This window comes from Python bivittatus, unplaced genomic scaffold (genome assembly GCF_059951505.1).
Source record: "Python bivittatus isolate LINGU-HERP-01145 unplaced genomic scaffold, Pbiv_v1 ctg000000_np1212, whole genome shotgun sequence".
Classification (NCBI taxonomy): Eukaryota; Metazoa; Chordata; class Lepidosauria; order Squamata; family Pythonidae; genus Python; species Python bivittatus.
Genome location: NW_028277028.1, coordinates 3,645,664 through 3,789,842, shown reverse-complemented (window position 1 = coordinate 3,789,842; position 144,179 = coordinate 3,645,664). Strand labels below are relative to the sequence as shown.

General features: G+C 37.7%; 2 protein-coding genes across 4 annotated transcripts; both read left to right on the top strand.

Moving 5' to 3' along the window:
• Positions 1–7,688: 7,688 nt before the first annotated feature.
• LOC103050369 (uncharacterized) lies at positions 7,689–59,391 on the top strand. Its single transcript, XM_025163432.2, has 11 exons — positions 7,689–7,852; positions 14,656–14,777; positions 15,589–15,716; positions 30,210–30,277; positions 33,452–33,615; positions 41,181–41,193; positions 42,067–42,728; positions 49,371–49,539; positions 52,692–52,951; positions 57,117–57,259; positions 59,230–59,391. The coding sequence occupies exons 1-11, from the start codon at positions 7,689–7,691 to the stop codon at positions 59,389–59,391; spliced, it is 2,055 nt and encodes a 684-aa protein (XP_025019200.2).
• Positions 59,392–63,455: 4,064 nt separating this feature from the next.
• UBA6 (ubiquitin like modifier activating enzyme 6) lies at positions 63,456–142,782 on the top strand. Of its 3 annotated transcripts, none has more exons than XM_088134169.1 (33): positions 63,456–63,630; positions 68,903–68,962; positions 69,731–69,825; positions 74,667–74,695; positions 76,055–76,149; positions 78,194–78,305; positions 80,396–80,476; positions 82,120–82,242; positions 85,251–85,374; positions 89,456–89,559; positions 93,056–93,118; positions 95,321–95,397; positions 104,791–104,857; positions 105,922–106,065; positions 108,166–108,233; positions 108,674–108,752; positions 109,190–109,270; positions 112,662–112,739; positions 114,668–114,849; positions 116,831–116,936; positions 117,594–117,683; positions 117,849–117,929; positions 118,694–118,822; positions 126,308–126,359; positions 126,443–126,506; positions 127,371–127,440; positions 128,076–128,147; positions 131,921–132,038; positions 133,431–133,624; positions 135,069–135,196; positions 136,001–136,088; positions 136,349–136,443; positions 140,679–142,782. In XM_088134169.1, the coding sequence occupies exons 2-33, from the start codon at positions 68,922–68,924 to the stop codon at positions 140,812–140,814; spliced, it is 3,066 nt and encodes a 1,021-aa protein (XP_087990295.1). In that variant the 5' UTR covers positions 63,456–63,630; positions 68,903–68,921; the 3' UTR covers positions 140,815–142,782. The 3 variants fall into 3 exon arrangements, with proteins under 3 accessions (XP_087990295.1, XP_087990357.1, XP_007423312.1); XM_088134231.1 differs by having other exon boundaries at positions 63,468–63,583; XM_007423250.4 differs by lacking the exon at positions 63,456–63,630 and adding an exon at positions 66,364–66,456.
• Positions 142,783–144,179: the final 1,397 nt, after the last annotated feature.

Sequence of the window (144,179 nt, the reverse complement as noted above, 5' to 3'; positions counted from 1 at the left end):
TTTTGTTACATAAATCACATTTTGAAATTTAAAAAAAGCTTGTTTTAACATTTTCAAACAACCTGCTTAAATACCTATAAATAATACTAATGTTCTGTATATCTTTAGATACAGATAATTATCTTAAAAATGGAGAAGACAGAATAGCAGTAGGGTCAGAAGCCTTAACTAATAAATATTTCAGTACCAATAGAGGTGAATATGTGTAGCTCAGGGTTGAACTGTGGAGTCACAACACATAGACAGACTCAACCATAGTTTTAACTGGGAAACGGTTAGCATTTTAGCACTAAATCCAAATATGCAAGAGAATTCTTGGAAGCCTGGTATTCAGACAAGGCAGCAATTAACAGACACATAGAGATTAACAGCAGCTACATACTATTCAAAAGAGACAAAAGACCAGAAAATCGCCTCACCAGCAATCAATCACCAGCAATCATCACCCAGATAAGCAAAGGTTACCACCAGGCACACAATCAGGCAGCAAACACACGCCAATCAAAGAACTACCAGAGGAGCAAAAAAAAAAAACCCACCCTTACCAGCACTGGCAAGGCAGGCCACAGCACATAAATAGAGAGCAAACCCCATCCCATTTTAGCACTGAAGATGTTACCTAGCTGGGTAATGAAACGTTTGCAAGAAAAGAACCAAGCTCAGAGAACCCCAAGGACTCCACAAATATTTCAGTTGCAAAGCCAGCAAGAAGCTCTCTCAGGTATGTCAAACTCATAAGCTTAACAAGACCCAAAGCTTTAAAAATGCAGCAGAAATAACATGGTGCCACTTATTTCAGTAAGTGGCACCGTATTATTTCTGCTGCATTTCAATAGAAATAAGTGGCACCATGTTAATAATATTCTGAAAGCTCTAATTTACCCCATCCCCAAATATTTAGGAAGGTAAGGAATTCTGCAGAGGTGGGGGAAAACAGTTAAGATAGCAGCCACAACCATGTGATCAAAGCCCTTCTTACATAAATCATCATGCGGCCCATATTACGTGATGCATATAAAAAAGGGGCAGGGCCACAGACACCATCTAGACCTTTTAACCACCCTGTGGACATCCCTGCTGGCAGGTCACTGAATGACACAAAATATTTGACTAAATGAGCCCTTTGCCTCATCTAACAGAGCCTTTTTTTATGTCCTTAAATATTACTTCAGCCACAAATTTAGCCGATGACTTAAAGATACAGTTGTCTTGTAATTCTCCTGATTAGACAATTGCTGTGGGAAAATTTTCAGGGATTAAGGAGATGAAACCCTTTGAATAACATAAGGCATTTTACAGATGAGAAGTGTTATTATTAATAATTTTATCTCTGAGTTGATGCAATATTAATGATGACAGCAAATAGAATCACAGAGTTGCACTGAAGTCAACTTCTGCTCAAAGCAGGGGTTAAAGTATCCCAGGCACGACATCTAGCCTCTGCTTGAAGCCATTCAGGGTAGGTAAGTCAGATGGACAGCTATTAAAATGAAATGAAATGATAATGAAATAATAATGAAATAATAACGAAATGAAATGATTTACAGCCATTGTTCTATCTGAATATTTGGAATACTTCTGGAATTAATTAATGCCCCAGGCATTAGATTATGTGATTGGAAAAGCAATTGTTTACTTTCAAGAGATGTTTTGAATAATATGGGTTGTAATCCTTCTCAAAATATCTTGTAACAGCTGTCATTATCTCTACCTTTCTTATCTCCTCTTTTGTTATCTCCTATCAACCCTTTTTGCAATTCAGGCCTATAGTTCTGATGATCTTGCTGAAACCAAGACTGACTAGCGCTAAGTGTTTTTCTTTGATTTTTTAAAACTCTAGTGCCTAGACCTAGCTATTTCCTTTGTTATCATTGCTAATTATTGATTTTGGGACTAGAGGTAGTCCTTGCTTAACAACCAGAATTGGGACTGGAATTTAGGTCACTAAGCAATGTGGTCATTAAGCGAATCATCACATGACCAGACCTGATTTATGACCTTTTTTGCAGCAGTTGTTAAGTGAATCACTGTGATCATTAAGTGAATCATCGGTTTGCCATCGATTTTGCTTGCTGGAAGCTGGCTGGGAAAGTCATAAATGGTAATCACATGACCCCAGGATGCTGTAATGATTGCAACTTCAGGCACTGGTCATAAGTAACTTTTTTAGTGCCATCGTAACTTTGAATTGTTGATAAATGAGTGGTCGTTAAGTGAGGACTACCTGTATATGAGAACCACAGTATGAGAGGTTCCCCAAATTTGATGTTCTACTGATTATAGCAGGGATGACTGGAGCTCTGGAATATCTGAAGGGCACCACACTAAGAAAAGCTGCCCTGAGTTAGCTTTTCATAAGTAAGAATCATTATTGAAAAATTGGTGGGGCGACCTAATTTGTTTTAATACCAAGGAAGCTCCTGGGAAGAACATTATTCTTAGACTGAGACTTTCTGTGGGAAAGAGAAATGCTACTTGATTGTTCCTAGCCATCTATCATCTGCCTCTTGACACAGTGACAACATTTTTGGTAAGTAAAAGAAAAATTGAAATTTTCTGCTGCTTCATTGAATATGGTATATGAACAATCATATGCACAGAGACACTCAGACACACAAACCAGAATTTCTTTTAGTACAGAGAGGTAATAAAAATATCCACCAATGTTGTTCTTTCTTGTCTTACTCTTCCCTCTACCAAAACTGGCAGAAATACAGTATTTGGGTAAGTTATTTGGTGCAAGATAATCACTAAGAGGTTTTTTTTTTTCCCCAATAGCCTTATTTATCCAACAACTTTCTGTCTTACTAGCCTCTAACAGTCAGCATTCTTCCATCCAGTACATTTCTTATCTTCTAACAAAAATACATTTTCACATCTCTGGTTGGCTTGCTACCAGGGGTGATGGAAGCTGAAACCCAACAATATCCAGAAGGCAACAGGTTCCCATTGTTACTGAGTCTTTATCTCCATAGCAAAACCCAGCATGTTCAGTCCATTTCCTAACTTCAAGAACTCCTTTCATATGATTACAGGCACTAATTTTGCAAATTCAACTTCTTCCCAAGACTGAATGAATAGAAGTGAACTGCGTGAGACACTGTTCAGTGGAAATAATATTGCATCATGAGATAAAAGGTTCTCGGAAGGAAGGAAGGAAGGAAGGAAGGAAGGAAGGAAGGAAGGAAGGAAGGAAGGGCAAGCTGATTGAGGTTATTTAAGAGTTTGCCTTGCACCTGATGCAGGAATAATATCTACAAAAGTTTATTACATAATAAAGTTTGGATCATAAGAGCATTTCTAATAAAACTTTGCTTAATATTCTTTGAAATTTCTACTGCTCTTCAAATATATGTATACTCTTCTATTACATGCCAAATGCCTCTCTGGTATTTAGTGTACAAAAGTTTCACCCCTAGGGTCATATAAAAATAATACTTAATTATTCTTAGTAACAATACCTTGAAATGGTAATATATGGAAGTTAGAATATAATGGAATACTCTTTGCAAAATTTTATTACTTCTTATTAAGGTTGCATTGTGAATATTGTTTGTTATAAAGCAGATCTACTGGGAGGCTACAACACAAAGCTTAGTTTTTACAAAAATGCTAAAGGACTTTACTGCCATCAAGTGGCATTGAATTGTTTAGTGTTTCATTTAAAATAAATTTTTTTAAAAAGAGGTAGGCAGTAGTGTGCATGCCACAGAAGAAACAGTTTAAGTAGAAAGTAAAGTGTCAGTTACTAGAACATTATTTGTTGAGAGATTTCTGAATTAATGGCATGTGGATCATATGCTGATTTCCTAATGAGATCCATCAAATTACAGGAGAAAATCAATCAGTAACAAAAAAAGTAGTTTGGGCTTTGGAAGATTATCTAATATAAAGCCACCTGGAACTTCATCTCAGCATGCCTCACAATTATGTTCTTTGCCTTGATCATCTTGCCTCTTTTTCACACTACAATTCACATTCAGTATAGTCCATCTGCCATCTATCCATCCCAGTACTGTAACAGTAATATACAGGTAGTCCTTGTTTAGCAACTGCTAAACTGCTAAATTTAGTGACTGTTCGCAGTTATGATGGTGATGAAAAAGTAATTTTTACAACCAATCCTTGTAGGCAAAAGAAAGCTGAAGTAAGATCATAAGCACAGCTTTGGTTTCATTTAGTGACCACTTTTCTTAATGAGTGAGTTGCCGGTCCCAATTATGGTTGCTAAACGAGGACTACCTGTATATTGACTGTTTAACCAAATGACAAAAGATGATGGGCTCTTTTGCTATGTTGGGGGAAAATGCCCATCTAAACAAGGAAGCAAAGCAATTGGAAAGAGATGCAACATTTTTTATTGGCCTGCACATCTAAAATGATCACTGGGCTCCTCACCAGAAGAATGTAAGATGCAATACTATGTCTCTTTATCTGGGCATAGACTAACCTCAGTGGGATTTCTGAACAAATACGAATAGAACTGGGCTGTTATATTTTAAAATGAATATACTATTATCGCTAACTGATCTTCTGAGTGTCATTTTGATCTGTTCTTCTAAACTGCTTTTACTATGGTATCTCAATGGGCAGAGTGCTGTACCATTTTAGAGATTAAGCTATGGATAAGGAGATACACAACTCACCTCTGCCAGTTTGACATGATCTTATTAAATTGTCTTAAGCAAGTAAACACCTCATCTGCAACATGGGATTATAATAAAATGATTTCTCTACATTTATTTTAAGCACTGCAAGTTAATAGGTATTTATAACATGGACTTTCAGATTTTGGGGAGGGAATCCCAGAAGAGAGATAGTCAACAAAGATCAAAGTGAAGTGAATAAATGTAGAATTACAATGCAGAGATGCTGTAGTTTGTGATTTGTGATTCTGACTTGTATGAGATTGAATTCAGTATTAAAATAAAAATAGGGCTGTCACCTAAAACTGAAGCCTTGCATTGTTCTTTCCCCTCCCACTCAAACAATTAGCATAAATATTATTATGTGTGTTTTCCTTCCTTGTCAGTTATTGCTTATCACCGGGTGGGAAAACATACAGTATGGTGTAAGACTATCATAAAATGGTAGAAGAAGAGAATGGAAATTCACACTATGCGTGATAATCCAATGTTCCTTATAGTATTTAGTTCTACCTTTATCATAATGGCTCATTAATTTATAACTACTGTAATTTAGTGTACAACAACAGTCAACTGACCAAATATATTGATGTCTTCTGATAAAAGAAAAATCACATGTAAACTGAAGCAAGGGGGGGGTGGGGGAGGAACCTGCCTATCCCCCCATAAGAATATCCCAGGTTATAAGATTTTTTTTTTCCTGAAGGCAACTTTTTACTTACTGTATGTAATGTAATATTTTATTTTCTCTTAATTCTTGCATGATTAAACATAGTCACCTTAAGTTTCTCATAAGAGAAAAAAAGATATATATCTTTTGTAAAAACAAAAAAGAAGATTAATAATTTAAAATATCAAGGAAGATGTGGTAACTACAAGTCCAGTTATTAGAATGAGAAATTTGGTAGGTTAAAGCTGCTGTCCTTGTAAGGTAACTGCAATTTAGGTAGAAATATTCTAGGGGCTTTAGCCTGCCTTAGAAATTCTCATTAACTTATCTGTGTGAAATATCTATTAGGAATAAACACTGGAATCCCTTTTAAAATATACATTAATCTCCATGTAAACTCCATTTTAATAACATTAATTTTACCCCAAAGACTTAATGGGAGTTTTAACCATTGAGTTATACCTGCTGAAACTGAACCTCAGCAGGTATAACATTTGCACATATTTAATTCAACATACTGTGATATACTTTGAGAAAGATGTAAACTAAGGTATTTTGTAGAATTGCACGAATTGTAAATTCTAATCTCCTAAAATAGAGTGGATCCCAAATATAATAAATTAGAGCATTCCAATTAAAAATGCAGTTGAAATATAAACTACCTTGAACTATAACTTCAAAAAAATTTGGTAATGACATTGCATAATTATCAAGAATATCATTGACATATCACTTCAATTTATATTTATGATCACATGACTATGGGGGTGCTGAGACAGCCACAACTTTGAGGACCAGTCATAAGTTTTCTTTTTCAGCACCATCATAACTTTGAATAGTCACTGAATGAATGGCTGTAAGTTGAGGACTATCTGTAGTTTTAAGAGAAAGATGGTTGATGATTTCACAGATTCTGCAGACGTATATGAAATGATATGCCTTATTGGCTTCTGGCTTGATCTGCCATTTTGGTTCATCTATCTGCAATGGTAAAAGATAACTGTTGAAACAATAGTATCAAAGCTTCAGGCAATCCAAAGAAAGTTATAATTATCTGGAGATTATGAGAAAAGGAATGGTAACCTTTGAAATCGGACAGGTTCTTTATCACAAACCAGTCATGTTCCCTTGCCTTCATACACCTGTTCAATAGAGTGGATTTAAAAAATGCACATCTGGATATAGTTTGACAGGTAGATTCTTGGCTTTTGACTCCTATGAATCCTAACAAATTTCCAGTAAGTCCTCAGTTGTTTCTAAGTAATGTAATTAAATGAAGGATTGCAGACTAACAAGAAATTCCTATTCTCTCTTCAACATCACCATCTGCCACCTTAATATCTTAATTGCCAATTGATTATATGGGAGGCTGTTCAAGGGAGGGATAAGTTGTTTTGAGGAGGAAATATAAAGTCAGCGACCCAGGAACAGAGCCAACTGGTAACTGATGAGGGCAGCAGTCAGTATCTAGCAGGTAATGGCCAAGAACATACTAGAAATGGGTTGACAGGGCAGGTAGTGAAAATCCTCATGTCAAGCAGAAAGGTACCTGGCTCTCTGCTTCCTTTGCAATTGCCATTTTTCTTGAAGAATAAATTCCTGTAATGTTAGCTCAGGCCATGAGATCTGAAAACATTATAGGAGGAAACTACATGGGATATCAGACTGGAAAGGAGAACCAAAGTTCCCATCACCATCTACCTCAGTAAAGTGAATTGTTGTACATTTTGCTTAAATGTATCTTGCCATTTGAAAGGACAGCAAGCACTTGTTAGAGAACCCTGGGATCTCCAGTGGCCAATCTTTACTTTGTAAGATTATCACAAGGATGGTTCACTGGAAATAATTTCTTTCATTGAGAAAAGAAAGATTAGACAATAAAAGGCTGGGTTTTGGAATGGGAAGCACCTCCCATAGGAGGTTCTGTAGAGCACAACACATAATTGGAGATTAGATTCATACAACCACAATATTAATGACACAAAAGTGAGGGATGTCTGTGGAGCAGTGAGCAGCTGGAGGACAGTCACTACGTCGCTATTTTATTAATCAGTTATTCCATCTGGTTGCTGTGGGCTGATTTTAAAGAAAGAATGGCAGCAAGCAACTACGAAGGAAAATATCATTAGAAGGTGCTAGCCATTAGGACAAATTTATAAAAACTGGAAATCTTTCTGGAAAAGGCCAAGACTACTGGCTGGCTTGACTGATTTCTTCTATGGCTATGTGGGAATTTCTATTCTGCTTATCAGAAGCCTAGAGTCCTATAATTTTCTCCATGCTGACATCTTTCTTTTACTTTAATTTGCTCCTTGTCTCACCCACATTTTGCATTTCTACACACTGCTGGGTGTTGTACCACAGATATCGCAATGAAGGTTTTTCCATTAGCAGTCTACCCTGTCTGTCAAACCAGACAGAATAAGAACTATGTATTTCAGCAGCACTCTCGTTGTGTTCCTGATTTTGTGCAGACTGGTTTAGGAACCCACATAGGCTACCCAAGCTACCATCATGGGCCTTGGGGCCTTCACAGGTAAGTAAGATGAGCTTGATTTGAATTGGGGGTTCTTCTGAAGAATGCTGGTTGCAACAACACTGCAAAATCTTACTAGGATACCTACTAAGAGATGTGCTCACTCATCCTTTTTCCTTTGTACATTCCTTGCATTAAAAATGGCACCTCTGTCTCCATCAGTATCTAACGAAGGAGAAAAAGTACAGAACCTTTTTCTATATTGCAAGAATGTATTTGCACATTCTAGGTGTTTCCCTATTGAATTACTGATTTCTTTTTTAAAGCATAGGCATTTTGTTGGAAAATGTGGTGGGAGGATTTACTCATCCTTTTATTGTGATTCAAATATCTTTAATTGGATTTATCCTGATTAACATTACTGACTTATTACAGTTACTGACTATATTCTATTTTGATCAGTAATATAACAAAAGGAGATTATTTGCAAGGTCTTAGGGTTTTTTTTTAAAAATAGATCTTCATCTGAATAAGGTAAGAAAGATTTACAGCTTAAAAAAATAAGATAGAGTTTGCTACAGTATCAGTTTGGTAGTGCTTGGTGGCTATCAGCAGCAGAAAAAGAAGGGAATATAAAATATGGGACTGACTTAATTAGGTTGGTTCCTGAATCAATATTTTCAGAATAAAGTCTAAAAGAAAAAGTGATAATTTCCCCTTGTGTATACAGTGCTTTTGGCTTCACAAATTGCCTGGAATGAAAATAAGGAATTAATCCTTCATGCTAAGTAATCTGTGAGATTTACACCACTTAATACGTTTAAGTGTTTAAATTTGCCTGGAAGTGAAATTATTGAACTTCTAATCTCAAGCAGAGAAATATCAAACATTAACAGGAAAGCTGTCTGCACATATATAGAAGCAGTCTTCTGTTTACTCCTGGGCATTCACATTATTTATGGCTTAGAACTATTATCCAAGAATGATTAGACTGCAGTTTTGATTCTGGAAGTAAATGACATTCCCGTGATATTCTTAAGAATGGACTTGTAGCAGGCAAAGGAGTGTTAAATTCAAATAATGGCTGTGAAAGGAAAAATGTTCAATTCTATACGATCAAATATAGAAACAATGAGACTGAGGGCAGGAAACTAGTATTCTTGTTCTTAAAAATAAATGAATTGATGCTAGAAGAAAAAATTATTTATTTATTTAATTTCTATAGCCACCCATCTCAACCAAGTGACTCTGGGCAGTGAACAATTCTAAAACAATACAAAAATAAATATATACAGCAGCCGAGAAAATTATAATAACAATCAATATAGCCAAGAGACTGGGCCCTTAACACACTCAGGGCCCCATGCCCGAGGACATAGCCAGGTCTTTAAAGCCTTACAAAAGGCCAACAGGGTCGGGGCCATCCTAATCTCTGAAGGGAGGATGTTCCAGAGGGCAGGGGCTGCAGCAGAGAAGGCACATCTCCCTGTCCCTGCCAGCCAACATTCGTTGACTAACGGGACCCGCAGCATGCCCAACCTGCTGGACTGAATTGGACAGGTAGAAACTATTGGGAAAAGATGGTCCCTTACGTAACCTGGTCCCAAGCCATGCAGGGCTTTAAAGGTGACAGCCAGCACCTTGAACTGCTCCTGGAAACACACCGGCAACCAATGCAGCTCACATAGTAGTGGTGTTATATATGTCGCATATCCAGTACCATTTACTACCCATGCAGCCACATTCTGTATCTGCTGAAGCTTCTGAATGCTCTTCAAGGGCAGCCCCATGTAGACCGTGTTGCAGTAGTCCAAGTGAGAGGTTATGAGGGTGTGGGTGACTGTGAGCAGAGCCTCCTGATCCAGGAATGGATGCAACTGGTGCATCACCTGGAGGTGTGCAAAGATCCTCCAACCATGTTTACCAGTTGCTTTTCAAGCAGGAGCTGTGAGTCCATGAGAACTCCCAGATTGTGTACCAGGTCTGTCTGGGCAGTGCTACCCCACCCAGGACCAAAGATGGAAAAGCCTTGTCTCTAGAAGGTCTAAATACCCAGAGCCACTCAGTCTTGCTTGGGTTGAGTCAAAGCCCATTGCACCCCATCCAGACCCACAGATCCACAAAAGTTGTGGATATTCTAATGCATCTAGTGTTTAGTACCTGCTAAAATAAAGGCAAGATTGAGATGGAAGCAGAGAGAGTATTTAAATTAGCAGCAACCAGTTCTGATGAAAATTTGGGACAACTGCTAACCGGGCACAGCATGACACTCCTCAGGAAGAAGCCCAGAAAGACCCCTCCCACCCCAACCTGCCAGCTGGTTTGCATGAACTGGATCAAACAGGCTAGATAACATGTCAGGGGGAGGGGAGTAGGTTAAAGATCTGCAAGGATGAAGCTCCTGCTTGTGAAAAAAACAGCAAAAGAGAAAACTCAACCTTAGGCCCTCCTAGATCACTGGCGTTTAGCAGCTCTTGATTAGCAATCATAGGTAAAGCTCCTAGCAGTGTGGCTTTGAATAATGAAGCTATGCGGTTGTTATGTGATTAACAAATGACAGAATCAGGCTGCTGTCACAGCCCATCAGGACAATAACCTAAACCAACAGCTAGCCTACAGCACAGTGTTTAGATTGACTTCCACCTTAATTAAGAGCCTGTCTCCAATCACATATCCTCCAAAGATAGGGAATCTTTGGGTTAGAGGGTATCATGGGCTATGACTCTGCAGATCAATATAAAAGAGAAGTTTGTCATCTCTGAGAAGAATCAGTGCCTAGAGTATGCATCTTTAATAACGTAATTGTAAGTGTAGTAATAGCATCTCAAAGGGAGATTGAACTGTTACATCCGTAGAGCAGATGAGCAGAATCCACCAGGACTCCTGCTGCAGAAGCGTCACTGAAAGAAGCATGGTGGCTACTCACTGCAAGGGGAATCACAGGGCAAAAACTTCTTGTTCTTGGATTTTACACTCAAACAGCTTTGCTTAGTTGTTGTAGTTCACTTGTGTGACCGTTTCTGTGAGGGGAAGTCATCTAAGCTTCTTGAGAGCTGCTACAATTCAGGCTTTTGACAATTGCATGAAGACGGAAAATATTACATGCAGATATGAACCTGGCACACAGAGATGGTGCAGAGGTGCAAGCTGCACGCTGGGAGGTTTGTCCCAATTTTTCAAAAGCACAACAGTTTTGAGGGAGGGAAGAAGCAGTCAGTTTAGTTTTTCTTCCTGTAAAACGTGCTTTCCTGAAGTTTTTGTTCCTGAAGACTCGGCTATATGGCTGAATTTCTCAAAATGATTAGTGGTGCTAACCAGCGAAAATAACAAGAAGTACAAAGAACACAGCCTGCAGAGATTTTTGTTCGGTTTGTAGTTCAGATACCAGAAAAACAAGGAGCAAAGCGGCTTTTCTGCCTCACTACACATTTTTAAAAATCTCCCTGACTTCTTAAAAACTGTACTTGGCCATAAATAAATGTGCTTTTGCTCCCCTTTCTAAAAAATCTTGAAACTACAACTATTCCAGCACAGGGTCTAGAAATCCAGGTGGACCTTGTGCCTCTTAGAGAGAAGGGTTCAGAGGACAGACTGTGTGGGGACAGAAAGACTCATAGCCTCCCAATCATAAAAAGGCCAGTATTTTTACCCAGGATATGGGTGTAGCTGATAAAGCCGTGTAACTTGTACCAATTTGGCCCTTAGTGAGTGGGTGAAAAGAATGACTAAGTTCAGCAGCAGCCAAGTGTTGCATAGCAGGAAAAGTAGCTAACAGAAACCTGTCGAATAGAGCAGGCCCCCACACCCTTCCCTTGCTCACCTCACACGGTTGCAGAACACTTGCTTAAAAGCAGACGATGTGATGAAATATGAAGGAAGTGCATTGACTTGTTTTTTTTTTTAAACAAACCGCTAGACCTGTGTTTCTCAACCATAGCAACTTTAAGATGTTTGGACTTCAACTCCCAAAATTCCCCAGCTAGCATGGGGCTGGGGAATTCTGGGAGTTGAAGTCCACACATCTTAAAGTTGTGAAGGTTGAGAAACACTGCTCTAGACCACATGTTTTCAACTGAGAGCATTTGGTATATGAGCATATGACTTGCACAGATGCTCTCCCAGGATATTTCTGGAAGTTCTGTAATTTTTTTGAAACAATACTCCCACCAGTTTTAGGGAAGTGAGAGCATTCCCCTTCATTTGTTCAAACTAAAACCCCAGCCATATACTGTATTTCTCAGAAAGGTTGAATAGGAATATGGCATTTTCAAGCAATAAGTTGTTAGTCTGAACATCTTTATAAACAAATTTGAACCTTGGTGGGAATCAGGTTTGATTTATTAAAGATAACGACACCTTAATTTTCTATACCAGAAATTAATTTCTTATTCTAATGGATTAGAGAATAATATATGCAGAGTTTAGATTTACAGAGGAATTAATTTGTATCTTTAGCAATTAATGTAAGTATTCCAAGGAAACAGTGGAATTTTTGACATTTTTAAGACATAAAGTAGATAGGAAAATTTCATTCTCAACTGAAGTATTTCTCTCACTGTAGATGTCAAAGTAAAGATTTCCTGTCCATAAAAGGATGGTAATGGCACTTACTTCATCTGTAGATGTATTCTGAGTTATATAAAAAAAACCCTAATTTCTATTCTCAACAATAATTTAAGCAGTATATTAAAAGAACTATTGAAATTCCTGGCAGAATAGCTGACTTTCTAAGCAGAACTGTCAAATATGAGATTGTCCCTTGTCTAAGGTAATTTCTTTTAATTGGCAGATAAATGTTATTCATTATGGTAAATGTGTTCCTAATGTTGTTAATGACTTCATGATTGATTTGCCCACGTAATCTGGTCAGCTGATTTATTTTTTTGATTTATATCCTGTCCTTCTATTCAATTTGAGCACTCTGGGGAGCTAACAATGAACCAAATGCATAATGTAAAAAATATAAATTTAGTTTTTACAAACAATACAAACAATTATTTAAGTTGAAAAAGAAAAAAAAAACTGTGCCTTTTAACAGACAACAGATGCTCCCAGTTGGGAGGTAAATCAGCATTGCAAGGGAATTTGGCCTTGAGTTAGGCGCATCAGCCCTTTGAGGTAGACCAGGTCAGGAATCAGACACCGCAGATTATTGGAACTCTATTCTTGCAGAGTTTAAGAACAGAATCCCGAAAGTCTGCTGAAGTTTCCTCTGTCCTCTCTTACACCATGAGGAATCAAGGTGGCACCTTTTCCAGGGCTGAGATTTTGCTTATTGCCTTTTTTATCTGCTAAGGCTTTTGCATTTCTTTGCTGTCCCTGTTTCCTTCAACAAGGCCTTAAAGATCTGGCTGTTCCCCCAAGCCTTGGGCTAGGATCTTAAGAGAGCTTGCTTTGTACAATTTCTGTGTTGGGAGGTTTTTGAGTTAGACTTTAATGCCTTTGTACTTTTTTGATGGTTGTTATAATTATTTTATTTTTTTATTGTTGGTGCTTTAAGTTGTAAGCCTCTCAGAGACATATGCTGAGATGGGCGGCCATATAAGTCTTTTAAATAAATACATGCCCACATTAATCAGGATAGTAATATGCTTGATACTTTGGTCTTTGACTACAAATAAACTTCAGCTGAGACATTAATTAGAGATCTAACATACGGTAATCTAAGTAATGCAGGGCAAAACAATTACAGTACTAGGAGAAAAATGTCTGAAAATGGGAAATGTTCTCTCCCTTAAAAAGAGAACAAAATGTACCTACAAATGTTTAATATTTACATCACAACCTGGAAAGAACAGATTAATAGAAATATAGAAAATGTGCATATCTTGCTCTTTAAATTAGGCAGAATGGCATTGGGGAAATGGAGTAGACTTCTAGAGGTGTTTTTTTTACATCGAGTGCAGGCAGACTTCAAGGGAGTTTAATAGAACCAGCATTTTTGGACAAAACAAGCATTCTTTTACAGATTTGAATGAATCCTGAGCCGATCTCAATAAGTCAGGACCTTGTGAATTTTTAATTGCTCAGGAGTGAAGTCTGCCATTTAGGGTGCATTGAAAGCTGGACAATAGCAAAACAAAAACAATCAGCAGCATCATTGCTCGACATATTGGGATTGTTCGCCAACATTTCTGATATTGAATCCTAGACCAAAATACTGAAGAGGGATGTGAAAATGCCTGACTGTTGGCATTACACAGAATGTTCGTTTTCATGATGCTAGTTAGCCAGTTTTGCATGATTCCTTTCCACTCCATTTCTCCTCCCCATCCTGTCCAACCCCATAGCATCACGTGGTATACTTGGAGCCACTCAAGCATACTTCTGTTGGGCTGCTTTTGGCATTCTTGTCCTCGTCCTTTTCTACCCTGGAGCTTTTGCCATTCTTCAGATCTTGGTTTTCCCCCAACCTCTTTTTATGGATGGATAGTTTGTAGATAGGATTATTAACATGTTACTCCTTTAAGGAGCTCAGGTGATACACACCAGGAGTGCCAGATTGCCTATCCTGGCATATGCATCCCTCTGTCACTGATTTTTATCCTCACAACAGTTACATTTTCAGCTGGGGGACAATAATGGGCTACAGGTCATCTTATTTATTGATTTATTTGTTTGCTTATTCCAACGATTCATATACTGTTTCTGGATTCCAAAACAATTCACTATAAAAATAGGATACCATAAGGTAAAAGAAGCAGAATGAAAAGAGGATGAAAACAATCCACTAAACTACAAGAGCTTATTTTCATGACTTTCCGATTGTTTGATATACTGTATATTGATTCAGTAAGATGTATACCGAAGGGAGAAGAAAAACTTGGTGAATTTTTAAAAGTTTACTATCTTAACTTTTCCAGAGTGCAGCCAGCAAGCACAAAACTCAGATACTTTGAACCATGGAAAATTCTTGTCATCATTTTGGCCAGCACAATTGCAGCAGCGATCATCATTGGATTCCTGACTTATTTTTCACAATATGGTAAAAAGCATCTTATGGTCAATTTATAGAGCTGCTTTTTGAACAGATCTGTAGTTGGTTTTATTTTACAAATAGGCAAACTCCGCTTTCCCTGATTTTATAAGATGGAAATAACTTGGCTTATTTTTCCATGCCAATCAGATGTTCTTGCTACAGAGCAGAACAAAATACTTTCTTCTCACGCATTGAATTAAAGATATATTTTTGCTTCACCACGGAAGAAAATAAAAACTTGCTCCAAGTGTTTCTGTTGTAAGCCTGTAGAGACTTCCTTGCTGGCCTTTTCCTCAGGCTGCGGCATTGCTTGCAAAATGTAAGATGATGGATCACATTCTGAAAATCTACTGCAAGGAAAGCCAAGTGATCCTAGGATGTAGAAAAAGCCTCACAGTTGGCAGAATCCACCATTTATCTTTGACATGAACTTCTGAACATATCTTTGAAAGATTAAAACATGGGTTCTGGCCTAGGATTTTATGGCCTAAGATATTTTGCATTATTATGCAAAACATTAATTTTGCTACTTTTACCAATCATTTGAAAGAAAGCAAGTTAGAATTTCCTAGGTTTAGATTTTTTTTAATTGCTACTAATGAAGAGAAATATAATATAAAGAAAGCTGTGCTCATACCCACTGGAAATGAAATTTCCTCTGCTATATAGGCAGAAGGACTGCCCTCCCCCTCCCTGTTTAGTGTGGTCTTCCAACTCCAAGAATAGGAATAGTGAAGAAAAATAAGTAACACGGATTCTTTGGGAGGTCCTGGTGGAATATTGGAATTGCTAATTTAACACAAATCTTACTTTTTAGGTTTTAGAGATCAAAAGTTATCATATTACAAGGGCAACTTTAAAATCACTGGTTTGCAATACAATGGTGCTTTGTCTCGGCAGACCTCAGACCAATTTAGAGATTTAGGAAATTGGATTGAAAAACTGGTAAGTCTCTGGATTTTGTTTTTTACTACCTTGCTTCATGTATCAGTTGCCAGATATTAACATACATTGTCCATCTCATCTTATTTGTCCTCACTCTGGATTCATCTATCTAGGTTTGGCTTGAGGTATTGTGATTTGTAAATGAGAGTTTATAGCTTCATGTGTGATATAGAAATATGAGGAGTTGTGACTTCTTCAACAAACCATGCATCAATATATTAGGACTTAAAAACAATTTAGGAACCCAGCAATTTTTGGATTTTGCTTAGAATATTAATTGAAAACTGTGGACAATTTCTGGTTAATCTCTATGTCATACAGTATATCAGCAATTATCAGTAAATGTATTTCACTGCTGGAAATATGTTACTACATTTACAGTACAATGCATTTGATAAAAAAAAAAAAAGGGAAGTTGTGTAAGTCACACAAAACATTAGTAAATCAATTTTGTACGTATCATACCCAACAGTGATTGTGCATCACTGGCTTAGAGAACTGCTTTTGACAGTTTGGTTGCTTCTGGATTGTTTTCTGAAACATGCCTATTCTGAAACTGTGTAAATCCTTGATGTATTTACTTGCTACTTGGCTGTAGATCTTGGTGATTAATGTAATTGGTTATATAGTTAAAGCTCTGATCATAGTATCTGTGTGACATATAATCAAGATGCCTGCTTTACCTAACACACTTATTTAGAGGACTTCATACATGTTTCAGAATTTTCAATTTCCTGTTCTTCTCCAAGCATCTTTTGTTCAGTTTATTTAGGTTCTCCAGTGGATTGATTGGGATATTCTGTCTGGTATCACAGGGTTACGTTCCTTTTTACAATGTCATGGACAGACTTTAAAAGAGGTCAGTTCATCAGAGTAGACAGAGTTCATATCATCAACTTCTGTTCAAGGAATGCTTCAAGTTCAGTTATTTAACACAGGTTTTGGATGTCAAAGGTCTCACAGTTCCATTTTCATTTAATGGAGTTCATGAAGGAGATGCTGTTTGAAATCTGAAGCCTTGGATTGTAAGAATACTAAACCAGATAGGCCAATGGTTTCTGAGGGTAGAAGGCAATAGCTGTATTCATCTGAGGCATCTGTTGCTGGCTTTAGCATATCAGGTTGTAGATGAAGAGTGAAAAGAATGGATATTTATCTCTCTGTACAAACAGCAGCATGGGCAAGAGAAATAAAGTTTAGCCTACATCTCTCTACATACATAACTTTGTATATAATGGTTGTGTTTTTTAAAAATCCATCAGCATAGCTTTTCTTAAGCTCAGCTAGAGAGAACTATGGTGGAGTAAAGCTTTTAACCACACACAGAATAAGATGCATTTCTGAATTCATCTGATCTCTTTAATGTGTGTGTGTGTGTTTTGAAAACAGGCAAAGGTCCTGCAAATTTCTATATAACAATATGATAGATGTGGCAACTTCCCAAATATCTTTACTGGTTAATTGAGGCACTTCCACACCATCATTCTTCCTAGTCCCAATTCCCTAAAATCAGTTTGATGCAAAATGATGATTACCTTTACTTCTGCTAACTCAGAATACTGAAAAAAGGCAGAGAACAACATCAGTCAATAAAGGCAAATGTGGCATTCAATCAGTGGCCCACCCTCATGCCACACAAAAGGGAACAAAAATAAATTGATACTGGCTCCTATCTACATTTTCAGTTCACAATGTATTTATTTTTCTGGCCATCATCATCATATTCATCTGAGCAGTTACTACAAGGGGAAACTACCTAGATGCAAAGGTGCCATTCCTTCTGTTTCTATTAAAAAGCCAGTATGAAGACTAAAGGATAGTGTATTGGTATTTTTGCAACCAGGGACTTTTCATAATAGCTGTAAACATGACTGTTTATTGCTATATTAGCAGAAATGAGAGTGTACAGTTGGAATTACTGTGAACTGTCTTGACTGATTATAGATCCTTGCAACTCTTCCAGGCTGTATAGTAGCTTAGGTAAAGGGAACAAGAATGAAGTTGAGAAGAGTTCTGTCATTTTCCTCCTCCTCTGTAGTACTGATCAGTTAGCTACATTTTTTTAAAAAAAGCAACTGCCTTGAAACAGGAGTTCCCTGGAGAAATATTCTAAACCAAAATTCTACGGGAGAGGGGATGAAGCAAGAATTCCTGCCAGTGGGAAAACTGGACAGCTCAAAAGCAGAACTTTTCAAAGCATTTAAAGAAACAACAGCAAACCACAGCTGAGCCAGCAACAAAGTAACTTAACCCTCAAACTCTGCCCATGTTGTAAGATCTCAGAGGTCTGGAGCTGCTTTTGAACTAGTGCAGAATTCTCATGTGGGGTGCCGTAAGGTGATCTTTGAAGCAGCCACCTTCCATGCTTCTTGGACTGCAAATCTGTCACTATTTGTCCAGGAGCAAATGGGCATTTAATCAATTAAATAGAATTCTAGGCATAATCATCTAGATTTCCAAGCATAGATTTTCCCTATGAACTGCTGCTGTGCGGGGGCATAATGATTGCTTCCTAGTTTGTCACAGTCAGAAGTGAAATGTATTTCCTTCCCTGGGAAGTCAGTCTTGCTCTGTTCCTTGTGAAAAAATGTGTTGGCCACAGCTTTGGTTGGCCCAAGGCAGAAACATGGGCCAACCCATAGAGCAGTCCTTGGAATGCCACTGAAGAGGAGAAGCAGAGCAGAAACTTCCACTGGTCAGACCTCCCAGCGAGCGCCAGAACATAGAGCAAAAATAATCATTTGGCTTCCTTATCGTACCAAAGAGGTACAGGAATGTCAGGATTCTTGCCAGGAGGATAATTAGCCAGGTATGCCAAACAGCTCCCACTAACTTACTGGAAAATCTAGAAAACACGCTTCTAAGGTGGAGCTGAAAAATATTCTTATTGTCACCACTTCATAAAATTAGCACTTTATATTTCTGATTAGGTACTGCTTATGTAAGAACCAAAGCAGGCAATGTCAACTGAACATGCAGATATTAAAAAGAAAAAGAAAAAAGGCATCAGTTGGGGCTGGCCAAGGTAGATAACTATCAGAAGAGAAACAGCATGCTGCTGAAGCTTGTGTTCCTTTAGAAAGAAATGGCCCCTTGGCCCCGATGAAAAGTAATACTACCGTAGAACAAACAGGCAACCTCTGAGCGGTGAGTTCCTGATCCAAACTCCTTTTCTAAAGCAAAAGGTGTTTGTTTGGGCTTATCATTTGAGACGGCAAGAGTTGTGCCTGTCTGTGTGATATGCTTTCTTAAAACGACCAGGCTGGGTGTTTTTTGTGCTTTTTGTTTTTGTGCGTAAGTCAGAGATTGGGGGGCAGAACACTGTGAGAGGGACCCTTGGCTCTGGGGACAGTGAGAATAAAGCACTGCTTTCTGCCGACATTTTATCCTTCCCTCCCTGCCACCCCCCATCAGCAACTTTCAATGGACATATATGGTATGTTATTATAAGCAAAACCAGCAAACATGGAGCTATTTTGGACCATAATAGAAAGACTTCAGAGCAGACATTGGTTTCTTTCATGAGTCCTGATATTGTAAGTATGGGATACAATTATGGCATGCGTGGGGGGGGGGAGCCCATGTTACAAATTTGTACTGCACCCCCAAGATCCCCCATATATAAATGACCCCAAAACTCACTTCCCTGAGGCTCACTTTAATTTGAGCAATTTTAACAACTAACAATAAATTTAGTGTTACCTATTGCTGAAAACCAGCCTCTCTGAGACTATTTCTGCTTTTTCTTCCTTGCCATTGCAGACGCAAGTGGAACTGATTTCAGTACAGTGGTACCTCGCTTCACGAACTTAATTCGTTCTGTGACTCTGGTCGCGACCCAAATTGGTCGCAACCTGAATCAAATTTCCCCATAAGGTTCAATGTAAATACGGTTAATCTGTTCTGAACCATATGTATTTTTTTTTTTAAACCGCAAAAATATGACACAAAGTACAGTATGAAGAGAGAGAACGCTAACCTTGCTTGACGCGACTTCTGGCGTGGAGGACAGGAAGGCGGGTGGGGAGGCGATTATTGCTTGGAGGGAGAGTCCCCCACCCTACAGGAAGCCGCGATCACGTGTCACGGGAGGGAAAATGGCCGCGGATCCTGTTCGTCACCCGATCCGGCGTTCGCGAACAGAGGCAAAATTTTGCGAACGGAGCTGTTTGTGACCCGAATTGGTCGTGAACAGAAGCGTTTGTGACCCGAGGTACCATTGTAGTTGTGTTCTGAGCAAGACTAAACTCTTAAAAAAAAAAAGGATGCAACATGCTTGTGTATTTAATTCTGTGCATTCAAAAGGAAAGAAATATGGGGGATTCAGTTAATAAAGGAATATGCTGGTTGCACTAAATCATGTATGGCATAATGTTTTTATTATGAAATAAAGAAATATAACAATAATTACAGAAGAACATTCAAAGGACGCAACAGAAGGTCAGATTTAGGTCCAAATGAAAGCACACCAATGACACACCCCCCGCATATAGTACTAAAAATGCTGTGTTCTGAGTTAGCTGTCGCTTTCTCTTGTTCCCTCTCAGCTCTTGGGTTGGTGTAACTCCACTCAAATTCTACTATTGTCTCTGGCTTCTGAAAAGTAATATATTATGCTATGAGCTGCATTTTATTAGGAAATGGTTATATACTGGTAAGAATGCTGGCACTATGATGTGTCAACTATTTCTAGCATATTAAAAGGCTGACATATTTTTACAAGTAAATTATTTCTGCCACTCCTTTGAATAAAGTTGTGGTTCTCGTCATATGGTTTACGAGAGGATATGTTGGAATTTCCAAAGGAATAAACAAAGATAATTAAAACTGCCAGGGCATGAAATGCTTTCGTCAGCTTGGCTAGGCAAAACATGCTTAAGAAAAAATATAATTGCTAGAATAATTATGTATCCACGAACGAGGCTCAGGGCAATTCCTCACCGCAGCTTAAGCTGCTTGTCTCCTGTGTTGCTTCCAGTTGTTTCTTAAGTCAGCTTCAGAAATTCCAGTCCATTTGGCAGTGGATGGGCAAAGGTGCAGGGCTGTGCTCAGGGTGGTCTGTGGCCACTACAAGACCAGGCTGATTGTTCCCCTGCTTCTTGCCTTTTCCATCCATGCAGGAGCAATAAACCCCACTGGCTGACTCCTGGGGGGATTGGCTTACCAGGGCCTGCCTCTTCTTTTGAGGGATTGTTCCCTCATCTATTCTGTCTTCAGGAAGTGGTGAGGGGCCCATACTGATGATGGGCCAAGGGAAAAGTAGAATCCCATCCACCAAATCATTTTTTAATGGTTCAGAATAGAAGAAGGATCACCTGGAGTCCTACCTTCCTTCTCTATTCTGTAGATAAAAAGATGAAGTCTGAAAAAAATAATAATAAAATGAAATAACCGTTAGGACTGTCCATTGTAATCACCTACAGTATTGTTTCCAGGGGGTCAGGAAAGTTCTGTGTCTTTTGATATATAGTATAGATAATGTAAATTGTTGCCTGTTGTTTATGTCTTTCTCTCTTTGTTTTTTGTCCAGGTTTAAATGACTTTGATGCTTGCTGATGTTTAATGAATAACCATCAAGCTATTTTGTTGTTGTTTGTGCTGGCTGACCTGTGTATATTTGCTGTGACCTAGCTATAGGGGCTGTGTTGGGTGGAAACTAAACTAGGAATTACGCACAGTAATTTTCCAGCCGTATATAGTCATCTAAAATAGTAGCATTTGATAGCCTGATCCTCCATGTCTTTCAATGACACTCAGTACCAGCTTTCCATATTCCAATTTCAGTTAACTTTTTCAGTCATAACAGATGTAATTATATTTTTAAAGAGTGGTGAGGGGGCATTAAATATGCTCCTTTCTAAAGAAGGTCTCCCCTCTCTTTCTAAATGGCTACTTAGCAACTTGTGGGGCAAACAATGTTAGCAATTTCCACCAGATAGGAATCTGAAGCATTTAATTGCTATGGTTTTTTTAGCCTGCTAGCTCAAAATCTGCCTATACCAAAGCAACAGATTTTAGACTTCACCTACCACAATCAAGTGTAACAACCCTGCTTGCTGTACAATGAATGCATCATTGTCTGACTAAGCTTTCTTAGTTAACAAACCTAAAATTCACAACATCAGTTATAATAATAGTAATGTTTCACCTAGATAGTTGTGAAGCTTCTAGATGGCTGGAGTCAGTGGAAATATGTCATTCTGAACAGCTTCTCAAAGGCAGCATCTGAAAGGAGCTCATGTTTTCAGTCATGGAAAGGAAGTGGGGCATTGTTAAAATCTGGAGTTGGAACGCTTTTCCTAACTCGCTGCTCTCCAAATAAGTTGGGAGTATTCCTAGCCACCACACAGAAATGCTTGCTGAGCGGTTCAGGATTAAAGACCTAACATGTTTAGCAGGCATTAGATTGGTAAAGGCAGTAAAACACAATCGTCCTGTTTCTTGTTCACTACCTACAATCTGCCATTTGTATGATGTTGACTCATACTCTGCTAAAGACCTCTTGATCTTTAGGAAAAAAATTACAGCTGCAATATTGAGACACTTAAGGGTACAAATTTAGAACGTATAAAATATGAAACTTCATTCTTGAGGTTAGTGATGATGCTAAGATATATTAAAAATCTGCAGTGTCACCCAACAAGGATAAGTGATTTTCTTATAAACATCTGGTGAAATCTTTCTTAATGGAACTTCTGCAACCTGTAGACCCATTTGTACTGGTGGGCACCTTCTTTGGCACCCACCAAACACTGTTCTCCTATTGCTTATGTTTAGATGGGTTTAGACAAATCTGCCATGAATTTGAAGTCATCTATACTAAGAAACAAACACTTGCCTCCAGTGCCATTCCAAGTATGTTTGTGTACCCCACATGGGCCCTCACATTATTCTTGGACAAGGTAGCTGTAGCTCTGTGCTTTCTTTAGAAAAATGCCAGATACCCTGAAAAATTAAAAAAAAAAAAAAAAGCTATGGGTGTGGGGAAGTCTGCTAGGAGGCTAAAGGAAGTAGTGAGGAGCTACATTTAAAAAAAAAAAAGTGTGTGTAGTATTTTTTTTAGATGAATAAGTTTTGTTCAATGTCCCTGTGTATGTGTGTATGCATAGTGTTTGCCTGGATTTGTGTGTATGGGTATGTGGGGTATTCCTTTGGGTTTTGTTACATTTGTACGTGGGTGGATGGCCCACCTGCATGCATGTTTCTCTGAGCATCACCAGACTGTTTAGGCAAAGTAGAGTGTTGATATTTGGCTATAAGACAGATGTGCTAAATTTCTTGAGAAAAATGTGTGTCTCTGAACTCTGACATCCTTATGTAGAAATGGCTGTTTGAACAGAAAACTGTGGGGGAAAATTGGGTCTTCACAATGTCTTGTTAAATATTTCATTCTGAAAACTTTTAAAGACAATTTGAAGTATTAAAAAAGTAATTAAAATATATGAATATATCCAACATTTATCTTACTTACTATCAGCAGGCTAGGGACAAAGAAAGTAAAGATATATTCTTCATTCTGTTCTGGTGAGTTGGGCTGAGTAAGAGTGAGGTGAGGGATGTTAAAACAATGTTTACCTAATTATTTTGGAAAAAGCTTCCTATGCCAGGCATTGGAAAATAGCAAGACAAGAAGGACCTTCATATTGAATCAGACTCTTGGTCCATTTATTGTCAGCATGGACTGGCAGTGGTTCTCTGAGTTTTTGCATAACTTTTCTAGCTTTATTTTGACATGCCAGAGATCAAAAGGACCTTCCTTTTCAAATACCATTTATCTGTCTGTCTGTCTGTCTGTCTGTCTGTCTGTCTGTCTGTCTGTCTATCTATCTATCTATCTATCTATCTATCTATCTATCTATCTATCTATCTATCTATCACATTCATAAAATCCAAATGTTAAAAACTACAATTAAAAAACATCAGCAATATTATTATTAACAAGATAGTGGAGAGAACTGACGTAAAAAACAATGCAGCCATTTCATCAACTCACCAATTCCTTGAGATCCCCAGGCCTGCTGACATCCTTCAGAAGGATGTCAAGGATGGGGCCAGTCTCACCTTGGGGGGAATGATGTTCCACAGAGCGGGTGCCATGGCAGAAAAGGCCCACCTCCTGGGTCCTGCCAGATGAAACTCTTTCTCAGGCAGAACCTGCAGCATTCCTCTTCTGCCAGACCTGATGGGATGGGCAGATGTAATCGGGTGGAGGCGGTCCCTCAAATAACCTGGCCCCATGCCATGAAGGACTTTAAAGGTCAAAACCAGCACCTTGAACTGGACCTGGAAGCAAACTGGCAACCAATGCAACTTGCGGAGCGGAGGTTTAATGTGTGCCATTCTAGGCACACATAACTGTCCCTGCCACTGCATTTTGCACCAGCTGAAGCTTCTGGATACTCTTCAAGGGCAGCCCCATGTAGAGTGCATTACAGTAATCCATTCAGGATCTGACCAGGGCATGAGTGATTGAGCAGTGCCTCCCAGTCATGGAACAGGTGCAACTGGCGCACAACATGAAGCTGTGCAAAAGCCCTCCTAGCCACGACTGCCACATGCTCTTCGAGCAGGAGTCATGATCTAGGAGGGTCCCCAAGTTGTGCACTGGATCCCTTGGGGCAGTACAGCCCCATCCAGTACCAAAGATGGCATAGTTCCTTTTGCTGCTATTATTCTTATTCTATTCTCATCCTCAGCTGTACAGTATTTTACTTTTGGCTTTTAAGCGTGAGTCCTTTGTTGGACGCTTTTCTTGTACTGCTCTTGTACAGTGCCCTGAATTTATGCCACCCATAAGCAGGGCTGTCTTTAGACATTCTGGCACCCTAGGCAAAGTCATAGTCTGGTGCCCCCTATGGTTTGGCTCATCTTCCGATTTTGTTAGGAATTTCAAAAAGGCTCCCTCTTGTTTCTTTTTTTCTTTGAGTTTTGAGTTTTACACTTATGATCTTCAGCCCTGGACAACTTTTTTTTCTTTTCTCAGACATTTTCACCCTATTTACACAGTAAGTAATTTTAATTTTATCAGCACCCAATGTTGTCATATGGCAACAATTCTGAGAAATTATATTTAACGATTCTGAGAAATTATAATTGAGTTGGTGGCTGGCTCACAGAGTGTGCCATTACTGTTTTTTGCTTTTTTATTGTGTTTTTCAGAAGCCTTTTCAATTTTGGTCCCCCCTAAAATTTGGTGCCCCTAGGCTGGTGCCTACTCGGCCTTAGCCTAGAGCCAGCTCTGCCTATATGGTTATATAGAAATCATTGTAACTGTTATTATTTTTTGAAAGGAATTTCTGGCATGCAGAAAGTGCTTTACCATGGAGCACATTTCCAAGCTATACTTGATGCAAAGGGCCAACACCAAAGTTCAAAAGCATCAGTACTCTTCCTATCCTGCTTCTTCAATGTCCAGCTAGTGTCAGAGGGAATACCATGGCTTCCACGATTCTGATCTTTGTAGATATAGAGACATTACGACATTTGAATATATTTTCCAAGGCCTTCATGGCTGCTCTACCAAGTGCTAGTCTGCTACATATTTCTTGACTGCTTGTTCCTTTACTGTTGATGGTTGATCCTAAAAGTCAGAAGTTATCCACCACTTCAGTATCTTCATTGCCAATTCTAAGGCTGATTGTTCTGCCTGTGGTTATTATATACTTCTTTATATTTAATTTTAGTCCAATTTTTGTTCGTTAACTTTTATTACTAGAGCTTGCAGATCCTTTGCATTTTCAGGTTTCAGGGTAGTGTCATCAGTATAGCACAGGTTGTTAATGTTTCTTTCTCCAATTTTAAAACCACACTCATCTTCTTCCAGTCCAGTTTCCCTTAATATATATTCAACATATAGGTTGAATAAGTAAGTATACAGCCTTGTTCTATTCCTTTGCCAACCTGGAGCCAGTCTGTTTTACCATGTTCTGTCTGTACTGTGGCTTTCTGACCTGTATATAAGTTTTGTAATGAGGACAAAGAGATGTTCTGGAATTCCCATTTTTCCTAGCACATTTCACAGCTTGATTGTCAATTGTGACTTGTTTTTGGTAGTCTTTGGTTTTCTCAATTATCCAGCATGCATCAGCAATTAATATTGTCAGAACCTGCATCACCCAACTGTTGTTGTTTTCCATTGTATTGCATTCGTTGGGAGTTGGATTGATTTGTTTCTGCCACTTGTAACTAAGGAAGGGGGAGGTGGCTGTTAATGGTTGTAAGGGGAGTTGGGAAGCAGCTTAACCATATATGGGCAAGTTAGACTGGCTTGATTGCAGGCCAGGCAGCTGGGGCCCAAAGAACCAGGAAGAAGCTCGGGGAGGAAGGAGAGAGGTCAACAACAGGTGAAGAGGAGTCACGACGCCAGGCAATAAGGGGAAGGGGGATAAATAGAGGGAGGTTTACTCAAGGCGTTAGTTTTAACAATGCTCTGTTTACAAGCTACATGTACCCCTTAATAAAGAAGTATTTTTCTGAACCAAGTCTGGTTGCATGAGAATGCTTCAGAACTGAGAGTTGGACATCGTGGACTTGACAAATATCTTGTGTTCCTCAGTCTTTCCTAAAGCCAGCTTGAACATCTGGCATCTCTTTTTTCATATAAGACTCTAATCTCATTGGTTGATCCTAACTATTATTTTTCTAGCATATGAAATTAAGAGCAGATGGAGTGTGAAGCTGTAGTTCTTACCATGCTTCAAAAGAGTGTCTTTTTGTACATGGTGTTATTCTGGGACACACTCATTATCATTATCAACTTCTTCTGCACTAAGGTGAACTCTAGGATTTTACAGTGGGACACAGAAAAGATAAAGTAGTAATTTCCATCTGCTCAAAGTAGGCTTCAACCTGCAAACAAAATTTGAGCAAATACTTGTATTTTTCTAACATGCCCTTGAGCGGAAAATTTTTCTTGTGTTCTTGACCAAGATAATGTTTTTAATACTGTTTGTTATTTCTAAATATCTTACAACTATCTAAAGCACAAAATTAGATGCAGGATTTATGGTCAGCTTTTTAAAATAATGCTAACCAACAGAGGCGTAGTTTGGCAGAATAGAGATAGCATTCAAAGAAGGGAATTGTTACATTGTGTGATTATATCTTGAATGAAAAACCAATACACAGTCAAATACATCTGATAAGAATTATCTGTAATATTTTGTTCTCAAGACTAGAATGGGCCACACTTTAGCCCATTGAAACAAATGGAATTTTAATTATTGCTTAAATAATTTCCATTAATTTTAGCACCCCTATGCATGCTTCTTCAGAATTTTTATTGGGCTTTTCATTCATTAGAGCTTTGTCTCCTTGTGCTTTGTTTATCATGCTGAGGTTCCATTCTTCTGAAGTATAATATCTGTTTCTAGTGCTTTGTGCATCTGTGTTGCATTTGGGCATTTTATTACAACTGCACAATAGCCCATTTGTAAGAAATACTGTAAGAAATACTGTAAGAAAAGTAACTAAAACCATGTTTTCAGCTGTGAAAGTGGTACCTTATAACATTCGTTAATTAACTTTATCTATATGGAGAACTTCAGGATATTTTTTTACAATCCCCCTTTGGCATATTTGTCAAGAAACAAGAAATGGCTTTCCCAACTTTCAGTTGTGCTACAAATTGCCTTAGAAGCAGTGATGGGAAACCATTTTGCAAAATCTTAAAAGTTCCCAAATATCCCACAGTGTAAAGTTCAGATACTGATAATGATGATATGTGGAGTTTAACTGATCCAGCCTTTTTTTAAAAAATAAAAAGACAATAACTTAAATAACATCATTATTATGGTTGCACAATAACAACTGGGAATAGTAGAGTGAATGAGGCTTCTTTAAAAGCAGAGGCTTTTTAAGCTGGCATGAGGGTTAGAAGTACTAGAGTCAGACACAAGAGCAGTGTTGTTTTTTTTAAAGTTGTCAGTTTTAGTATTAATCTGGGATCTCTACATCTGTAGTAATTTATCAACATGCTGTCCTAGTCAACTGTGATACTGTTATATACATCAGAGTAATGAATCTATTAGGTTTTTTAATTGCAGCAGCCACAATTCTGTAGCCACAATTCTTTGTGGAAGGCATATACTTTCTTATTCTTATTCCACTTCCACTGAATTATAATAGTTGTTTATCAATAATAGCACTCTTAGATGAAATAAGAGAGTCAGGATGGGGTGGTGGTTAAGGTTTTGGATTAGAAGTAGGAAGACCCAGGTTCTATTCCTTCCTTAGGCATGGAAGTCAGCTGGGTGATCTTGGGCCAGTCAATCTCATTCAGCTGTAGCCTAGGAAGTCAAAAAACATCTTGGAAGAAGACAGAAGCGAACCCCTTCCACAGTGTTGGCAAGGACCTATCCATAAAGTTGCCAGGAGTCAAGACCGACTCAAAAGTGCACGGGCGCGCACACACACACAGTATAATGCACTATCAGAGATTCTTTCAGTTAGGATCAAAATGACCCCAACATCTGGATTAGTGTGGTTGGTAGAAAATGAAAACCAATGATGAAAAAAATTAATTTGCTGGAAAAGAGAGAAAGTTCCATCTTTTGATGGAAGATGATTTTGCTATTTCTTTTTCTTTCTTTTTTGGAGTCAGAGTATTATTGATTCTTTGCAGTCATAAAAAGGGGTGGAGTGCTATACACAAATAATGTAAAGGAATTTTCTGTCTAACAAATAAAATTTATTTGATTTCTTTCTTAAGTGGATGTCCTAGAAGCCAGCAGTGATATAAGTGTTTAAAGCCACATATGCTCCTGAGCTGGCTGCTTCAAAGCATGGATGTTATCCTAATTTTTAATTATATATGAAATAAAACATTGCTCTCATTCTCATGGAGGCTGTATGTCTGGGAAATAAATGTAGAAAAGCAATGCATCTATTTGTGGTACAGCTTTCTGCTTTATAATATTGTATTGTGATTGGAGTCAGGAGTGGGTAAAACCTAGCTGTAGAAAAAGTCTGAATTGTACTCTGGTAGATGTTTATGAATGGTGTGCACAGTTTCATCGTTGCTGTAGATGTACTGTAATATGAAAACACATTCCTTGGCAAATAAAGTATCAAAAAGCAAAAATTCTGACCTTTGCCAGGGCAGTGAAAGAGTGGAGCTGGACTATTAATGGTAATAAAATACAGCATGTCAAATGTTTCAGTTATTTAGGAAGAATCTTCCATTCATCCAGGTGGAGAAATGCCCATTTAGACCATGTAGCACAGAGAAGCACCATGGCTATACTGACTGATTTTTATTCCAAGGGACGGCAATATATTCCCACAGCGCTGAAATTATTTGAAGCAAAAGTAATGGCCCAGCCTGCGGGGCCTTATTCTAACTTTGTGTCAGCAGAGAGGGTGCCTCTGGGGGACATGGGTGGCATACAAATTCAATCAATCAATCAATCAATCAATCAATCAATCAATCAATATCCAAATTCCTGAGACCAATTTTGCAAGTCCCTAAATGCACTTCTAATGTGGCTCTAAGATTGGAATTGGGAGTCATAAGGGTAGAGGCTCAGAGCTGGATTGCTATCCATAGCTGTTGGCTGAAACTGATGTTTAACCCAATTGGCTTGGTTACCCTGATAATAAAAGGCAGGCTTTGTGCCCCATGGAAGACAAGCATTAGAGACAAAGTGGCCTTTTATGGCTTCGCTTAGCAGGTTTTGCCACCATTGAGATATGAGCAAGCCAGAAAGAGAGTGAAACAAAGGATATGGCTGCAGGCAATTAGTACAAGTCCAAGACACCTTAAAATATGGAGGTTTCCCTGTACAGTAGTACTAGCCCTGCGGACTATCGCCAGTCACTGACAAATGCTAGACATCACATAGCATTCGCTCTAACTAAGCTAGATATGTTACCCTCAGCTGTAATGGATAGCAGATACCATAAGATCCCCCTTTCTGATCAGTTCTACCCCTGTAGGTCTCAGGTGACTGAGGGTGTGTGTCACCTTTGATTACATTGTAGCTTCTATAGCGAGCAACAAGCTTCCCTAATCTCACCTCTGCTAAAAGAGCTACCCGGTAGAGAAGATGAGGCATATATTTCTTTTCTCGTGGCACACTGTAGGAGCCATGTTACAAGGTCAGTCGCTAGCTATGAGGTATACTAGCTATGAGGGTTTGCAGCAGCTCCCAGTGGACCAAGTATTTAAAATCATTTGGTTTAAAAACTATACCACTGCCACAGGACTAAGATAAGAACATAAAAAGTCTGGATTCAAGGCCCAGAGCCCAGAAATCAAAGTTTGTCCAACTGAAATGATGGCTGCTACATCATAAAGATAGGCCAATACTATTTCTCTTTTGCTGCCTATCTGTTTTATTATTGTCACTGTTATTTTACTTTTAGTATTTGGTGTTGTTTTGCTGTATTTAGCAATTCTATAGGTGGCTGGTCAATGGCCATTTGTTACTTACTTACATTCCTTGGTTGAATCCAAGCTTTCTTTGCTCATACCACTTTTTCTTCTTTCAACAGATGTATGAGACATTTCACAATTCTGTTTTAAGACATAAATATAGAGGCTCACGACTTGTCAGAGTGAGGTATGTAAAACCATAATTCAGCGACATGGCAAAAACTTCCCTTCAAGTTCACTCCTATAAAACAATATGTGTACTTATGGTGTGCATTATGTAGCTTGCTATGTTAATTCAAGGTATGTATTTTCTGTATAACTTACCACAATTTTCTTCCTGATGTGTGATATAATTTTTCATCTCTCTTTGCAAGATGGTTTGGTCACTTAAATGATTTCTCTAAATCATTCTGCCTTTATTTATTTATTTTGTTTGCCATCCATTCCTGAAAGCTCTGGGAAGCTAGTAATAAAATTGTCATCAAAATAATAATAAAATAAAGAATAACCCTTACAAAAATAATGAATAAGCCCCCCCAAATATAAACATAATTAGCAATATAAAATTATAAACCACAACATTTATTAAACTTCAGCTACACAGTGAAATGTGTTCAGAATATATGATGAACTGCTGTGCTGTATCTCTACTACTGTTTTATGGCAGTTTATTTATTTATTTATTTTGGTAGACCCCAATGCAACTTCCTTAGGAGGGCCAACATATTCTCATGTGGTACAGTTAAAATTAGGGGATCTTTGGACATTCCTTGAAAAAGAAAGCATCATTTGAATTACTGCACAAACTGAAGGGATTGTGTACCTGTTTGCTATAATTTATAAAGATAAATTAATAAAATTTCCCAGTATGGTATATGACACCAGTTCTCAGTTCAAACTTTACCAGACAAATCATTGTGAGCTTTGCTCTTTATAAAGTAGTGCTAAAGATGCATATAGTTTCCTATTTATACAGAAATTTAAAGATGTTACTTTCCTGGCAGTCTCTCTCTAAAAATTCCTAAAGCTGCCGGGCATGCAGTGCAGTGACAGTTCTTTGACAGCTCTATAGTCAAGTATTGAAAAATGCAAAGTATGATGGTAACAAATGCATGCCTAGAAATTATTTACTCTTGCTCTCCAAGTAGTTCGAATTCTCCAAAGGTTTTCAAAGAGACTCCTGTGTTAATCATAATTTTGCCAATGTATCATATCCAAAGCAACCATTATTATTTGATGATGTGTGTTTAAGGAATCAAAGATTTAATTGGGTCATGAATCTATGTTACATTAAAATGTACAACTCTGTATTTAAAACTAAACTGTTTATAAGCTGTGGAGTTCTTTGCATGAGCTGCCATATTCATAGACAGGAAAACGCTTTGATTTCTGTTGCTCTTTTCAAAGAGGAAGCCCAGGAGCCATTGACTCAGCATCTTTGATAAACCCTTTATAGCCGTATTTGACAGGTTATTTTCATGTCATACTTAGGAAACAAAACTCCAGATGCATTAACTTTAATCTGGAATAAATATGATTAATTAGCATTCTAATTAATGCTTGGTACAAATGTCTTTTTGTAATTCTCCATCAAATTTATGGGAAGAAGAATTGGGTGGATGATTTCTTCAAACTTCTCCAGGGGAAGAAAATAATATTTCAAGGATGTCTCAAGGACAAGACTCTTGGTGGTGACAGTAGCAGAAAAAGTCCAATCAGAAGGGCTACCCCATGAAATGTAATTGAATTGTAGGATGCCAAGGAGGCTGCAGGTGATGATTTTACAAAGAAAAAGGGCATTCATGCAAGGCCCTGGACATCAAGTAATTAAACAGAAGCAGGATAAATTCACTGATGAAATTCTCTCCTCCTCTGAAATAATTTCTAAGGCATTTCGTTTTCTTCAAATTAAATGAAAAAAGGTAGGAAAAAATACAAGTAAATGCTTGCCCAGGTAACAGTTCTTGCATTTCTTTAAAAGGTCAGCTCCCTTATTCTCTACAGCCCTCTCCTGTGCCAAGCTAATTTTGCCTCCTATGAGCTGCTCCCCACACCACTGGTGATGTGCTTTGGTCCCATCCTTGAGACAGGAAGAAAGTGCTTGGCTTTCACCCCCACCCTCCAAGTGGGGATCCCTTGCTCCCTCCTCCCATGAGGATCCTTGCCCTAACCTCTTCCTTACAATGGTCAGGAATGAGAGCACTGCTTTCATTCCTGACCACAACAGTACTACCATGCTGGGAGGCACTAAGTTTACTAGTAGGAATCCTGACCATGTGGAATATGTTGCACCAGGTCAGTATTCCTACTGGAGCAAAACAGAAACAGAACTGTTGGCTGTTGGCTGAATCTCTGTTCTCTGTGGCAGCTAAAGGAGAAATGGCCATGGAGACATAATGCCCTGTGTTGCAGAGGAGGTGGCAGTCCTGCAGCAGGCTGGTTGGAGCCCTTTGCCAACCTCCCTCATGCTTCTCCTCCATGTGAATCTGAATGTTTTCATAGAGGAGTGCTTGCACTGTTTTTCTCTGGAAAACGCTAGTTTCCTGCCAGATCGACTTGATCCAGTTGGACCCTGTCTCAGTGGCAAGCTAGTCCCAAGATGGAGGCCTGATTGTGAGGACATTCCTCAATTATTGGTAAGCAGATTATCTTAGAGCCAGGACAAGGGGGTTATATGGATGATCCGTATGACTCTGCAGACTCATTCCAATAACCTGGGAGGTGAGAATGTAGAACACTTCAAAGTAGGCAGGCATGCTGCTACAATAAGTATCTGGGAACCAAGACAAATGGCTTATATGCACACCCACTTACATAATCCCTCCTTATCTTTATTTGGCAACCAGGTCTATGTGACTTCTCCAAACAGTATCCAGAACTTTTCTGCTACAGAAACCACCTCCATACTGTTGTCAAGAAAACTGCATGGCTGTGTCCATGTGATAAGCTGGAATCAAATTCAGCTTGACAGCATCTTTATGTTTTTTATGTGTTCAGAAATTAGATGTTTAAATTCAGACCTTATGAATATATCAACAAATTGTCTAAGTTAGGAAGTTAATGAACAACTATTGCTATTAAAACCAATACAACCATTTATTGTATTTAAATCTGAAATTAAGAATCTTGTCATGATAACATTAAGAAGTCCTGGCTAGGTCAAAAACAAAAAATATTGTATTTGTTGGTCTCCTAAAAACTGTATTTGCTTAATCAGATCACCCTTACATCTGTCTAGTAGTGTTCTCCCCATCATACTTCCATTTCACTTTTTTCCCTTCCAGTTGCCTTATTACAGAATCTAGTGGTAATCACATATGTACACTGATCACCTGTGATTAATGGCTTGGTTGTCTTTCAGTCCTGACAGAGGTGGAGTGATGGCACAAGTTGTGCTGATGTTTCTTTCCTTCCATACTGAAAATGAGATATCACTCCACGTGGCAGTCAACAGAGTTTTGCACCAGAGGCTGCGGATGTATCCTGGGTCTGCACACATTGATCTCTCCTCTTCTTCCCTTACAGGCAAGTGCCCTGAAACTTTTGACATTGACTGAGGGGCATCTCATTGAGCTATTCTGCTTTATATTTTGCATTGTGCATTGGATATGTATTTTATTCAAACCAGCCAGCTTAATTAGAAGTGGGTATCTGAATAAAATCAAAAAGCAGATGCTGTACAATTAGTAAAGTTCTGTCCATGTATAGAATCACAGTTTTGCATACATAAATAAATAAAATTCTACCCCCTTGATGTATTAAAGGCTTTGCAACCAGTCACCGTTAAGAGACACATTTACAAATGTAGCAGGGATGGGAACGGAGAAAACTGTGTTTTCTCTGGTATAGCAGATGTATCATTGTTAATGGAAGGCTTGGTGCAATATCCTCAATATTTGCCTATATGTTATATTTATACACTTATTCTCTTGTGAATAATAAACTGCTTTTAATATTACACTGTCCTCATTCCTATTCTCATTTGATCTTCCTACACTTAGTTTGTTTATCCAACTTCCCATTATTTCCCATTCTTTCTCTCCCCACCTTTTACAACTTCTTCCAGTGTTTTGTTTAAATACGCTTTTTAAGCTATACTATTTTTAGTTAATTTTCCTGCCTCATCCATTTATCCCTCTTGCATTTCACTTACTACCTACTCTTAGAGTCCACTTTGAAATTGTGTAAATAATTGTAAAAAATATTATGCATGTCTATATTTTTCCTGTCTTTTGTCTTTGAAAGCAATAATCTCACTATCCTCAGTCCCATTTTGCCTCTGTTGATGAACCTGTGTGTGTGTGTGTTATTCCTGTGTATGTTTGTGTTTATTAGGTAGTTGTCCTCAAAGAAACCATCAGAAACATAGTCCAAATAATTGGTTGCTATGGTTAAAAGATCATTCAGTGGAAAACCTCTGCACTGATTTCATTGAGATTTGGCACAATTCATGCTCTCATAATGGTCTAGCTGTCCTGTAAGCTATAACCATTCTGTTGAAAAGCAAAACGTTACTGGCACTTGAATAGCCTAGTATATAAAGGACCCTAATTCAAAAATCCTTGCATAGATTTCTAGGAAATTTGCAATGCTTCATTCCTCAATGTTTGTCTCAGTCATGTAAAATACAAACAAATGGATTATCTGCACTACTGTTTGATTTCACCTGTTTGGTAATGCAAGGATGGATTTTCGTGAATACTGCTTTGGAATTGTGAGCAAGCCAGAACAAGTTACTCCCTGAATCAACAAAATGTTGGTGGGCTATCTTTTGAGCTGAGAAGTTAGCTGTGAAGCAGGTTGGAAGCCCTAAGAAGTAGCAGATTTCACAGAGTAGAACATGGGCAAAAGAGAGTTGGGAGATATTGTTAATGTTACATTTTGTTAAAACGTGTAAGAACATGGCCTTATTGTAAGCATAAGTATAGATAGGGTGCCCTAGAGAGTACAAATCTATTATTAGAAAGCTGAGAACCTTAAAATAGATTTAAAATTTTTGGTACTCAGTATTCACAAAGGTGATGAAATGAACTGTACAGTATTGTTGTCAAGGAAGAGAATTACTTAAAAAGATTGAAAAAAAAAAAGCTTGATTTATGATTATTCAAACTTCTCTGTCCAATTCAGAATATAGGGAAGGAATTGGTATTGAATGTCAGCAGTAAACATCAACAGCCAACAAAATGTATACGAAGTCCTCTTTTAAATTTTGTATGTACAAAGATGCACACATCCCAGCTTTGTTTGTGTTTTGTTGCAATGTAATAGCCTTGCTCATTGTAACCTTCAGCTATCCCCAAAATCCTGAACAGGTGCCCACCTGTGGCTCATCATGTGATTTCTAGAACTGTGATTTTACTAATGTTATAAACAGACCTATGGAAGATGGCTTAGATTTGTCTTGTTAAGAACTTTGCTCTGTGGAGCCAACACAAAGTTCTTTGTTAAGGCAAAGAGATGATGCAATTTGCCTCCTCAAAGTACTTCATAGCCCTTGAACCACCCCTCTTATCTTCTGCTTCCTCGTCTTTGCCTTCTCCCATCACTTGCACAGGATGAAAAAGGCTTCTGCACAGGTGCTATGCAGGTGCAGAAGCCTCTTCTTGTTTTTCCAAGTTGCAAGTCTCTCTTACCACAGGGCCTTTCCCCACCTAACCAGGACAGTCTGTTGTAATGCAGCAGTTATTACCTTCAGCTGATACTTGCTGCCACTGTCTTCTGTTCATCTTCTCAATTAGTGTTATAGGAACAAGTTCCAAAAAGGGAAAATGCCTCCCCCTTACTGCCACTTGTAAAATACAAGGGTACCTTGCACCATTGTTTGGTAGTCCATCAGAAGAGGCCTGGGCCTTCTGGCATATGACTAGATTACCACCCCCCAAGACACAATTCCAAAAGGAAGGAAAGCATAGATTAGAAAAAAGGATTAAGCTTCAGGAGAGGAAGGGTGAATAAGAATGGTCAAAACAAAGTCAGTTGTAGGTAACCTGTTGGTCTGCTGGGGATTTGGTTTGGTTTTGGTTTTTAATTAATGGAATACGATAAAAAGAAAAAAATACACCAAGTTATTTAAAAGACTAGAAAGTAACAAACAGAAACACACAGGGCTTATGTATATGTACAGTATGTGAAAATTCTACATAAACATTCCAATAAATGGTAGCTATTTTCATTAAAAGCATCTATTCAATTATAATCTTTATTAGCTGTGCCCTGATGGAGATATTGAGAGCTTGCATAACTAGAGGGGCTTGTTAAACAAGAGATGGAGGATTCTAAAGAAGGCTGCACAGGAAAGCATTGACTCTTCTTTTAGCATCCTGTGGCATTTCTGAAGCCATAGTCTCTTCCAGGTTTTGCAAGTATCAAAGGATTTTAAGAGGAGACCAGTGCTTTGCGGTCTTCTCATTGCACTTTCTGACACTTGCAAAAACCAGTGTAAGTTGCACAGAGGAGAGGCTGTGAGGCAAAGCCAAGTGACTGCTTCTCATTGATCTTAGAAGTGAGAGGTCATATTGGTTTGTGAAGCAGTTTGATGGTACTTCACATGAAACCTTCAATAAAGGTTTCATGTGTAAACCTTCACCTCCTTGAAAATGTGCACATCTTGATTATATAAGTAATCTCTTATATAGGCACACACTGCTGCTATGTCACAAAAACCCAGTTCCCTGGATTTATCTGGATCTTTCCACAATAATTTAAGAAAGAAACACAGCATATGTCCACATTCTATTGAGGCACTTTGTGAGATAGATACCAATATAGAGGTGTAGGTGGGAGTGGGATGCCTCATACCTCATAAAGACATTTTTGTTACCTGGTATGAAGCTGTCATTCAGTATGAGTAATTGAATCATGTGTATCAAAAGCAGGTATAATGTATAATGGTACAATGGCAGAACATTATCTTGATTAAGAACTCACATGTTAAGTGGTACTGATCATGAGAAAGAACACATTGCCACACTGGGGAGCTATTGTCCAACAATAATTACATCTCATTGTATACTATTAATTTCAGAAATGTTGATTTGGGAGCAAAACTAAAGTAGCTTCTGAGAAAGAATGGTACTGATTTCTTACTGAATCCTGAAATGGCTTCTTGTTTTCTTTTTTAAAAGTTATCTTTTAAAACTCTAAAAGCAGGCGATCAATTATTCATAGAAAAGGTAATGTACAAATAGCCTGGTATATTAGTTTCATTCTCTACACACACAAAAGTAGTAATATTCCAGAAAAATCTGAAGAAGGTTGTATCTCTTCCTCCCAAGGATCTCTCTTCTTGACAGCCAGCATTATCTTCTCACTAGGCCAGCTGTGAGTACAATCACTTTTTTGCTTTGGATTTGAAGGTAACTTTAGCATTACAATTTCTTGTCCCAAAGAAAATAAGAAAAGCCAAATGTTAGGTAGCTGTCTGTTACTTGTTTGCTTGATTAGGGAACAAAACAAAGCAACCCAATGAGGCTGGTTTGGTTTGGAATCCAGAGGAAAGAGGTTTTCTTTTCTGCTGCTTATCAGATCATCCTTAGGTGCTATGCTGATAACTATCTGACCTGAATTGCTGATGACTGTATCATAACATTGTTTCTCAAAGCATGTGCTTGGTGTCTCTCACATCTCTGCTGAAGTAGTGGAGGCAATTAGAAGGGGAAAGTATAGTTCTCATTGGAATGCTGGCAATCCATCTGGTTACTCTAGATTTGCTGCTTTGGTTGATGCAGAACAAGCTATTTGGGATGCTCCAGTCCAATGGAGCTTCACACTGAATAAAGACTAAGGAATTCAGGAAATGGAATGGGTTGCAGGTCACTTAAACTGTTATTCAGGAAGCTGGAAAGATACAGCATTAGGGCTTTAATTTCTGGATAAAGCCAGCTTTCTGTGTTATTTTAAAATTCTGCATCTCTTCGTAAGAGCTAACTACTGGATCTCGTTTAGCTTCGAAACCCAGAAAAGGCTAATTAGATGCTGCCTTCTTTTGGGACTGACATACTGGATGGCTATTACTTGGCTTCAGAGACACAGATTTTTCCTCTAATCTAGCAAGTCATATAAATGTATCATAATGTATGCTATTGGACTGTATATATGGGATTAGAGTTTGTTGTGTTAAACCAAAACATGATCTGTTGGTTTTGGCTTAGTATTTTGTTTATAACCATAGTTTATGGTTTAAGGTGTTTTGTTCTAGACAAAACTGATTTACTAAATAAACAGTACTTAAAGAATGGCTTATCATTATGTGTGAACTCAGCCCTTAAATATGGAATGAACTCCTGGGTTATTTAAAAAACAAAACAAAATCTTAATCTCCCTTAGCAAAAGTGTAAAACTGTTTTTAACTATTATCTTCTAGAACATCTTTGTCATTCCTTCAGAGTTTAATTCTTGGTGATGTCCACCTCAGTGCTTCTCCTAAGGAAGCCTGAGTACTGTAATCCAATGACTCTGGTCTTTACATTTTGTGACAAAACATTTAAGCTGTTCTTTCATTATTGGTGCTTCTACTGAGCAGTCTGGTTTTCTTTCATCCAGTGCTGCATGATTTGTTTTTCTTGTGGTCCAAATTATTTTGAACAATTTTCTCTACACTGCAGTTGTAACACTACAGTTCAAAGGTATACATTTTCTTTGTTCAATCTTTCTATTGGTTCAGCATTCATGGTCATATATTACAACTGGGAAAAGCATGGGCTTGACAATTTGTTTTCAGTATGATGTATCTGCTTCTTAATATTTTATCCAGATCTGTCATAGTCTTTCTCCCAAGTAGCAGGCATTTCTTTATTTCATATCCCCAGTCACATCCCTGTGAATTTCTGAGCCTAGGAAGATAATCTGTTTTGACTTCATGCTAATTGTTACACATCCTTTATCTGCTCTAGAACTATACTTTCACAGCTTGATTTCATTAAGGGAATCTTTAATGGTTAAACCAATGGAGACATATGGCATTAATGAGCATTTCAACCACTGTTGAGCTTGTGGTGTCATAATTCTACAGCAACTTGTATGGGTTAGACACATCTCTTCATATGTTTCTGATATCTTAAAATTAACTATAACTATGAATGTAAATTTTGTTAGTTTGTTGAAAACATAGAGCTGGTTGTTCTTTTTAAACACCTTTAGACTAAACTGCTTTCTAGAGCTGATTTGAGGAATCTAGCTAAAAATATAGATCTTGAAGTTCTTTTATTATATATATTCCCTGAGTTACCAGTTTGTAAGTAAGAGATTTAAATCTTTTCAATTTACTTTTATTTAGAAATAGTGCAACTCTAATGGAACTCAAATTGTGGACAAAGATTTTCTAACCACAAGGACTATCTGGGAGCTGGGAGTGAAGCTTCTAGTGTTTTTCACTACTTCTCTAGTGAAAGTAGATCCACTTCTACCTCTAGTGAATAGAAAAACAATGAAGTAGTGCATCAGTGGATTTATTATTTAAAAAAAGAACCTCAAGCCCAACAGAAAAATGGGTGGGTAGCTCAGAGAATGAAAAATAGTATTTTTAAAAAATTCTGCCAGTATTCCAGTGATACCGTGATTGGGCTTCATTGGCATATATTTGGCCAAAGAAAATAAATATTTTATTATAAAGAATTTAACTTTCCTATTTAAAAAGCAATTATAGGTGGTGGTTCAGGAGAGAGAAAAAACAACCCAGACCAAAATCCATGATCTTCTACATGTATTTTTTTTTCAGCATCTGGGACAGGAGGTTAGACTATCATGAAAGAAGGCAGGTCGAAGTTGAGGTTTTGGGGAGTCACGTTATTTTTTTAGATTCCTACTGGAAATCAATGTGAAGGTTTATAATCACTTTTTGGTGATTTGCTGCTGATTTTGGGGGGAACCTGAGATGCACAGAAACAAGGCTTGGAGACTCTATATGGCCCGCAGGTTAACCCATCCCTGGTTTCATCAGATTCACTCCAGACAGGCGAGAGTTCACTTTGAGCTAGAACTTACCTTGTGGCATTGATGAAATCAGTGAGATGTAAGTTTCTACTACAGTACTAGAATGTCTGGAATGTGATATCCAAAACAGTTTTTATATTAGGGACTTCCTGCAGTATGGCCCACAACATGAGTTGAGGGAAACCTCAAAGACTGCCCGTGACTTACTCACCAAGTAATTCAGAGATAAAAATCACTTGTATCTGCAGTATCCTGAAGTTCTTTATCCAAAGCATCAAATAGTCATATTTTGTTCAGTGAATTTAGGCCTAAGGACGAAGATACAGTCCAAATACTTGGAGAAGGGCATTCTATAATCTTTTGCTCAGATCTGCCCCTTCTGGGTTACCTGGCAGGTGAGGATTGGCTGACTGGGTCCAGAAAGTAAAAAATGTGTGTGTGAGTGTGTTTTAAATTCAGAGGTGGTCAGAACAACTCCTGACTAAAATAAACTGTAAAAGCAGTCACAAGTAGATATAGTCAAGCAAATGTTTTGCATGTGCCCTCAGCCACATTTGGAGGATACAGATCATCTGGATCCACCAGTCTGATTTCTAACCTAGAGTTACCTTAGAAACAAACATGGATTCTCTAATAGTGAGAAATAACTCAGAAGTTGAAAGAATCTATGAATGCAGCCCAAGTTAATCTGAGTTCTCTGCTACAGAGTATTCTGTTAATCTGCTTATTTCACTGCAGATAATTTTTAAAAATGTTACACTGTAGTTAACACTGCTGAACTGAGTAAAAATGTTTTCAAGTGAACACCTTCATATGATACAAAGCACCACCTTCTGGACATTTTATGCCAGCGGATAAAACAAGAGACTGCTGCAGTATTAATTACTTTGAAATACTTTGTCAGATTCCTGAACAGAAGTCTTTTCCAGCACCAGCACCTGAAATCCATTTCATTGACAATACATTGCAAATTGATTGATTGAACCTCAGATGGTTTGCATGCAGATTTTATGCCCTACCGCTGAGATGCAGACTCTTCACTTAAACTTTATTTCCATTTCTCAAATGTTGGAAAGTCACACTCAGTTAATAGTCACAGATACTATATACTCATTCATTGCTTCTTTGTTCTTAGAATTTCTGATTGTTTCTTTTGGCAGATACTTGTCCCACGTACAATCTCTACTGCTTTAGTCTACTGCTTCTACACAAGTCTCCCACCCTGTCCCTTTCTGATCCTCAAATAGACTTATGAAGCTGACAGGGAAATTATAAGATTGATAAGGAATTCAGAGCTTCTTTTGGAGTTAGGACATATCCTGAGATTTGGGTGGCATGGATATTTGTGATACAACAAAGTGAAGGTTAATGTGGATTTTAAAAATCATTATGTTAGATGTGCCATATTGAGAATATGGAATAGATACAAACCCAGGCTGTGCCTGAAAACACCTCTGGGGCTCTCAGCACAAGAAGCATTTTATAGACGAGAAATAATAGGTAAACATAAATGGCTAACTTATCACGAGATACTAGAATTTTGTCAAGGGGAATGATTGTAGTGGTGACAGGCATGAGGAAGTATGGCAGGAGACGGGGTGGGCCACTCTCAGAGAAGGCAGCCCTGGTGTTTAATACTGTACTGTGTGTTTGGCCCCCTGTGCTTGGCCCCAGGATCTGGTTTCCAGAGCTTTGGTGGCTCTGGTCTTTAGCTGCTGCTGCTGAATGCCAGGTAGGCTTGCAATAAAGCCCACCTCATCCATGATTTGGATGTATTACTCCAAATACCAGGCTTGTATTACTGAGACCTGGTTGGGCAATGAAGTGGGAGGGGGGTCCCCTCTCTCAAATGTGCCCTCCTGGGTTTCAAGTGTGGCATCAGCTGTGACTCCAGGACAGGAGTGGGGGCGTGGCGGTCGTTATTTGTGAGTCTCTGGTGGCCTCCAGGGGCCCTGCCCCAGACATTACTGGATGTGAGACCCTCTTTTTGAGGCTGGGCCATAGGGATCAGTGGAGATTGTTGCTCATTTACCTTCCTCCCTGCAGTGTAGCTGCATTCCTGGACTTTGTGTCTGACCTGGTGATGGAGTTCCCCAGGCTTATGGTTCTAGGGGATTTTAACCTGCCATCTCTGGGCCCGGGGTCTGAGGTAGCACAGGAGTTCATGGCCACCATGGCAGCCATGGTCCTGGTTCAACTTATTCATGCCCCAACTCACACGGGAGGCTACACATTGGATCTGATGTTTGCCTTGGGGCAGTGGTGTTGTGATCTGGTTTTGGGGGGTGTTAACGTCAGTCCCCTGCCATGGACAGACCAGTCCCTGTTGGCTCTAGAGTTCTCAGCAGTTGCCCCTCACCACAGGAAAGTGGGGCCTATTAAATCAGCCTGCCTTAGGTGCCTGATGGACCCAGTGTGGTTTCAAAGGGAACTTGGGGTTTTTCCTGAAGCTCTGACATGCAGTTCGGCAGATGCCCTCATTGTTGCTTGGAATGAGAAGGTGACAGGGGCGTTGAACCAAATTGTGCCTGTGCACACTCTCTGTGTATATGGATCTCATAGAGCGCCTTGGTTGATCAAACAGCTCAGAGAGATGAAGCAACACAAGAGACGCCTAGAGCACTGCCGGAGGAAGACCAAGAGTAAAGCCGACAAAGCAGAGGTAAAAGCCTATATTAGGACTAATGTGGTGATAAGGGCGGCAAAGCGTATTTACTTCTCTGCCCTTATTGCATCTGCAGATAGCTGCCCAGGGCCCTGTTTCAGGTGACCAGGTCCCTCCTGGGTAAGGAGGAGCTGGGGGAGCTCCTGGAAGGCCATTGTCAGATAAAGTCACTTGGCTTCACTCGGAGTTGGACTCTGGCTGGGGGGATCCCTTGGAAGTGACTGAGGCATGTCTGAGCCCTGTTATCTGGGAGGAGTCTGAGCCAGTTGATCTTGAAGAAGTGGACAGGGTCCTCATGGCTGTGAACTCGGCTATCTGTGTTCTGGACCCATGGCTGGTTGACTGAGGCCTCCTGGGAGATGGCAGGTGGCTGGGTCCAAGTGGTGGTTAATCTTTTAGGATTGATGGACAGTTGAAAAAATGTTATGGAACTTTGTTTTTGTACATTATAACTGCAGCAAAATTATTGTATGCACAAAGATGGAAAGGTTTGGCACTATTCACAATGGAGGAATGGTTGGTGAAGAGGATAAAACTTGCTGAGATGGCTAAATTGACTTCTTTGATCAGAAAGAAGACAATATCTACATTTATTGGTGACTGGAAACCCTTTATAGACTTTTTGCGTGAAACAGAAAAAAATAAACTCATGAGTTATGGTTTTGATGATTAGACAGGATAGATTATAGAAAGAAGAGAGTTATATTGTAACCATAGAGTAAGAGGTAAATTTATAACTGTACTTATGTAAAGAAGATCAGAAGCTACTTATTTGTATCTTTTTTCTATTTTTTTCCTTTCTTGCACTTATAGCTTTCTCTTTGATTTCTTTCTTTTTCTTACTTTATATTAGTTTGTATTAGTTTTTATCTTCCTTTTAAAAAATCATATATATATATATATATATATATATATATATATATATGAAATTCAAAGTTTCTGTGTGCTTAGCAGGCTATACATTTTTGAGAATTTGTTTCTTTCCTATATTTATATATTACCTTTATGTTCCACTTCCAGCCAGAGGAGGCTTAAATTTTTATTTATGGTTCATGAACATTCTCTTTTCCATGTAATTTATAAATCAACCTTACTTAGCTTTAAGAGTAGAAATGCATCCTAGTTTTTCATTCCATTCTCTTTTGATGTGATAAATCCTAGGGAAGAATCATGTGTAGTTATTCTGCATAGCAGTTAGCTAGTAGTGTGATCAATGTTTGTATGGGCTATGAATGACTCTCAAGCACCATTTTAAGATGAACATTTAATTTAAAAAAATACATTTCATTGGGCTACTGGAAAAAAGTGGATTCCTCCTTAATTATTAATAGCACTCACAGATAGCAATATAGTTCACAGTTAAAGCATGATGATATTTTAGCCCTAATGGGAAGAATTATTTCTAAGTTATGCCTGTGGTCTTTGTAAAATCATCATTAAGGATTTGTTTAATTATAACTTCCTAAATGACAGGATCATATCCATTGAATTAATGGATATCCAATGGACATCAAAGTTATATAAATATAGGTCCCTATTACAAATGCAATGGGAGGGAACAACAAAGGAAAATTGTGGAACATTGCAAGAAGCAGTAAATGCAACACCTAGAAAATAAGTAGTATTACTAATGAATTATTAGGAATGCAAAAATGAAGCAGCCTGGATTACAAGCAGACTTGGGTGAGTAAGCAGAATAATGTAGGAAAACAGGTTAGTAACAATTTTCAAAGAATTGCTAAATTCTCTGTTGCTATCATCTGCTTTAAGGAACCTAAACATATATACAGGAATTGCCTCTGCAGTACTGCAAATGGAAGTATTGTATGCGAGAGAAAAGAAAAAAACAAACAGACCAGCCTTCAAATAGGAAAGCAACAGATACGGTTAAAATACTCACTGACTTTTTAAGTTGCATGAGGAGGCACTTAAGTGCTAACAGTTCTATATTAACAAATATGGAATGTGTACCCTAGGAATTGGTAAAAAAAAAAGTATATACTGTACCTATACCAAAGAAATTACATGCCGGGGACTTTATAAAACACTGAAACATTGCAGTAATTCCTTACAAAGCAGAATAAAATCACCATGGAAAGAGAAAGGTCAAAGGAACAAACAGTTGCAGAGAAGGCAAGAGTTACAAGAACAAATAGCTAATGGAAGATGGATAATGGAGAGAATAAGCTTATTTAAGAAGGAGGTTTATCTTTGCTTTATTGACCACAGCAAGACATTTGATTATGTAGATCATGACAGAAACTGAAAGACATTAAAGCAGATGGATGTGCCATAACAGTTATTCTTTTGAGGAAACTTTACAATGAACAAGAAGCTACTGTAAGCACCAAGGAGAAACACAGTGATTCAAAATAGAGAAAATGAGGTACATAACACAGTAGACTATACATCAAATAGAAAAGCACCTGATACAGATGAAATGTCTACTGAATTGTTTACAGTGCAGGAGAAGAGTCCATTAAATTTTAATTCATGAATGTATGGCCTAGAAATTAGAAAATATTGCTGTATATACCTACTGTATACCAAAGGAAAGCAAATGTAACAAAATGTACAAATGACCAAACCATTGCCCCAATTCCTCATGGAAACAACGTTTTGGTGTTGTTTAAGATCTTACAGAGAAGAATGCAGCTATATGTGGAAAAAGGAGTGCTAAGTGAACTCTCAGGTTTCAAAAAAGGAATTCAATTAAAAATTAAATTAAATTAAATTGACATTAGATTGCTAACATAAGATGGATACAGAAGACAGCAAGATAATTTAAGAAGAAGCTTTACCTTTGCTTTATTGGCTAAAGGATGTTCCAGTAACTTAATTATTCTTCAAAAGAACCTTTACAACAAAAAAGAAGCAACTTGAGTCAGAAAAAACAAAGCTATTCAAAGTAGAGGAAGGATGTCTATTGTCCTAATACCAGTTTAACCTGTACAGTGAATGTATGATAAGAATGGCAGGATAGGAAGAAAAAACAGCTGAAATCAAAACTGGAGTCAAAACATTAATAATTTGCATTATGCTATTTTTAGCTTTGTTAGCTGATAGTAAAGAAGATTTGAAAGAGCCCACTAGAAAAGTAAAAATAGAAAGTGGAAATTCTGGATTAATGTTAAATATTAAGAAGACAAAAAAGGCAACTAGTTTGTTTAGTGAATTCGCAGTTGTTGGCAAGGAAGTAAAGGTGGTAGATAGTTTCATTTTTTGGGGCAGATGTAAAATGTGCTTTAAAAGTAAAGAGATTAATTCTAACAAGGAAGGCAGTTATTATAATAATATGCCTTACGATAAAAGAGATCAGAATAATTAAAACAAGCAAAAATTCACATACTTCAGACGTGTAATATGAGCTGATCAAGAAAAAAATGACTATGCCTGACAAGTTTTGGGAACTAGAAGAAAAGAAATACAATGGATTAAGTAGATGAATGTTCTAGGAATTGCTGCAGATTGCCACCAGGGCCAGGCTGAGCTGGCTGGCATACAGCCACCAAGGGAGCAGACTCAACTCAGTGGCACCTAACATGCTAATTTAATTTTAAGATAATTTAAATTATTACTGAATACTGATGGAGATTTGGGAATAATCATTCTTGAAAATGATTAGAGCTTTTAGCTCTACAAACATCATTAACTTGTTTGTAGAACTGACATTTCTCAAGATTTCATAAGCTGAAATCTCAGTGTTTATATTACATTACTGTTAACATTTTCATTCCAAAGTGCAAAGCAACTTGAGAGAAATATAGTTCTGCTATTGTGCATTGCGTGCCTGGTTATTCTGTCTAACCTAATGCAAGAATGGCAATTTTTTCTTGCCTGGGTTTACCCTTTTTTATGAGTTTCTGTTCTGCATGGGAGGGATGACAGACCAATCTTGTTTTCCACTATTTATTAATTTATTTTATTTTATAGGGCTTATGTGTCACTTCAGTTCAGCAGGACTCTGAATAGCTTTTATGACTTTGGTGGTTATTGTCTGCTCCACTAGGTAGACCAGACCAGGAAATAAACTCCTTTTATTGAGATAATAAAATTATAATAATATATGTGTAATATACTTTTAATAATATATTGTAATAATATAATAACCAAATCTTGCAAATTTGATTATGTTGTACCTCCTCCTTATATTCCAGCTGCTTCCAGATGTTATTTTATTGTTCTGGACTTTTAAAATGTTTCAGCCCCTTTTGCTTTGGTAATGGTTTCTGCATATTTCCGTCAAGCCTATTGGAAGTTAGTGCATCTGTCCAAAATCAGCAAGAAATTATGTCATGATCTCAAAGGATTCTAGAACTGTGAAAAATAGGGACTTGGGGGCTGGGTACAGCTCAGAAGTTGTCACATGGCCATTCCAATGCATCTTGCAGTGTAGATGAAAATGAACATGCCCATAGTGGTGACATCAGTATGAATATTACTGCTTAGAGTTTTGAAGTGATTTACAATTATTTCTCAAGATGATACAATGATTTTAGTTTTATACATTCAATTAATTATTTAATTGATGAATTAATGAAATAATGAATTCTAAATTTTATGACAATTATAAATTGTTTTTAACTGATATTTTATTTTCCAAACACTATGTCTTTTCTCATTTTTTCTTTTTTATGTAGTCATTATTTTATTCTTTAAATGTTTTAAAAGAAACAAATGCTTTCTATCTCTGTCTCTCAAGAAAATTAACATGACCATCTACTTTTTCCTGCCATTCCTCATGCCAACCTTTATGTCTTAAAAAATGTGGGATAGGCAACATGGTCTTTCTTGAAAGAATTCTCTTTATTATTCAGTCTAAACTAAAATAACTCAATCAAGACTTACTTCTAATTTTGATAGATAAAAAGCTATGGCAATGGTATCTGATCTTGCTTACTTTTCCCCCCCAGATATGAAGGGAGAAATGGTTAAAAGAATCTTCAGTGACAGTAAGTGTACAGTAAATATTTAATTTTCTAGGAGACAGAAGTCTCCTTTTAAAGTAGTTTCCAAACTAGTCATATTAATCTGGTGTTGCTGGCCACCCTAGATAAATGTAAACTGGGCTTCTTTTGACTTCACAAGATTTATTATCTGATGGAATGAAAAAAAAAAGGCATTATATCCATTTAGATGGTCTCTCCAGTTTGTAGGAGACATATTGCTGGTTGACTTCTCCGTCAATGAAGGGAGCACTTGTGAATTTCTGGACTGGCTTTGGTGTCTGGGAACTGGAGTTTTAGATAAATGCTCCAGTTTGATTTTTTATTCTCAATCCCTCCCCCTTTCCTTAGTAAATAGTGCCATCTGTTCAAGATGCTAATGCCTTAAATATTGCCACCAAGCAATAACAGTGTTGGTTTCTCTCCTTCTTGAATCTTTCTTCCTGGACTGGATAAGAAGTATGACAACTCACCTTGGCTTCAATCAGTAGAATGGCTCCACATTGCCTTGAAAATTCTGGGATATATTACATATGTTCTTATAACCTCCAAGAAAATAGAGAGAGTAAGGCAAATCTCAATTTAAAATTGGTAGTTCCCAATAGCAACACTGAACTCAACACTGATAACCAACATTTCTCAAAATACTCCTACTTGATTTAATCTGACAAAAAGTTACATGTATATTCTTGTTGCCTTGATTAGTTAGATCCCAGCCACTTTAATACAGCAAGGAAAGATATGTAATTGAGGAAGCTGGTAAGTTTTAGTTTTATATATTGTGTAGCAAAGCTCAGAGAACAAATCACAGAACAAGGGTTGGGTTAAAAGTTCTGCCTGGGAACCAGCAACCTATTTAACCATACTTACCTTTCCAAAGCTACAAAGAGAATTCTTTGGAGCTAGATACTATGTTCTCCCATCTGTGTTTTTATTTTTTTATTTATTTATTCAATTTATATAGCTGCCCATCTCAGACCAGTGAGTGTGGGCAGCTAACAACAATAAAAACAGTCAACACTTAAAACAGTACAAATATATATATAAAAACAGCCAAGAGATCTTTAAAAACCCCGTTTTTATAAGGTAAATATTATACAAATTTTCTGGACAAGACAAACTGCCCATGTAAATCTGGGGAAATTGAAATGGTAAGTTATATTTTATTATTCTGCCATTTCTATAAGGACTTGCATTTAAAATACATTAGCCCTATACTGCTGGATTTCCCAGGCAGATTGGAGGAATTTTATATTATTCTGCTCTATCTGGATATGAAGTATCACCTAACTCTTAGAGTAGCCAACTGTCATGTAGCTGCTTTGAAAACAGAACAACAAAGTATTCAATATGGTTCCTTGGATGAGATGGGCTCTGATTAGAGTTTGGAAGTGTTTTACAAGTTTATGTTTGATCAATTTGTTTATAGATTGAACTTATATTTCAGTATGCTTTAAAGTACTTCACCTGCATTTTGACTGAGAAGAATTGTTACTAAATTTACCGAGCCTAGCAGGGTATAGAAGAAAAAAATTACCATGCTTGAATATGATTAGCCCTTGAAGGCACTGAATTGTAGCATTTTGTTAGTACAGAGGTTTTGCTGTGAAGCTGACAACTGTAGTTAGATGTGAGTAAACCTTCTTCTTTGATTTGTCTTTGCAGTTACTGTTCTGATCAGTTTTATGACCAAGGTATCTATTAAGCTGAGAAATCTTTTTTCTCCTTGGCATTAGTAGTCTGTGGGCTTCGACATAACAGATCATCAGGAACATCAAGAATAACTGGAGGAGTATCATCTGGGGATTGGCCATGGCAAGCCAGTCTCCAACGAAACAACATCCATCGTTGTGGTGCAACATTGATCAGCAACACATGGCTCCTGTCTGCAGCACACTGTTTTAGAGAGTAAGTTTCCAAAAGGGAAAAATTATGGTATATTTTGACTAGTATGTTAAACAGTTCTGGTTGAATTCTATAATTAAGGAAATGCAGCTATAGTAAGATTCAAAAAATAATTTGGCCTGCCTCAATACATATGAAACAGCATCATTATCAGCATTTATTATTGTAATTCTTGATCACATTAAAGATACATTAATTTTAATTTAACTTACCAAGTATAGGTAGTCCTCGACTTACAACAATTGGAACTGGAACTTCCGTCGCTAAGTGATGCAGTTGTTAAGTGAGTCACACCAAATTCTATGACCTTTTTTGCCACGGTCGCTAAGTGAATCACACAGCCATTAAGCAAATCTGACTACTCCCATTGACTTTGCTTGTTGGAAGCCGCTTGGGAAGGTTGCAAATGGCGATCATGTGACCCTGGGATGCTGCAATCGTTGTAAATACATGCTGGTTGCCAAGCGCCCAAATTTTGATCATGTTACTGTGGGGTTGCTGTGTTGTAAATACAAGGACTGGTTGTAAGTCACTTTTTTCAGTGCCATCATAACTTTGAACAGTCGTTAAATGAATGTTTGTAAGTCAAGGACTATCTGTAAACCATTTAATATAGACCTGCATAACTTTCATGTGATGGAAATGGCTGATTCTAACCATGAGTCCTTGAGAAATATGTTGGTATAGAAGTATAGACAATAAATAAAGCTTCAGTAAAATTGTTGTTCTTTCTGAATAATCATCTGAAAGAAAATGTTGCATATAAAACTCTTTGGTCTTACCAGGCACAGGAACCCGGAGAGGGGTAATAGGTTCCTGTCAGGAATCCCTATAATAAGAACAGGGTAATAATAAATTATTTATTGATTCATTAATTTAATAAAATTTCTAGACTACCTTAGTTGCAAGACTCTGGGCACTGTATATCAATAGTAATAAAAACAACATTCTGCAATTTATCTCCCATCCCAGAGTAAAAAGCCCATCAACAGAATAAATACAAAACAATGTTGGCTAATACGATAATCTAGGGTTCAACTTCAAAGGCCCATGTCTATTTTTTTTTTTTAAAGGGAAGGGATTGAGAGCTTTCTGAATGTCAGGAGTGAGGAGCCCAAGCAATTCTTTGGGAGCAGCATGTTCCATATTGTCCAGGCCACTGAGAAGGCCTGTCATCTGGCCCACATATCTCTTGCCTCTTGAATCAGTGTTTCTTTCTTCATGCACTACAGGAGCAAAATCATTCCATGTACAGTATGAGATATTTCAGGCTTGATAGAATCTGCCTTAAAGCAAGGTCAGAAGAAGGGCATTCAAATGAATAAGAAGGGAATTCAAACTTCCTCTTCTTAGAAATAGTGAACTTAGAGCAGTAGTCTGCTGTCCTGAACTAATTCCTAGTGTCTCCAAAGGTATAATAATTGAGATACGAATAATTGCTATTTGCATAATTGAGGTTGCTTTGTGAAGACCATTACCTTTGTCCTTTGGCAGTTATGGTTCAGCCCTTCAGCTATACAATAGGAGACAAAAGCCTTAAGAGCTCCTTTCAATTCTGCTGGCATGACTATGAGCACTGCCATGTCATCTGTGTATAAAAGCAAAAGGAGATATCAGGCTTCTGGCCAATTATCCAATGCTGTAACAAAGAATAAAGGAGTAAAATAAGAATATATCTTAACCCGCCTCCCTCACTATTCAGTCTTTATATTAACACAGAAGTTGATAATTCTACCTTCCCTAGTTATGAAACTTTCATGTAGGAGTAAGACTATTTATCCTGCTATTGTTTATTTTAACTGACAGTGGATACTAGTCCGTGATCTCAGTTGGCAGTCCTTCCCATCACCTATCTATTTTAACTGGAGATGCCAGGGATTAAATGTGGGCTTCTCTGCATTGAGAATATATCCCTTATCACTGAATGATAGCCTTCCAATAACATAAATATTCTTATAGAACAAGGCTCAATATAAAATGTGTTCTGAATTAAGAGGAACAAAAACAACACATTATTGCAGCAAACATCTAGATTCAGGCTATATATGGATCAGTTGCATAACTGGCTGAATCCAAATGTTTGCTTGTCTACTTTTTCAGAAGCTGCAACAAGAACTGCAATTTTAAGCTGAGCATCCTCTGACACCAATTTGTTTCCCTTTGTAATACCTAAGTTATGAATGCTCAGGAGAAAAGCAGAGAAGCAAAAGAGTTAAGCAGCATTTTTCCCCACCCTGCTGGCCCTTCTTTCAAAGTTGCTAGTCTTCTCTCAATATTGCTAGTCTTTCATTGTGCAGTCTTTGACTTAAATCAGGAAAATATTAGGGAACAATTCCAGCAGTTTAGGCTCAAGTGATTCTGAAATACAACTCTTACCTTAGAATATTATATTATCTTATAATATTCTAATTCAGAACACATATGCATATGTTCACTTTATACAGCTTCATCTGTATGAAATTAGATGATCTGAGTTCCATGATGGGGTGTCAATGTACCAAACAAATATATAAGAATGGAGACGATCTGAAGATGATGGCCTTGGCCTTGGCCATTTTACAACACATATTGTACAATAAAAACAGGATTCCCAGAATTACATTTGCCTCATTGAGGGAGTAACCATCTCCAGGGTAGTGTCTTCGTATTTCACATTTTCCCCAATGTGAATTGTTTCCCCTAAACAATATCCTTTCTTCTTAGCATGTTATCCCCTAGCAAGAGTCTGACTAGGAAAGTGCGGGGGTATAGGAAGAGTAAATAAACCATAATAAACCATTGTTTTTGCACACTGGGTCTCCTGTAAGCATCTTCTTCGTAAATTCCAGGAAATGTGGATTTAGGAGTATATGCTTTGAAATTAAATGCTCAGCATGACAGACATTGGTATCACAGGAAAAGGGATAAGCAATAGTGCATGTCAGCCTCTTTTGTGCTCTGAATCTTCACCATATGCTATTCACATATTTTCAAGATTCATGCAACCATGAATATTAGAACACCAGTTTGAATCAGTTTCACAGATACAGATATAACACATACATCCATTCCTGTGGATTTATTGTGCAAAGACATTTTATTGATATATTTGTCAGTAACTCTTTTTGATGAAACTCTGGATAATTCACAATGACATCTCTCTTTTTTGTTTTCAGAGCAAAAAATCCACATAAATGGACAGTTAGCTTTGGAACCTATTTAAGGCCTCCTCTAATGATACGGCTTGTCAAAACAATTATAATTCATGAAAAATATAAGCATCTAGACCATGAACATGATATTGCTGTTCTGCAGTTGACTAAAAGTGTAGAGTTTACAAGTGCAATTCATCGAGTTTGTCTCCCAGATTCAAGTGAAAAGATTCCATATAATATTGATGCTGTGGTTACAGGATGGGGAGCACTTAGTAATGATGGTAAGTATGCCAACTTAGAAGACTATAGTATTTTATGCTGTTCATTAATTATAAATTTTAGATAATGAGGAAGAGAAGATTATTCTTTTTGGAATCAGAGCTGATATTCATCTATCATTTGCCAGCCTGGTCTCTGGGTTATATTGAAATGTGCCTTTGTATCTATACTTCTATAATTGTGATGGAGGACTTGGATGAGGAGTTCAAGGTCATGGGGAGAAGCATCTCCTCAGCCCATAGCCTGAGCATGTGAAAGCAAAGAGGATGAGACTGGCACCACCCTAAGGAATTCGTAGTGTTTAGTTGCAGACTTTGGGAGTTAGAGTTAGCCTGGTAAGATTTTGTCTAGCAGGTGTAAGCTAATAAAGTAACTAAGCAATTCCAGAACCGTCTCATGGAGTTTCTTGGGCTGAACCTGACATCAATCTTGCCAGACTAACTCAAACTTCCGACAGTTGCGGTGGAAAGAGGAGCCAGTGAATAGCCATCTCTGGTGGATTTGAGAGCTCTGGGAGCCGGGGGAAATCATCTTGCCTAAGCTGTGGTTCATTGCCTTCAAAAGGGCACTGGGTTTGCCCACTACTTCTCTTAATCACCTTAGGAAATTGCCTGTTATTGATTTTTGGGATGTTAAGAACCTTCAGAAGGGCAAGTTTCATTATGCCAGGAGAGTTTTCTTCTATCCTTAATGAAAGACGTTTCATGTAAGTTTAAGGATTAAAAAGAAAAAAAAACTTTGGAAAAACAACAAAAGGGGGACTAGAATGTTGATTTTGGAAAGTTAAGGGGCCAGATGGACTTGAAGAATATTTCTTGTGGATTTTTTAAAATTTATAAAAAAATATATAAAGATTTTGAAATTAAGAAATTCTCCCGGGGGAAAGTTTTGTAGATTGGAAGATAAACATATGAGTCTGTCTTTACAATGAAAGTTATTTATCAATGGGTTTTACATGATCTGGTGGTCCAACCTGTCCTATTCCATTGTGCCTCATTTGTGGCAAACAACTTATAACTGCAGCAATGGCTCCAGCAAAATTAAAAGGCACTTAACTACAAATCACAGCCATATGACAAGTAAAAGTTCTGATTATTTTAAATGGCTATTGGAATCACAGAACAAACAGACTAAAGCTTTATTAATAAAATGACAGTCAATAAAAAAGCCCAAGAAGCAGTAAAAGTTATGCTTTGGGTGAGAAAGTAATCATGCCAGCATGTAAAATAATAGTGGGAAAATGCTAGGACCAGGTACAGTATAGGAAATTGAAAAGGTTCTGCTGTCAAACAGTACAATAAGTCAGTTTATTGATGATATGTCACATGATGCTGAAGAGGTTTTGTGTGATAAACTGAAGAACAGCAGCTTTTCTATCCAAGTTGATGAGTCAACAGATTTCACCAATAAATGTCATGTCATTTGTAAGATTTGTAAACAATGGTCAAACAAGACAACTTTTGCTACTGCAAAGAACTACATGAAACATGCAAAGACCAAGATGTCTGGAATATCTGGAAACAAAAAGTCTGTCTTGGAGGAACTGTGTTGGCATCTGTATTGATGGTGCTCCATCAATGGTGGCCTCTATGAGAGGTTTCGCTTCTCTTGTATGAAAAGAAAATCCTGATGTCACAACACACTGCTTTTTTCACAGTGAAGTGGTGGTGTCAAAAACTCTTGGAGATGAAATGAAAGAAATTCTGGATGATGCTACAAAAATGGTTAACTTTATTAAATAAAGACCAATTCATTCAAGTATGTTTTAAAAACTGTGTGAAAACCTGGACAAAGAGCACATAAGTCCCCTGTTACATGCAGAAATATGGTGGCTCAGCAGAGGAAGAGTCTCAACAGGGTTTTGAGCTGAATGCAAAATTGCAAGAGTATTTTTGAGAAAATAAGAATACCACGTTTTGCTGAGTGCTTTGAAGATGGAGGATGATTGCAGAAAGTAATATACTTAGTGGACATCTTTCATCACATGAACCAGCTGAACAAGTCTCTGCAAGGTGCTGGAGAAAATGTTTTGACTTCAAGTGACAAGATTCTTGGATATAAAAGAAAACTGAATATTTGGAAAAATCATGTTGCAAAAGGAAATATTGAAATGTTTCCATTGCTGCTTGGGCTTAAGAGTGAGGAAGAATACCAAAAAGTTTCAAATCTAATTGAAAACCACCTGGAAGTACTGCAAAACAAAATTGATCAGTACTTTCCCTCCCTTTCAACACAAATGTATGACTGGGTGAGGGATCCTTTCTCTGTATCTTCTGCTCAGCCTGAGAACTTCACTTTGAAGGAAGAGGAAGAACTTTGTGAGCTGCAGTCTGTTCATATACCCAAAAAGAGATTCACTGATCTGCCCATGGACAAGTTCTGGATTTCTGTGAAAGAAGAGTATCCTGCCATTCATACGAAGGTACTGAACATTTTGCTGCAGTTTTCAACTTCTCATATGTGTGAGCAAGGTTTTTCTTATTTAACAAGCATGAAAAGCAAAGGCAGAAATCATTTTATTTCAGCTGAAGATGAAATCCGTGTGTGCTTATCTCAAGTTTGGCCCAGAATTGAGTATTTGTGCAGCAAAAAACAAGCACAGGTTTCATATTAAAGAGATATGTTTCATTCTTTATTTTTAGTTTAAAAACACTGTTAATGCACATATGAAATGAATATAATACACATGAAATGAATATAATACATTTGTAACTTTTAGCCTATATCTGAGCTTGAATGTGCAGAGATTCCCTGAGGCCTGAAAAATATTTCAAGGGTTCCTCCAGGCTCAAAAGGTTGAGAAAGACTGCTCTAGATCATATAACTGGACAAGAATGGATTTGGGGAGGGGTTACCTATGATGTGTCTGTTTTAGCATGTTCATTATGATATGCATGTTTCCTTGCTTAGAATGGCATGAAAGTGTTCCACTAGTTTTCAGCAACAATGGTTAGAGGACAGCAAGGTTTTTGTGGTTATGGGGCTACAGGTTGCCCAGCCTTGTTTTTATACTTGGAAATATGGGGAGGTTGCTTAAATATGGAAAACACTGAAGCAGGTGAACTTCAAACCTTCACAAACCTACACAAACTCATCTGTGTATTAGCGGTCAATATGGTTTCCATATGAAGAATTTGGAAATACAGGTAACCCTCGGATTATGACCACGTAAGGGTGCATGGGTGTGTGTGAGAGGTACTATGTGAGTCCGGGAGGCATGCAGGTGTGCAGCTCAGGTCAGGAAGGTTGCGCGGAGGTGTGTGAGTGGCTGGCGTGGCGTGAGCACAGAGGGGCTGGGAAGGGTGCACGGGTGGGGGAGACTTACCCCAGCAACTTGTGACCTTCCCTGCTGGCTTCCCCACTGACTTTCTGGGGAAGAGAGCAGGGAAGGTTGCAAATGATGATCATGTGATCGCAGAGTGTTTGACAACCGGTTGTAAGCACGAATGGGTTGCCAAGTGCTCAGATCATGATCATGTGACTGTGGGGGTGCTGCAATGGTCATGACTTTGGGAACTGGTTGTAAGTCCCTTTCTTCAGCACCATCGTAACTTCGAATGGTTGCTGAACGAATGGTCGTAAGTTGAGGACTACCTGTACTTAACATTTTCATAATGCTTCTGTCCCACCTGGAAACCACTCATTCCTATCTTGCCAACTTCATTCTGTACACTCCCAACCTATTCTTGCAAGATTAATGGAGATTATTTGGGGCTAAATTCAGAGCTGTAGCTATACTAGTACTATATCTAAAAGAAATAAATATAAAAAACAGAGCCTTAAGTAGTATTAATTAGCCACTGAATGAGGAACAAGTAATCATAGCTTTAGTTGTCTTTTTGCTGCACTTGCGAATAAAAAATGATTCAACTCTGATCCTCCATATTCAGGATATTTTAAATAAAAGACTATTTCACCAAGTTTGTCATTGAAGTTGAAAGGTAGTACATCTTCTCCAAACCCCCAATTTTCCTAGTTATCACTCATCCTTTCCTTTCTAATATCTTCTAAGGGGGCAATTCAGATTTATTCCTGCTGTCCTCTCATAATATCTATTCAGGATTCAGCAGCTGTATTTTTCTTATAAACTACAAGTGTTAAGTTATTTAATGCCTTGCCTATGTTAGAGCAAATAATCTGGGAATATGATTGGCTTTTTCTTTTTAGGTGAAACCCCTAATGTCCTTCAGGAAGCAACAGTAAAGCTCATAGACTCCAGAGTTTGTAATAGAAGGGAAGTATATAATGGGGCCATAAAACCTGGAATGATATGTGCCGGATACCTTGAAGGGGGAATTGATTCCTGCCAGGTATGTCTATATCTTATCTCAACTAATACACTAAAAAGTAATCCAGCATTAATCCAATTTAAATTTGAATGGCTATTTATGGAATACCAATTACCTTGTATCTGTCAAAATTAGTCTTCTAGTCTTTATATATATAAAAAAAAACCTCAAAAGGATGAAGCCCAGATGCACATTCCTCTACTGAGAAATTAAAAACCCTTTCCCATGTATATTGTATTTTGCTGTATTGACCAAAAGATATAGATATATATAAAAGATTTAGAGACTGCCCAACTCCAGAATGACTTTGGGCAACTTACCTTTAAAAAACAGAAAACAATAAAAAGAAAACCCTTTGTGTTCAGACAAACCACACTTTTTATAACATAAAATGTTAAAATGTGATCTCTTGGTTTGGGGTGAGGTATCATCAATATGCTGATGATACTCAGCTTTATATCTCCACCCCAGGTTGTCTGAGTGATGCTGTGGATGTCCTGTCCCAGTGCCTGAGGGCTGTAGGGGTCTGGATGGGGCACAATGGGCTTCGACTCAACCCAAGCAAGACTGAGTGGCTCTGGGTATTTGGACCTTCTAGAGACAAGGCTTTTCCACCTTTGGTTCTGGGTGGGGTAGCATTGCCCAAGACACAGCCGGTATACAGTCTGGGGGTCTTCCTGGACTCATGGCTCCTGCTTCAAGAACAGGTGGCAAATGTGGCTAGGAGGGCATTTGCACACCTCCGGGTAGTGCGCCAGTTGCATCCATTCCTTGATCGGGAGGCTCTGCTCACAGTCACCCACACCCTCATAACCTCTCACTTGGACTACTGCAACACGCTCTACATGGGGCTGCCCTTGAAGAGCATTCAGAAGCTTCAACGGATACAGAATGTGGCTGCATGGGTAGTAAACGGTACTGGATATGTGACATATATAACACCACTACTATGTGAGCTGCATTGGTTGCCGGTGTGTTTCCAGGAGCAGTTCAAGGTGCTGGCTGTCACCTTTAAAGCCCTGCATGGCTTGGGACCAGGTTACGTAAGGGACCATCTTTTCCCAATAGTATCTACCTGTCCAATTCAGTCCAGCAGGTTGGGCATGCAGCGGGTCCCATTAGCCAAGAAATGTTGGCTGGCAGGGACAGGGAGATGTGCCTTCTCTGCTGCAGCCCCTGCCCTCTGGAACATCCTCCCTTCAGAGATTAGGATGGCCCCGACCCTGTTGGCCTTTTGTAAGGCTTTAAAGACCTGGCTATGTCCTCGGGCATGGGGCCCCGAATGTGTTAAGGGCCCAGTCTCTTGGCTATATCGATAATTATTATGATAATTTTCTTGGCTGCTGTATATATTTATTTTTGTATTGTTTTTAATTGTTTTTATTGTTTTAGAATTGTTCGCTGCCCAGAGTCACTTGGTTGAGATGGGCAGCTATAGAAACTAACTAAATAAAATACAACTGACAGGGGCTCTATAAGCACCCTGCCCCAAGTCCTGGGAGAACAGCCAAGTTTGTAAAGGTGTCTGGTGGAATATCCAGGTGGGAGCCATACAGTTCTCTGGGGAGATACCAGTCCAGATGGAACGCCTGGTCATATTGGATTTCTAATTGTTGTTAATCCCAGTTCCAAAGATTATTTAGGGATATCTGGCTTTGGCAACTGCATGTGCCGCTTGTCCTCTTGTGTATCCAGTTCTTTATGCAGCACACACAATAGCGGTTCCTGGACATGTAGTGCCTCTTTTGGCTCAGAGAAAATGCATGGTTCTTCTTCAGCGTTGGCAGAAAAATCATCAGATAGTTACGGAGATAACTTTTTGTTTCTGTAAAATGCACAAAAATGGAGAGGAAAAAGCAATTGCAAGTATAAAGCATGAAGTTAGTTTTAACATTATAATGTCATTTAATGAATTTAAGTACAGTAAATGCTGGCTATTTAAGTACTTTTTCTTTGTGCTTCAGACTAAAAATTATTTTTCCTCCTGCTAGGGTGACTCCGGTGGTCCACTGATGACGTTTGATTCAAGAAAAATGTGGTACCTTGTTGGCATAGTGAGCTGGGGGGATGAATGTGCAAAACCAAATAAGCCTGGCGTTTATACACGAGTGACTTACTATCGAGACTGGATTACTAAATATACTGGGCTTTGATATAATAAATATAAAAAGATGCACATGTTTGAAGCTATATAAATGGCATCTAGGTAATACAAAACTACAATGAGTTTGTATAAGAAAGTTTGTCTTATCCCCCAAGTTATTAATAAACCCAGCATGTTAAAGAGATATCAATGGATTGGACTGTTAAACCAAAGCATCTATTGTAAGATGTGCATTCCCAGCAAAAAGCGAGTAAATGTACTTTTGCATAGGCTGAGTAATTCCGTTCACTCTCCAGCTGTTCTCTCTCCCCTTTTTCAGAGAGACATTAGTGATACTCTAAGTCTTAACAAGAAAGGGCATTGTTTTCGACCATTAAACAGCTACATGTCAACAACACTCCTAGGTAAGCTTGCAGTGGGCTCATTTCTAGAGAGGAGCATGTTAAGCATCTCAAGTTCTTTCTCACAGAAGGAGAGAAGCAGAACCGTCTCATTGCTAGGCATACCTTAAGAGGTCATGATTTTAATATGAAGTAGCATTGCCTTACATACAGAAATACATAAACATTATTGTAGCTTTTCTTCCTGCACCTGCTTCATTATTGTATCAGAAACATTATGATGAAATTACTAGCATTTCCAGCTATGGTAATAGCAAATGGTAGTTTTGATGTTGGTAGTGGTAGGGTTCCATTCAAAACTCCTGCAATGTTTTCTGACACACTAAACAGAGTAATACATATAGGTATCATGCCTTCTGGAATGCTATAAAATTTTGCTCAGGCCTCTGCTTTCATTACTACTTCAGACTGTTGATTCTTCTGAATGATCAGTGTATAAAGATTAGGGAAACATGAAAAAAGCACCTAAAGATAAAGATGGACAACAGAAGGGAAAGGAAAGCAAGGAAGCTTAGCTTCTTTCTGGCTTTCAGACACATACATTAGAAAAATATTCTGGGGATTTATTTATTTTTATTTTATTTGTTGGATTTCTCCCCTGCCCATCTCCCCCACAATAGGGGACTCTGGGCGACTTACAAAAAACATTAAAACTATAAATATATATAAAATACATAATACATCCAGAATTAAGAACAATACTAAAAAAGGAAACTCCAAGAAGATGGAAAATTGGGCTGCAGACAGCTGGCCACTATGGGGCTAGCCATCCCCCTGCTTGAAGTATTCCCTCCCCACCCTAGGCCAAATGGCAGAACCAGGATAGGAGGTAGAGAAGTTTCTTGACAAGAACATGGATGCCAGTCAATCAGCACTACGCCCATTTAGCTTCTGTGGCAGATTTGTAGAGCTGGCCTTTTCAAAGCAGAACCCTGATACTTTGATTATAACAATTCATTGAAAATTCCAACATTTACATTTGCTCCGCCCCCCCAAATCTCAAAACTAAAGTTGATGCAAGATAAATAAGCAGGAATCACCATCTAGCCAACGGTGGCTGACTCCCCAAATTGAGCAGGGTTGGGCCTGGTAAGTACTTGGATGGGAGACAACTATGGAATCCAGAGCTTTAGGATAAACTGGAAGTTGAAAAAACATTATGGAAGAAGAGAGTAGCAGGCCACTTCTGCACTGCTGCCAAGAACATTACATTGATGGAACTGAATTTGACTTGAGGAGACTGTTTTTTGTGAAAACATTATTTTTTTCTGAAGGACAATGAAGGAAGGAATTTATCATTGTAAATATTCTTGTTTGCTTAGTCATTCACTTTTCTACACACTACTCACTTGCAACAATTCACACTCTCTTCTAAATACATAGTGATATATAATGAATGTTTTTTTAACTTGCCTGCGAATGACAATCACACTACAAGGATTGATAAAACTACATATTTGTTAGAGATCAAAAGAAGAGAGCTACTGGCTATCTCCAGAATAATTACCAGTGTATTCTATGGCACAAGAAGAAAAAATTAAGGATGTACTTTGTGCCTGAAATATATAAATCTAGCTTCACAAGCAAACAGCAGGTGAAAATCCAAGCAACTGGTGTTACTATGATCAAATTCAGGAATGTAGCACTTGCTGCTCCCATTAATGAGAAATGTTTCTCAATCTCCCTTATCCTTTAGATTAACATATTGAATAGTACAGATATAGAATTAGACAATAGGTTTTTCAAAGTGAATTAAGGAAAATGTATGAATCACCAACCTGATGTATATATCTGTGATAGAACGGGTGCGTTATAGAGGAAAATGAGGAAAAGAGGAGTAAGTACATGCTGTGTGCCAATATTGATAAAATTATGTCTGTGTATTGGTCTACAGTTCTGAGCTGTCCCTATTCTGATGGCCTGTAATTGAACTGAGGGTCTGTAGCTGGTCTCCCACACCATACTACATCCCATATCAGTGTTAAAGGCTTTGTTCATGTAAGGCAATTGTTCCGTTCACAGAACATGATATGTCTAACTAAACCATATATTCATGCAATGTGCTAAGGCAATGGCTTGGTTCCCACAGCATACTGAACCACAAACCATCCATCCTACTTAAGTCCACTCTACCTTGTTTTGCAAACTCAGCCTCTTAGTAAAAATGGCAAGTGTTGAAATGTTAGGATGAACTTAAATCTGTTTACTTTTGTTCACTTTATTCTTTACTTTATCTGGCAACCAGAATTTTTCAAGTTTACTTGGAAAGGATTTACAATGTTTTAATGTTATATATCAATGTAATTGATATAACCTATCAATCTGCTAAGTAGTGTTCTTCATATAGGGAAAATGTGTATTTTTGTTTGTCACCAATGTCAGTGTTACCTAAAACACAGTATGTACTGTTATCATTAAACTGTATCTGATGGAAAAGTAATATATTTCAAATATTACTAAATTATATTTAAAATCTGTTTTATTTGGTAAATGTTAAATGTTATACAGATAATAGGAGTATGTTCATTTTCCTTTCCTTTATTCCAGTAAAATGTTTTAGTAATTTGCCCAAGAATGTTGTATTCTGACTTTTTTTTTTAACCTGTTCAATCATGTCCGATTCTCAGAGGTTGCCTGGACAAGTCCCTGCAGTTTTCTTGGCAAGGTTTTTCAGAAGTGCTTTGCCATTGCCTCCTTCCTAGGGCTGAGAGAAAGTGACTGGCCCAAGGTCATCCAGCTTGCTTTGTGCCTATGCAAACTCACAGTCTCCTGGTTTCCAGCCTGATGCCTTAATCACTGCACCAAACTGGCTCTCATTCTGACTTACTAAACTCTCTGAAGTCTCATTACAATCTAGCTATCTTTCATTTCAGTAACTGAATATCTGGGTGGGTAACGGCCCTTACAACTCAATTACCAAATATTGTATTAGTGCACATTTAAAGTGGTAAAGGTGCTATAAACGTACAGTGCTATAAATGTTAGGAAAGGTTTGGCTTGGATCTTTTAAATGCCATTATACAGAGGACGCGTTCTTTCCTCGGTGCAGTTTGCAGGGCACAGAGTCCCTAGACTGCAGAGCAGATTATGCCCAACCATGCAATGCTGTATATGGAAAACAACGGGCCAGACGCTATTCAGCGCTACAGCATAAAAGCCACACCAGGATAAACGGATGTTAAGATTTTGGGTGGGGTGAGGGGGAACCTTTTGTAGGTGCTATGCCTAGCTCTTTATTCATAACTGCCATCCGGGTTTATCCTGCATTATTGAACCCTGCATCAAAAAGTAATCCCGTTTATTGCAGGGAAGAGTCTTAGGGGCAGCTTAATATAAATGGTATATAATTTATGTCTACTTTCAGAACATTTTTCAAAATTTCGCACAGATGAAAGGACCCGAACTAGCAACCAATTTCTACTTTAGATTATCGGAAGAGTCGCTGAGCGAGTGCAAGCGGAGCGCGTTAGCATAATGAATTCCTCCAAAGGGAACACTCTGGAACTGCTCCAACACCGTCACTTTCCTCTGTAGGCCGAAGAGGAATAGAAATGATTGAAAAGTGACCCTGTTACCTGATTGGCGGCCGCGAGGGTGTGCAGCGCTGACGCAATTGGCTGCCGGGGGCGCTCGCCAGAGGGGGAAGAGACCTCCCGCTCCGGGTTAGGATTGGCCTGCGCGGCGTGACGGGCTTGGCTACTTCCATCCGGGGCGGAGGAGGGCCGCTGTCTCTCCCCGCCTCCGCCTATGCCGGCTCCGTGCGGCTAGTTCCTGCTTTTTCATTCCTCGGGGTGCCTGCCGGTTTGCCTGCGTGCTTGCCTTGCTTTCGGAGCAGCCACGGTGAGAAGGAAGAGACAGTGGAAAGCCGAGGCGGGCGACCACAACGGGTGAGGAGAGCAGGAAGAAGCTGCCGCCGCTTTTGCGTCGCAGGTCTCGGGTGAGGTAGACCAGAGGCCCGTCCGCCAGACGGCTCTCAGGGCCTTCGTTGACGGCGGCTGCTCTCAAGTAACACGCGCGGGAACTCGCCCCTCACCTGTCCCGCGTCTCTCATGGCGGGGAGGCGGTGGGGGGGGGGGAGAGGCTACTTTTTGTGCGTGCGCGAGACCTGACAGGGCATCCCGCTAGTGATGTGAGGGGGGCAGGATTTGAGGCCTGGGTGGCCTCTTCCCACAAATAGCTTACAGTCTGATATTCGGCCCGGGGGGGGGGGGGGAGGAAAGAAGCGTCCCAGAGCTCTGTATCGTTCGTAACGATGCTGAGGCAGAGGAATACTCCATCGGAGTGTGGGAATATTGGACGTACTCGGCATAGCATGAATGGATTAACTCGTGCACCGCAGGGCTGACCATAACTGTCATTCGCCTTCCACCCTTGCCCCCACGTGCACCCCAGATTTTCTCCAGAGGGTCTTGTTCAAATTGAAATAGTGCACATGGCTATGAAAAGAAAATCCATACCACAGAATAATGCCGTTCATCCAGTAGAAAGACACCACTCAATGAAGTCTGTTTAGATCAATTATATGAAGATTTATGAGGCATGTTCATGTATTTTTGTGTGTTCCTGATGATTATTGCTGTCATGCTCAGTACCATGAACTTTCTAGTATCTAATATTTTTATTATTGTTGTTGCTATTATTATTATTATTATTATTATTATTATTATTATTATTATTTTAAATTTATATACCACCCAGTTCCCAGCAACCCATAATTTAAAACATGAAAGACAAGACAGTAAAAAATGACACAAAACAAAAAGAAGGGTAGAGATGGCAGGATAACAAACCAGATGAAAACAAAAGAAAACCTAGGTTAAAAGGAGGCTTCAGTCACCTCATCTTTAAAAGTGGTGCTATCTTTTAGTTTAACCAAGTTGCCCAATACAGGATTTTAGCAGTATCGGATCAGAGAATGGGCTCATCTAAAAAGCATTAAGATGATAACATTTATAGCAAATTACTTTTGTCTTTAACTATTAACTCTGTAGTGATAATACACAGGAACTGAAACAGTTTTAAAGAAGAGCATTCTTGGATGATAACTTTGGCATTGGCTGCTAGATGTGATGGCTGAAGCAGTGTAGCACTGAGTGGCGTAGAGTGCAATAGTGGGAAAAAAACATTATTATTGCCTTTATACCCTGGTATGAACAACACTTGTTTGACTCTTGCAATAAAAAGGCATCTTAGGTAAGTTATGTCAGTTTTTGCTTCCCTTAGTATATGTGAAAAGTTTACAAAATTAACAAAAATACGTGATGCACTTAAAACAGGTTGATGTTAGCAGATACAAAATTGGTCTCTTTAACAAGTGCTTATGAATAGCACTAATTTATGATGTGGTTTTAGGAGATTGGTGGTAATTAAGGATATAAAGCCATTTTTTCAGTCCCTTTAACAATATCTTTATAAAAACTTGAATAATATTTCAGTCTTACTAGACGTTATCAGCTGATAGTGAAGGAATTGCTATTTATGGATTTTTGTGCTTTCTCCCATTGCTGTCTTCTTTGTACAATATGGCTTATATTCCTGTACAAATACTATATTACTTATAAGTAGCACATTAATGGAGAAGTAACTAAGCGTTTACAGTATAAATTTTGGGTTGGATTGCTAGGAAGTCAGCCAGATATAATTTATGGATATCAGAGATCCTCAAGTCTTTTGTTTGTGCCAGAAAACTTGGGGACAAATATAAGATATCAGTGTGTTCTTTATCACGTTGAGGCTTTGAACAGAAAATAAATCTCCAATGTGCTATTGCTGGCTGCAATCATAGTACTATGTTAAGAAACTACTCTTCTTCCCTGATTTGGAAACTGTAAGGGTGAAGTTAGTGATGTGAGAAATTAAGGCCTGATAAAACCTTGAGCAAACATAAACATATCCACAAGGTCCTGGGGATACAGTTTATGGATGTAATTATTGACCTATCTCTAATCGTTTTTCTAAGAAGGTTTGTTTCATTCACTGTCATGGCCTCCCCCCTTTGCTCCAGATACTTATCATCTGTTTATTTAACATGTTTTCTAAAATCATGGCTTGCCCAGTTATCTCATTTCTGAAAGAGAGACATAATTCACTGCATGTTTTTGGAAGACGTATTTTGATTATTGTATGTTAAGCTCCAGCTGTACTCTGCACATTGGCTGCAGTCAGATGAAGAGATGGAAAGGACAGATGCCACCTTATCACAATACCTTTACTGCTGTGTAAATTATCAGTGAGACACTGGCCTGATCTTAGATCAAACTGACCTAAGGTTGAGTTTGCTTACTCAGTTTGCTTACTCAGTTTATGATTTTACTGAGATATTGCTGTTTCAGGCAAGTTATGGTTTTCTTCTGTGTCTGCGGCCCTCCTCCATTCCAAGGCCTCCCTTTTTTCTCCAGGAACTGCAAGTTACTTGCTGCTTCCTCAAGGATCGACTGGTTTATGCCTGGATCTCTTTTGATGGCAGTTAGCACAGCAGTTATGAGGAAGTTGTTTTCTACCAGATTTCTCCACTTCATACAGTGGTCTAAGAAGCTGGATGTCAGGTTTATTGGACTGTTCCAATAAACAGATCAAGTCCTGTAGTCTTTTGCTTGCAGTTTCTAGACACAGGGAAAATACATCCAGCTCTCGTCCTGGTTCTGGAATGATTTCCTTGGGTACCCATACCCATGCATCTTGGAGTGGCAAGGAGGAAAAACTCAAGGTGGAAGGTATTTTGGACTCTTGGTACAGGAGAATTTGATTAATTGGAAGGGCTGCTCAGGGAGATTATGGAAAGGAAGAGATGATGTACATGCCCTCTGCTTTCTTCAGTGATTCCATTTGCAATGTCCTTATAAGCCCAAACCATGTGTTTGGCCACACTTCTGGCTTCAGTGCTTGCCAGCAGTACTGTTTTTTAGGAAGAAGGGAACTGGTTGGGATGAGAAGGGGAGTATTGTAAGATTAATTAGAGATTGCCTGAAGTTGAAGGGAAAGTTCTGGACTGGGAGGTGCTGCTGATAAAGAAGTAGAAAAGATGGAAGCTCCACACTGCTGCCATGAAGTGGAGGGCAGACAGGTCAGAAAAGAAGAAAGCCTTTCCAACTACTGCTGAAGAAGAAATTGAAACTTCATTCTTCTGAGATTTCTAGCTAGGAGAGGGTGGGTAGAATACTTTAAAGAGAATGAGACTTTGTCTGCTTCAGCTCATGAGGGTGATGGAAATGAAAGGACGGGATAGTGCTCCCCCCTCAATCTCCATAACTGTAAGCAGGGGGAAAATATGTTTGGCACCTCCAGGTCCAGAAGGGGACAGGAAGATGGTAAATAAGGAGGTGGTATAAGGACTGAAGTTGACTAAGGCTAGACAGAACTGTTGTGTAAATACAGAAATATGTCAGCCTTCATACAAAAAAATAAATGGTTCGGAATCTGTTTATTTGGAAACATAGAAGAAAAAAGCCTAGAATTTAAACTCTCGTTCTGACATATATGTATGTAGGACTTCATTCTTGTGCTCTACAATAAGCTGATCTTCTGTGTATATGTGAATTCTTTTGAATTTACAGTAAAAGTTATGTAGCTATGCCATGCCATTGAAACTTCTGAGGTTAGCTACTGAATGCAAGGTTTAGAGGGAGGAGATTTACTGCCAGGCCATACATGAGGTATGACAGACAGGGGAGACATTATCTTGTATACTGAGCAGAGGCTCCCACAAGAATATCACAATTATTTTTCCCTTTTAAACTGGTCTTGAGATTGTTTAAAGCCTAGATACAAAATATGTCATTTTAGTATTTTCTTTCTGAGACATTTAGAACTTTGTTTATTGTACTGAATGTGAACTGAACTGGTGGTTTGATTTAGTATAATATAGCATAACGTTGAAATATAGTGCAGAATAATTATTTGACTACTGTTCTGACAAACCAAAACTATGGTCTTTGACATAATTTTCTTGAAATCAGATCATCTGACCAAAATGAGTCTTGTTTATGAGAAAACATTCATGAGATTGTGTTGTAAGGCTGATCCAGGAATAAGTTTCTAAGTATTAAATATGCTAATCTTACATTTTATAAAATATTAAATATATTGATAAGTTTCATGAATTGAATTGTTGAATTAATTGATTGTGGAAGAACTTATACCTGATAACAGGCCAGAGAAGTTGAAAGTTTAACAACTTGAGATGTATATAAATTTAGCTATGTAATTTGCACCATGGGAGAACCAGTGTAACATTACAGTTGCATACACAATATCTGAAATAATGGTGAGTAGAATATTCTCTCCAAATCAACATATGATATTCATTGTGTATAGTACATAAAATGAAAAATACGAATATAGAGCAAAATTGAAATTATTGAAATTTTCAAGAATAATTTAATGTAAAGGCAATATAGCTTTTAGAATTAAATTATAGGCACTTACCAACTGTTATTGGTTAATAGTCCAGGAATCCTCAAGTTCTGAGTGTGGGTGTTTATGGGAAAAGATTAATGCAGTATATGGTTGCTATATGTACTAAAGTTGATTTTGCAAAAGTGTTCTATTCATCTCATTATCCAAAACACACTTGTGTATATAGCATTTTTGTTTAGTTCTGGGGAATAAATAAGTTCTTTAGAACTTTGACAAGTAAAGAATGATTGCAGCCACAATTTGACTTATTTTTATTTCAATATCCAGTAATTATAAATATGGTTACACACTCTTATGGTTGTGTAAAAAAGAAATTATAGGTGCATATATTTTCTAATGATTCATTTTGATTTATGTAGTAAATCTACAGTAATCATTATTTAGGGCTATAAAATTAGGTCTTTCAAAAGAGATCCTTTATAAAACACAGAACTTACAGAGCACCTCTCTTTGAATCTATAAAGCAGTTGTGTTCTTCTCAAAGCTTATATGGCTGCTTCATAATCTGCTACACATGCATATTCTTGCGTGTTTGAAGAGAAGTTTCCACCTGTACTCCCATGTGTTGCAAAACACCTCTCTCTAAGGATATGCACAGCCTTAACCGTTATATCAACTGTTTCAGCAGAAACATATTTAATTCATACATTTTCATATATTTGCTTAGTTGAGGACATCAGCATAAATTGTAAAGAGATTTTCTACAGGTATTGGCAAAATATTTATCTGTGTTTTTGTTTCCAGTCCAAGCAAGTGTATAATAATGGCAGCAGATTCAATGGAAATCGATGATGCTTTATATAGGTAAGCATTTTTTGCAAAATATTAATTTGCTTTAATAAAACTATAGATAATGATATTTAAGTTTTAATGTGACGTAAGCTTCCTTGATAAAATAGTGAATTCAAATATGAACATAAGGCTGTCTCTGTCATAACCTTCATTTTATTAACACATATTTTAAGCTCAATTTAAAGAATGTAAAGAATATTTTCTTGAAATGTTTTCTCTAAAGCTATGCCAGGAAATTCTCTTACATTTCTACATCCCCTACTTTAATAATCCATTCTCTGTGTAATTCCTAATGTCTGATGAAGGTGCATTTTCCATGATATGGTGACTATATTTAGGAGATTATGAGCATATACGTGCTCTCTCACTCCAAGCTAAATTACTTTTATGGATTTTCACACCTGAGCATTACCATGTTTCTTTCAAAAGGCCAAAATCAGAGATATATAATCAGTCAATAAATAAATCCCAGTATTTGTGGGTCATAGCTACTTTGGTTGAAATAAACAGACTGCTTAAATTGTTAGCGAGACTTGAGTATCTTGTTGGTATGCAAGACCGCAGGTTATGTAATATTCCTTTGAAATTATTACTTGATATGTTAATTTCATTGTAAAATTACGTGATGTCCAAAATCCAAAATTTGTTAAGAGTGATTTCTTGAGAGCAAATTAATTTTTCCTCTTCGGTGAACTTAGTCAAAAGTGAGAGGTTTTGCAAGCTGAATTACTTAATGCTGTTGATTATTATTATTAATTATTTTCTTTTAATATGATGTAGTCGGCAGAGATATGTTCTTGGAGATACAGCAATGCACAAGATGGCTCAGTCTCACGTATTCCTGAGTGGAATGGGCGGGCTTGGAGTGGAAATTGGTAAGTATTTGAGCTGTACATTACCTGTAGAGGTAAACTGCATAAATAAGCAAACTTTTTTTCTAAATGTTTATTTTTTAATGGGAAAGAATTCATTAAATTTATTGTGCACTAGATCAAACTTACACTTTCTGCTAAGTAGAATATATTAAATATAGGACTATTATTTGCATCATGAAAATTACTCAGAGAAAATGAATTACAAATGTATACATGCTCATTGTCTGGGGAAGAAGCTTCATGAGTTTCATGGAAGGGTCTTTATAATACAGGACACTGTTTGAGTTAGCCACATATAGACAAATAATTACAGCTTCCTAAGACTTTTAGTCTTCTACTTATGTAGTAGAATTATGAGAACCTGACTGATAAATATAGATGACAGTAGGATAAGAAGTGACCAGACTACATTGAGTGGACTGAAATAGGATTATAGGCTGGTGTTGTAGCCTCTTCTAGTAGGTACTGTATCTTGCTGACACTTGGTTCATCTGATGGATTGATTTATATGACAGAGATCATTATTAGAATCTACTGTTGGTTACTTATTATTTTGGCTTTGAATATTTTGCTCCAGAAACATGTAATCTTTTGTAAGTGTACCACATATGACAAGACAGTCCTTTCTGATTGCAGCCCCTTGAAAATTTTGATACATAATTATGAGATATTTGTACTATTTTTCACTGCATATCTTGTACAGAAATATAGATAGAAAACCACCTGATTTCCATAGTATTTGCCCCTTCTTGTCATCTATTCGTTTTCCTAAATCTATATCTCAGACTTCTTTTAAACCTTCTTAATCTTCTTTTAAAAGAGAATCTTCTTTTAAACCTACCAGGGGTGGGATATATGTCACCTAATTCTGATTCCAGTTATATCCTATACATTTTTCAAATTGTTCCATTGGTTGGGAAGAAGGAGTAATTACTAATTTCCCTAAAATAATTAGGCAATGAAATGCTGACTCCTTTATATACTGTATTTCTTATTCAAAAAGGATTTAAGTGGGAGCCATGATAGCCAAGACAGATGGCAACATATTTGTAACTCAGCCTCTTCTTTATTACATAGTTACTTATTCTTGTAGAAGTGTCTTACTCTATAGCAACTGAGGTCTCTCCATGGCTTCAATTTTGTTGATATTAGCTATTTTTATAAAATCTTTTGGAAGAAAAAAACCATCTTTATAAAATCTTTTGGCTTCTGGATCTACCTACCATTTTTAGGTTTTCTACCTTTATCCACTATCTTGTTGCATCTTCAATATAAAGGGAATAATATGCCCCAAATGTGCTGCTTGATAGTATAATTTTAGAAATGGTTTCCCTATAGTATAATTTTAGAAGTGGGAACTATATATCATCTTTCTGCTAACTTTTAATTTTTTAGTACTGAAACATGATTTTTCAATTTTTCTTTGCCGTATGATTGATATTTTATCTGGAACTTCTATGGGAAAGTTTGAAATTGAAAAAAAAAAATGAAAGGACCATCATTTTAACCACCATAGTTTGAACCAACATATTTAAATATTTCTTATTTCAAGTTCATAAAAATCAAAATCAAGTAACTTTATTACTGCCATGAGGCCAGAAAACAATGATATAAAACCTAAAAAGTAAGTGAATATAAATATACATATATATCAGTTGACAAGTATGTATAGATATAAGATATACAGTATAATAAGAAATAAGAATCGAAATATAGAATATGAAAGTACAGGGATAAAAGTGCAATAACAATAAAATAACATAAAATACCTGTAAGTAAATAAATCAGAATCTTCAATTAAGTACAAGTAGAACGAATAGCACATTTAGAGGATCAAAACTAGGCAACCTGGGAGGATATACTTGAGTTTTTACCTGATAAGACGACCAACAAATATACAGGTAGTCCTCAGGTTATGACTATTTGTTCAGCAACTGTTCAAAATTATGATGGCACTGAACAAAGGGGACTTACGACAGGTCTTCGGAGTTCTGGCTGTTGAAGCGTCCCCGCATTCATGTGATCATGCTGCATTACGATGTCAAAGCGAGCTGCGGTCACATGATTATGATTTCCAACGTTCCCTGCCAGCTTCCCACAAGCAAAGTCAATGGGGAAGCTGGCAGGAAGTCAGAAGTTGCGATCATGTGAGGTACTTGCTTAATGACCTGTGTGGTCCTCCTTTAACAACAGCAGCCGAGATTGCCAGAATTGCCATCGATAAGCAACGCTGTCACACGACATTGTACTTTATGACCGCATTTCTTAGTGATGGAGTTCTGGGTCTCAATTGTCATCATAATGCAAGGACTACCTGTTTGGTTTCTGTTCAGATCATATAAATGTTTCGCCTTATTTCAAGTTCTTGTTCCTTTTTCAAATTTTCTTCCACACAGGAGTAAAGTTATTATTAAATAATTTGTTAATATTATTTATAATTTTAATTCTAATTCTAATTTGATTAGGATTTGTACCCCACTGGTATATTTAAAGTATTAGAGCTCTATATGTATTTTAGGAGAGGTATGAAATTACATTAATTTTGACTTTTGAAATTTACTGTTAATCCTGATATTTCTGCAAATTCTTCCTATTCCATCTTAACTGAATCACTAGAATTTGTAAAAATTAATACCATATCATTTGCAAATAGATTTCATAGATAATTTTATCTGCCAGTTTTATTCTTTTAATTTATTTATTGCTACAAAGTGCTACTGCTAATGTTTCTATAACAAGGTTAAATAATAGGGGGGATAATGGTACCTCTTGAGATTAGATATTGTTCTGAATTGTTATTTTTAATTTTTATGTGACTGTTGATGATATTATAAATCTCATTTATCTTGTTAAAAACAGTTACCAAACATATCTTTTTAAAGTTTGTTTTAAAAATAGTCCTTCCACATAATCAAGACCTTGAAGATATCCAATGAACACAGTGATAGAGAAAACATGTTATTTTGCAAGAATGTATAATATTTATCAATTTTCTAATGGTGCTAAATATATTTCATTTTTGAATGAAACTTGATTGATCAGGATGTATAATTTTTCCTGTAATAAATGTGAGATGGTTGGCTAACAATTTAAAACATAATTTGCAATCAAGGTAGGTCCGTAGGAAGATAATTCTAGCAGATCTTTACCTGGTTTAGGAATTAGAGTTATTTTAGAATTGCACCAGGTTAATGGAAGAAGATCTCTGCTGCAGTGCATTGGTAAGTGACAAGAATTCAAGTACAAGAATACCTTAGAGGTATTTAATTCTTTTAAAATTTTGACAAACTTTTTACTAATATTTGTAGTATTAGTAATGATATGACTTTTAGTATTTTTATATCTATTGCATTTACATATAAAATTTCTTTTACCTTTTAAAGCTTATTTGCCAATCTTGAGTTCTTATTATTAAATTGATAATATTTTTGCTTCAAAAATAAAATGTGGTTTGTTATTTTGTCAATTTCTAGAATGTCAAGTTTTTTTCCTTTTTTAATTGCTTATGTATATCAACTGATCCTGTTCTATTATACTTTATCCATAAGTTCTTAATTTCTAAATACAATCCATTCATCATCTGTATAAATTTCTTTCTGATCCTACTTCTTTGACATATACATTCACTTATTACTGCCTTTATGGCATCTTATTTTGTAGTTAACTCTGCTTGTTTGCTCTTGTTTTCTCTAAAAAAAAAAATCTGAAATTCTGAGCTATGTGTTTTTTCACTTGTGAATTATATAGCCATCTAGAATTGAAATGTCAAAAAATGAAAAATGAGTGAATGGGGTGGCTTCATTCAGACTAAACTCCCAAAATCACTGAAATGTATATTGATACAATCTCTACTTGGGTTAATTTTTTCAAAAATATTTTTGAAGCTCATATATAATCTATTCTTAAATGAGATTGGTGCCTACCTGAATAATAAATGAAGCCTTTTGCTGATGGGTGCATAATTTCCCAAATATCAGTAAACTCATACAGTTGCATCAAACTGTGATCTGTTAAATATTAAAAATTTATTTTAATTTATATGATGACTGCCGAGTCATCCATACTCCATCAGTATGTAAATTGTCCCCTAGAATCAAATTCTCCCAAATGTATTCAAGGTTGTCTTTCTTTTTTGTATAAATCCCATTTGGTTCTGATTTGGTGCATGTATAAAAGCCAGTATTAAGATTTTAATAACAAATGTCTTTTTAATAACAGTAAATCTTTATATCTTTCTGAATCTTTTCTACCATCTATATTGGCTTTAAATAAGATGGCTTGACTTTGTCCATTCTGCAAAAAATAAATCTTAAAAATTTACTGATTCTAGTTCTTTTTATTGGACCACTTAACCCCTAATGTTTAAAGAAATTATCCTACTTTTTTCACCCATTTCCCTATTATACTTCTACTTTTCCTGTCTTGCTATCTGGGTAAGAAAATTGTTGGTATAAATGCATGGGCATCAGTTAAGCTTATAAATTGGCTATCTTATTTTACATACACTTAATTTAAACTGTAGTTATCAATGTTTTTTCCCCTTGCACTACTCTTGTTTGAAAACTGGCTTCTAGATCTATATACATAGAAGTGTAACACATGCACGCATTGATTGGGAAGGGGAAATCTTCAGGAATTATTTCAGTTTAGGCTGACAATATGAGGAACATTGTGCAGGATATTTATCTATATGTATACTGTATTTCTACTGTTTTCTTTTCATAACAGAATTGTCTTAAATTCAGGGTTATCTTTTGTGGAGGAATAAAAAACAGTATATAGAGTAGTTATAAATGGTGAATATTTACTAGAAATTTATAACTGTTCACTTTTCTTTTCAGCTAAGAACATAGTTCTTGCAGGAATAAAGGTAAGAAGAAAGATATAGTCTAGTGTCTAAGAATAACCATATTATATTTCTTATAAGGTATTCATTTATACTTCCTAAAAAAACTAATGATGTCATAAATTTGACTCACAAACATTTTAGTAGCAAAATATTACTAAATTAGTATCTTGATTCTGAGATGCTGATATATATGATGGGAGAATCAAAAAGTAATGTAAGAAGTATTCATGTATCTCATTTTAGATATTGATATATCAGAGAAGCTTAATTTATGATAGGACTACTGACTGTTCCCTCATGACTATTTTTTCAATAAGATTTTTATTAAAAGTTTTAAGTACAATAGTAAAAGATAATACAAACTAAAAAGAAAAAGAAAAATAGGAAGAAAGAAAAAGTGCAAGAAAGAAAAAAAGAAAGAAAAAATAGAAGAATGGGAAGTTGCTTTCTTGGTTTTTTTTCTTTTCTCCTGCTGACTATTAATGACTATTTTCCAGCATGTTATTTTATACTGTGCTTAGATCAGGTGTTCATAGTATGTGCAAGGGGAGATATGAAAATAAAAGATAGATTATTCAAAACTGAGTAAGGGCGTAGGAGAAGTAGTTAGACTTCTATCAGATTTCATCAGATGTTGGTGGTGGGGATTTCTTTATCTGAAAATCTGTTCATTGCATGCCAGCGTGCATTAAAGTTGTTTTTGTGTTCCACGGTTTTATACTATGTTCTTTTTATAAGTTCCTTTCATTTCTAGATGTGAGCTCAAGAAATGTAGCATTCCTTGTTCAAAATGACCTGTACAGGATTAATTCTCTGAAGAGCTTCTTGCTTGGTTGTAAAAAGCTTTTGATAATAGTGGTTCTTTAAAAGCAAAAGAGGTTCTAACTTAGTAAAGAATATTCAAGTATCTAGGTTCCTAGGTAAGAGCACAGAGAGAACTGCTTTTTAGGCCTTCTAATTTGCAAAGTAAAATTTTGATGGATAGATTATCATTCTGAGGATGGAATATTCCTTAGATCTCTGAACTTGAATGGCATAGTGTATTCATGTAACTTTAACAGAATTGTTATTTTAATATGATAGCTATTCAGCAGGTCCTGTCATTCTACTTTGATCATACATACCTGTTGACCAACTCCAGTTGAGTTGGTTTTAGAAACCTATGGATTGCCTTAGATCTTCAACATCAGTAGCTATTGGGATGCTTCTAAAGAAAGTATTGGTATGAATGCATACATATCAAAACAAAGAAAGCTATTTATTTATATTATATAACAATAAATTCATGGGTGTGATAGCCATAATAGTATATATATTTATGATGTTGCATCATTGCTACCTCAAATTTACTTTATTCCTTACTTCTAATACTATTTCAAGGGTCTTACTATCCATGATACCAAACAATGCAAGACATGGGATTTAGGAACAAACTTCTTTGTTCATGAAGATGATGTTCTAAAGCTAAGGAACAGGTCTGTACAATTTTTAAAACATTGTGAGTAAATGTATGTTATCTGTGTCAATAGATTTTACAGTGGTTTTGGTCCAGTCTTGAAAATTATTGCAATCATTGTATGAGCATTACCCATGTTTATATAAAATGAGAAGCTATTTTTTTTGTATCTACTGAAAAATATCAGTGAGATCATATTTCCAAATTGTGGGTAAAATTTATACTTCTGTATTCTAATTCTCTGCTGGTGTGTAGGACGCAATTAGTTATGGTAGTTTATGTTTTCTAAATAGTAATATTTTAATAGTAATTTATGGCTAAGGTAACATTGCCATTTTAGAAACACAGTATGGTAGTTGGGAAAAACAATGTGATATGGAAAAATGAAAAATGTTTTCTTAACTTATGTGGAATCAAATGTTTTAAATTACAGCTGTGCAAATCCTTAGAAAGAGGCACCTTGCAGCAATGTACCCACTGTGAGGTGTGGGAATGAAAGTAGCTCTCTTTAAATAATCAGTGCAACAACTTTTTCTAGATTCACACGAGTGCTTTGGAAATTGTTCCCAGTGGTCTGTGCATATGTATATGTGCTTACACAGCCATTTTGCCTTGCTGGGAAAAAAAGTATTCATAACTGTATCACGAAATATTTCATTAAAATAAATTATACCTGAATCATAGCTTAGAAACAAGAGGTGTGCTGTATTCTGAACCAAAGCTGGAACAGTATTTTGGATGTGGTGCAGGCCTGCTTGTTGCAACTCTCAGTGGCTCCTTAAAGAAGCTATCTCTTCCTCTGGACTCAGATGTGTTTTCTCCTGGGACCTTATTGGTGGCTTTAGCATTTGTGGGTCAGATACTGAAGACGGTGAATGCTAAGGAAGATGCCAAGATGCCAGAATGATCTTAACTAATAACAGTTTATTAAGAAAATTCAGATACTTACAATGTCAGAGAGATTCTTCCTCGAACAGCTGCAGTGAGCCAAAATAGCAGCAAGGAGGAATTGCCATGGCATCTACTCACAAAAGATGTTACCTTTATGGAGCAGATCTTACAGCCCCCCCACTCCTTCCCCCAACCCTTGGAATGTTCACCTTGGTCTGGGGAAGATGAACAGATAGGAAAGGGAACACTTTATTTGTTTAGATTTTATAATTAAAGACTAGGACCATAGTATTTTCCCACAGAGACAATGGGAATCCACAAAGAAAGATACGCAGTAGCATAGGCTGTTTGCCTTGTTAAGCCTCTAGCAGCAAGGTGTGAGCTACACTGGAGGTGAAAGCAGGTAACAGCTTATTAAGGTCAAAACCTGGCGACTTGTGCTTGGCAAACAAGTGGTGCACTGTTCTGGAAAACAGATAGGAAGAGCTTGCTTGTTTAAGCAACTTCTCTTCCAGGTGTTAATTGAAAAAGCAGGTCTGTCACAGGACAGACCTCACAGGCATTGTATGAGCCCAGGAAAAGGGGTCTTAAGATGTTGCTGATGGGTACAGCAAATTCACCCATGCCAAATCCAAAATACCTTTCCTCCTCCTCTTACTGGAAACAATTTTAGAGGATAATCTGGCAAAAACTATTTAAAAACTCTTTCTGTAAAATGCTAGTTAAAATACATAGTGTAACTTATCCTTCGAAAGACAACTGTAATTTCACCTTGCTAATCCAATTTAAGGTCAGAAAAACAAGTAACCAACCAGAAAGTCCTGGTAATATTGGTTAGGGTATAATTTAATCAAATTATATATTTCTGAAATTTACTCCATTTATTGAGTTAATGTAGTATTAGAAATAACCACTTGCTTCAAATACGAAAGTTTTTTGTAATTTGAGTGAGTGCTGATGGTTTTTGTTTTTTTTTCGTCCTTGTTGAAATACTAACAGGAACTGGGTTATATGTGAGCGCAGGTGGTGTAATTATGTGTTACAAATGTATCTATACAGTTGAACTTGAAAACTTTATTGTAATGGTTTGTGATCAGCCAGTATGCACCAGAAGGCAGGGTACAACCTACATGTCACACTTATTAATAATACAATTATTAAATGCACTTCAGAGCTGAAGCAGCACATCATCACATTGCAGAGCTGAATCCGTATGTCCAAGTGATGTCCTCAACTGATCCATTAAATGAAATCACTGATATTTCTTTTCTGAAACAGTATCAGGTATGTGGTATCTTTTTGAAATCTTCCCATTTAATTAGCTGTGATACCTAATATATCCACTCCTGTCCCTGTCCCAAACTCCTGCTTTGTATATAAAGACTTGAAAAATGGGCAGGGAAGTATTTTCATTTCTGGAATTTGAAGGCGTTTAAAACTGACGATTCCTCTTGCTGCTTTTAAGAATCTTGAAAAGCTAACTCAGAGAGTGAGAACCTAACTTTTTCTCAGTTTTCCAAACACATGAGATGGCAATTGGGTTGAGAAGGAAAAGGAGGATAAGTCTCTCTTTAATTTTCTTTTGAAAGTAACAGAAAGAAGCAAGCTTCTATTATTTCTGAGTATTCTTCAAATTCTGTGTACAAACAGAAGGTGACTCCCTCCTTTTCTTTTGTGCAAAGGATTTAGAAAGGGTTTGATTTACTGTGCAGTGCAAACATAGAGAACTCATGGAATGAAAGGTGTCATCTCATTTCTGGTCAGTGAATATAATGAAGCTTAAATTAATTGGAGTCATTGCACCTAAATTATAGCTGTGACAGGGTAACTGAATTTTAAAATCTCAGTTTTAATTTGTGCAGCTTGATTAGATTGAACTACTTCTAGCTGATTCTGTGGCTCCTAGTGGTGAAGTAGAATCCCCACAAAACACTTCTAATCAAATTAAGATATGTAATTTGATGCTTTAAAATGTTACAGTAAGAAAAACCACTTTCAACTTTAGCAGCAGCATTCACAGATTCTTACTATTTTCCTCTTTCTGATGGAAGTAGCATCACACTGAGAGCTCTGACGCCTTTGTATGAGTGTCCAATGTGGGCAGAGTGATTGTGTATTTTGTAAACTGGTTTAGATCTAAAATCCTACATTGACTTTTATCCTAAATGTGGCAGATATCATCTCAGAAGGATCTTTTTTTAAGTGCCTGATTGAATTTAAATGATTACAGGTATGTGTCTGTATATGTGAGTGTAGATTTATGAGTTGGATCCTACCATAGGCAGCCCGAGGAAGGATAACAAATGATGAAACTTCTGTCATTATGTTATGATGCAGAAACTGCAACACAGAGATTTGCATCAGACATAATACCAGCATGTGAGGGTAGAATTTGCATTTTAATGTCCCTGTGTTCCAGTAGTCTTTTTGAAATGATCTCTGCTTGCTATAGATCCTTCTCGATTCTGCTTAGCTTAGAAATTTTCTTTTATATCCTTACCGTATTTTGTGCATCATTAAGATAAGTATTAAGATAACATGCACATAGTTATGTCACCAAGTTTCCTGATGGTCCTTAGTTTGGGATCTTCCTCTATGCTTTACTGCTCGGTCAGTTTTCTTGAACATTCTGTAGGCTTTTATTAAGATATGTTTGGCCTCCCCGTGCCTTGGCTTTTAATGGATATACTGATATGATCTAGCATATTTTAGGGTCAGCTTTTTGAAATGGTATTAGAGCCTTCTTTAGACCATCTTAATGGTTATTGCTATGTTATAAATAGCATATGTACAAAACCTAGACTGTTTTTAATTTAACAAAAGTTATAGAAAGAGCTCAGAACAGATTGTAAAGCTGTTTAGTTCTTTGACATGAGGTAAGCAGAGTGAATTTCAGTCAGAAGAGCTCCAGGCTTCAGCTCTCTATTGCAGATTTTTTTTTTTGCAAGTGTGACATTGGGCATTTTAATTGGCAAGAATCCCATTATAATGTAGGATCAGGTAAAAACTGGTAGAAGAAAAATTCCAAGAGATAATTAGATGAGGAATTACTAAAATAGAGAATAGTTTATTGCAGAAGTAGAAAGTATATTAACTTATTTCAGACATTTCATATTATTCAAGAAAGCTAGCTGAGATGTTAGATTTCTACATCATAAATTTTTGTGTCTATTTTGTATCTAGTAATTGAAGTTAAAAACATTTATTTGGTATAGATATATCACTTTAAATGTAAAGAAACTGGAATAACTGATAAATAACTGGAATTTCTGAGAAACTGAGAATATCTGAGAAATCTATAAGTCTGTAAGTTACAGGTTATAATCACCCTTGTGTTAACCTAAGATTTATCTTTGGACTATTTCTTTTAAAAGTGTGTCATAGTAACTGAGATGAAGATGTCACTGCAGAAGAAGATTAATGCTTTTTGCCATGCACAACACCCACCTATTAAGGTAATTCTAAATAATAACAGTGCATTTACTAAACATTTTCCAATGCCATCTCTTCTAAGAATTTTTCATAATCTCCTGTGCCTTCCTCCCTGTCTCATATCATCCTGATTTACTAATACCGCAAATTATTTCCATATTGGCAGTGCTAAATTTTGGTGCAGACTAGTTCTTGAATATATCTGTGCCAAATCCACATGGAATAACTCTTAAATCAGTTTTTCATTAATTCAGCTCTTAATCCAACTTTTCCAAATGTTATGAAACCATAGATTGAAATCACCTAAGAAGTGAATGAATTGTATTATTTCTTTTACCTAACCTACATGAATGTGTTAAACTATTAATTGCTCCATGGTTTCAGTAATTAGCTTAGAAAAGAGTCAATAGGAGTTGGTGAGAATACAGTGTCTTCAGATGCAATGCCCCTTGCAGCATCATTTGGTGTCACCCACATTTTTAAAAAGGCCCAAATCTTGAAAGGTATATCAATCTTCAAATATCTGCATTCTCAAATGAGATTTTTTTTAATTACATTTTTTGTAATTTTTAATGTTTAAAGTGTAATTTTAAATTTTTTACATTTCATATTGGGATGCTATTACCCCCACAGTAAGCTAAAGCTTAGCCTACACATGATTGCTTTTGATAGTCATTTGTTTAATTTATTCTGGAAGGATTTGTTTTCCTTCTTTTGTGTCTTAACTTCTAGTAATGGCTTCTCTGGCAATAGGTGACTTGAAGCTAATGTTGTCATCTGCAGTCCCTTGTGGAAAAAAGCAGCTATCTGTAGTTAATCAGCATACTAGTAACATCTTTGGACTCTTGTAATGTGTTCACATATAGACTTGCCTTTTTTTTTAAGTTAGTGGAATTAAAAGCCTTTACGATATTTCCAGTTTTTGTTTTGTTCAAGCCCTTTCAAAATAGCACTTTGTTCCTATTCAAGTGAGCTATGAGAAGCAAAAACTCTTGTTTTCTGTCCAGGGTTATAGTACAAATATGACTTAAAAGCTTTGCAAGGGTAATCCTAAAACTACAACCTGGCCAGAGATCTAGGAGATTTGATAGGTACCCATTTTTTTGTTCAAATTCTAAAAGACAGCAAAATAGAAATGGTCACTTGATAACTAATGTAATGGAACACAATCATCAGCAAAAAAAATGATATGTTCTTCTTCACAGCCCATGAAATTATCAATCTGTCTCACAATATAAATGGGCAGTATAGGATATGTTTGTTACGTTCCATCTGTTTCTGACTGCAAGGACAAAATCACTGTTCTACAGTGATTCCACTTTGTGGAATCAGCTTTAAGATATGCTGAACACATAGGTTAGAAATGTAAGCAGTGAAAAAGAGACTACATAACCTACAATAAGAATAACCATTAAGAAATTTTTACAGTCTTCCACTTTCAAACTTCGAAGTCTTCACTTGAGACTTAGGAGTATCTGTTTGCAGATACTGAAAAAAGGAACAAATAGATTGGAGACTGTAATAAACTCAATATAGGCCAATTCTGTCATAAGTCTACATTAAACATTAACACTTTCACTTTTCTGCGTTCATCAGGAGTGTTAATAAAATCTTTGATGCAAGAATTGTGAAACCTAACTGTCACTTGCCTGGGCCTTTCTTACAGTTTGTAAGTGCAGATGTGTATGGAATATGGGCACGTCTGTTTTGTGACTTCGGTGATGAATTTGAAGTCCTAGATACCACAGGAGAGGAACCAAAAGAAATCTTCATTTCAAATATATCTCAGGTGAGAACAATGTTTTGCATTTCTAAATATTGATGTTGTTTTTAGTATACTTAATAGCTTCCTTTAAATATTTGGTTTAACTTAAATCCTTGTCTTCGTGTTTTAAATTCACAAATATAGAGAAAGTATGTAGCAGTATTATGCAAATGATAATGATGTATACTATTGTGATGGAATGGAATTATGAAGGCCAGGCTCAGGGAGATAAGCGTGTTCTTAGTTCACCGGAGGAGCGTGGGAAGGTCAAGAGGATGAGGCTGGCACCTCCCTGAGGAATTCACGGTGTTGTGGCTGGCTGGCTTGGGAGTTAGGTTTCAGTCTGGGGAGATTTTCTGTCTAGAGGTTGTAGCTAATAAACACAGTAGAACTGGATTTGTATTGTCTCTTGGAGTTCTTTGGGCTAAACCTGACAACTATCCTGTTATAGATACTAAATCAGAGTTGTCTTTTTTGGTAAATGTGCTTTTAGTAGTGGTAGAATTCATATGAAAGTTAGAAATATGGAAAATAAAGGTATTCATTCAGTGCAAACAGTAAAACAACATCCAGTACTCAAAAGTGCCATGGTCCCTGCTCAGCGGATCTTTAGCCATGATTAGATGGGCAAAGCAGAGACAAGGCAGTGGGTTTGATAAAATGGTTCAGAACGGTTATTTTCTAAAGATAATGCCAAATTCTTTTGAAAATATTTAGTAGTAGTCTTGTTTTTCGATTCTATAAAGCATTGTGTATTTAGTACCTAATACTAGGTTTTTTACACTGTTTTGCATTATGTAATTTTCTGTCATACTGCATAGTTGCAAAAATAAGTGTCTGTGTTAAGAATTTTAAGATAATTGTAGATATTAACTATTCATTTACTATACTGTAGTTAAATATCCTTGAATATTGTAGAAAGGTTGTTGCTTGACAAACATTCTGCTTGGGCATTCATTATGCCTCTATTATATTAAAGATGAGTTTCTCAAGTGTAGTGAAAGAGGTATTCTGGAGAATTTTCATTAAAGGTGAGTTTCTCAAGTGTAGTGAAAGAGGTTTTCTGGAGAAGTTAGCTAGTTTTTCATTTGCATAGGAAGTTTTTCTGATGTTCTAGAGGATGATCAAAATCATCTTCACAAAGTATGTTCTTGGAATAACAATAAATAAATACAATTAAAATACAGGTAGTTCTCGCTTACTGACCACTTGTTCAGCGACCGTTCGAAATTCTGACGGCCCTGAAAAATTAGACTTACAACCAGTCCTTGAAGTTGTGGCCATCACAGCATTCCTGTGGTCATATGATCATGATTCAGGTGCTTGGCAACTGGCGTGCATTTATGATGGTTGTAGCGTCCCACAGTCATGCTTCCAATAACCAAAGTCAATGGGGAAGTTGGCAGGAAGTCACAAGTCATGGTCATGTGAAGTTGTGCTTAACAACCTGCGGTGATTTGCCTAATAACAGCAGCAGGAACTGATGTCATAAGTTGGCACAGTCACTTGACATTGTGCTTAATGATCAAGCTGCTTAGTGACAAGGTTGCCAGTCCCAATTGCGGTAGGTAAGTAAGGACTACATGTAATTCATACATGTGCAGTCCTAGGCTCAGTGTACAGCTAGTCCCCAGGTTGAGAACACACAGGTTACAGACAACCCATAGTTAAGAATGGAGCCTATTGTAGCAACATTTGAGTTAAATACACAATGATTTGAGTTAAATACACAATGTTTCGAGTTCATTACACAATACTACTTATACAGTATTATACAATAATACTGTTCTGGCTTACAAACAAATTCAACTTAAGGACAGACCTTGGGAAATGGAACTCGTTCTTAAACTGGGGATTACCTGTATTACTTAATCATTCCAGATGAACTGTCTTAAAATTGTTATTTCTCCCACTTACAGTGTAATGACTTATATTTTTCTCATTTATTTATTTATTTATTAAATTTTTCAACCGCCCATCTCCCCCCAGTGGGGGAACTCTGGGAGATTCACAATAAACATTAGAACATAAATATATAAACACATAAAACCATAAATTAAAACATAACTAAGAAGAAGAAGGAGAGGCCAAGGGGATGAAAACCTGAGGCTGAAGGCCGAGGCCTCTATGGGGCTAGCCATCCCCATGCTTGAGGTATTCTCACCCCACCCCAGGCCAGGTGGCAGAACCAGGTCTTCAAAACCTTACGGAAGGCCAGGAGTGTGGGGGCTAATCGCATGTCCAGGGGCAGGATGTTCCAAAGAGCAGGGGCTACTGCAGAGAAGGCCCGCCTTCTGGACCCCGCCAGTCGAAGTACTTTCACTGAGGGGGTCTGAAGCATGCCCTCTCTGTGTGATCGGGTGGGACGGGTTGAAGTCATAGGGGAGAGGCGGTCCCTTAGATAACCTGGTCCCATGCCATGTAGGGCTTTAAAGGTGATAACTAACACCTTGAATTGAACCCGGAAGCAAACTGGCACCCAGTGCAGTTCGCGGAGCAGAGGCGTTATATGGGCCCTCCTTGGGGCACCAACAATAGCCTGCGCGGCTGCATTTATATTTTTCTCATATACTTTCTATACTCATCCCCAAAAATAAAATGTTGAAACTACCAAGCTGGCCAAAGATTATTAATCAATATCCATTCATTATTATGAGTAAATTTATAAAATGGAGACATTCCTTTATTTATTTTTTTAGTTTGGAAAATTTTCCAACCCCCATATAGCAGAATCTCTGTCGGGGGAGGGATACGTTATGTCAGTATGTGTGTACCTTCCACTGCAATTTTGTCAGGCTGATTATGCATGCATGACATTTGGAGGTCAAAAAAATCCCAGTAGAAGGTATTGGCAAACCACTTCTAAAAATATTATCAAGAAAACTGCATGTCCATATACTCACCAGGAGTCAAGTTTGACTGGAAGGATCATGACAACAAGGTGCAAATTATTAAGAATGAGAATTGTTGTGTTTGAATTATTTCTACTGAAATCTTATCTTTCCTTGATGTTTGGTGGGTTGCAATTTCAGTCCAGTTCTGGTATCGTCACTTGCCTTGATAATAATCCTCATAAGCTTGAAACTGGACAGTTCGTAACTTTCCGGGAAATCAATGGAATGTCGTCTTTAAATGGATCCACACATCAGATAACTGGTAAGCCAACCTTTTTTTAAGTTTGTAGCTTTAGTAAAACTGAAATAAATTTACGAACTGAAATAAGTGCTTTTTCCTTTCATATTGTTTTGTGATATTAGCTGCTTTAATTGGATTCCTGGGAAGTCTCAACACTGACATTATCTATTGTGTCGTATCTTGGAGATACTCAGTAATCTTAATTAGAATGATTTGAAATTTTGTGAATTTATAGCATAGAGAAATGAATTCAACTTGAAAGTAAAATATTTTTGGCATATAAACATGGGGGTTGACTAATTTTATTCTGGGCATTGTATTAATGCACATTGTTGCAAATTATGGCTGCACATATTGCCTTAATATTGTTTGAAACCACAGGAAAGATTAAATTAGTGGCGTAGGATTATGGGGGAAAAAGAAATCTGTTGTGTGGCAATCAATATGACATTTATATTCTGATAAGATAATAAAAGTAGCCCCCCTCCCAGCACTTCAGAAGAGGGACAGTGTTTTCATTTTTTCCATGTTGTCAACAGTATCATATCAATTGTGGTAAAATAATATTTTTATAAGTTTGTATGTTTATGAAATAAAATAAAACAGTACAATTCCTTAGAATACAAAAAGCTTATACAAAGAAAGATTTATATCCAGGATGTCGGTTCTGGGGGAATTTTGAAATAAGACAATGCTAGCACGGAAAAAATGATTAATAAGTTAATTCTGACAAATGGATTATAGAAGCTTGGTCATGCTATCTACCTAAAAAAATATATCATGCATTTTGGATCTATCATATAACTTATTATCAACAAAGATTAATAATAGCAAAAATGGCTACTGTATGCTTTTGGGTAGACAGCACAACCAAATTTGCACAATCTACTTGTAAGCATTTTTCAATGTCTTACTTTATTTTAATTTATTAGATTTATATCTTACCACATCCAGTATTCCACCTAGCACAGAAAATAATTTACCGGGACACTTTGATCAGCACTAATTGGAACATTTCAAGTAGTTATCCTGGAGATCATGAAATCCTGAGACACTTTTGACAGGACAGCCTTCTGCAGATCTGTTAAGTCCGCTGCACAATAACAGGGTCAAATGTTGTAAACTACCCTATGTGGCTGAAGAAAGAATGACCTTTGAACAATTTGGGTGGAGGAGGGTGGGTAGATTCTGCTAGAGGAGAATTAATATTCCCTCCAAAATGCATACCTTCAAGTGTGTGTTCCCAGAACTGATCACTGGAGCAGAATTGTGATGGACCACTTCATCCCTCAAGTTAAAGAAAGTGGATTTTAAAAAATCAGAGAGGGCTCCTATGCTTGTTGAAACTAATGGGAAGGAAACTCAAAATGGCAGGGAGTTCTTAGAAAAATTACTCCTAATATCGCAAACAGTTCTAACAAAAAACAAAAACAAATGGAAGATTGCAGATGAAGCAACCTTAGGCAATAGTGAAGATGTTAAAATTGAGGAGAACACATATGGGAGGATGGGAAAAGTCAGAGATTTTTGAGATGATAGCAGCAGAGTTAAAATTCAGAATGAGCTGAGAGTGGCCAAGAATGATAAGAATTAAAAGAATGTATTCATGTGTAGTCAGAATAGAAAATAATTAGTATATGAAGTGCTCAGTGAAGATAATAAAATCCTAATAGGTAAGAAAGGTCAGAAATCCTTCTCTCCTCAGAAGAGAAGTGGTGTCAGCCTGTTTGAGGTAGGGGATGGTAACTCCTGCCTTGAAGGAGGTGGTGGTGCACCCCTTTTTCAAGTGCTGTCCTTGGACTCAGTGCTTTTAGATAACTATTGTCTGTCTCCAACCTTCTATTTTTAGGGAAGGTTGTTGAGAAGGTGGTTGGTCTGTAGTTGATGAGAACCCTGAAGTAAGTGGATTGCTTAGACCTGTTTCAGTCAGGTTTCAGGCTGGAATTTACCAGGGAGGCTTGTTGAACAGTGGCGGAGCTGGGATGGAGGTTGTGCACTCCATCCTTGTGCTCCTTAATCTCTCAGTGGCTTTTGATATTGTCAGTCATGATAACCTCCTTGGCTGGCTTTGGGGGTTGGGGTTAGGACTACAGTTCTACAGTGGATCTCTTCCTTCCTCCAGGGCCAGTGTCAGTTGGTGTCAGTGGGGTGAGTGAGGACCCTCCCCACCCCACAAAGAAGGAGGTGCCACAGGGTTCAGCTTTCTCTCCTCTGTTGTTCAACATCTACATACATGGGTGAGGTCATTTGCTGGTCTGGGGTTCATTATCATCAGTATGTTGATGATACCCAGTTATATCTGTCAACCCCAGGCTGGCCAGGGGAGGCTGTCAAGGTTCTGTCCCAGTGTTTGGAGGCTGTGCAGGTTTTGATGAGGAGGAACCCTCTCTGACTCAATCCTACCAAGAGCTAGATCTGGGAATATTCCATCTTTAACTTTGGATGGGGTTGCACTTCCCCAATCGAGAGTGGTGCACAATTTGGGGCTCTTCCTGGATTTTCAGCTCTTGCTCAATGAGCAGGTGGCAACTGAGTCCAGGAAGATTTTTGCACAGCTTCACTTGGTGTGCCAGTTGCACACTTTCCTTTAGATAGTCATCCATGTCCTAGTCACTTCACAACTTGACCATTGCAATGTGTTCTACATGGGGCTGCTCTTGAAGATCACTTGGAAGCTTCAACTGGTCCAGAATGCAGTGGTATAGGCAGTGAAGGGCATGCCTTGGTTCTGCACATGTGACACCTCTGCTTTGTGAGCTGCACCGGTTACCAGTATGCTTCTGGGTGCAATCCAAAGTGTTGGTTATGACCTAGAAAGACCTACATGGAGTAGGACCTCATTATCTGAGGAGCCATCTATCTCCCTTGGTGTCTGCCCAGATGATATGAGCCAACAGGGCTGGTGTTCTCTGGGTCTCTTCAATTAAACAGTGTCACCTCTTGGGACCCAGAAAGCATGCCTTCTCCATTATTGCGCCTGCTGTCTGCAGTGAGGTTCCTTCTGTTATCCGTGTGGCTCCCACTCTTTTGGCATTCCAGAAAGCCTTAAAGACTTCACTGTTCTCACTTCTCTAGCCTGTTAATATTATTTTGAAATTAATTTCCGCCTTACAGTCCCACCCAATTCTATGTTATCTATAAATTTTATAGTCATATATTCCACCTTTTCATCCAAGAGGTTTGTTAGTGGCCAGTAGTTAAATATTAGGCATGGACAGGCCAGTTTTGTCTGGAATGCCATGCCCAAAACACCTCAAGCTGCTTCAGGTTTTTTTTTTAATCTGCTTTCAATCATGACTGTTTCTACGGAGACTGCCTGGATGAGTCCCTGCAGTTTTCCTGGCAAGGTTTTTTCAGAAGTGGTTTGCCATTGCCTCCTTCCTAGGGCGGAGCCCATCTGGCGGTCGCAGGAAATCAGATCTCTTCTGTTGCGTTGCGTCCAGCAACTGGCAACTGATTCCCGTTTTCCCGTGCAAGGCGCCGCCAGCGTTTTTTCCTCCCACCGGGGTGAGAGTACCTATTTATCTACTCGCTTACGCTTTCGAGCTGCTAGGTGGGCAGGAGCTGAGGGCACAAGATGGGAGCTCACCCCGCTGTGCAGACCTTGGGCTCAAACCACTGAAGTGCTGACCATTTCTAGCTGGCAACTTCCAGCGTCATTAAGCCTCTGTGCCACCGTGTCCCTTGCTTCAGGTTTAGAGGATTTATTTTCAGAAAAACCACCAAACTACTCTGGAACAACATGGTCTGTGGAAGGTTTCTCTGGAATGTTCCATTTCCAAACCAGTGAGTTCTCCACACTACTATTAAATATTTTCTCATTCTGCTTATTATATACAGTAGTTCTTTTAATAGTTATAGAGTAGAATTTCACTACTTTGCAGATCTGTTCCATCTTTATATCATTATATATGATAGAGAATTAGCTTACCATCGTATGGGTTGATTAGGTTCAGAACTGCGTTACTTTCTTGTAAAACTATAAAAGTTAAACTAGATTTGTAGGACTATATGAAATAAACATTTTCCTTTTCCTTTTATTTAAGATTGCCAAAATAAGGAAGATAACATTTTCCTCCAACTTTGTTTCTCTCTCTTTCAGTGATATCACCTTACTCCTTCAGCATTGGGAATACTGCAGATATGGAACCTTATTTGCATGGTGGCATAGCTGTCCAAGTAAAGACACCTAAAGTATTTCATTTTGTAAGTGTCTTTAAAGATTACCATGAGCAGTATATACAATGCCTGTTTATGGTTCTGGATTCTATTGATGATGAATGTGAATCTGTCTTAGCTTTGTTCATTATTAAGTGACCACATTAGCCACTGATAATTGCTGCTTCAGTTATGTTGAATTGTCAAAAGTGTTCAGAGTTATCAAATCAGGAGCCTGTTCTTGTCTCACTCAACCATCATGTGTTTGTCTCCTGTGCCTGAGCTGAAGGAAAGGGAAAGACATTGTGATCTGTTTTGGAAATATCTAAAGCATTTCAGAAATGCAGTGCAGCTACCTAGCTTTTGGCATTGTGCTAAGCTTTAGAAATGTTTGGTTCAAGACAGCCTATTCTACTCATTTCCACTGTTGCTTCTGGCTCAGAGCAGCTGTAAAGTAAAAGTCATCATGGCTATGATTTATGCATCAGTTTTGTAAAAGCTTATAGTACATTAGAAATATGTAACATGGATGAGCCTTCTGTTTGAGCTGCATGAGTGATCAAGTATGGGAGCTTCACATGGCTGTGAAACTTAGAAAATAGTCAGAAAAAGACCTGCCCCTCTCTTGTTCAGAAATGAGGATTTCACCTAACAGATTTTAATTTCTAAAAATGTCTGCCGTCGCTAAAAGAAAAGCTTCTTAGCCTATTTAAGCCCACTGACAAATATCCCATTCCACCGCTCCATATGGGGAAAAAATAACATCCAGATACCAGCCATGAAGACTATTAAATGCTCCAGGACAGTGGAGGAGCTGAAAGCACATGTGGTTTCTTCACTCCTTCTTGTCAAAGAAAGTGATCCAGGAAGGGAGTGAAGCATATAGGAAGCAAACAGCTGACTACACAGATGGTGCCAATTGGAACATATTAGGTTCTTTGATCATAGAACACATTTCCATGATGAGAGACTTTTGGCAAGAGATATTTGGGGGTACGAATTTACCTGCCTTGGGAGTGATAAAGATGTTTGACATAGAAATTTTACAATATAGGATGGAGGTTATTTCAGGTTCTCTGTTCATAAATACTCGTAAAACATAGAACTTGAACTATTAAATCAGATTAGAAGGAATTAATACTGAAGCCATGTCAGCTACCTGTAATGAGCCCATATTCCACAATGATTAAATGGTTCAGGTAGTTAAGACTTAACTGATTGAATACAAGGTCATAATGATGAACCTAGTGAACTTTTGATATTATTTTAGCCTATTTTAATTTGCAATGGATATGTCCCAAAAAAGTTTGCTTCAGCAGATGATTTAAAGGCAAAACACTGTGTGTCTAAGAAATTAGGAAGAATACGATCCCATGGAAATTTGATGGTATATATCAAAGCCTCAAAAGTTGCTCAGTTAAAACACATTACATTAAGAGATTTAAAAAAAAAATACAGAGCATTCACTCCTAGTGTATTGTGTGAACTAGCCCATATGATTAGGATGAAAGTTAATTGAGTAAACCATGGGTAAATTAACAAGACCAACAACAACCCTCTTATATAAATATTCAGTTCTGTCCTAAAAGGTCCTAAAAGAATTTTGCTGCTTGGTAGGTAAGAGCAGTGGTACCTTTTAACTGACACTGTGGAACAATATAAAGATTACATTCATTGTGATTGAATCAACAACTATACAGTGGGGCAAAAAAGTATTTAGTCAGCCACCAATTGTGCAAGTTCTCCCACTTAAAAAGATGAGAGAGGCGTGTAATTTTCATCATAGGTATACCTCAACTATGAGAGACAAAATGGGAAAGAAAATCCAGAAAATCACATTGTCTGATTTTTAAAGAATTTATTTGCAAATCATGGTGGAAAATAAGTATTTGGTCAATATCAAAAGTTCATCTCAATACTTTGTTATATATCCTTTGTTGGCAATGACAGAGGTCAAACGTTTTCTGTAAGTCTTCACAAGGTTTTACACACACTGTTGCTGGTATTTTGGCCCATTCCTCCATGCAGATCTCCTCTAGAGCAGTGATGTTTTGGGGCTGTCGCCGGGCAACACGGACTTTCAACTCCCTCCAAAGGTTTTCCATGGGGTTGAGATCTGGAGACTGGCTAGGCCACTCCAGGACCTTGAAATGCTTCTTACGAAGCCACTCCTTCGTTGCCCAGCCGGTGTGTTTGGGATCATTGTCATGCTGAAAGACCCAGCCACGTTTCATCTTCAATGCCCTTGCTTATGGAAGGAGGTGTTCACTCAAAATCTCACGATACATGGCCCCATTCATTCTTTCCTTTACACGGATCAGTCGTCCTGGTCCCTTTGCAGACAAACAGCCCCAAAGCATGATGTTTCCACCCCCATGCTTCACAGTAGGTATGGTGTTCTTTGGATGCAACTCAGCATTCTCTCTCCTCCAAACACAACAAGTTGAGTTTAGACCAAAACATTCTACTTTGGTTTCATCTGACCATATGACATTCTCCCAATCCTCTTCTGGATCATCCAAATGCTCTCTAGCAAACTTCAGACAGGCCCAGACATGTACTGGCTTAAGCAGGGGGACACATCTGGCACTGCAGGATTTGAGTCCCTGGCAGCATAGTGTGTTACTGATGGTAGCCTTTGTTACTTTGGTCCCAGCTCTCTGCAGGTCCCCCATGTGGTTCTGGGATTTTTGTTCACCGTTCTTGTGATCATTTTGACCCCACGGGGTGAGATCTTGCGTGGAACCCCAGATCAAGGGAGATTATTAGTGGTCTTGTATGTCTTCCATTTTCTAATTATTGCTCCCACAGTTGATTTATTCACACCAAGCTACTTGCCTATTGCAGATTCAGTCTTCCCAGCCTGGTGCAGGTCTACAATTTTGTTTCTGGTGTCCTTCAACAGCTCTTTGGTCTTGGCCATAGTGGAGTTTGGAGTGTGACTGTTTGAGGTTGTGGACAGGTGTCTTTTATACTGATAACAAGGTCAAACAGGTGCCATTCCTACAGGTAATGAGTGGAGGACAGAGGAGCCTCTTAAAGAAGTAGTTACAAGTCTGTGAGAGCCAGACATCTTGCTTGTTTGTAGGTGACCAAATATTTATTTTCCACCATGATTTGCAAATAAATTCTTTAAAAATCAGACAATGTGATTTTCTGGATTTTTTTTCTCATTTTGTCTTTCATAATTGAGGTATACCTATGATGAAAATTACAGGCCTCTCTCATCTTTTTAAGTGGGAGAACTTGCACAATTGGTGGCTGACTAAATACTTTTTTGCCCCACTGTACATTGTTGCTAGTGATTTTTGCATCTGTGGAGAATGGCGGGTTTTGTTCTCTTGAAATTCTCTTTCCCATTTAAGATTTTTTATTTGTCCCACTGTCTTTGGGAGCACTTTCCAGTTTTTTGGTTGTCTCTGCTATTGTACTCTGCTAAAATTAATGCATGCTTTTGAAAAATATGGAAAGTTTTAATTCAGGTTGCTTGTAATTATTTCTTTGTTTTGGAAATTATATACAATAGATTCTTTTTTCCTCCTAGGAGCCACTGGAGAAACAGTTGTCTAATCCAACCTATCTTGTTGCTGACTTCAGCAAACCTGAGGTTAGTTTACTTGGAATATTTAAAGATAATTGAACTTAAAATCAGTTTATTAAGATGAAATGTGCACAAGTTTTATGTTTGTCTTAACTTCCCATGCTGTGCTTTGTTACTGAAGAATTCCTGGGTTAATTAATGTCATTTCCTTTTGCCTCCAAATCAGAAACTGCAGTATTCAAATTAAGGGTAAGCCAGAATACAAAATCAACTCCACGTCATTGTTAGATTCTGTTTTGCTCTGATGTGGTAGGCTTGGTTTGCAGTTTAGATGTAACAGGGTATATGGTTACTGAACACAGAATGATTATAAAATGCCAAAAAAGGATATTTAGGCAAGCACAAGACTCATAAATGTCTTGCCTTAATCTTGAGATGTTGCACATGACTTGGATTATTAATTTTGCTTATATGCTGCTTTTCCAAAATAAATTGTACTCAAAATAGTGCAAAATAAACATAAATGTATTTAAATATAAAATATTTTTATAGATATTTAGATTCAGCAAAACGTTCAACAATATGATAACATAACTTAAATTTAATACAGATCACAGTACAGAGCAAAGTGAAGAGGCTAATAAATAATAATTGAAGATAACCCATGCTAACAATACTAATTAACTTCATTTTAAGTGTCATAGCATAGAATAAATAAATTCATAAACATTTGACTTCATTCTGTTGATCTTTTCTGTTATACATTAAAAAAACCTGAACATTTTTAGTTGATATGTGTATTTATACACCAATGTATATACAACCCACTCCAGAGAGTGGTTTATTTATTTATTTGGTAAATTTATATAGTTGCCCATCATATGTGACTATGGGCAGCAAGCAAGGTTAAAAAAGAAGAGTACAACAAGTAATGAAAAAACATAAAAACAAAAAGCATTAAAAACCTTAAAAGCATTAAAACCATAAAACATAAATGTGTGGGGAGCACAGTCAGTTTCCTTAACAATATAATCACCTTATAGACTCCATATCTACATTACTGGATTCCTAGGCCAGATGGCAAAGCCATGTTTTCAGTCTTTATTATTATTTAATTTAAATTAATTTAAATAATATTATTTAAATATTAACTATTAATATTTAATATTGGACATACACACATAGACATGTATGTATGGTAATGGCGTTGGGATTGGATGAGTGTTTGCGGAGCTCGTAAATTTGGATGGTCTAGGGTATTATTGGTTTGAGGTAGAGGAACCCTACGTTGGTAGTTTGCAGAACCAGGGGGGTCTTAAAACCCACAGCTACTTAGTCTTGCCAGAGTTGAGCCAAGCCTATTCTCCCCTATCCAGACCCACACAGCCTCCAGGCACTGGGCAGCCTGTATCAACAAATGACCTCTCCATGTGGCTTCTGTGGCTGTGCTTGTTCTGTGTAACAGCATCCTCCCAGTGATCCTGGTGGCTCTGATCCTGATAGACTTTCATAAGGTTCTGAAGACCTGGCTGTTCCTCCAGGCTTTTGGGCCAGGCAGTTAGGTGAGCTCCCTGTTGATGTGGTTTTGTTTTGAGGGTTATTGCTTAATTAGTGCATTATGGGTTTATACTGTTATAGTTTTAATCGTTGTACATTGCCCAGAGTCACTCCTTGTGAGATGGGCAGCTGTATAAATTGTATGTATGTATGTATGTATGTATGTATGTATGTATGTAAAAATAAATACTTTAAAAAGCAGTGTTTTGCAATGTTAATGCCAGAATACTGAGGAATATGAGAGTTTTTGATTACTGCCTGCTAAGCTGAGTTGACCATCCCCTTAAAATCCTTGCCTTTGTCACCAGTTATATTTAAAAATAAGTAAAAGTTGTAAAAGAAAAAAAATTGCACTTGTAAAAAGAATTTAAGTATTTTGCTGAGATACGCAAAGAAGAATAATGGTGAATATTTGAAAAAGAAGCTCAGGCTGCACATTATTGTAAATTAAAATATATTGAACAAAAACAAAGAAGAATCTTGTAGCATGTTCTATGTTAACAGGATTTGTTAGGATTAGTGTCAATTTTATCAGATTTGTTAACATTAAAGATGCCAATATGTATTTTGCTCAGCAGGCTTTAAACTGTGAAAGCTTATGCCACAAGATTCGTTATTGTTTTTGCTGAATAACAGCATAATGTGGTTATCCTTTGGAAAACTGTGTGATTCCTTAACTTCTTATTGTACGTTGTTGTCTTCCCTTTATAGGCACCTTTGCAGATTCATATTGCTATGCTTGCCTTGAATGAATTCCAGGAGAGTTTTGCTCGCATGCCAAACATTGGGTAATACGTCTATAACCATAGTTACATAAATATTATAATTAGTGGGTGTAAATATTATTAGATTTATATTGGCTTATTTCTTCATTTAATTAATTTACTTGCAATCCTGCACAGACTTAAGCTGCTTAAAGTCTTATTTATTGCAGTGGAATTGAAGCTGTTTAATTGTAAATATGAGGCAGTTTAGTTAAGTGATTAAGGCACCAGGCTAGTCCTGCCTTAGGCACAGCCAAAAAAAAAAAAAAGCTTCTCTCCCTTTTTTCCTTTCTCTTGTGGGGAGGAGAAGGAGTTAAACATGAAGCTCAATGTCTAATTCAGGAATAACTTGATTGATGCTTTTGAATCACTTTTTTGCATCTGCTGTTAGTGGAGTTACTGTTTTGTTAGGTTTTCATTACTTCAGTCTTTCAGTATTGGATAAGTTCCAACCTCCTGGACCTAGAAGACAATTGTACAAACCTGACTTGTTTCAAATTGCCCTGCCTTGGAGAGGCTTGATAATTGCCTCTTATTTATTCTGTATTCCAGCTGAACAGCTGGAACCTTCCATCATCCTTGGTCTGATGGAATAATTGAGGAAACTAAAGTATTAAGTTGCACCATAGCTCAGAAAAATTGCAACCTGTTTCACTATTTCAGGAAATCAAATTAATAACTCAAGCAAAGGTTGGGCAACCATCAGTTAGGGATGCTTTCATTTGGTTTCCTACACAGAGGAGGCTTAGGTTTGATGGGCTAAATGGTCCCTTTCAGCTCAGTGATTTTACCTCTTTTGGCCTGTTTCTCTAAACAAAACATTTCCAGATTATCTCCATTCATCTACCATCATGAGAGTCTTCTGAAGCTGGGGTATAAAAACACTTTAAAAGCTTTCTTACGATGTGGTTTTTTAGACAATTGTACTGTTGTACAGATAGTCCTCAACTTACGATGACAATTGGGACTGGAACTTCCATTGCTAAACGATGCAGTTGTAAAGCATGACCGCATCACTTAATGGCAGCAATCCCTGCAGTCCTAATTGCTGTCATTAAGTGAGGAGCACAGGTCATTAAGCAAGGCAGCTTCCTGCCAGCTTCCCACAACCAAAGTCAGTGGGGAAGCCAGCAGGAAGTTTCAAGTCTCAGGCTAGTAGGCAGGTGGCTACTGCTGGGTGGGGGAGGGAGTGAGGGGGTGCAGAGTGTTTGGGAAGGATCCATGAGGATGCATGTGAGAGGTGCCATGTGGGTTGGGAAGGGTGCACTGGGATGTGAGGGGGTGCATGAGAGGCGCTGCATGGGTTGGGAAGGGGTCAGAGAGAGCATGTGGGGGTGCAGTGCGGGTTGGGAAGGGTGCGTGGGGTGCACAAAAGGTGCTGTGTGGGTTGGGAGGGTGCAGAAGGGCTGGGGTGCGTGAGCGGCCAGCATGGTGTGAACGCAGAGGGGCTGAGGAAGGTGCACAGTGGGGGAGACTTACTCCAGCGACTTGCAACATTCTCTGCCAGCTTCCCCATTGACTTTCTGGTGAAGTTGGCAAGAAAGGTTGCAAATGGTGATCACGTGATTATGGGGCTGCAGTTAGAGCTGAATTGGGAAACCATACAATTTGTTCTTTGTCTTAAATCAGGGCTTATAATTATTGCTGCAAAATCAATGCTATGGAAACTGACAGACTCCCAAAATTGTGTTTGTTAGACAAAATCTCAATTACGGACTTCTTGGATAGCACAATTGACAAATTACATTAGGAGCTGTGGTCTCCCGTCTCATATCCAAATGTTTCCAGAGTACAAGCTAAGAAGATTGCCGCACAAAGAATCTTGGATATAGAAGCTCAAAAAGATATAGCCACCCTTAGTAACATTGGCTCACTGTAATGGATGAGCCATTATAAACGTACCTTCCAAATTGCCAAGTATTTAAACACAGAAATGCCCAAATACCTTAGGGCAGTATTTACTTGAGCAAGATTTGAGCAGTTGGACACAATGGTTAAATATGGAAGTCCGTTGTGATGAACGCACTTGTATTTGCAGAGCTCCAGAGACAGAAGACATAACACATATGTTATGTGAATGTCAACTGTATAAAAAAGAGAGGAATCAGTATCTTGGACCGCACTTTAGACAAATGATCTATTGAGATCCTTATATTAAAACAACATATTTAATGTGTGGTCAGAATCCAAAAATTACATATAATATGGCCCTTTATTTGAACAAAACAGTACAGTTGAGATCTGCATATGCGGATCTGATCAGAGTAAATTGTAGGGGTGATACAGAAATATGATTTGCGTCTTTTTTCTTTCTTTTTTAATTTTAATTTGTTTTTCTTATCCTATTTTTAATATATGGTCTTAATAATGTCTCACGTTTCATATGTTTTATACTCTGGATCTTGATATGGCCTAATGGCTAATCAATAATAATAAACTAAACTAAACGTGATGGGGTGCTTGGCAACTGGTCATAAGTACAAATGGGTTGCCAAGTGCCCAGATCATGATCATGTGACTGTGGGGACACTGCAATGGCTGTAACTTCAGGGACCAGTTGTTAATTCTTTTCTTCAGCACTGTCGTAACTTTGAATGGTTGTAAGTCAAGGCCTACCTGTGTTTTAGTGTTAGAGTCAGGATCTCAGCCTATAATGTCATGAAAGTCTTAGGACCCTCAGTCATTAGTAGTGATGATGGAAAGTAGTGGGAAACAATATCTTCTGATTTTACTTTCTTGACCAGCGACACAAATGCATTAGTATCCTCCAGAGAGGCACATTGTTGCTTAATGAATCAGCCTCCCATTTATTAGATTCTATTGATGATGGATAGCTGAAAGAGTTATTACAGCTCATTGAGCACTTATTTTCTTTTGATTGTATCAAGTATCATAATCCTTATGACTTTCCTGTACATGGGTAAAAGCTTTCTATATACATTACAACAAAGTGGCAGAAGGAACCACTCCAAATGACCTATCTGCATTACAGCATTGTCTGCATAAATCAATCCAGTACATATTTTCAGTATAAAAATAAGCTATTGGTATAAAAAAATGTAAAACATCCAGTGCTCAAGTGAGCTCTTTTAAAGAGTAAAAGAGGATGAAAGGGCCAAGTCCAAATGGAATGGGACACTGTCTGGAATAGGTGGTATAAGCTCCCTTCTCCAAAGGGGTTAATCAAGCAATAACAACATCACATTGAACTACTTTAAAAAAACTCAATAAAAGATGTCAGATTTCTCCAACTCAGTGCCTTCCAAATATGTTGGGATTATAATTTTCAGCGTTCTGTGCTTATTGGTTAAGGATACCTCAAATACTTGATTGGGTATTTCTGTTCTACTTTTCTAAGGATTTGTGACATTTTTGAAATGTGTATTATTGTTCATTTTTATTATGTTTCTATTTTTACATAATTCTTTGGTTATGAATTGTTTTCTATTTTTGATATCAAGATTGTGGGATAATTTTTATTTTTTTATACTAAGATATTTTATTGGACAGTATTTCTTGTTACTTGGATGTTTTATTGTATTTTATCTTGTAAGCTGCTGGTAGTCTGAATAATTCAGCAGTGTACACATTTAATAAATAATATTTATAAGAAGTTGTACATTGTAATAGTGTGTTGGGGAGAAACAGTGAAAAGTTGCTTCCTAGGAAAGAAAATTCTTTCTGATCAGTTGCTGATCAGAGATAGTATTGTGGAAGGGAGCCTTTATCAGCACTAGACTTGAATAAAGCTGATAATCATATGAGGGCATTTCCTTGTGGCTTTGAGAAAGGGAACAAGTTGATGGGCTGGGTGGGGAATTCTCATTTATAGCACAAGTTAAATCATTAATTAGTATTCAGAGGCTTCCCATGTCTGGTGTACAATGGAATAACTGTTGAATAAATTCTTTTAGCTTCTCCTAAGGTTTTTCTGTTCTTCTCATAGGGTACTCATTCTGGCTTTTGAATAAACAAATCCAAAATATCTAAGCATTCTTTTAGTTTCTGCAGTTGTGTAAATTGAGATTTTTTTCTGTTTTCTGCTTAATTAAATTTAGAAATAATCTACTTTGTAACCTTATTCCTATTGCCTTTGCCAACTGTGGGGATTAGAAGGAGGTCCAGCCTCAGAAAAAATTGGCTCAATATTTATCTTCTCAGTCCAAAAATATTATCCAATGTTGGATGGTTGTTGTATCTATAAGAACAACAGAAAGCAATGAGGTAAAGAAATTAACTTTTAGTTCTTGAAATTGTAAGATTTTGCATTAGTTTTTCTTTCAGTTACTGACTAAAATTTTAAATTCCAATTTTAAGTATAAGATTTAAATGTGTGTTCAGCAAGGTTTAGGGTTAGGGTTAGGGTTAAATAGGGTTAGAATTCAGAATTCTCTTAACAGTTCCAAAACCTATAATTGACAGTTCAAAAACACTTTTGCAGAATCAGTTTGTTTACCTTATATTTTATGCTGAAGATCACTTGTGGGCTTATAATTGAAGAGCAGATAGGGAGATGCAACATGGATCTACTAACATTCTGCTTATAATCTCCTAAATGAGATGCAGTAGAGAAATATGGGAAATCATGTGCTTATTACTTCCTGTGCTTTTCATGATACTTTGCATATTATGCATCAGATTTACCCTGCCTTGTTCATTACCATTCAGAACCTTGAAAAGAAGGCAACAGTGGGGTAAAAGAAAGAAGAAAAAATTCTCATTTATAGCACAAGTTAAATAATTAATTAGTATTCTAGGATGTGATAGCCATGGGGAATGATGGACTTCTTTTTCTTTCACATTTGATAAAAGCTATTACCAGATTTCTTATGAAGTGTGTGTGTGTGTGTGTGTGTGTGTGTGTGTGTGTGTGTACATGCAGAGCAGCTGGATAGCATAGTGGTTAGAGCACTACCCTTTGCCATGGGAGACTGGGGTTTGAATCCCACTGGTACCTACCTTACCAGTAGGGGTCCTTGGGCAAAGACCCTCTAATGCTTCATCTGTCTACCTTGAATATGAGAGTGACATGAACTAAGAGAGTCATGCTGGCTCGGACATCGCCTGGATTAACAAGGTCTGCACCAGATGTTGGGGAACCAGGACAATCTGATGATAAGTGAGCTACTGGAACAAACCATACATGGATGAGACAAGAGAATCTGGAATTGATGGAATGCTACCACAACAGTAGCCCTAATGAAAGGGGATATATGAAACGTATGAGGGAACTATGGGTGGACAGAAGACCTACATCCATGCTAACTGAGAAACAGCTAGTTACCCAATGCTTCAGCATAGTGAAGAGGAAGCTGCTCTCACAACTTGAGATAGACCAACTACATATTACATCCTGGACTCAAGAAGACCTGGAAAATCAACTGGATGTACAGCCAATACCTGAAGCTGGAATGTCACTGCCAACCCCTCCCCCCCAATTACAGAGCACAGCAGCTGTTATGAAGCATAAGATCATGGATAAACTAGCTACAGTCAATCCTCGAGACTGATTACCAAGGCTCAGTGGAGAAGTACCATCAGATAGTATGCTAGAAGATGCCAATAGAGCCCTCACGACAATCCCTACTACCACCATAACTCAAACCAGTGAACTGGTATATGCTATAGCTGCTGCAATCTTGGAGATGCTTGGCTACGTGATCAAGAAAACAGCATTACATACCTCTGCTCCCTGGAAAATGAGGTTGGAGGCTAAGATCAAGGCAACTCGGAGAGAAGTTAGTCAGCTGGTGAAACTACAGAAGAGTGTGGAGATTAAGAATAAGACTTGGCTACTGAAAAAATACAAGGGCTTGACTCCATCTGAAGCCTTAGAGACTGCTAAACAAAGGCTCACAGGACTGGCTGGTAGGCTAAGGAGACACACTAGCAGAGGTCAAGAAGATAAATGCCCTGTTCTCCAAAGAACCATCCAAAGTATACTCCCAACTGCAGTGCAACAACAGTGTAAAAGCAGAGCCACCAACAGCAGAAACTGAACAGTACTGAAAGAACATATGGGAGAAAGAAAAGACACATAACACTAGTGCAAAGTGGCTGCCTGCTGTGAAAGCAGACCACAGCAATCTCCCAGAACAGGAACCAGTCACCATCACAGTAGCAGCCATTCAACAGCGAGTCAAGAACATGAAGAGCTGGACAGCATCTGGCCCAGACATGATCCACACCTCTTGACTAAAGAAACTAACAGCAGTGCATGAACGCCTGGCAGCACAGATGAACCAGCTGCTGGCAACAAGCTCCCATCCAGACTGGCTAACACAAGGAAGGACAGTGCTGATCATGAAAGACTCCCACAAGGGAACAGCACCGTCCAAATACCAGCCAATAACCTGCTTCCCTACAACATGGAAAGTCCTATCAGGCATTATAGCCACCCAGCTACAGGACCATATGGGCCAATACATGAGCACAGCTCAGAAGGACATTGGAACAACACCAGTTGCTCATAGATAGAGCAGTCGCCCAAGACTCAAGGTCTAGACAGACCAATCTGAGCACAGCCTGGATTGTCTACAGGAAAGCCTGTGACTCAATGCCACACACATGGATCTGTGAATTCCTGGCACTATACAAAGTCAACAGGACACTAAGGACCTAGGACTGTGGAAGACAACACTGGAAGTCAACTCAAGACAGCTCACACAAGAACTGCATATATTAAGGTGATGCACTGTCCCTGCTGTTGTTCTGCATAGGCTTGAACCCCCTCAGCGAGATAATCACAAGGACTGGTGATACAAGTTCAAGAATGGAACTACCATCAGTCACCCGCTCTACATGGATGACATCAAACTGTATGCTAAGAGTGAATGAGACATTGATTCGATTCACCTGTCACAGATCTACAGTGAGGACATTGTGATGTCATTTGGACTGGACAAGTGTGGCTGGATGATAGTAAAGAGAGGGAAGGTAGTTAAGACTGATGGGGTGGAGCTACCAGCATGCCACATAGCAGACATATAGACCAGTTACAAGTACCTTGGTATCCCACAGTCACATGGGAAGTACAATGAGGAGGCAAGGAAGACAGCAACATCCAAGTACCACCAAAGAATAAGACAGGTCCTAAAGAGCCAGCTCAATGGGAAGAACAAGATCCATGCCATTAACACGTATGCCAGTCATCGGATACCCTGCCAGTATATCGTGAGCTGGCCAAAGGAGGACATGGAGGCTGCTGATGTGAAGACCCAGAAGCTCCTCACAATGTACGGAGGTTTTCACCCCAAGTCAAGCACCCAGAGACTGTATGCCAGCTGGAAAGAGGGCAGGTGGTGTCTAGTGAATGTCAAAGCCACCGTCCTGGACTAAACCCAGAGCATCCAGGAGTACATCAGTAAGATGTCACCCAAAGTTGAGCTGCAGAGAGAATGCCTGAGGCAGCAGCAGACACAGGAGGAAGTTCAAGTGGAGGAAGTGCCATGGCAAGACAAGCCCCTGCATGGGACGTACCATCGACAGATAGCTGAGGTGGCTGACTTTGAGAAATCCTACCAGTGGCTGGAAAGGGCTGGACTAAAAGACAGCACTGAGGCACTGAACATAGCAGAACAAGAACGGGCACTAAGCACCAGATCCATAGAAGCAGAGGTTTACCATACTAGACAGGACCCAAGGCGCAGACTGTGCAGAGAGGCCTGAGAGACAATCCAACACATAATGGCAGGGTGTAAGATGCAGGCAGGAACAGCATACACTGAACGGTACAACCAGGTAGCTGGCATTGTGCACAGGAACATCTGCACAGTGTATGGGCTAGACCAGATGGGAGATTCCACAAAAGGTCATGGAGAATAACAGGGCTAAGATCCTGTGGGACTTCCAGATCCAGATGGACAGGCAGGTACTGGCCAATCAACCAGACATCGTGATAGTAGACAAGGACCAGAAGATAGCGGTGGTGATAGATGTAGTGGTGCCAAGTGACCAAGTGACAAGCAACAAGGAAGAAGGCTATGAGAAGCTGGAGGAGTACCAGGGCCTGAAGGAGGAACTAGAGACGATGTGGAAAGTAAAGGCCAAAGTGGTCCCAGTGGTGGTAGGAGCAGTCGGAGCTGTAACTCCTAAGCTGGGAGAGTGGCTCCAACAGATCGCAGGAACGACATCAGAGCACTCTGTTCAGAAGAGTGCAGTGCTAGGAACAGCTAAGGTACTGTGCAGAACCCTGAAACTCCCAGGCCTCTGGTAGGAGACCTGAGATTGAGAAAGACATATACCACCCATAGGGATGAGAGGGGATATATATGAGAGCGCGTTTGGTGTAGTTGTTAAGGCATCAGGCTAGAAACCAGGAGACCATGAGTTCTAGTCCTGTATAGGCACAAAGGTAGCTGGGTGATCTTGGGCTAGTCGCTCTCTCTGAGCCCTAGGAACTGAGCAATGGGAAATCACTTCTGAAAAACCTTGCCAAGAAAACTGCAGGGACTTGTCCAGGCAGTCTCTGAGAATCGGACACAATTGAACTGATGTTTTATTTTTTATTTATATTATATTATATTATATTATATTATATTATATTATATTATATTATATTATATTATATATATATATACAGTGATACCTCGGGATACGAACGCCTCTGCTTGCGAATTTTTCGGGTTACGACCAGCTCCGGCCCCAAAAATTTACCTCGGTTTGCGAACTCCGCCTCGGGGTACGAACCGGATTGGCGGCCATTTTCCACCGTGACACGTGGTCCGTGGCCATTTTCCGCCCGTGCCACATGGTCTGCGGCCATTTTCTGCCTGTGCCACGTGGTCCGCGGCCATTTTTCCGCCCGTGCCACGTGGTCCGCGGCTGTTTTTCCGGCCCTGCCGCGTGGTCCGCGGCCGTTTTCGCACCGCGCCGGGCTGTTTTCACGCTGCACCGCGCCGCGCTGGGCCGTTTTCGCGCCACGCCGTGCCAGGCCGTTTTCGCACCGGGCCGTTTTCGCGCCGCACCGCGCCACACCCGGCCGTTTTCGCGCCGCACCACGCCGCGCCCGGCCGCTTTCCCGCCCAACGCGTGGTCCGTGGACGCCAGAACGGATTAACGGTAATTACATTGAACCTTATGGGAAATTGCCTCGGGTTGCGACCAAATTCGGGCGGAGGGCGGAACGGATTAACCGGATTTACATTGAACCCTATGGGGAAATTTGCCTCGGGGTGCGACCAAATTCGGAGGGCGGAACGGATTAACCGGATTTACATTGAACCCTATGGGGAAATTTCCTTCGGGTTACGACCAACTCGGGATACGCCCAGAGTCACGGAACGGATTAAGTTCGTATCCCGAGGTACCACTGTATATAAAATTTATTTATTTCAGAGTTATATATATTATATTATATAAAAGCTTTCATCTTAGGAGCAGTATAAAGTTTCAATGTCATTTTTGTTTGGGCTCTAGATGCCTTCAGGATGCTGAGGAAATGCTGAAGATAGCCCTGTCCTTAAGCAAAACCGTGGAAGGCAAGGTAAGCACTTTAAACTTCAGTAATAGTTATAAAACAGTGCAGTTTAGTGTAGACTGCCCATCATTAGAGAATAATCCTACTTCCCACTTTGCTAGATAGTAGATGAGAGACTAGCATGTATGTTTGAAAATTCTGTGACTGTGATGCACCATGTTGGCTAAATAATTACTATTTACAAATGAATGCAAAATGCAGGTATGATTACTATTTATGATTACTTCAAGGACTGGTCGTAAGTACCACTCCTACAGCGCCTATGTGTACATAATTTGCATAGTATTTCTGTATACACTTGTGAAAAACAGGAGAACCTCTTCAGACTAACAAATGCTATTAAAAGACATGAAACTCCTGATTTTTGGTTACCATAGATTAACACTACTTTCCTCCTATGGAGTGCCTGTGCATGTGTGTGTATTTGTCAATATACATTGACAGGCTTTGTCAATCCCTGGCTTACTTGTTAAGATGATAATTTTCAGAAAGGCTGAATAGGATTAGGCTAAATGCATGCAAATAATAAAACAGAATCACTTAAGTTTTCTAATTAGTTTCTTCTTGCTTTTATTAGCTCTTGCACTAACATATCCATGCAGCTGCTTCAGGAGAACAGGGCTTATTGCTGCGTCTGTTCTTCAAACTCTTGGATGCAATATTGTTTCTACAATTAAGTGCTTCTACATGTATCATATACCATATGGCTGTTAGGATTTTACAGTTATGGCATTAATGCTGCTGTTTTGCCCCAATGTATGCCAAAATATTGGAGCCCTTGCAGCAAAATTCCTTTTTCTGTTTCCTCTGATATAGTTTGATTATACTATTTAATTAATTCAAAAACAATCTAGTTTTCTATCCGTAGCATGATGGGCTGTGCCAGAGAGTTGTTTTTATGCCCAATTATTCATTTTTAGGGTTGCATGGCTGCTTTCTAATATGAGATCTCTTTGGCAGTTTATGATTACAGTAGTGAAAATGAAATCTAGACCAGTTGTTGGAAAGCTACTAGTTTTATAGAATTTAACTGTTTTCATATCTGGAATAGTTTTTGTTTTTAATTACAGCCTCAAGTAAATAAAGACATTGTGAAATGGCTATCGAGGATGGCTCAGGGCTCTTTAGCCCCTCTCACAGCTGCACTTGGTGGTATTGCTAGTCAGGAAGTCTTAAAAGCAGTGACAGGAAAATTTTCTCCCCTGCAGCAATGGGTAAGGTTTTTTTCTTCTGAATTAAGTGATTCATGACTATGACTGGTTTCAAACAAAATGCTAAGTATAATGTGATTTGTTTGGTTTTGGCTTAGTGTGCTGTGGGCATCTAGCCATTATATACCATGATTTTTGAGAAGAATGCATGGCCTGAGGCATCAGTGCTCATATAGCTCCCAAAAGTTTTGAATGCAGCCCTCCCAAGATTCTTGTTATGACATAAAGAAAAAATTATTAAATACATGACTGGAAAATAGTACTTTTTATTTGTATTGATTTTGAAGGTAAATGAAATGAAATATAAGGTTTGTTGTCCTACCCACTGTTTTTGGAGTACAGTTTCTGCTACACTGTTCAAAGAACTTGGCTCCCCAAAATGTAATGTACTTTTCCAAAACCCAGCGGATTTTGCTTAATTCAATAAAATGTGATTTAATAAAGTGTGATTAAACAAACCATGCCTTAACACACTGGGTGAAGCAAGTATGTAGAAAAAATGCTATGTGAGCACTGGTTACATTCAGACAATGTGCCAAAGCATGATGAAGGAGGTGGTGAATAATTCCTGTTTAATTATTTTTCTTTTCTTTTTTGTTGTTCCTTGCATGTAGGAGTGGATTACATTTAGAATTCTGGAACAAATACCAATATATTTTATATAAATATCTTTTGATGAAAGTGAAATTAATAACCTTTAATGGAATTTATTTTTGAAATAAGCATTACCTTAATTTACAATTGCATTGTTCATCTATAACTTGTATGTGAAGAATACATTTTCTTAAATAACCACAAAAGTCCAAGAATGCAGAGATGGAAATAGCATTAAACTAGTTTGGTGAGAGCCCGGGAAATGCTGCCTTATCAAGGCGTGGAGTTCTTGGTTCCCTCTGAGCTTCGTTGTTTGCTTGCAGATGTTTCATTACCCAACTAGGTAATATCATCAGTGCTAGTGAGTGTGGGGTTTGCTCCCTGCTTATATACAGTAGCTTGCTCTGCCAGTGTTGGTGGGGATGTGGTTTTCTCCTTGGTAATTCCTTCATCAGGGTATTGTTTTCTGCTTGATTGTTTGTCTGGTGTTAATCCCTGCTTTATCTCCTTTGGTGTTAATCCCTGTCTTATCAAGGTATTGCAGTTATAAATAGGTGTATGTAAATACAGTTACATACAAAAGATATTTTTGTATTTATTTTTGTACTGGGTAGAGCTTATGTCAGCTTTTGTTCACTTAAGGGTGCCTAAATGTTTACATACAAATGCTATGAGTGGTGTTCTTAGGTGTCTTGACTAAACATTTCATTTCAGATATAGTATATCATGAAACCCAGTTTGTTTCTGCTGCTGCTTCTTGCAAGGGAATCAGAAAATGTTGAAGTGGACCAGAGTTGATCTTCAGGGTACAGAAACTGAAATAATGGAAAATACAATAAAGCTTACAGCAGATTGTTTTCAGTTTCCCATCTTAAAATAATCTAATCTACTGACCCACTGAAGAGAGAAATTTATGTCCTTTAGTTATAAGATCTACTTATAAAAAGATTTTTTATGTGGAAGAGGATTTACAAATATGATAGCTTTCCTCATCTATAGTCTAATAGGTGACATAGTCTAATAATCACTACTCTAGTCTCCTGTCTTATTCTAATTATATTTTAAAGATTTTATATTGCCATACAACAGTAGGCTCTGCAGATGCTTCAAAAGAGGCACTTCACAACATGTGACTGCACGTATGAATGTACTTCTGTTTCAAATATATGTATCATTTTCCAGGTTCATATACCTGTTTTGGAAGCTGCTCCTGATTGTCTCTGCCTACATGTGCATGGCCAGCTATTTGGTTTGCTTTTTTCCCAGGAAAGCAAACCTGATGGGCACACACATGCATGCAGAGACAGCTGGGAGCTATTTCTAAAGCACCATTCATAGCTGGAAAAAAGATGTAGTGCTTTAAGGAGGATTCTTTCATATTCTCTGCTCCACATGGTAAAATGCTCTTTCAAAATCATTTGCACAGCCCTAGTATATAGTCCTATTTGAAATCTGGCTTTGCTGTTTTATGATGTAATTTGTGATCACTGCATTTCTTTTCTTCTGTAGCTGTATATTGATGCATTAGAATTAGTCACATTTCTAGAAAAGGCCCACGATGAAGAATTCCTTCCAAGGTAAATATTTAATTAATCTTTTTTGGTTGCATTAATTCTTTTTCCTCATAATATCTGTAAAATAGAGTAGATTGCTAAGTGGTGGCTAAACAAAAGTCACTCAGTTAACTTAAGGACTGAGTAGATATGTGATCACAGTTTTCCCAGGTCTAAATCTAGTGCTCATTCCCATTCTGTGGTCCTGCAGATGAATTAGAATTTGTTATCATCTCTAGCCAACACAGCAACACAGAATTTGGAGAAGGCTGCTCTAAGCACTATTCAACATAATCTGAAGGCACGTGCACTGATTTTAAATATCAGTAAATAGAGTAAAACATGGGTGGCATGTTAACACAGCCTGTGGGTTACTCAAATGTGGCTTATTTTCTAGGAACTGAGTACACAAGGTGTGAAGTAATTTTGAAACATGTCTCTATTTTTTCCTCTGTCTTCTATAGGGGAGATAGATATGATGCCCTAAGAGTGTGCATTGGAGACTCCTTGTGTCAGAAATTAAAGAATCTGAATGTTTTCTTAGTAAGTATGACTTCTAGATTAACTCTATCATAGGGGATTTCTTAAATGGAATGCTAAATGACTTTTCGTAGACAGTTTGGGTTGTACTGTTCTACAGGGATTAAATTTAGAGGTCATCTATTTTAAAAATTATGGTGCTGTTCATTAATTGAAATTTAAGCCTACCTATTAGAACATATGGTAAGTTATACAGCACATACAACATATTTATCTAAGTATAGATCATAGTGGTATAGTATGGATCAATAATCTGTACTGCTTTTGATGCATTTCAGTGGAATACTTGTTAGCCTTTACTACAGATTTCTAAAAGCTGTCTAAAATTAGCATCTCCATTACTTTTTAGGGCTCCAGCAATTTGGAGCTTTTAAAATTTTTTTAATGTGCTAATTAAAGGTTGGAAACGTTATAATATTGTTATGCTTTGATTTTTTTAGGTTGGTTGTGGTGCAATAGGCTGTGAAATGTTAAAAAATTTTGCACTCCTTGGGGTTGGTACAGGCCAAGAAAGGGGCAAGGTATGTTTTATATTCCCTACTGATTTCTGTTCCTCTGAGTATACAGGTAGTCCTCACTTAACGACCATAATTGGGACTGGCAACTCTGTCATTAAGCAATGTGGTTGTTAAACGACACATCACGGGACCGGGATTGACTTACAACCTCACTTCTGTTGCGGTCATTAAACAAATCACTGCAGATTGTTAAATGAGACATCATGGAACTGCAACTTGGGATTTTACTGCCGGCTTCTCTATTGAATCTGCTTGTTGGAAGCCAGCTGTGAAGTGCACAAATGGCGATCATGTGACTGCAGGACGCTGTAATGGTCATAAATGCCCACCAGTTGCAAAGTGCCCGAATCTCAATCATGTGACCTCAGGGACATTGTGATGGTTGTAAGTGCGAGGACTGGTCATAAAGTTACTTTTTTAGCACCATTGTAACTTCAATTGGTCACTAAACAGGGCAGTTGTTAAGCAAGGACTACCTGTATTGGCAATGCGTTTTCCAGTAATATTTTAACAACAGATCCATTATGTATAGAATTATGTATACATGATGGAGTAGAAGTTGGGGGGAAGCTTTGGATTGTTGATCTCTCATATGTAAAAATTAGTCTACATTCTTGTTGTTGTATGGTTTCTTGTAAGAAAAAAGCTACATAGGAAAGGTTTTTTAAAAATAGAATGACTTGCATAGTTTAAGACAGCCGTTCTCGACCTTTTGACCCTGGAGGAATCCTTGAAATATTTTTCAGGCCTCGGGGGACCCTTGCACATTCAGGCTCAAATATAGGACAGAAGTTACAAATGTATTATATTTGTTTTGTGTGTTGGCCTGTATATGTGCATTAACAGTGTTCTTAAACTAAAAATAAAGAATGAAATGTATCTCTTTAATATGAAACCTGTGCTTGTTTTTTGCTGCACAAATACTCAATTCTGGCCAAAGTTGAGAAAAGCACACACGGATTTCATCTTCAGCTGAAATAAAATGATTTCTGCCTTTGCTTTTCATGCTTGTTAAATAAGAAAAACCTTGCTCACACATATGAGAAGTTGAAAACTGCAGCAAAATGTTCAGTACCTTCGTATGAATGGCAGGATACTCTTCTTTCACAGAAATCCAGAACTTGTCCATGGGCAGATCAGTGAATCTCTTTTTGGGTATATGAACAGACTGCAGCTCACAAAGTTGTTCCTCTTCCTTCAAAATGAAGTTCTCAGGCTGAGCAGAAGATGCAGAGAAAGGATCCCTCACCCAGTCATACATTTGTGATGAAAGGGAGGAAAGTACTGATCAGTTTTGTTCTGCAGTACTTCCAAGTGTTTGTCAATTAGATTTGAGACTTTTTTTGATATCCTTCCTCACTCTCAAGCCCAAGCAGCAGAGGAAACATTTCAATATTTCCTTTTGCAACATGATTTTTCCAAACATTCAGTTTTCTTTTATATCCAAGTATCTTGTCACTTGAAGTCAAAACATTTTCTCCAGCATCTTGCAGATACTTATTCAGCTGGTTCATGTGATGAAAGATGTCCACTAAGTATGCTAGTTTCTGCAACCATTCTCCATCTTCAAAGCACTCATCAACCAAATGTGGAATACTATTTTCTCGAAAGTACTCTTGTAATTCTGCCTTCAGCTCATACCCTATTGAGAACTTTTCCTCTGCTGAGCCACTGTATTTCTGTGTGTAACAGGAGACTTAGGTGTTCTTTGTCCAGGTTTTCATACAGTTTTTTAAACATTCTTGAGTGAACTGATCTTTGTTTAATAAAGTCAACCATTTTTGTAGCATCATCCAGAACTCTTTTCATTTCATCTCCAAAAGTTTTTGACACCAGCATCTTTCTGTGAAAAAAGCACTGTGTTGTGACAACATCAGGATTTTCTTTTCTTACAAGAGAAACAAAACCTCTCATGGAGGCAACCATTGATGGAGCACCATCAGTACAGATGCCAACGCAGTTCCTCCAAGACAGACTTTTTGTTTCCAGATATAAAGACAAAACATTAAGTACATCTTGGTCTTTGCATGTTTCATGTAGTTCTTTGCAGGAGAAAAAGTTTTCTTGAATTTCACCATCATTTACAAATCTTACAAATGCTATACCATGACGTTTATTGGTGGAATCTGTTGACTCATCAACTTGGATAGAAAAACTTCAGTTTATCACACAAAACCTCTTCTGCATCATGCGACATATCATCAGTAAACTGACTTATTGTACTCTCTGACAGTGGGAACCTTTTCAATTTCTTGTACTCCATCTGATCCTAGCATTTTCCCACTACTGTTTTACCTGCTGGCATGATTACTTTCTCACCCAAAGGATGACTTTTCCTTTGCTGGGTAATAAGTTCTGCTACTAAATAACTTGCTTCTTGGGCTTTTTTACTGACTGTCATTTTATTAACAAAAGCTTTATTCTGTTTGTTCTGTGATTCCAATAGCTATTTAAAATAATCAGAACTTTTACTTGTCATATGGCTGTGATTTGTAGTTAAGTATCTTTTTAATTTTGCTGGACCCATTGCTGCATTTGTAAGTTGTTTGCCACAGATGAGGGACAATGGAATAGGGCATCTTGGATCACCAGTCCATATAAAACCCATTGATAAATAGCTTTCATTGTAAAGTTGCACTTTTTTTTGAGTCCATTGATGTACCAGTGCAGGGAAATGTCTGAGAAGATTGAAAATCTTCACTATCATTATCTTCATTAAACTTACCAGTATTGTCTGTTCTAAAATCCTTCTCTCTCATACCTCCTCTGCCACATTGGGCCCTCAGGAATGACTGAATAAACAAGTATGAAATTTAATTAAAATAACATAAAATAAGAAACCTCAGGGAAAAGATGTGGGAGGAAGAGACTGACATCACAGACTAAATTGGATGAGTCCATTAATTTCTTGAAAAATGCACCTCTCCCTCCCCTTCCTTCAGTATATTCCTCCCTTCCTGCACTATAGTGTTCACCTGTTATCAGCAGTCTCCCCTGTCTCATGTCAAAAATTAAGAATGAGTTCAACCAAATAAAAACAGTCCTACAGCACACAACCAGAGAGCTCAGAAAGAGTTATAACTAGATTTTTGTTTGGTTTCTGCTCATCACTGTGAGAGCGTGTTGCCTGAATTTGAAATAATTTTTTAAATCATGATCTCTCAGGGAACCCCTAGTGACCTGTCACAGTACCCTAGAGTTTCACGGAACCCTGGTTGAGAAACCCTGGTTTAAGATAATGGAATACAACATACAATATTTTGGAAATATTCTATTCCTATTCTTAAAATAATATGAAGGAAGAAAGCAGAATATTTCAAATACTGATTCTGATATGACAATTTTGATCATTTTAGTATTAACTCATAATTTCATCAATTTGTTCAACATGCAGGTTGAAATAACAGATCCTGACTTAATAGAAAAGTCCAACTTGAATAGGCAGTTTCTTTTCCGGCCTCATCACATACAGGTAGGTTGGAATTATGAGGACAAAAAATTTGCAATTTTTCAGAAAATAGCTATTTTAATGTAACTAGGTCTCCATATATTTAAATGTGGGGCAAATATTTGGATGCTGTTATTAATTTTGGCACTATACTTTGTACTGATATACTTTATATTGAGAAGGTTCCAGGCTGAGTTCTTAACATCTTCTATTAAGAAGATGTTGTATAATATCAGTGGGAAGGACCTCTGTCTGAAATGTGGAGCTACTGTATATCCCTATAATTGTGTCTCAAACCTGATCTTCAAAGGATCAGGAAATAAATATATTAAAACAACAATAAACAACGTGCAACATAAATATGGCATGGGTGGCCCAAAATAATGACAGTTTTAAATTTGCCATACCATATACAATACAATATCTAATTCAAATTATGGCTTACTCAAATCTGATATATTAAAACAGTCTCATAAAAAGCAGTACCAATATATTTAAAACAAATTGCACTATGGCCTCAACAGAATGGGTAACTCTATCAGTGTGATTATTAATGTGGACTGTCAATTTACCACAACTAATTTTAACATACAGGTAGTCCTCAGGTTATGTCCATTCATTCAGTGACTGTTCAAAGTTATGACGGTGCTGAATGAGGGGGATTTTTGACTAGTCCTCAACATTGCGGCTGTTACACTGTTCCTGTGGTCACGTGATTGTGGTTTGGGTGCTTGGCAACTGGCTCACACTTACAATGGTTGCAGTGTCATGCAGTCACATGATTGCCATTTGTGACCTTCTCTGCTGGCTTCCCACATTAGCAAAGTCAATGGGGAAGCTGGCAGAAGTTCGCAAGTCACTCTGGTAAGTCGCTCCCACTGCTTTTTCTCCCAAGGAGCTCCCAGATGGCAGGGTGAGTGTGGGTGCCAGGCAGGCCTCATTCGCACTGGCCCATAGCACCTGCCCCTCCCGCACTTGCACTGTGGCACTCACCCCTACCTTCTTGGACTTGTGCTGCTCCACTGCACCCACCACCCGCCCACACTCACATCACACCGCAGCATCTGCACCCCCGCCTGAACTCACACTGTGCTGCATCACCCATCTGCCCACTCATGCTGCACTAGAGCACCCCCTGCCCATCTGTACTCGTGCTGTGGTACCTCCCCACCTGCCCTTGCACTGCATTGCTGCAACCACCCCCTACCTGCACTTGTGCCATGCCATAGCACCCACCCCCACTTGCCCTTGCACCCCATCACAGCACCCATCCCCACCCGCCTGCACTCTGTAGCACTCACCTGTCTGTCAAACTGCTTGTGAGCCACCTAAGGAAAGGCTTGTTGTGACCAGGACTTGCAACTTCCTGTCAGCTTCACCACTGACTTTGCTTGTTGGAAGCTGGCAGGAGTCAGAAGTTGTGGTCACATGAGGCCCTTGCTTAACAACCAGTGATCCTCGCTTAATGATGGCAATGGGGACTGCTGGGATTGCCAGCACTAAGTGATGTGGTCACATGTTTATGACTGCATTGCTTAGTGATGGAAGTTCTGGTTCCAATTACTCTCGTTAAGCAAGGACTTAATGTTGCAAGATTTGGGGAATTGAATTTTTTTTTTTAAGTAATACCATCATGGAAAATTGATGATGGTATGATGCCATTAGCTTGAAAAAGTTGTTACCTTGCATTTATTTATTGATTGATTGATTGATTGAATTTGTCCCCACCATCTCCCCCCAGTGGGGGACTCTGGGCGGCTCACAACACATTAAAACAATAAATAAATATACAATTAAAACCTATAACAATATATTTAATGTGATTTGTTAGTTATTCATGCTATATCATTAAATCATTGAGTCTGAATGTGATACTAATTTTGAAGCTTGATTTTGTAGGCATTGTTTCTGTACTGAAAAATATTGACCAGACTAACTTCAATTTTGTTTAGAAACCCAAGAGTTGTACTGCAGCAGCAGCAACACGTAGTATCAATCCTGAGATAAAGATAGATTCATATCTTAACAAAGTGTGCCCAGCTACTGAGAACATATACAATGATGATTTCTACTCCAAGCAAGATGTAATTGTAACTGCATTAGACAATGTGGAAGCTAGGAGATATATTGACAGGTAAATCTGTGATTAGAGGGAAGATTGGAGGGTTAGATTTGTTTTTTCCTGCTTTCACTCTCCCCCCCTCCCAGGTAGTAATTTATCTTTACTTTTCCTGATATTAACCATAGCTTCATGTTATGTATATATTTCAGTATAAACTGCTTAATTCAAAACAATTTATCTTGTTTTATGCTGCATTGAGCAATAATTTCAGTGGTGAATGAGTGTTTCTTGAGGTCCCTCATTAGACTTACGCTGAAACAGCTTCATTCCTATCAAACCAAATTTAAGGTACTCATTCTGGTGTCCATGGGTTAGGGCTGAGCTACTCATAAGACTCTGATAGTAAAAACTTGACTTTCAGACCTTTGTTCAGTGGACTTTATCCCCAAATAATGGAAAAGTTGGTTGGTTTGGTGAGTGATTCTGAACAATTTAAGTACATTTATGTAATAATTACATAATTATTTGGCTTTAGTGGACACCCTTTGGTTGGTTTGTTAATGTTTTACTGTGATTCCATCTTGAAACACTGAAATAGGCCATTTCAAGGTCAAAACATTCTGAGTCAAAAAGTTTTGTATACCCCTGTGACATTTACATTTTCTACATAATAAATATGTAGCCATAGTTAGTTGTATCTGTGGTTTATTGAACAAAGCATTTTGTATTTTACAGATGACGTTAAGCGATAATGCATAAATTGTGTAGCATAGTACAAATCAAAGCAAAACTGTACAGATCATATGATTACGTTCACATATTGTGCTAAGACATGGTTTATCTTTTTTAATCTGACCCATGTCTTTTAAGATGTTGTTATATTGATAGTGGTTTAACTGCAACACATTTATTTATTTATTAAATTTTTCAACCGCCCATCTCCCCCCAGTGGGGGAACTCTGGGCGATTTACAACAAACATTAGAACATAAAATATATAAACACATAAAACCTTAAATTAAAACATTACTAAAAAGAAGAAGGGGAGACCAAGAGGATGAAAAACTTGAGGTTGAAGGCAGAGGCATTTATGGGGTTAGCCATCCCCATGCTTGTATTCTCACCCCACCTCAGGCCAGGTGGCAGAACCAGGTCTTCAAAGCCTTACGGAAGGCCAGGAGTGTGGGGGCTAATTGCACCTCCGGGGGCAGGATGTTCCAAAGAGCAGGGGCCACCGCAGAGAAGGCCCGCCTTCTGGACCCCGCCAGTCGAAGTTCTTTCACTGAGGGGGTCTGAAGCATGCCCTCTCTGTGTGATCAGGTGGGATGGTTGAAGTCATAGGGGAGAGGCAGTCCCTTAGATAACCTGGTCCCATGCCATGTAGGGCTTTAAAGGTGATAACCAACACCTTGAATTGGACCCGGAAGCAAACCGGCACCCAATGCAGCTCGCGGAGCAGAGGCGTTACATGGGCCCTCCTTGGGGCACCAACAATAGCCCGCGCGGCTGGATTCTGGACCAGCTGTAGCTTCCGGATACTCTTCAAGGGTAGCCCCATGTAGAGCGCATTGCAGTAGTCTATTTGGGAGATAACAAGGGCGTGAATGACTGTTTGAAGGGCATCCTGATCCAGGAAACGGTGTAACTGATGCACAACCCGAAGTTGTGCAAAGGCCCTCCTTGCCACGGCTGCCACCTGCCCTTCAAGCAGGAGCCGTGAGTCTAGGAGGACCCCCAGATTACGCACTGGGTCTGTCTGAGGCAGCGCTACCCCATCCCATTTAAAACACTATCAGCATAACAATAAATTAAAAGACATGGCCTACCTTGGCTTTTTTTCTAATGGCAAGGCAGGGTATGAATAGTTATAATAATAAATGTATCCAAGTTTCTTATTCAGTGTAGTGATTTATGATTAGTTTACTCCCTTTTTCTCTTTTCAGCCAGATATTCTGAGCTAAGTTGTGAACTCATATCATACTATATTTTTCTCCCTATGTTCTATCTATTATGACTTAATAAAAATTCTTTTATTCTTTGCATTCATTGTGAAGTCGCTGCCTAGCAAGCTTGCGTCCTCTCTTAGATTCTGGAACCATGGGAACTAAAGGGCATACAGAAATCATTGTGCCTCATCTAACAGAATCTTATAATAGTCATGTAAGTGCCCTAGCCATAAAAGCACTGTCTTTTGGGTGGGAGACCATAAATTTTGTTTGACCTCTTTTGAAATAGATAATCCTTTAGTGCTTTAAAATCAAGTGACTTATCAGAAATTTGTACAGATTTTGTACATAAGATCAAAGTGTTCTTGGGCATACATATTTAATTGTTTGGTTTTTGGAAACCATTTTAAGATACTTATATTAAAAAAAAAGTAAAAGCATACTATTACAACATTGTTACTGCTATCTAAAATAATCAAGAATAACCCATACAGTTTTCTGATTGGTACAGTAGTTGACTTCATCTAAAAGTATTTCAGTGTTCAATTTTTCTTTGGAAATATCATTTGGAATTGATGGTTTCTGTGAACAGTTAGATGTTTTTGAAAATATAATTTACTTATTAAGAAGGCATTATTACCTCATTTGCTATGACAATTTACTTCTCAATCTTACCTTGTTGAAATAACTCTTAACATCTAATGAAAGATATATTCATTTGAAAGGAAATACAACTTACCAGCAAAAACATTTGCTCTCATTTAATTCAGACTGTGAAATTAACTGAGTTAGAGATGAAACACCAAACCAGAATATATTTGTGTATGTCTGTTTGTGTGTATACAATCTTTTTCATTTTTTTTATATTTAGCGAGATCCACCTGAAGAAGAAATACCATTTTGCACGTTAAAATCTTTTCCAGCTGCGACTGAACACACAATACAGTGGGCAAGAGACAAGGTAAATATTAATGCGAGCAGGTTACAAAGACATAAGTCCCATTGAAGGAAACTAAAAATAGAAGTGAACTGTAGTTTTGGGTCTGTTTTTTTTTTTTGTCTAGCAAGAAAATGGGTGGATATGCAGTAGTATTTTCTCATAACATTTTAAACTTTTTTTTTTTAGTTTGAAAGTGCTTTTTCACACAAACCTTCCCTGTTTAACAAGTTTTGGCAAACGTATCCATCAGCTGAAGAAGTGTTACAGGTGATATTCTAAATTGTGATTAAAATTATATATGAAATTACTATGTTGTTTGTCATTTAACCTGTTGTAAATTTTACATGTTTGGGGTAATATTAATTGATTTTAATATGATTGAATCTCTAGCGCATGTTCATATTCTTCCAATAAGCTAATTATGCAGAGGATTGAACTAGAATGATCCTAAGTTAAAATAAAGTATGAATTGGCTAAAATTGCATTTTTAAATTTATTGTGAATATTTTAAAGATATTGGGTAATGGTAGAATGGTAACATCTGAGTAATTTCATTATTACTATTATCTCAGCATTCTGCTTTACCTGTGTTTCTCTGTTGGTTGTAAAATAGTTATTTATATCATCTGTCAGATAAAAGATGTAACTTTTGATTCTCCATTGAAATGAAAGCTGGAATTGAATTGTGATCTAAGGTTATAGTATGTTAATGTAAAGAACAATGATAAAAAAGCATAACATAATACTTAGCTCTGTACATATTTAAACCATAAAGCAATTCATGTACAGAAGGAAAAATGTAACATACAAAGTGTGAATTTTCCACAGCATACAGACCTAGGATTGAATACAGTTAGGAAAAAAAATCCACAAAAACTTCTGTTTTACTGGGTGTCTGTGGTTATTATCTTACATATTTCCAACTGATTATAATTCTCTATTAACATGTACTGTGGGAATACACGTTTTAATGACATCTAATTTGTGACATGTGTTCTAGGGTTGCTCATTTTTGTTTTTATTTTTTCTAGAGAATAAAGTCTGGAGAAAGTTTGGAAGGCTCTTTCCAAGTGATTAAATGCCTCAGTAGAAGACCAAGAAGGTGGTCCCAATGTGTTGAATTGGCAAGATTAAAATTTGAGAAGTACTTTAATCATAAGGTATGAATGTTTTACTTACATTATTAATGAATGGTGGTAAAAATTAATGTATTTCTATGTAAATTAAGCAGATACTTTATTGATTTAAAATGCTTTTATGCCATCATTTTTAAAATATACTTTCTAAAGTTATGCATTGATAGTTTATTGATTGATTAGTCTTATGACTAAATAAATAAATAAAGGTAAAATACAAGTTCTATTTCCAAGATAAAGTAGGTAAAAGAAAATACAATAAAATACATATGTGCTAAATACAGTCAATGTTCAGATAAATACATTTCCTTTACACAGTACTCCAGTCTGCTCAACATAATGGATTCATAGCTGAACTGCCTTGTCTATACACTTAGCAGTTCTGCTAACAATGTATACATTAGACCCCAGGAGGAAATAGGACAATCTGCAGTTTAGGTCTCAGTGGGCTGCTGTGTCAAGTAGGGATTTTAGATATCTAAGCCTAAGAGGGACATAAAGTTAACAATCAAATAAAACACGAGCAATATCTTCAGTGGTTGGGACACTGCATTTACATGTCCTCTCATGATATGGCAAGTGATGGAAGTGCCCATATTTGGCTTCTAAAGTAATGTTCAGTGTAATAAAATGCACATGAAACCAATAAAATGATTTTTTTAAAAAAATCTGTCATTTCTAGTATCATCTAGTATCATGGGAAGAGTATGTCACCTTTGACTTGCCAGTATTTCACATAAGTCCAGAACTGCAATTTGACCATCAAGCAAAACTCACAATATTCTCTAATAGCAAAACCCAAATTTTTAGGATATTGCTCTGCTGCCTAAAATGTTTTTCCTATTTCTCCACCCAACAAGATTCTGCTATTACAAGCTGTTTAATTTATGTTCTTATCACATCCACCACAAATTGAAATAACTAATTTGAAAAAGAAAACAACCATAATGCAGTGCCCTCAGTCCAGGAATACAGTTCAAGGATATAACGTATTATTGCATAAATGGGTCACCTATTATCCTCTAGATATTGCTCGGTTTCCAGCTCCCATCAAATCCAGTTAGTCGGAGATGATAGAAAGGCCATAGTTTGCCTACCTGAAGTTTATTTTATTTTATTTTATTTTATTTTTTGTTTTGTTTTGTTTTGTTTTGTTTATTTATTAAATTTATATGCCGCCCATCTCCCCCAGAGGGTGACTCTGGGTGGCTCACAAGTTAAGAATATTGAAAATTTCTATCCTCCATTTGGTGCATGGCATCTACTAAGGGAGTTTCAATCCCAAACCTGAATCTGAAACATACATTGTTGTACATCTAGTTAATTTCTGTCTCTTAAATTTTCAGGGTAGACTTATACTAATACTTCTAGTTCTTCTTAAACCTTTATCATGGTATTCCTTATTTCTCAGGCTAGAGGCTGAAAACTGTATCTTATAGCTATTCCGTCTTGGAAGAGTGGCTAAAGGCCTACAGTTAGAAGGAATTCAGAAGTGTGTGTCTTTTAATATCCAAGAAGAAGTAGCCTTTCCTTTTTCTGTGTCAGCATTTTTGTGGAAACCTACATCTTTAAGTGATATAGGTGTGGCATTTCATGGTAATGGTGGCCATTGTGCTTCTGAAGTCATCCCCAAATCCCACTGCTACTACTTTCCATTAGTTGTTGGTTACATCCTAGTGCCTACCAATTGCAACTGATACTGTATTGATGAATTGTTAGACCAAATAATTACTAATTTCTAAACTGGGCTTTCTTATATCTAGACTCTCTTGTCAATTACTCTGGATGGGATTTCATTCCCCCAGAGAGAGTTGCTGCTCAATTTGGGGCCCTCTTGAACTCACAGTTCTTGCTTAAGGAGCAGGTGACACCTGTTCTGGATCAGAAAGCCCTACTCACAATAACACACACCTATTTAGATTACTGTAATGCATTCTACATGGGGCTACCCTTAAAGAGCATTTGGAAGTTGTAACTGGTTCAGAATGTGGCAGTTTTGGGCATTTAATGATATGCCCATATAACAGCACTGCTCTGAGAACTGCAGTGGCTTTTGGTGAGCTTCTGGGTACAATTCAAGGTCCTAATTATAACCAGTAAGCCTTATATGGCTTTCTGAGGGACTGTTTGTCTCCAACTATTTCTGTTTGCCCGCCAGAGCTGACAGGGTGGGCATGCTGCAGGTTCCTTCTATTAAGCAATGTCATCTTGCGGGTCCTGGGAGATATGCCTTCTCTGTCATGGCGCCTGCCCTGTGGAAGAGCATCCCCCCAGAGATCCAGATGACCTATTGGCCTTTCATAAGGCGTTAAAGGCCTGGTTCCTTCAGGCATTTGGGCTGGGATGTTAGGTGAGCCCTGTTGATTGAACTGTCAATTTTTTGCTCATTATTGATTGTAAGATGGAATGATTTTTCTGGACTTTGGCACATGTTATATTGATGATTGTTGTATTTTCTTTTTTAAAAAAATTAATTTGAGTTGTTTTGGTGTTTTTTGGTTTGAGTTAATTGTTAGCCACCTAGACTTGTAGTAGTGAGATGAATAGCGACACAGATTGTTTAAATAAATAAATAAAAATAAGTGACAATAAACATGGTTCTGTTCTTGGCATCAGAATACCTTTGTACAGTTGCCTGGATCTATGTACTTTTTACTTCGAGTCTGAGAAACTCCCTCTTTAAAAGTATTATGCAATAATATAAAAACAGTGAATTACTTGTTATAAAGTGCACCATTTCAAATACTATACACATAAATCTTAAGAAAATATATATGCACAGCTGTACATTGTGTACATATGTACACACTTAGGTATTTACAATCGAAAGAACTCTAAGACACAGTAAAGTTTAAGTTGTGATAGCTGACAATTCATTAGTTCACAAAGGTAGGCTGGTTTCTACATGCAGGTAGAAACCAGCTTACCTTTTATCATGCAGAATTTTTCTACATTATATGAAGTGGAGTCACTTTGTTTGACAGCTATACGGAACATAAAGTTGCTCTGACTGGGAAAACACAGCAAGTATTGTATAATATACTTGGTTCTGCAATCTCTGTAAAAAAGTCTGTAACATAAAACAAGGGCAACATTTTCTACCATTCCTGATTCCACAAGGGAAAAATGTTCATTATGAGGAACGTTTCTAAATCTACTGTGTAATACAGGTAATCCTCACTTAATGACCACAATAGGAACCAGAAAATTGGTAGTTAAGTGGGGTGGTTGTTAAGTGAGTCATCAAGTGGACCCGATTTTATGACCATTTTTATGATGGTTGTTAAATGAATCTGTGGTCGTTAAGCAAATAACATGGTTGTTAAGTGAATCCAGCTTCCCCAATGGACATTATTTGCTGGAATGTGCTTAATGGCCACATGATTCGCTTAACAACCATCGTAAAAAAATTGCAGATTGCAATCACATGACCATGGGGGGTGGTGCAACGGTTTGCGATGGTCACAAGTGCAAGTACAGGTCATAAAGCACTTTTTCCAAGGCCGTTGTAACTTTGAACCATCATTAAACAAACAGTTGTTAAGCAAGGACTACTTGTACTGCTAATAGAAGCACATCAATCTTACCTGTGTAAATGGTCTCCTGTGTTTGGTAAGAGAGAGGAAAAATGGCTGGCAGGTTCTCCTCAGAGGCATATAAACCACTCTAGTTTCCTCTGTTTGTGACCCTAGTTTTTATTATAAGCTATCCCTGATTTGCTGCCTTAGTGGCACTATGGCTTACTCATAGCCCAGAGAAAGTAGAAATTCCGGAGAAAAAAACAAGGAAGCAAAGCCTTAGAGGTTTAGCCTGCTTCCAACTAGACTTAAAGGTATCAAGGAACACATGTGTAACCGAACCTGCTGGGAAGAATTTTTTATTCAGCCAATAGTTGGAAATTACTAGACAACTTATTACTTCCATTCTCTGAAGTCCAGTGTGCTGCATTTGGAATGCATATGGGCAGCTATAAAATTGCTTTAAGGAACAATTTGCACTGCTTCAGGTTACCCACAGTTTGGGGTAAGGGCCTTATTTTGCATCATATGAAAGTTGTGTCAATGAAATAATTTAATGGCAGTTGGTATGAACCCATGCCCTGGTGTGTGAAAAAAAAAATTAAGAATAGCTACTTTAAGCTACTAGCACTGCATGTTCTATTTCAGCTTTCAGACTCCCAGAAGAATGGAATACCACTCTAAAGTATTTGAAACATGTTACTTGTTCTGTCTTGTAATCATCAATTAACAAATTATACACCTTTGGCCTTTTGCCAAAAACTGTTATATTAGGGTTTTTTTAGAATTTATTTGCAGTTGCTCATCTTGGCAATGTTGCACAAGAATCCCCAAGTCTTCCCAAAGCTGATTTGAGTATATCACAAAAGCACTGCATCACTGGCATACAAAAGGACTGGTATGGTTTGCTCTGCCAGTTTTGGTAGATAGTAATGCACTGCACCTAAAATCTTGAGTAGGGAGTTAATGTAGATTTCAAGAGTAAGGATGCCAAGATGCATTCCTGCTTGTCATCTCTCTCTACAGATACCAAATCAGCATCCCCAGCAGGTTGTATCTGACTCTTAGTCTGGTGTTAGTATACCTGTATAATTTATTAATAAACAGCAGAAAATGCTTGTCCATCCAATTAGATAATTTTCAGAATAAATGGCTATAACACTCGATAGACATTTAGATCTATAGTTACCTGGATCATCTCTGTCTTCCTTTTTAAAAATAGGAATTATAATGGCTGGTCCCTAGTCCCTAGGAATCAGCATTATCTTGCCTGTGTAAGTGAAAAGGGTGCCTGCCAATTCACATTTGTCTTGATTAATTCAGGGATAATATGGTCACTGCCTGGTGCCTTCACAGTTTATAGATGTACTTTTAGGGTTTCTTTTTGTCTCAGAAACTGAGACTGAAGGCCATTCAGCTAGACAGTCTTCAGTAAATGCAGAGAGACTTTGTTATTGTATGCCTGACTTTTAAAGAAGACTCCAAAAATGGGCTTTCTAATCCTCCAAAGGGATATGGCTAGCTACTCTAGAGGGATTTGATCCTGGATGACCAGCTACCTATTAAAAAAGGCTGAATTTTTCTTCTTACCTGAAATAATTGGTTGTTGACATGTCAACTTTAAAACTTCCCTCTTTTTAAACTTCAGCAGGGAATTGTAAGATAATATGTATTGATTCTTATTGGTAAGTTGCACAGCTAATTAAAGTTAGTGCTACCTTTATAACTAGATCAATAACTGAAACTAGATCAAATCACACTTGTGTTTCTATGCTGTATTAAAGTAAAACTTGCTCCTCTGTAGCAGACTATTAGATTACAGTAGAGCTATGTGAAGAAAATAATAATTTCACCATACTCACATGGAAACACACTTAAGCAAGAGCAATGTAAATCGTTCTTAATAATCTTTCTGTTAGTTCTAAAAAGTTCTATATTCCTTCCATGGTCCAATTGCTCATTTTAATTTTGAGGAACTGCAGGTGCTTTGTCCATTCCATCCAACTTCAGATTAGCTTCTAACAGTGTATAATATCTGCGATTTTATGTCCGTCAGACCTTTCCATGAATTCGTTATTTGCAAATTTTATTTTTGCAACTCTACATCTTTCCACTGAATATAGGGAGAAGCCAAATATAGATTCTTTAGACCAAACTTTTGTTTCAAGCCATGACTCCAAGCAATCTTTCTAGTCCAGAGCTAGCCTGATAAAGGATTCACTTGATTCAGTTTCTGTTATTCAGTAGCCCTGATACTTTGTTCATAGTATTGCTAAAGCATAAATTTGGTTCAGGACGTTGAATTGAGGTTTGGATCAAAAAGTGATCAAACTAACAACAGATAGCACCTCTAATTTCCATGCTAAGCAACAAATAGAGATTATTAGAAACTGAAGAGCTTTTCAATTAGAAATTTCATTAGAAGCGTTCCTTAAAGAAGTTTTCCTGTTTAACTTTCTAACTAATTACAGACATCTATTATGGAATCTGCATAGGATTTCAAGAACTATAAAATGCCTCTTGAGCATCATAGACCACCAACCTGGAAGACTCTAGATATAGAAGTTATTTTTGGGGTGCTATAACTTTAACACTTGCCAGAGTATATTACTCTAGGAAGGTCTGCTGAAGGCCAAAAAACTGCTATCTTCTTTAAAACTATGTATTCTTAAAAAATAATTTATGGCTAACATATGCAGAGTCCCAGAGTTATTAAATAGACTTTGGAATTCTAAAAACCTTGAAGAGTGGTTCATTTGCCACTGGTTGGCTATACATTTTTAAAAGCTGTTTTGCCTAGACGAATGACCATACTCTCCACTGTGGTATATAAATCAGGAAGCATCACTACTTTCTTGTCAATAATTCAAAATATTTTGAAGAGCCTACTAACATATTGACTGCACACAGTAAGGAAGATGACCTTGATAGAGATATGCAGGCTCCGTTGCCAAAGCAACAGGAACTCAAGCATTTTTTAAAATCCAGAACATCCAGAAAATGTTGGGAAGTGGCTCAGACAGCTCCCTAATTCATTGAACTATAAGGAGGAGGTGGAAGTACAGCACAATCAGATTTGCAAGATTCTATTATAATAGCCAATCTTAATAAAAGTAGTTATAGACATCCTGTGATTTCATGGACTAGGCTATCCACTGGGGCTGACACTGACCAAATAGGTGTTAAGGATTTCTTGGACTCTCCAAGTTGATACTATCTTTATTTATTTCATTGTAGCCCAAACAATGGGCTACAATGGAATAAACTGAGGGAAAATACTTTCACTGTAAAGACTATGCACCGAATATGACCAAGTGGGAGGAGAAACCATTCTTCAGAAATCTCCATCCACTGATTAATAGCTTTGTTCATGGATGTCTTTTGAACAGTCATCTAAACTATCTTTGTAAATATGCCCAAGAATTTATTAGCTATCACTGGAGCCAGATAAAAATACAGAATGTTGGCTTCTTAACATAATGTATGTTTATGTATGTGTATGCGTGTGTGAATTCTACCAAGCAGACTAGCAGAGGAGGAATAAAGCTTAGGGATAATTTCCCATCCCCAAAAGCAGAAAAAACAAGCAAACTGGTAGAAGTTTATTGAGGTCGGCCCCACACCTAGCACACTCTGTCACCTGCATAGCATTCCTGGTGGCCTATGGCTGGTAGGCAAATTGATAAATAAAAAAAAACAACTGCTAAATCTGTTTAAGATTAGGTGAAGATTCCACAAGAAATACATACTTTTATAGTGAAATTATGTCAATTATATTGATACCTTTAATCACTATTTGAATATTGCGCTCATAATAAATTTTCCAAGGGAAGAATTTTTCAGTAGAATACAATCTTCTAGACTGTGTATTCTATTGCACAATTTCTGATCCAACTGGATAGACTTTAGAGCAGCATACAGTGTTCCAAGTTTTAATTAATTAAACGACATTTATATTGCTTATTGAACTATACATTTATTTTTTACTTAGGCCCTCCAGTTACTGCATTCATTTCCCATTGATACACGATTAAAAGATGGCAGTAAGTACAGTAATTTTGTATTATTATATCAAATTTAACTTTGCTGTTTTTAAGAATTAATTTGTTTTCCTTCAAATTACCAGGTTTGTTTTGGCAGTCACCAAAAAGGCCGCCTTTTCCAATTCAGTTTGATTTCAATGATTCTTTGTAAGTAAAATTTTCTTTTTTATATATATTGTTATTGTAACAAAGAACTCTACATCTGCGGACATGTAGAACTAGTTTCATATTGGTATTTGTATATAAATATGGTATCAGAAGATCTTTTATGGCTTTGAAAATCAGCTCTGAGTCCTGTAATAAAACCCATTGACATATAATATGTGTGTTGGGGAATTGCTTTTTTTTGGCTATAATCTTCTTTTGGTGTTATCTCTGAATGCTTCATTCAGTTACCTTCAGTACATATATTTTTACACATGTCAACCACATGATAGTGCTAATTTCAGAATTTCTTTTAACAAAAATTCATGTATAAGTTTGGTTTACATCCATATCATCAAAATGAGGGTTTGAGTTCCAGTTCCAAGGTACTGTTTCCTGATATTGAAGTTTATTTCCAACTCCTCAAATATCTCATTGCTTCAAAGACTTGCTTTGTATTTTGTCAACTCATATATCCATTGGAAAACTTCATTTTTTGTTTCCAAGCCCTACTAAGATATGTGAATTCTGAGCTGTATGCTTGCTTTTCTGCAGCAGTAACAAGCTGGGCTTTGGGCTAAGAATCCTTAGTTTTGCTTTATTTAAACTGGGGTGAGTGTAGCTATTTTTCTAGATCTACTATCTGCCTTTCTGCAGTCCTTCAAAGGGCTCGCATAGCTTTAGAAAGGCTTAAGTTGATTCTGATCATTTTGACACAGATTCTGGTATGTTTAAGAGCATCAGTGATTCTCTCCAAAGCAATTTGATTTGACTTGAGATTCAGCTAAGTCTAGTTTGCTGTGTACATGATTGGAGATGCTTTTTGTTTTAGTTTTCTGCAATCTTTTTCTCATTCTTTTCCTTTAGGCACTACAGTTTCATACTGAGTACAGCAAAACTGTTTGCAGCAATTTATTGTATCTCTTTTACAGAAAAGGTAGGCTTCCAGATAGATGATGCAATATTTGCACTAGTTGGCTGTTTTGTTAATTTTTCAGAATAATTTGAGAAGTCAACCATAGAGGAAAAAAAATTTAAATCCAGTCTTTAGCTGGATTTAAAGGATTAAGAATCCTCATAAGAGATGTTTTGAATAAATTCCGAGTTGAATATTCTCTCACTTCGATTTATCTGAATTATGCTTCCTGATACTCTGCTTTCCAGTTTTTTTTTTCTTGCTACATATTTATTCTGATCAATTATAATCTAATTTGCTTTCACATATATACATATATACACACATATTAAGATAGATTGAGATTCTTTCCACTCTGTAATATTAATAAAACATCTGCTAACTTAAGGCAATAAGCAATTCAAAATAAATGCCATTTTGTTCACATAATTTTGTAGTTTTATGTGTGTGAAAGAAATGTTCTCTAGGAAACATCATCAGCCATATTTTGATAAACACAGACTCATGAATTCTGCTCTAAGGTTTCCATGCTAAAATGTATTTTTAAATTATTTTATTGATTTCCTTGCTTTGGGGTAGGGTGAGGAGTGAATAACTTTGAAGAGTGCCTGCTTCATGCAGTTCATAATTGCTGTTATTTTCTTAACAAAACACAGGATGTATCAAAAGATACTATTTTCAAGATAATTTCTGGGTTAAAGATTCAAGAGTTTCGACCCTCTAACAAAGTAAGTTCAACTGTTGAGTAATGTGCATCTTCATTCTATCTTTTTTTCTGATTATTACCTATGATAGTCCATAGATAGATAGATAGTCATCCTAAAATAAATTGTGCTGAATACATTAACAGAATGAATTAACTTGGGTGGGTGTCCTTAGCAGAATTCTGGAGAGGAAAAAAAAAACGCACCAGGGTAGGGAAAGAGAGACCCAAAAGCTTAAGTCACTCTTTTTAGTGTGAAACCTGTGATCTGCGAAAGTTCTGCCCCAGTGAATTGGGTAAGAAATCTGAAGAGTCAGAACAGATAGGACCTTCAGGTACAGTAGTTATAAGGCAAGGAACAAATCTCTTGTACTACAGGTAGTCCTAGGGTTATGATGGCAGTTGGGACCAGGATTGCCATGCCTAAGCAATGCAGTGATAAAGTGCAATGTCAGATGACCACATTGCTTAGCAACAAAAATCCCAGCAGTCCCAGTTGATCTAACCCCAAGTGTGGGTTAAGAGTCCCAGGTAAGAAGTTCAGAGGTGCCACAGGGGGTGGGTAGGGGAGGCCCTGGGTGCAGGCTGTGTGTGAGTGCAGGAAAACTGGGGAGGTGGACAGTGTGGTGTGAGCACATAAAGGCTGAAGGGGTGGACGGCAGGACATGAGTGCAGGAAGACCAGGGGGTGGACGGTGTGGCAGGAGCTCAGGAAGGCTGGGGATGAATGGCACGGTGGGAGTGCAGGAAGGCCGGGAGTACTTACCAGAGTGGCTTGCAACCTTCCCTGCTGGCTTCCCCTTTGACTTTGCTTGTAGGAATCTGGTAGGGAAGATTGCAAATGGTGATCATGTGACCATGGGACAATGCGACTGTCATGTGAGCTGGTTGCCAAGTGCCCAAATTGTGATCACGTAATTGCAGGGATACTGTGTCAGCCAGAACTTCAAGGACTGGTCATAAGTATCTCTCATTCACTGCCATTGCAACTTTGAACAGTCACTGAATTAGTGGTCGGTAAGCGAGGACTACCTGTATTTTGTGCAGAAAATGGGGGGGGGGGAAGCTTCATTCTGAGTTTAGTACAAAACAATCCCACTTGGACATTTCCATTAATCAATCAATCTTTATTACAGTCATAGACCAGTACAAAGCATAAGTTTATAAAACAAGCATTAGAATATTTCAATTGTTCTGCCACAGGGAAGAATCCCTTGCTTTTTACCCTAGGACCAAAAAGGGAGGTGCGATGATAGTCCATGTTAATACTTACCTGCAGAAAAGTTGAGCAATGTGATGATTTTTTAAAAAAAAACTGAAAGCAATAAAATCAACAATCAAGTATTATTTTTGCTGTCTAGTCTGTCTGCACAACACCACAAACCTGAGTCCAGCAAAGTAGAACTTGAACAAAATAGCACATAAAAAACATAACAACAGCAAATATATACTGCTGTCTGTTGGCATAAGATTTGTTTCTAATGCACATGTGCAGACTGCTTACAAAGAAAACAGTTGTCAATAAAGAGGCAAAGCATAATTTTGCATTTTAAAACTGTTTGCAAAAATGTCATAAAATGACATAAAATGATTTTTATGCATGTATTAGTCAATCTGCTTGGGAAAAAGTTCATTATGCACAGGATACAGCCACATAACAGAGTAAAGAACCAGGGAAGCAACAGGGAACAGTCCAAAATGGCTCTGAGCATATGCTTGACCAATTCTTCCTTATTGTATCACTTCTTCTGCTTGACTAGCTCCAACTAGTAGAGATGGAACTCGGCCTGTTGTTTATTGGTTAATACTCTTTCCAAAAACACATGATGAAAGATTTTTTTTAAAATAAAGCCCTCAGGCTCCCTGACAAGATGCCTTTGTATGCCCATATTACACCTCTGCTGTATGGGCTGCACTAGGTACCACTGAGCTTGTAAATTTTATTTAGGTGCTTGTTGTTGTTGTTGTTTAGTCGTTAAGTCGTGTCCGACTCTTCGTGACCCCATGAACCATATTGCGCCAGGCCTTCCTGTCCTTCACTGCCTCCCTGAGTTGGCTCAGTTTCATGCTCATTGCTTCAGTGATGCTATCTAACCATCTCATCCTCTGCCGTCCTCTTCTCCTTTTGCCTTCAATCTTTCCCAGCATCAGGGTCTTCTCCAAAGAGATCTCTCTTCGCATTAGGTGACCAAAGTATCTGAGCTTGAGCTTTATTATCGATCCTTCCAATGAGCAATCAGGGTTGATTTCCTTTAAGATTGACTGGTTTGACCTCCTAGCAGTCCAGGGGACTCTCAAGAGTCTTCTCCAGCACCACAGTTCAAAGGCATCAATTCTTCGGCGCTCAGCCTTCTTTATGGTCCAGCTCTCACAGCCATACATTACTACTGGAAAAACCATAGCTTTGACTATGCGGATCTTTGTCGGCAAGGTGACGTCTCTGCTTTTTAATATGCTATCTAGGCTTGCCATAGCTTTCCTCCCAAGGAGCAAGCGTCTTTTAATTTCATGGCTGCAGTCTCCGTCTGCGGTGATCTTGGAGCCCAAATAAATGAAGTCTGTTACTGCTTCCATTTCTACCCCTTCTATTTGCCAGGAATTGATGGGTCCAGATGCCATGATCTTAGTTTTTTTAATGTTGAGTTTCAAGCCAGCTTTTGCACTCTCCTCTTTCACCCTCATCAAGAGGCTCTTTAGTTCTTCTTCACTTTCTGCCATTAGGGTGGTATCGTCCGCATATCTGAGGTTGTTGATGATTCTCCCTGCAATCTTAATTCCAGCTTGTGATTCTTCCAGCCTGGCATTTCTCATGATGTACTCTGCGTATAGGTTAAATAAGCAGGGTGACAGTATATAGCCTTGTCGTACACCTTTCCCTATTTTGAACCAATTGGTTGTTCCATGACCGGTTCTAACTGTTGCTTCTTGGCCCGCATACAGATTTCTCAGGAGACAGGTAAGGTGGTCTGGTACTCCCATCTCTTTAAGAATTTGCCACAGTTTGTTGTGATCCACACAATCAAAGGCTTTTGCATAGTCAATGAAGCAGAAGTAGATATTTTTCTGGAACTCTCGTGCTTTCTCCATGATCCAGCGAATGTTGGCGATTTGATCTCTAGTTCCTCTGCCTCTTCGAAACCCAGCTTGTACATCTGGTAGTTCTCGGTTCATGTATTGCTGAAGCCTAGCTTGTAGGATTTTGAGCATAACCTTGCTAGCATGTGATTTAGGTGCTACTGAAATGGAAATGAGTATTTGAGGAAAGTAATTTAAACTATATAGTATGACAAATCTTGCTGTTGTGAGCCACCCAGAGTTGTGTCTCTTAAGATAGGCAGCCATATAAGTCAACTACATACGTATCTAAAATAAACTGGTTATATGTATTTAGCAAAAATCCGGTTTTTTAATGTATAATTCCTTCTTCATTGATATACTAATGTGGCTTCCAAATGCTCTTTAAGTTCATACATGGTGCCACTTTCCACATTTATAGAAAGCCATAGTATGATAAATGTACATCTTCCCTAAAATATGTAATTGTTGAGTCATAACTTTGGTTCCTGGTTTTCAGACATAATCTACCAGTCTGCTTCCTCTATACTTATCTTTCCAGTCTCAGAGTGTTTGATGTCACTCCTAAAATGTGCTGCTTTAAATTGTACTGCAATGAAAAACAGTATTTTTTTTTCTAATACTTTATTTACATTTTACAATATGAGGCAGTTTAATTCCTCAGTCCATTTAAATGAATATGAATATGAATATTTATTGTACTATTTATTGTTAATGTTTATAGGTTGTACAAACAGATGAAGCAGTACGGAAACCAGATCCTATTCCTGTAAGCAGTGAGGATGAAAGAAATGCTCTTCTTCAATTGGAGAGTGCCATTTTAGCCAATGAAGCTACAAAAAGTGAGTATCAGTATTAGAAATATAGAAATCTGACTTTTGGTCAGATTGACCCACTCAATATATGAATGCAAACCTTAAAAACAAGCATATTAAATTTACAACACAGATATAGCAAACACTTGATAAATATGTAGAAAAAAAACAAGGGCTACAATGGGAAGGAAAAGAGAGAAAAGATTTTCAGAAAAAGGATTTTATATGATATTTCAATGCCAGGAGAGAGGGGATCTGTTAGTCAGAATTAAGATATTTATTTAGCTTTGTCTTCTTTCAATAACAGTTTGGCTTCTTTCAATAATTTTATTGGATGGGCAAGGTTGTACAAGATAGGTTTCTCACTAAGTATCCTAATCACATCTCTAGTACTTGAAAGTTAATTAGTAGTACCAGTGACAGGTGAAAGACTTCTGTGTTCCTCGAATTCGGCCCTGATTAATAGTCTGGTTAAGCCCTCTCAAGTTTTTCAAGAAGCTCCATATAGATTTACTTTTAATGATTGGTCAGTTAATCTTACCACTATATAGAATGCTTTATTATATACCTTTGATCAAATCTGGATTCCCCAAGAATGGAGCACAGTCAGTGATGTGCTGGAAACAGCTCGTACTGGCTCATGAGAGCTGATTGTTAAAATTTAGGGAATTTTGCCAGCTGGTAGAGAGCTGAGCTCAGGTATAATGCCTAGTGCAACAGTCAGTTGTGTTGTGGCTAGTGGCACAATGTGATGGCGCCAAGGGAGCTGGCAGAACTGGTTCTTAAAACATTTACTGGCACACCACTGAGTACAGTTGCCACAATAGTTAAATCTGAACAATGCACTCTAGGCCACAATTGATGCCAGAAAATCCAGGAGGAAAACAGTATAAAGGGCTCTTTCAAATTGTAAACTTGTTTTTTTCAAAAGGAGGGCTAAACAAACTAAATTCCTATGATTGCATTATGCTTTGTTTGATGCTTAGTTTTGGTTTTCCTAAGACTTCAGGATGAATATCAACTTTTTTGCAAGTTTTTAACTATTCTACATTAATGAAAAAGTGGACCTGTAAAGAAAAATACATATCTCATCTCTTGATTCGGTGTGGTCGTACAACTTTCTTTATAATATTCTTCCTTCCGTAACTACTCTGTTTCTAAAATGTTAATTCCCACACAGATCCCTTCTTGCTGAAGGGCACCTCCATTTTATTAAGTTGCCTTCTTATTCAAGAGGCAGGTTTCTGGTAATTCCCTAACATTCCCCATAGATTTCCCATTAGTTTTATGCCTTTTCAAGTACTATTAGTATACTTTAAAAAACTCTTTAAGGAAAAGTAAAGTAAGCATTTAAGATGAAATTAAAATAATCAGGAATTTCTAAAGAATTCTGAAATGGAGGCTTTTGTTTCTGAATAGGTGACTTACAGATGAAGGAACTTAGCTTTGAGAAGGATGATGACAGTAATGGCCACATAGACTTTATAACAGCAGCTTCCAATTTGCGTGCCAAAATGTATAATATTGAACCTGCAGATAGACTGAAAACAAAACGTATTGCTGGAAAAATTATCCCTGCTATTGCAACTTCTACAGCAGCTGTATCTGGCCTGGTGAGTGAGACTGCACTTTTATCCAAACACAAGGAAAAATACAATGTACAGTAGCCTCTCTATTAAGTCTTGATTGGCCAAAGATAACTAAACGGAAGAAGCTTCTTTCTCAGTTTGTTGATTTGATTTGCTGTAGAAATAAATGATTTAGTGAGGTAGGAACTAGCAGTTTTCAGGCTAGAGAGAAGTAGTAGATCAAGTGCCTTCTAAGGCAATATTCAAGAGAATAGCCAAGTATCTGTTGATTTGGAAAGATGAGAGGAAATAGTCTAGATTTTAAACCTGGGAGCACCGACTTATATATCGGCTTTGTAAAAATGTGCAAAATGTTCTGCACAGTAATTATTTTATGCAGATGACAGTTGTTTTGGGGTGAAGTCTGAAGCAAAACACGTTTTAGCCTGCACACAGAATGAAATGGTATTGTTTTGTTGTGGAATAGAGTGAAATGCAGTTGTTTCAGGCAGACGCTGTTTGAGGCTAGGGGTAAGTAAGGAAAAAGCCAAGGACATCAGAAAAGATAGTAGTTGAGGGGAGGGTGAGAGGGAAGGTGGTTCAGTGATTGAGCAGTAGCTAAGTGGAGGACAGGAAGGTGCTGGGAAGATAGGGTGGGTAGGCCATTTGGAAATGCCATGCTGGAATGTTGGTAACAATAGCAGCAGAGGCTCAGAAGGGAAGGTGCTGGGGAAGATTAGCTGGTAGGAAGGTGAGGAGAAGGGCGGGGGGTAGGAGCGATATACGTCACCCTTGGTCTACGTTGTACTTTGTTTTGCCTGAAATCCAGAACAAACAATAATGTGTCAACTGTAGGAAAATGATGATAAAAGGGAAGTAGAAAAATCTCAGATACAGCCTGAGAAAATTTTTGAAATAGCTGCTGCATTGTGGTGAACAATTACATATTTGTTACATTATAAATGTTTTAATGAATACCTTGGAAAGGTGGGCGATGATATGATAAATATATGACAATATGGTATGATAAATTATATAAATATATAGTAAATAATTTCACATAATATACTAATTTGTGTGTTGTGTGTACACTATTAATTATACTCCCACTTTGTAATTTTTTTCACAACCCCTTCAACTAAATTCCTGCATAGGAATGGCTTTTGATAGGAATTTTGTGATGTGCAAAGTGGCCTTTTGTTTTAAAGACATACTTGCTGAACACTTGTGACTTAATGGGAGGAAAACTGGAAATGCTTGATACAGTTTTGTCTGGAGATTATAACAAAAAAAAAATCATGGTTCATGAAATAAAGTATCTGAGATACTTCAATGGCTAAATTCAAACATAATTTCAGATTCCATTCCATAGGCTTTAGTCTGTAGTTCATTAAGTATGTTGCACGTATCCAAATTGTGGTTATTTTAGCTATGAGATGAAATATGTCAGTTTTTCCTGCTTTTACATTCCTTTCCTTTTCTTCTCTAGGTTGCTTTGGAATTGATCAAAGTAGTTGGTGTCTACCCGTTTCAAGTATATAAGAACTGTTTTTTCAACTTGGCCATTCCAATAATTGTCTTTACAGAAACAGCTGAAGTTAGAAAAACAGAAATAAGGTAAATTAAGATATTAAACGGTATATTTTGAGTATGCAGTTTCCCACTGAAATCTTACATTAAAGTATCACTACACAACTGACAAGAAGTTTATCAGCAGAGTCAGTTTTTTAGAATACCACCTGCTGCCTGGCAGGAAATACAAAGAGTGAATGAAATACAAACAGTGTTTTGTTCTGAGTTTGGAAAAAAAGCAGCCATTCCTAAAATGTCCCACTGGCTGTGTTAACTCTAAACACCCCGAGTATTCTGTATTCCATATGGAACAAAGCTCTAAATGTTCATGGCATTACACTGCAGGAAACAATGCAAATTGAAAAGAAGGCACTTCTTCTCTTATTTTCGCCTGAGGCAAAAAAAAGTAAATTGGGTAACAGTCCAAAGTAGAGGGAATAGGGAATGGCCTTGATGGACAGTGGGAAGATTCATTACCAGAGCAACAGACAAGTGCGTCTTAAGTCCATTCGAGGAAACTAATTTGAAAAAATGCCTCAGGCAGGCTCCTCCCTAATTCACCTGAAGATAAAGTGAGGGAGGAGGGAAGCACAGTCAGACTTGCAATATTCTGTTACTATAGCTGTCCTAATAAAAGTAGTTTTAGACCTATTTGGCATTGGTTTGGCAACCTGCTAGCAACATTCAGCAAATAAAACAATATAATTTTTGCCTTTAGTATGCAGCTTGAAAGCTCAACTGCAACATCAGCATGTACACAATGTGCAAGCTGAAGCTTAGCAACCCTCCTGTCCCCCACCACTATTTTATGCATTTACAAAAATGTTTTTCATTCTTATTTTGTAACAGAAATGGGATATCTTTCACAATCTGGGATAGATGGACTATTTATGGGAAAGATGACTTCACACTGTTGGACTTCATAAATGCTGTCAAAGTAAGGTATTTAATAAAATATATACAGAAATAATTTGGAAACACGTTAGTGTTCTGCTAGATTTCATTGAAAGCTTTTCTGCTTTTCCAAGTCATTAGAATCATTAGCTGAGGTTTTTGTTTTATAATGTGTGTTTATTAAAACAAGCAAAGATTATGTAGATAAAAATGATCATACTGAATTGTTTTTTCCCTTTGTATCTGAATACTCCATTTTATATCTGATACAGTTGAAAATATTTTTAAATGTGTGTGTTACAGGAAAAATATGGAATTGAACCAACTATGGTGGTCCAGGGAGTTAAAATGTTGTATGTTCCTGTAATGCCTGGCCACGTTAAACGATTAAAGCTGACGTAAGTGTTAACTGAATAATAACTCTAAAATTCATGGGGACTTAATAAATGGAACTTAATAAAAAGTTCTGTTTTATTCTGGATTTGTTGGGATATATCTTTTAAAAACACATTGCAGTGTTTGTCTTAGGAATAATAGGATTTTTCTGTAGTTAATAAGGGTATCTTTGGGTCACTCCTCCTAAATGGTCCAGTTAAGTACAGGTAGTCCTCAATTTACAACAGTAATTGGGACTGGAATTTCTGTTGCTAAGCGATGCAGTCGTAAAGCGTGATGTCACGTGACTGCATCGCTTAGCGATGGCAATCCCGTCTCTCCTTGTTGCCATTGTTAATCAAATTCCATCGGTTATTAGCTGAGGACCCACCCCAATCCAAGCCATTCTGGGTTTGGTCCCTCCCAGCCCTGAGCTTCAGTATGGTAAGGGACTGCCTCTTCTTCAACTCCCCAATTTGCCTATCTCCCCCCCATCTCTGCCTTTTTGGCTGCCTTGTACCCTGCCCTGTGGGGTGGCAAGCAGCCCCAGAATCGTGCAGCTCTGGTGCTGCTTGCCATGCTGTGGCTCAGGGGCTTCTTGGTGCATTGCGGCTCTGGGACTGCAAGAAGCCCCCGAACCACAGCAAAGCTGCAGCCACCCCTTGGAAGCCTTAGCTGCTCCAGACCAGTCTCAGCTGCAGTCACCCTTGCCACCCTGCACTTTGAGGCACCTGCTGCCCTGCGTTCCACCACCCCAGCCGACCTTTGCTGTCTTCTTTCTCCCACTGCTGATGAGGTGTGCCTGCCCTGGCCCTTTGCGAGGCAGGTGCTGGCCATGTATGGCCATCTTCCCCAGGTCTTGTGAGGAAACTGCCATGTGTGACCTTGGGAAGAAAGCCTCGTGGGAAGAAAGGAGGACCCAGCTAGAAGGGATCCTTTTCAAGGCAGGTGTGTGAAAGAAGGCCCCAGCTGTGCCATCATGAAAGAAAGACCTGTCTAGAAGGGTCCTTCTTTCTCACTCACGCAGCTAGGGCCTTCTTTCATGTGCCTGCCTCAAAAAGGACCCCTTCTAGCCATGTCCTTCTTTCACACCAGCACAACTTGGGCCTCCTTTCATGCGCCTGCCTTCCAAAACCTTGCAAGAAGGCTGCACACAATTTAGATAAGGCCATGCAAGATGTGGACAAAGGGCAGGCATGGCCTCAGCAAGAAGGCCTGGCGTGGCCAGCAGCTGCCTCGCAAAAGGCCGGGCTGAACATGCTTGATCAGCGGGAGCAAGAAGATGGGGAAGATCAGCTAGGGCAAGAGCCATGGAGTGCAGGGGGCCAAAAGGGCATAGATGTGGGGGGAGAGATAGGTGGATGGGGGGAATTGAAGTGCCCCTGCAGGTGTAACTCTGGGCAAGTGCTGCCAAGCTCCCAAATTTTGATCATGTGACTGCGGGGCGCTGCACTTTGGGGACTGGTTGTAAGTCCATTCAGTGCCACTGTAACGTTGAACGGTCACTGAATGAATGGTCGTAAATTGAGGACTACTTGTAGGCCTTCTTCCAGTTCCAGGCTTGCCTAGCATCAAACATTAGGACCTTGTAAGCTTTGATGTAGTCCAGTTTTCATTTTCATTTTCTTTCCTTGAATGGGTGGAAAAAGAGTTACCTTAGAAGAAAAAGTCTGAGGAAATTCTGGAGCTGTAACTGCAGTGTTCCCTGTGTGAGGAAAAAAGTTCCACACTATTTTCAGATACTTTCACTGAACTTTTCAAGTGTTGCTTGGATAATTCATAACTGGCATGTGGTTTATGTTTTCCAGAAGTTCAGTACATTCATCATAGTGAGAATGCTATCTGATTATCTGTAAAGTTAGCTGATTTCCAACTCTGATATGCATAAAGTCTACCCATTAGAGCTAATCACTGCATCTATTTCTGGTTTCTACAGAAACTCATGTGACATGGAAATGCAGTGCTTCTCATTTCCATTAAATCAGCAAAGCATGGCCGGTAGCAGGATAAAGAGAATTTTGTTTTTAATTTTGTTACCCAAGATGTTTCCCTTGAATAGTTATAGCACTGTTTTGTTCTGCCTGCTCTAAGATCACTCGGCTGAACCTTTATAGTCTCCAGGGGCAAGGTTTGCATTAGTATACTGTGCCACTGAACTGGAAGAGCATTCATTTCCTGAATTCTTTTCAGGAGGAAAAATCTTAGGGTTTTGGGGAGTTTTTTTTGATCAGAATGAGAAAGATTCAGTGTTAGTTAGCTTCTACTACTTTTTAATATAATTTTTGTTAAGAATTTTAATAATAGTAAAATGTAATACAAACTAAACTTAAAGAAAATAGGAGTAAAAAGTGCAAGAAAAAAGAAAGAAAAAGAGAAGAAATAAAAAAGGAAGAATATAATAAAGAAAACTATAAGAAATATATAAAGAAGTGACTTCCAACCTTCATCACAAGTATAAACAAATTTAGTAACTCTTCACCCTCTCTAAAGTTACAAACATTTATCTCTTCATCCCGTATCTTACCTCTTATCTATAAATAATTCCATAAAATATCATTTTTTCAGTCCTGATATCAGCAGAAAGTCTAAAAAGGGTAGCCAGAAGCAACAACATATCTCACTTTAACCTTGATCAAATAAACCAATTAAATTAACCTTGATCAAATTAAATTAAACCCAATTAAATTAACCTTGATCAAATAAAACTTCCCTTTACTTCTAACAGTCTTAATGTTTAGTTCATTCAAATATTGTCATAGGATTTGATTTCTCTTCATTTCTTCTTTGTCCCATCACACAGAGTTCTACAAGGCTTTAATAAGCCTCTTTTGTAAATCCAGTAGGAAAAATTATCCAGGTCACTCTCTTGGTTTGTTTCTTGTATTTCCCTTCCTGTTTAAATTTTAAAGCTTCAGCCAGTTTCTTTTGTACATCTAGTGAAACATCGTTTTCTAAATTAATCTCTTGGCCTGCCAGTTTTAAATCTAGTTTCGATACCATCTCTATCTTGTCAAATAAAATTTGTTCTACATCTGTCATTTCTTCAATAATATCTTTTGGACACAGTCTATCTATAGAAGCAGATATTATTACTAACATTGTTGATATTGTAGCTATTATTTTCTGATTCCATTCTTCAAAAGTCTCCTTCAGTATTTTTATTGTCATAACCATCTTGCAGGCCTGTATATCTTTCCTCTACCTAAAATCTTTAGTCCCCTCTAATGTCGAGTTTTTGAAATCATGAAATTATTTATGTTGTGTCTTGTGAAAAACAAAACAGGATCTATTTCCCATGAGAATCAATCCATTTGGAGATTTTTTTCTTCCAAAGTAGAAAAGAAGTAATCACAATGAGACCAATATTATCATATGTATACATTTATTTGATGCATACCAAGACAGCTTATTCATTATGGATCAGATCCTAGATAGAAAATACTTTCCTGTTTATTTAAGCGACTTGAATTTTAACCCTGTAGTTTTATCATGCCATCTTTACTTTCTATATTTATTGTTTGTGATTTTATTTTTGGATTTTTAAAATGTTTTTATGGATGTTATACTTGAATGTGGTTTTATAATCCGTGTAAGGTGCTTATACTTGAATGCAGTTTTATAATCTGTGTAAGCTGTGAGCGTCTCTGGGTTGTGACAGGGTAGAAATATGAAAACAAACAAGTAATACATATATGGGCCTGGCAAAGGAAATGAGGGCAGGGGCACTTGAAAAGACTAGAAGGGAGAGCTTTTTTCCTCATCTCATACTTCCTAAATCATATCACTTGATCAGGAGCTGAAATGCATAGCAAGCAGAACAGAATTAAATAATGAATTAAAACCACCATCTGCCTTAGCTTTTAATTTATTAATGTAAGCATATCAAGTTAAGAAGTAACTTTGGAGCACAGATCCATTTCCTTATCAGGAAGCAGAATTATTCTGGAAAGCTGGTACCCTACCTCAAATTTAGCAGTGAATAAGAAATATGTATTTTGCCCTACAGCAAAATAACTTGTAACATTTAAACAATTTAAATTTAATTTAAACAATTAAAGGTTGATAGAAAAGATTAAGATACCCCTCAACTATTGAATAATTGCAGCATATTTTTATTAATACCTTTCAGATTGATTCTGATTATTGTCTTAAAAGTCCATATTAATCTCTAAAAATTATGTCTTGAATTAGTTTTATGATCCTTCAAAAAACTCTTTTGTGATATGTTACTTTTTAACTTTTCAATCATATTTTATAGGATGCAAAAACTTGTGAAACCAGCAGTGAATAAGAAATATGTGGACCTCACAGTATCATTTGCTCCAGAAATAGATGGTGAAGAAGACTTGCCAGGACCACCAGTTAGATATTATTTTGCCCATGAAAATAACTGATAAAGTTCTACCATTTACAATGTAGTAGGACTCTATGAAATGAATGTGGCAGCATCCCCTTTTTATAAATGATACTATATACAAAGCCTTAATTCAGAATTGAACAGTGGAAGATGGTGAGCTCTTCTAAGTAGCCCTGCAGCAAAATAACTTGTAACATTATCATAGTTACCTGTATTTAAGGAAATTTGAAGCTTGCTGGAAAACATGGCTCTTTTTTGGAAGAAAATAACTTTTATTACTGTCTGTAAAAAGACCAGAAAGGCAAATACAAAATCTGCACTGAAAAAAGCTGAGCATTATGTGAGGCGGCAATCAAGACTGGAGAAATTGCACCACATTCCAGCAGATTATTTTTTCTGCTGTTTTTCTCCACTGCGTCTTAGCCCTGAACCCATACATCCTAATAATGTTCCATTACAATCACATATTTATCTTGTTTTTTGTTGTGTAAAATGCAAAGCAGTTTTTTAAAAAATGAAATAGATTATAGTTAGGAAAAACAGCTTGATGAAGTGGTGATGTTGGTTTACTTTGTACTTACACCAGAAGCAGAATACCAGAAGCAACATTATGTGAAAAATTGCAGATACTGTTGTATTTATTTCCTAAGTATTTGAGTTTCATGAGTCCTTTACATATTGTTGTAAAGAATTGTGTATACAGAAGACTGATTTGGTCCTAACTGAAAAAGGAATTAACACGCTTTTAGTGGAAATGTGTTATATTTCTTTTAGAGAGTTTTGAAATTTAAGTTTAGCTGGCAGTCACATACATACATTACCCATTACTATACACTTGTTTTAAACTTCAACCAGTCTGAAGCAAAGAAAATGTGGATTTGATCTTTCTTAATAACAAAAGGGACATATAGGTGCATACCACCAATTTGTTGATTTCCTTCCTGCAGACTCTAACCCTAAGTGTATTATTTTTGAAGTACTGGAGCTTGGCTTAGGAGAATACTTGAGGGGATAATTGGTAGGAAAGTAAGCCTTGGTGGCAAAAAATAGCCCCTCTTACTAAAACTTTTTTGTTGTTAAAGTTGGACCCACAAGCAGCATCCCATTGTTATATAATTAGGAGCAGTTCAGATTTGAATAGCTTCATACATCCAGGATGTTGAATTGTCTTATTGGCAATCCCTTTGGCAGAGGAGTTTCTTATTTTTATGTAAGTCCCCTAGCTTTTGAATGTTTTATATTGTTGCTATAACTTAAGCTGAAATCAGTAGGCGTAAACAAACTAGAGTTGTGAGTGGTTGTTGTCTTTTTTATTTTTTATTTGGCCACTTTTTGATGTGGTGATTCTGTAAAGTATTTGAATACAAGTATGTTTCAGTTATGAGTCTGACTGCAAATAGTTTAGACATCTAAAGTTAAATATAAGGTATATCAGCAGGGGACAAAGAGAAATAACTTAGTTCAATACTCCACAACCTAGGTAGCTTCAAGTAGTGTGGGCTTCAAGCTCCGGAAACCTCAGCAATAGCCATATTGGCTAAGGAAATCAGGGAGTTGAAATCCTCACATCTGAAGAGCACCCACAGTGAGAAAAACAGCTTTGGCTTTTAATACTTTGTATGAAAAGGCAGCGTGTTACAGAAGTATAATTAATTCATTTTTTGTTTCATGTATGTAGCCCTGAATGATTGAATTGTTGCCCATTATATATTGTCCCATCACTGCCTTTATGGTCATTGTGTAGATTATGACAACTTGTTCCTTGTTTCAGTAGACACTTAAGCACCAAAGATTAATTATTCTGTGAGCTGCAACCCATAGCAAACTTACTCCAACATTTGGGAGTTACTCTTAACATACAATAACTCTTCAGAAATTTTATTGTACTTTCCCAATTAAACATTTTACATTTTTCAGTATGAAATAGTTTTGGAGAAAGCAAATTACTATGTACTTAGAAAGACTTAAAAATTAGGAGGCAATAAAACAAGATTTCATGCATGAAGTTCTAGTAGGATGTATTAAGTGATTTAATTTTGTGTTTAACAATCTGGATGTGATTATGTCTTGTGCTGTCTTCTTTTATTTTTCTCTGGGGTTACTAATCAGCATTCAAAAGTAGCAACAAGACTGTATTTGCATATGCAAAACTGCATTTGATGTCATACATCAGTCAGCTTGAAACTGAAGAATCTTTCCTAGCAAGTCTTCCTTGCGGATCTTACTTTATAGAAACATACAGAAAAGGGTCATTGTCAACAGAAAAATCTCCATACCTGTGGTGCAGCCAGTTAGTCGATCTTGAGGATTATTTTGCTCACACAGGTAATCTCCAATAGGGCTTTCAGTTTAAAAGAAAAATATGTATACAGTAATTATAATTCTATACTTCCACAGTTTGCATTATTTCTGAATTGGTTTCAATACACTTTGAAGGGATTATTTTTATTTGTGTATACAAGTTAAAATGTATAGCATAAGCAGTTATGAAAACTGCTTTTTGTCTTTCATATTAAATAATTTGAAAAGGTAATATCAAAATGTGCATGACTTTGTCAGTATTTTGGGACATGTTGTAATATGAAAATCTGTTTATTTTATAATTAATGGTTTACAATGAGAACCAGGCATGTAATTTTATTGAAATATGAAATCAAAATCATCCCCTTTTCATTAGGGGCTTAGTGTTTAGTGTTCCATCATAGTACTGCTTTCATTGGAATGATGGCAGTAACAGAGTATCTTCTATGTTTCCTGCATCCTATCTAGACTTGAACTCTTTACCTAGAAGACCTTGAGTTCTATAAATATCTCTTGGCCATAAAGTCATGGAGGTCTGTAGCAAGGCACTGTTGATTATCTCTTGATGTTACGTGTATAGTGCATTTGGAATTCCAAGATATTTTGCTGCCTGGGGCAAAGAAAAATACGTGTCCATACACTTTAACACTGGCAATGCCCTCAACCATACTTAAAGCAGCAGGCTAGAAGAATAAAGATGCTTCCATGGCTACTTCTCACCTAGCATCTGCTAACTGAGGTGAATGTCTCACTGCTTAATGCTAGGTCTGGCACTGGCAGCTTGATAATTGTTGCATGGTAAGAGTTAAACAGCACTGACCGTGGCCAGAATTGGTACACAAGCTGGCAACATTGCAAGAGTTTCCTCTTTCCAGTCTCCATCCTTAGCCCACATGATGTAATTCTGCAGCCCCAGCCCCATTCCCAAAGTATCTGAGGAAACCATCACACTGTGGTTAATGCTTCTTATGGAGATGTAAAGGGCAAATTAATATATTAATAAAGGAAGGAGCTACCTAGTGTCTTGTACCAGTTCTGTCTTGTTTGAGCTCATATTTGTATCTGGACACAAAACAAAGGGATTTGTTGCTTTTCTTAGTA

Excerpts from the sequence above, each read along its gene's own strand:
- LOC103050369 (XM_025163432.2), top strand. The coding sequence starts at position 7,689 with ATGAAGGTTTTTCCATTAGCAGTCTACCCTGTCTGTCAAACCAGACAG. Across the intron at positions 42,729-49,370 it reads GGTGATAAGGGCGGCAAAGC|TCTGTGGGCTTCGACATAAC; the intron begins GTATTTACTTCT and ends TGGCATTAGTAG. Across the intron at positions 49,540-52,691 it reads GCAGCACACTGTTTTAGAGA|AGCAAAAAATCCACATAAAT; the intron begins GTAAGTTTCCAA and ends TTTTGTTTTCAG.
- UBA6 (XM_088134169.1), top strand. The coding sequence starts at position 68,922 with ATGGCAGCAGATTCAATGGAAATCGATGATGCTTTATATAG. Across the intron at positions 76,150-78,193 it reads GTTCTAAAGCTAAGGAACAG|AGCTGAAGCAGCACATCATC; the intron begins GTCTGTACAATT and ends AATGCACTTCAG. Across the intron at positions 133,625-135,068 it reads CAGCAGCTGTATCTGGCCTG|GTTGCTTTGGAATTGATCAA; the intron begins GTGAGTGAGACT and ends TTTCTTCTCTAG.